Here is a 125,604-nt window from a genome sequence, read left to right as displayed (position 1 = left end):
CAAGAGTAGCGAACAAGACTAATTAAATGGATGAGAGAGAGAGAGAGACAGGGAGCAATCGAAAGAGAGCTTAGGGGGGAGGGGGTCCGTATGGATCGCCACCCAACGCCATTGAAGGAGGCAACAGGCGGCCGGAGGAGGAGTAGCAGGAAGACGCCATCGGCTTCAAGAGGGGACCGAGGTCGAGGAGGTGCAAGTGGGGGTGCATGCTTTAGCAGCGCGGGCAGGTGAAGAGTGAGCATAGGGTTCCGACGGTGTGCAAGTGGGCCAGCTTGGGCCGATCATGGCCCGTATTGGGGCCAGACAACTCCAGCTTACAGGCCGAGAGTCTGCTCAAATCATACACATGCAATGTAAACGACAAATAGTTGTGATGCTATGCTTTATGCAATGCAAAAAAAAAAAAACGAATTGTTGTGCTAATCAAATCAAATAGGCAGAATGTTTTCTACCCAAATTTTTTAGTGGACCTCATAATTTTTTTCTTTCTGAAATTGCAACTATTGCTTGGAATTTCTAAGGCCATATTTGGAACTAGGTTTTTCGCACAAATTCGTAGGAAACCGTGTAACTTCCACAGGAATCGCGTGAAATTCCCGCATTCTAAATATGGCCTAAAGCTATTCATATTGCATACACCATTCTAACTCCATCTATCTAATTCTGTCTCTCTCACACCAGCATGTTCTAGCTAGCTCGGAGCAATCACCAGCTAACTCATTTGTAGGGTTCACGCATGCTGTGGCTGCCTCACTTATTCCAAATACTTTGTTGGCCTGTGTTGGGCACATGCATGCATTTGCAAGTGAAAACAGTACATTGGCAAGTGGTCATCTACTATTCCTCTTCTTCTTCTCACAATGCTACATCACTTAATTTCTTGTAGCATGGAAGTTGCTAAGAAGGGTATCTTTGATGAACAGGCTTCCCCTTTGTTTCCTCTTATATGACACTTGTTTGTTGTGGAGTAGACAATGCTATATCTTGATTCCTCTGAATACGTGAAGGGCTTTATATATGGTTAAATTATGATTATTGGTTGAACAACAACTTTGACTTGCATCATGCATGTGTATTGTTGGTTTGCGCATTGGCCCTTAAACACAAAAATGATGTAGCATCCAGGCATCGTGAGTTGAAAACTTGAAATGTATATGAGCACCAGATATGTAACATGGATACACATGCATGTTACCCCTAGACAAACACATGCATGTCATGATAATTGTGATACCTAATTATTTGGTATCAGTACAAGTTAACAGCACTGTTAGTCTGTTAACCTCTCCCACAGACTACAGTACAGTGCAATAAATACAAAGAGAAACTTGCAATTAATAGCTGCTCAACTAAATCCTGCATCTGATTGATGACTTTGTGTTGTCCTCCTAGATGCATCAATTTTTCAAGGACAATAATTTCTATTACCAAAATTTGTGGACTTGCACACCATGTACACGTGTACATCTCACATGCATATGTATTGTACACATTCTTTCTTTTCCCAGTAATGCCACAGCTATACAACAAACAAAGGTGTCCTCATTAAATTTTGCAATATTATGTATGTGTGTATATATATATACATGTGCATCATGACAGATCACACATGTACAATGCCAGCTACCATACAGATGACAGATATCGATCCACGGGCGTGCATCTCGCTTTCTGGTTGCTTGAATTTTTTGCTTGTGACAAAGACCACCACCAACTTCGTGTCAAAAAAGAAACAGAAAAAGACCACCACATTTTCTTTGTCTTTCGTTCGAGAGTCGCGATTCAAAATATTTGTCCATCGAGTAAACAAGAGTGTAGTCATATTGCGATATTCCCTACTCCCTTCGTAATATGGGTATAGTTGAGGTCTTTTCTTGTTATGTTTCTCTTAGAATCACAGCTTCTTCCTTAGTCCGTGCGCATGGCAGCTACAAATGAATATTGCGAATTTGAAGGGAGTGCAATTTTAGTGCATTATATATGTCACCAAGACAAATATCCACAAGAGACATACACAACCGTGGCGGATCCAATTTTTTTTTAGAAGACTTTTACGGTACACCTAAATGAATGCATGCCGTCTATTTGACACGACGATCCAATTTTTTTAGATGCAAATTAAGTAAAATGCAATACAAATTGTTCAAATAAGAGTATCAGTTGGTTTTACATGAATATAAATTGCAAGTTATTAAAAAAATTACCGCTTCAATTTGACACGACGATGACTCATATTTTGAAAGCACTGGATTACATCGTCAGTACTAATCCTTAAGAACATATCTCACTTTATAAATATCACGAGACAATCATTCAATAGTTGGTCACCCATACGATTTCTCAACTTGTTCTTCACAAAAGTTATAGCAAAAAATGCTTTTTCGACACTCGTCATAGCCACCGGTAAGAGCAATATCAATTTAAGAAGCAAATATATTAAGTTGTATAGTAAATTCTTTTGTGTTTGAATAAGCTTAAAAAGAGAGCTCACTAAGAGTTTTAGATTATTGAATTTACCATCACTTCTTGCCTTTGTCCCACACGGTCTAAAAAAGCTCCCCTGCCGTACTGTGTGCGGCGGTGCAACAACAAAATTAAAACAAGACGAGTGAGACTGTGCAATCACATCATGGGGCTTTGGATCTCACCGTAAAAACAAAAAACAAATGGGCCTAAACCCTTAGCAACCAAAATAAACAAGGAATTACAATTGACAACAAGCCGACGGACGACCAACCAGGCAATCAATCGAGAGGGCAGCGGGGCTGCTGCGGTGCTGCCTGCAGCCTGCAGGGGTGCAGCCGCCCTGGCCCCTGCTCGCGGGCGTCGAGCGCGAGGGCGAGCCCGCGAGGGGCGCGGAGAAGGCATGCGACGGTGTCGGCTGTCGGGGCTCAGTGAAATCCGGAGGAGTGGAAGGTGAGCATGCGCCACACCACCACTGCGCCGTAGGGAGACTAGGGCCGTTTGGTAGAGCTCTCGAAGCTGATTCCGTTTTAGAATCGGTGGAAGTGCTATCAAACATTTTGTCGTAGAATTGATTCCACGTTAGAATCAGAGAGAATCACTCTCATGTTTTGTACTAAGAGGTGGGAGTCGAAAAATCTAGTTTTCACCGATTCCTGACTAATTCTCTTCAATTTCAACACAATATTCTCTTAAAAATCACTTCTACTACTAACATACTAAACGATTTCACAAACAGAATCACTTTTACCATAAAATCTACTTCTATCATATAATCACTTTTATCGTAGAATCAGAAGGTTAGAGAGTTGTACCAAACGGCCCTAAGAGAGGGGCAAGGGCAACCGCGAGGCGCGAGCAAGCTAGCTATTGCACAGTTAAGCCATGCACCGTCCTGAGTTTGGGCCTTGGGAGATAGACTGAACCACTTTGTACTGGGCTAGTATCCTTTGGATTCCAAAAATGTTGGGTGTGCTTAGGCCAACACGGGGACCCTATTGGTTCCAACCTACATAACAATTCACAAAATAATACAAAAGGAATGGTTTCACCAAGTATATATGATTATTAAGTAGCAGTTGGTTGGGAATTGGAACTCAAAAGGATGTCTATGAGTCAGATTATGATGTCCTATGTGCACGCTAGAATCATAGAGCTAATGCGAACACTGTTTTTTATGATTATGTGTAGATTATATATGTACAGAAAATAGCTAGATTTCAGAAAGGCTAACAGAAAGGTGGTGGTTAGGGGGTTTGACAGTGACACAATGTATATATTGCCGTTGGGACCACCACATTAGTTAGTTGTTACATCAGTCTGGCTAAAGCTAACTAAGCAATCCTTCACCAATACCAATGACTGGCCAATCACATGATTTGGAGCCGCTGCTATATTAGGCAGCCTCTCTCTCCCCAGCCTTCATCCTCCTCATACATCTCTCTCTCTCTCTCGTTGTGGTGCATTCTCTAGGAGCTGAAGCTGCCAGCATGATCTGATGAGTGGCTACGCCGTTCATGGCAGCATTAGTGTCGATCAATGCTGACTTCCAGATCATGTTGTGCAGTTTCATCTGCTCGTGGATGCGCAGCAGACACTGCGCGTCGGTGTGAGAGGGTAATTCGCAAATTTGTTGATGTTTGTCCATGAATTTCTTGGCGTTCCATGATATCGGCGGAACATCAGACGTATCACCAAACGAACAGGTCAAAAATTGAAGGTGAAAATGAACAGGCAGTAAGTATGCGTAGTTCTTTTCAATTTCTTTTTTTTTTTGGCCTTTGCTTGCATTATCAATTCATGACTCTAGCTTCCCCAGCTACTTTTCTTGCTTCTCCAATATGATTTGCAGGTTTTGTAGTGGTTTAATTGTGTTTTAAAATGTTCTGGAGGTGCTATATTAATTAGAGTGGAACCTGTTCTTGGAGTTGGAGAGGGTCGATTCTGATGCAAGGAAGGATATACTCAATTGAGAAGTGAATTGATCAATCATGAAGAAGTATTTGTTTTGAACAATTAATCATCAGGAAGAAATATGTATATACCATCTACTTTCAATCTATCTTACTCAAGATTTGCATACATGCGATTCCTGGTCAAGCAATATGTAACTTGTATATCTATAATATGTATATGTATATGTGTATATATATATGTGTATATATATATATATATGTGTGTATATATATATACATATACATATACATATATATATATATATATGTTTACTGCTGCTTCACCTCCTAGTTATGATTCAAAAAATAATATAGTTACGATCCATAAGATATATCAGTTACTACAAATATATATGGTGGTAACCAGTAACTTTCTAACTGTAATTATGTATTTTTTGTCATTATTTATAATTTGCTCACCTTGCGCACACCCCTGTTATGATCTCAAAAACAGTATAGTTGTGATTCATAAGTTAAATCAGTTACTACAAATATATATGATCGTAACTCGATATCTTCTTTGATCGTAACTCAGTATCTTCTCCGATCGTAATTATATATTTTATTATATGATCATAACTTATTCACTTATGTATATATATATGTATGTATGTATGTAGAGCAAGTCTATTATACGTCTGAATATATGTTTTTTTCATTTATTTATCAGTTGTATCACTAATTTCAGCCATTTTTTGAATTAAATAGAGGGACTGATTAAATAACAATATTGGATTGATTGATTAGTTGGTTGATTTTTGTGTACAACATATATTATATTCTCTGTCTCTTTCTACTAGAGCCGAAAGTTGGGTGTACTCTTAATATCCCATAATGCCAGTCCTACTCACTGGCATGTGAAGGAGATCCGTGAGAGATTGGTTATGTAAATAAAAATAAACAAATAAATACAGAGAAGAAAAAAATGTGGTAACGGTAGCTCACGTACGTCCTACATATGGCTACTAAGTACTTGCAATTGTTTGTCATGTCTTAATCCTCGTCCATGTAATAAAATAAATGATTGTGTACGTCAATTTATTTTAAATTGAAGTTGAAGAGAGAAATACACACTATAAAAAACTATATATATATATATATATATATATATATACCATCGCATCACTACCAATTCCTTACAAGCCGATAATAATGTAGTATCACATTACGTAAAAAATAGACAAATGAGACATAAAATTAGTGACGGGTCATCGGGATCCGTCACTAAAACCCATTAGTGATAGGTCCCACTACGACCCGTCACTAATGTATCATTTAATCGGGACCCGACATAGATCCGTCACTAATGAGTGATTATTAGTAACATAATCTGTCACCGATGATAATAGTGACGGGTCAAATTGTGATCCGTTACTAATGACCAACTCATGAGTGACGGATCGTTCTAAATCAGTCATTAGTGATAAGTCAAGTTGTGATCCATCACTAATGACATTTATTAGTAAAAGGTCATCCTAGATCAATTATTAGTGACGGGTCAAGTTATGACTCATCACTAATGACATTTATTAGTAACATGTCATCCTAAATTAGTCATTAGTGATATATCAAGTTATGACATTTATTAGAGACAGATCAAGTTGTGACCTATCACTAATGACTTTTATTAGTAATAGGTCATCCTAGGCTAGTCATCAGTGACAAGTCAAGTTGTGATCCGTCATTAAGGACAGTATTCACAAATATTTTTTATTTGATTTTTCTCTTATGTTTTCTCATCTCAGCAGCATAGAATAAGAATCATTGTACATTTCTACTCAAGTTTGTTGTAAGGGGTGGTGGCTATGGACACAAACACGCGTTCTGAAAACGGTGTAGAAACTTTATGTGCGAGAACTCAATCTTTCAGACCGAATTTGGTCTCGAAAAATTTGCCAAAGCTGACGTAGTGGGGAAAAATGGATGTAATTTTTTCTGTAGATATCCGCTGAGTAAAAAATGTCTGTAGATGTCCGCATGAGATATTTAGAAATTCATAAAATATTAATACAAATTTAACGGGTAATTCAACAAAATTTGGTAAAATCAGTCATTAGTGACGGATCACGGTTATAACGCGTCACTAATGACATTCAACAAAGAAGGTTAAAAGGACAAAATATCCTATTTTTATCATAACTACGTGATAAGTGATGTGGTAAGTGGGCTATATGCATAAGGGAGAGATCGTGGGTTCGATTTCCACAGAACACAGACTGAAAATAGTGTGAAAAATAGCGAGTCTTGTGGGGCATATGCGATAGGCCTATGTGGGGATGGTTTAGGTGAAAAAAATATTTTTTCATCTTTTTTCATGTCAAAAAATATGAAAAATATTCATCAGTTATTAGTGGCGGGTGACGGTTACGATCCGTTACTAATATTCAGTCATTAGTGATGAGTGACGGTTACAACACGACACTAATGACTAAATATTAATAATAAGTAACGATTATGACCCGTCACTAATGATCTTATTAGTGACAGATTACGCGTTCACTCGTCACTAATAAACTTTTTTCATGTAGTATCACTGTCGATTCATATCGAGGACCGACACTAAAACTCGATCCGAAAAGAACATGTATCACTACCGTCTCTAGTCTTGAACCGGTAGTAAAACTTGACTAATCAGTGCCAGACCGGTAGTAATAATGGATAATAGATTATCTTAAAAAAATTCATAATTGTTTCGTACAAAATCTGATAACAACAAATTTTATATAAAAATTATAACCCCTAATAAAATATAAAACTTTATAGGTGATCATTTTTTTATTTTAAAAGCCTATAGATGTACAAACGAGCAAGATCTTTTGGCCTTTGTGTGTATGTGCACCAAAGGAGCACGAGCACGGTTGAACGGGCACAAGCACGAACGAGCTGGTCAGTCGTGCTCGTGTTAAATGTGTTTATATTTTAAATTTCTAATTATTTTTATAAGTAAATTAGAGCTCACTTGCAATCTATATTTAATTTATTTTGATAAAAAAACATAAACCAATATTTAATTAAAAATCACAAAAAAACCTACTTTTATAATTTCTAGTATTTTCTAATGCCTCAAATAAATTTTCAAAAATCAGAAAAAATTTACTAATATTCTTCTCATGTGATATACTAATTTACTCAAGTATTAGTGGGTTTGTGAAATTTACTCACAAATTCACTAATATTTATAACGTTTTCATACAAAGTCGGATGAGGATAAACTTTGTAGTTGATTATTTTTTTATTTGAAACCATATAGATGCACAAATAAATATCTAAAGATTGTTGAAGGAAACCACACACTTACCGCAAACTAAATTGTTGTATCTTGTGTAAAACTAGTATAAATGATTGAAAAAGCCACACACAGAGTCACAAAGTTGAAAATTACAAATTTAAATATTTTTATCATTAGTTTGGTAACTCAGATTGATGAAACGTCCACGCATCACTGACTTTTAGATGTAACACTATGTCTCAAAAAAATTTAGTCAAATTAGAGAAGGTAAATTTTTGACAAAAATTTTAGAGGTCTTATCGAGGGTCTTCCGAGCCTTCTTTGGGAGTCAAGAAAGGAACATGTCTATGGACCTGTATTTTTTCGCATGCGCCTTCTCGTTAGTTTTAAAAGTAGAGATCAAATGTCAAAATCGGATTTCGTATGCAAAAATTATGGCTGTTTTATTGAACACTGCACGAATTAGACATAAATTTTTTCATAGAGAATCGGATGGAGACAAACTTTATACGAATATTGTAGAACTCGACGAGATCTATAACTTTATACTTTTCAGTTAAGGTTATTTAGATGTCCAAATAGCCGTTCAAATGTTCGATCAGAAGAGATCAAAAGGATTGATTTTGCTATTATACTCAAGAATAAATGAGATGTGAGATGGTTAGAGGGGTCACGTGTGCGGAGCTTTTAAGGTCGTGAGTTTGAGTATTGGAACCACACGCGTGTGAAAATTGCGTGACATGTGAATGGTTGGGTGTGGTCGAGCGAGCAGTGACTAATGGGGTACTTGGTCGCGAAAAAAATTGTTTTTGCTTTTTTAATCAAAAATGTTGAATTGAGAATTGACTATCACTACCGGCTCAAGGCTTCAGCTAGCAGTGATAATCTCTTTCACTGTCGGTCCCCAAGTCAACAGTGATAGTCAGGTACTATCATTGTCTGGTTTTTACTGTTAGCTTTAAAACCAACAGTAAAGGTCACTCACTACGTGAAAAACGAACAAATGAGACAAACATAAGTGATAGGTTATTACACAACCCGTCACTTATGTAGCCTCAGGTCGGGACTAGGTATTTACGCGTCACAGATAACAGATAATAGGTGACATGTCGTAATATTGCCTGTCACCTATAACATGAGTGACGGGTAATAACTAAACCAGGTTCGCGGTAAATGCTACCTAACAGAATACCAAATATTCTCTGTTGCTGTTTTTCTTATTTTTATCTAACACTAAATTTTCTTTCTAGCAGTACCACCAACAACCACCGGGCAACACTTACGGATTCTATGTTGCGTGGAACATGCTCCTCACGCTCCTCCTGAAAGATATCAAATCCCCCGATGTAAGTTTAATACGAGATTATTCGTAACTGATTTCAATAATTAGTTTAATTACATGATAACATGACATTGGTTATGCGTCAAATTATTCGGGAATTTGACGCTCTTTTTTTCAATGACGTTGCACTTCTGGTGATTCGATGACGAATCACAAAGTTCTTGGTAGCTGAAGTCATAAGCCCAAACGGCGAGTTTCACTATAGAATCCCTAGGTTATGAGGTCTTATATATGTAATATGAATTGATCAAAACTTTGTAACATATGTGATTCTGTAATGAATTGATTGGAACTTTGTAACCTTTGCGATTATGTGCGATTATGTGATGAAGCGAGTTCGTATATGCGTGTTTGTAGATATAGACGGCTGCTAAATCTTGACTAAGCTCCAGGATGCAGCATGAAAACAGGATATTTTTATAGGGTATGATACACATAAGTGACAGGTAACCTGGTTATCCGTCATTTATATTAAATATAAGTGACGGGTAACTTATTTATTCCTTCCAGCACATGGGTGACAGGTATAAGTAACAGATAACTAGTTACCCGTCACTTATGTCCGCTCAAAAGTGACAGATAGAGGTTATGATCCGGCATTGATGGTATCATTGGTGACGGGCCCTTCACCAATGACTATTCAACAGTGACACTCGAGCTCAGCCCTATATTATTCATGAATCCAGCAAGTTAAAAGACTTCGCCACCGAATCAGTCCAATAACAGCCCCTCAAGAATAGGGCGATAAAGTGAGAAAAATAAACTCAATAGGTAATTAATTTGGCGGTGAAATGACATGGAGGGGCGTTAGTGAAAAATGACTAGCTGGCTTGTGATTTTTTAGTTCAGGGGACTGCACTTCTTCCATAAATGGTGAGTTCTCAGGGTTGCACTTCTTCCCTAAATTAAGCCTTGTTTGAAACTTTTTTTAGAATTATGTGAGAATTCTATTATTCCCTATGAAATTCTTGCATTCTGAACGGGCACCCTATGTAATCTAAGAAAAGTTGCTAAGAGTCTCAGATATATGGTTAGTATCAATCATGTGTGAAGACAGTTTTAATTTGCTCGAAGCACTACCTTGATTCCACTCTTTCCAAATGGCCTTTAGCACATTTTGAGTTCTAAACATTATAGCCATTTGTATACGGTGTCCTAAAAGGATTTTGCATGGGGCCGATCACTGAAATTGATGTTGCTTTCACCATGACACAAAAATCCAGTAGCTTATAATGCGAGCATGCATCGTGCATGCTTGATATGCTTCACCTTTTGCCCTATATATATTGGAACCTAATAACCTTTTCCCCTGCGCTAGCTCCTTACTTCTGTTCCAGACATGCATTATTCCTAGGGAGCCTATGTAGCCTAGTCAAGGAAGCATGAATGTTCTAGATTCATAAATCATCTCGCTTTGCGGCAGTAAGCCTAGTCAAGGAAGCAAGAATGTTCTATTCAACCATGAATCGGCATTGATAGTGTCTATCAATGCTGGTTCTCAACTCGTCAGTGATACATCAATAGTATCGGTTACTGTTGAACTGACACTTATGGACCGGCACATATGTGATATTTTATAGTAGTGTATATATATACACTTCCGACTCGATCTATAGTAGACCCGTTATAACTAAAATATATAGTACTCTCTAATATGTATATATTATTTTTTAAGATATACTACTTTTTAAGATGCACATACTACTTTGTGAATACTACTTTGTGAACACTTATTATTAGAGGAGTATGTACAACCAGAGTAGCGAAAAGACTTTATAATTGGTTGTGTTAGCAAAGCTAGCAAAGCTGTTTGTGTTAGTTTCATGCACTGTATATGATGATGATGATGATAAATGGTTCATATCTGTTGGGTTAAAGGAGTTACTGCTAAAAGTCTTAGACCCTGCCTAACCCACTAGTGTTTGGTAGGGTGACTCGTGACACTTCCAACTAAAAGCGGCCTCAATTGATTGTGGAAAAGTGTCGCAGCCACACTTGCGGTGGTAAATTGTCCAGCACATCTTACTTAGCTAGGTAAAGTATAGTTGTTTATCACAACCAAGTGGGAGCATACTTTGTCGAGTGGGCTAACTACTCCGTCCGGTCTCAAAAGAATGTCGTCTTTACCATATACACAGGTTAAACACAGTGTAACAATCGGTGAGGTTCTAAAAGAATATAAATTAGAATATTAAAACTAATCAACTTTAAAAAATATCATAAGATAAATATATATCAATTTCTATCTAAATATGCTCTAAATTTATCTAATATGTCTACTCTACTATTAAAAAATATTTGCAACCTATAGCCATTCCCGCTAAATTAGTCTAAGAAGGTAAACATGCAAATGTAGATTACAAGTATGTAAATATGAAAATGTAAAGATGATACAGATAGTAAACTCGACACAAGAGATTTTTATCTCGCGGTATCGATGGCATAAACGACACCCCTAATCTATATTGAAGCAGCCACCTAGACTATAGCTCTCAGACGGTAATCGTTACGACCCTTGAACCACATAGACCTCAAGTAGATTGAGCTATAAAGCCACCAAGATAAGGTATCACCATAAGCCTCTCTTCCAGTTACTTGCCACCGTCTTCACTTCGGGGTTTGAGCCACCAAGACAAGTGCCTCTACGCCCCCGTACAAGGTTCTTACCGTCACTCCACACCAAGTCAGAGGGTCAACAAGCATAAACCAACAAGGCTTATAGTGTCGGCGAGTCACTAAGACTCTACGGGTACCGGTATACCACTTGGTACAATGTAGGATCACTACTGGATCCTTTCTCTAGGCAGCAACACCTAGCAACAACTCTCTCTAGACCTATTAGTACTAATCACTCTCTAATCTTATGCTTAATTATCTTGGACGATCACTTTTAGCACTTTAGTGGCTTGTATATCTTCTTAAGTGTCTGTGAGCTATCCTGGACTCCATAACACTCAAATGACTAAGTGGGGGGTATTTATAGCCTCAAACCTATAAATTAGCTGTTGCTCCAACGATTAAAAAACACTATGAACACCGGATGTTCCGGTGTTAACATCAGTACAAATACCGGACCATCTGGTATGAACAGCAAAAGAAACTAGCCATTGGAACCTCACTCAAACTCATTGTGAACACCGGATATTCTAGACTTAATTTGAACTCTATCACCAGACTGTCCGGTGTGTAGACTTGAGCCAACAGAGCTACTTCTCTCTGTTCATTTGTCTGGCGTCCATAGTCCTTTGATCACCAGACCATCCAGCATGTGCAAATCTCTCTATTGAAAATTTTCTAGAAAAAGCTCCGGCAAAGCCTCTGGTGTACACTTTTTTTAGCAACGGACCATCCGGTGAGTTCAAACCTTTCCTCTTAAGATCTTCACAAGTTCCGTAAAATGCTCCGGTGTACACATCACTCCAACACCGGACAATCTGGTGAGGCCTCCGATTTTCCCTTCTGAGTCAAAATACTCCGATCTGAATTCTTTCTGAGCACCGGACCATCCGGTGTGTTATCCTTTATGAGCATTAGACCATCTGGTGTGTTATCTTTTATGAGCATCAGACCATCCAGTATTAATAATTTTTTCTGAACTCATCCAATTCAAACTTTCTTGAGTTCTGCTTTGGTGACTTCTACATGTATTTCATCTATGAGACCTACTAAAACATATACTTGACAAACATATTAGTCCTAATGACTATGTTGTCATTAATCACCAAAATTATATACATGTTCTAAAATGATCATGTTCGCTACACATGATCATCAATATATTACTTTGATGACTAATAACTAGTATGAAATATATGCAAATATATTAAAGTTGTAATTTTTTTAAAAAAAAAATCAAGATAAATCTAGCAATCACTACTTACATAATGGCTCATAACTTCTTGTTCAAAAACTGTTTTACTACTAATTTTTGAACCAACAGTAATAATAAATATCGTCGTCTGTTCATGGGATCTATCAATGCCATGGTGACGCAACGGCCAAAGCCATGGCATGAACCACCACCAAAGCCGCGGACGTTGCCGATGACTACACATGGCAACGTCGTTGCCTAGGACCTGCGCGAGAAAGTGTCAAGGCCTCGATGCTGTGGGTGGAGCTTGTGGTTTGATTGCTAGCCTCGGTCCAGGAGGTCACCCAAGAAGGCTACCCTTGCGTCGATATTGGCACAAGAGAGCTCCCAGGATCAACAAGCTGGCGCCTCCCATTTTGAGCTATTGCCAGTCGACACACAGGAAAGTATCCACCTAGCTATCATTGTCCTTTCATGGCCTTTCGCTGGTTCATATCCGGCAAGCGTCTAGGCGATTGAGGAGAGGAATCAATTTCCAAAGATCATTCCAAATAGGATAGCACTGCAATTGGAAACCATGATCAAGTTGAAGGGGAAAGATTGGATCGACATCTGCTGGCAACTTTGGAATATCTCTCAAACCAGTCGGGTGCCACCATCGGTTTGGTAACATTCTTGCAATCCTTCAAGCCACAAAAAAATGTATGTCCAGGCTCTCATGGCTAGCCGTGTTGGTCCCAATGGCTTTGGTTCCTCGACGGGCTCTAGGGATGGATGTGGAAGCCTCTCTAGCGCTGGGACTGGCGGTCCTCTCCAAAGGTGTCATGGCGACAAAAATCAAGACATAAAAAATGTAGCTGGTAACCAGAGTTTTGGTTCAACAGGTGGTTTCAGCAAGCAAGAAAACAACAATATGGGAGAAGGATCAAGGCCACCTACTTTCACATCATTCAGTGAAGTCAGCTCCCATGGGGGCTTCGGAGGACAAGCGGGGTCAGGAGGCCTGCATGGCGGCTCATGCTCATTCTCCTTCAGTGCAATAGAAGCAAGGCAGACGCTGATGAGTGGGGGCAGACCCTCTGGCTGATCTGGTGGGCGTGGCCACACCTGCATACATGCGGCTTGGCCGCTGCCATCGCTGAACTAGGTGCCGCAACTCTCAAAGGACACCGCTGAGAACAAGGCCAGGAATTCAAACCTCCGTATTGCTTCCACTGCAAAACAAAGGGCCACACTCAAGACGAATGCAAAGAGGTGCTTTACTATGTTATACAAGAAAGATCACAAGACTACAAAATGCTCAATCCTCAAGATTCCTAAACTGAATGCATCCCTATTCGATTTTGGAGTGAGTAAATTAGGTTTCTTGCAGCTGCCAGCGGTAAGTGGCACATGCATTTCGTCTGATCCTACACCTAAGGCGTTGATAAAAATTTCGTCTCATCCGTCTCTCAGTTGAGGTTGTACATTCTGTTGAAGAGCTTCACAAGATGGAAATGGGAGGCAATCTCAAATGGGAGGCAATCTCACCTAAGGCGTTGATAAAAATTTCGTGGCCTTTTCCGTCGGGTGAAGAGCTTCACAAGATGGAAATGGGAGGCAATCTCACAGGGGGTTGAGACATTGATAAAAATTTTGTCTCCCAGCTGAGGTTGTACAGAATGAGTTATAACGTCTCATCTGTCTAGACTAGAAATGGGAGGCAATCTCACAAGGAGATGATAACTATCTTGTGGCCTTTCCGTCTGGTGAAGAGCTTCACAAGATGGTTGACATCGAGTTCTGTCCAAAAGCCCATGGAATCACCTTGGCGGTTAGTGAATGGGCACCATCAGATGACCCCAAGTCGTCCTTTCAATTGGACAAAGTGTGGGTTCATGTCACTGGGGTCCCGACTGTGCGAGCTACACAATGGTGCGGCACAATATGTGTTTCTCAGACGGGTCAGGCGGCTGCCTGTTCTGGTTTGGCTAAGTACCCCGAAAGCAGTGTGGCGAGGGGCTTGGTTGGCCAAGTCGATGATCAAGGGATGTTATTGGCTGCCTGTGAAAGTACCTGCAAGCGGGATCGCGATGTGATGATCAACACCCAAGTCAGCACCAGCAACACTTCACCGCTGCAACAACCGAATGGCCTCCCTACTGGGAGAACAATCGTTGATTGCAGCTCTGGTGGAGGTCGGAGGTTCGAGTCCAAGGGCGTTGAATCCACTCCACCGGTTGTGTCTCTGCCACATGCTCCTTCTGCGAAAAGGAGTGTTTAGGATGCTAAGTGTGGCGTGACACCAGAACCATCCTTGTTGCAACCTCCAGTGCAGAATGTACTCCCTACAGGGCACATGACAGGCGGCTCACAATCAGCAAACAGAGATAATTAGACGAGTAGTCCGGGCGGTAGCCAGGAGTCCATGAGCTAGGGCGACGATGTAGGTCACGGGATAGGTGATGTTCTATGCCCCTCAATGCCGACTGCACCTTGTTCCAAAGGCACAATAGTTGGCATTGGGGGTGGAGTGTCTGGAACGCCGCCAGTGATTCAACCCGATGGTCTAGCTCAGTCATTGAAAAACAAGTGAAGCTCAATGCCATCAGCTTCCTCTTCTCCTATGCTCCGCCGCAGTGAGCACTGCTGCTGCACCTAGCGCCAGTAGTGTGACGACTACGGATGAAGACTCTCTAACACGAGCAATGTGTTGCACGGCTACTAGGAACCTTGATGGCCTAGCTCCGGCAGAGGGAAAAATGGAGTAGGCAATGAGCAAAACTATGCCCTCGACATTGCAATATACCACAACAGCTTCCGCAATAGGTACGCCGATAATGGGTAGGAATGATATGGATATAGAGCTGTCCAAAAAGAAGCTAAAAAATGGAAAATGAAAACAAGAGAGAGGCTTCAAGAAATACGAGACATAATAAGAGTTCTACTAAAAATTTAAATGCGGATGATAGTAGTGAGGATGAGTCGGATTCAGATTTATATGATCCACTCTTATCCCACTTAATAAAAAACTTAAGGGAGGTGGATGGGGGTGAGGTTAAGCTTGGTAGCATGGTATGAGATCTTTAGGATACAATTCGAAAACTAAAACCCCGACCGCAAAGTTAAACAAACGAGAAGGTCAGAAAATCAAGAAGGTAAAGATAAATAACAAAGCCAATATTGTCAAATGAGAGGAGTATTCTGGAATAGCAAAGGTCTCTCTGATTTCACTAAACTCCGATACATAAATGACTGTGTTCATGACAATAAATTGGATTTCATTGCTCTTCTAGAGGCGGGGAATAGTGAGGCAGGTGTGGGTTTGCTCGATAGACTCTCTGGGGGTCTGGACCTAGATTGGCACTGCCTACCCCGAGGGGTAGGTCTGGTGGCATTCTAGTTAGGGTGAACTTGACCACGTATGAGATTATTCATATTTCGGATGAAGATTTCTCCGTCAAATTCCATCTCCGAAACAAAATGGACTCTTTTATGTGGACTCTCGTAGTTGTGTATGGACCAGTTCAAAATGACCTAAAACCAAAAGATCAACCTCACAAGGTCCTCATCAACAGTGCCATGCCATGCATCCTAGCCAGGTGCTTCCAATGGGCTGCGTCCATCTGGCCATGAGAAACCAAGATGTGAAAATGTAACAAAATCTTTGAGAGAGAGAGAGAGAGAGAATATACACGTGGTCTGGGTTGTTCATCCGTTTGGTATGGGCCTGTGGCTCACGAAACGGCCTGTAGGTTCAACCATTTTTATCACTGGAAATGGCTTTAGCTTATAGCTTGCAGCTGCATAAGTGTAGATACGCAATGCCTTATAGGATGCATGCAAAGGTCTTCGGTGTTGCCCTTTCGCGTCATTTCTGCTGACCCTCGTGGACAAACCACCACTAAATCCACGGTGATCTACCAAACCCAAGCGAAACCTGGTAAATAAATAAATCCCCATCTGAATTTCAGGTTCCCAAGGCACTCTACATTTGTTTTCCAGTTCGTACATGTAGCATCATCGCATCACTAAAATTCATCCAAAATTGTGTCGAGCTAGCTCTTGATTAGACTAAACTAAAAAACAAAACAAAACAAAGAAACAAGGAACAAATCCGAACAGTCCACATTTGTCCCAGGCAACAAGCCACTCACATCACAACGCCCATACTCGCAAATTATTGGTGAACAATCAAAAGGAATGTACACAAACATCCACAGCAGCCTATCAGCATCACGATGCATTAACGGCTATACCTAACGCTATGCGCCAACAGTTATGGGCGCCAACTTTCGCTTCAAAATGTGCAGAGAAATCACACTGCGAAGAAGACGAGGTATGTTTAGTGTCCCAAGCATGTCAGGTTATGTAGCAGCAATGATATGTCAATTGTTATCACGAGGAGGGCAAGCCAAGGCTCATTTGCATAGATTGGGTAAAACCATATCATGTGTTCTTGGTGGTGGTGACCCAGGACTCCTAAGCATTTGACCGACTTTAAATCTTTAATCAGGCCAGGGGGAAGAGCACCCTTTCGAATACGAAAAACATCGATGGATAAAATTTTGTGTCTCTTACAGAAATTTCCAGTTTATTACCTCTGCATCGCCCTTGTAGGTTGCACAACATGGATCTTGCTTTGTTGTCGAGTGTCAACCGGCCAGAATTGGTTTTCACATGGTCCAGGGGATGCTCAAAATCTAGAGTTTTGCGACAAGCAACCTGATATGAAGTTACAAAGGTGTGATAACCAGTGAGTAGCATGAATCGGTAGCAATACTTACAAGCACTATCAATTGATTCATTGGTACTGTATACCTTTATGTGAATATTGCAAAAAGGATTTAGTTTCCATATCCCTTCTTAACAATTTCAACCTCACCAGAAAAGACAAGACGACGCTAGCTTTGCTTCAAGAAGTTGAGAATAAGCTATAATTCACCTCTCCGTACAAGACCAGAATAGGGACAAGATCAAGGAAGTATTTTTTTATATCTATTATCTAATCTCAACTATATAAAATAGGAGTTGGTCTGTGCTTCCTCCTCAACAACCTCTTCTCCCCCTATTTAATAAGAACCGATCAGATAAAAACCTACACAAAACTAAGAATCGAGAAAACCCGGCCGACTTATCCTTTAGGGCTTGTTTGTTTAGCCTTCTGCTTTTAGAGTTTTCAAAAAAGCTGTGATTTTGGTTTATCTGAAAAGCTGCTTTTGAAAATAAGTTGTTGACTTCTACAACAAATTTTTGGCTTCTCAGCGCATAGCTTCTTAGAAAAGTATCTCTCAGCAAGCTTCTCAGCCTTAGTTTATTTTTCTGAGAAGCAAACTTCTGACTTCTCCCGAAGCCACTTCTTCAGAACCCCGTTTGTTCTAACTTTTGACTTTTGACAACAGCAGAAACAAAACCAAAAACAGAAAACAAACAAGCGTTAATCTCCTTACCCTCCCCAACCACCCAGGATGAGGGTGGCGGGGCCACCACCTGACGGAGGTGGCCCTCCTTGCGTCCGCCTCGGCGGACCTCGCAGCCATGAGCGGTGTTTGTTTCCACGGTGGCGGGGGCGACAGGGAGGTGGGTAAGAGCGGCGCTGCGGCGTTCTTTGGGGAGGACGGGGTACAGGAGGACATGGACGGGTCCCTCGAGTCCTCGACTACCTATCCCTCGAGTGCGACTCTGTTTGGGCTGCTTGGTCCGTTTCTTTGCTCCTTGTTTCACCTTGTTTCTTTCAGTTTGCGTTGAGCAATTGGGCCATTGGGGCTAAGCAAAAACTTTAGAAGCTAGAATTGGCGAGCATTATGGCGCAAACAAGTGATTTGTTTTTTTCTTCGATAAATAAAGCTTTATTAACTCTTATAGTTATAACAAGGAGATACAACCGCATAAGAGTTTGCTCCCAGTCAGATGCACACAGCCCCAATAAATAAAAAAGAACAACCAAATCTGGTACCATTATTGTTGTCAATTGTCTTTTATAAGGAGTAGTAATGTAGGATACATTAATACTGTTGTAAATGTTTGTGTTCAATGTAGAACATATTTTTAAATGGTACACTGAATTTTGTAATCGAGACTGCTCCAACCCTGACAAATTTTGATTCCGTGTTTGCTGTACACGAGTCATGAATTGGTTGGTCTGTGCCGGCTGTTCAATTTTCTTACTACTTGCTGCCTTCCTGGTACACTTACATTTTCCAACTTCAAAAAGTAAACATAATGTTATGGAGCTAGGCAAGTTGTATCAGATACAAGTTTAAAAGGGACTTATTGGGATTTGCTCAATTCTTCTCGTGTTGGTTTTTTATCTACCATTTACAGCTAACTTGAGGGACTACAGATCTATCTTCCGTATGTTTGGCTGTACTCGAGTCTGGTTGTCACAACTATATTTTGCCCTCTTCAGGTGTCGACCTTGGACAATCTTGCTTTCTGAACTGCCGCGGCTGCTTGTAGTTGGGTGGTACTCCAATCCATTGTGATTAGTGCAGGAGTTTATTTTGTAATATGTGCATGATGGTACATATTTCTCTACTCACACCCTACGGTTTGTAACAAAGGCTTCAATTTAATCAAGGAAGATGATACCTTTGCTTGATTTAATGTACCTCGTTACTTAGGCAAGTCATGTAGCTACCGCATGTTCTCTGACATAGTTTTAGTTGCAAGAAATATCATACTTAGTTTATTAAAAAGAAGGAAATATCACACTATGTATCAGCTTTAGCATGGGGTGATTTCAAACTGCCAATGCCAAATTTAAATTTCTTACCCTTATATCCTCTTCGTTTGCTAAAAAATACAACTTGTGTAGTAGCATTGTACTCAGCACAAAGGATGTTTATTGTGTCGGTCAAATTGCTTCAGGGTTCTGTAGTTTAAGACTTTTGGTCCTTACTTGGTCAAGCAAAATTCCTGTTCTCTCGAAATTAATTGAAGCAGATTTACCTCGCAACCTGTATACAAAGTAGAAACAAATACAGCTCTTGACTTTAGCTACTAACAAACTCTCAACTCACAAGCACTTGACTTTTGATTTGCCAGGCATACACCGAGATGATAACAGAGAGAAGAAGAAAGGTAGCCAGTGGCGCTGAAGATACCTATGGAATGGAGAAAATCCAGTGAGGAATTTCCAGCAGTTCTGCTATAGACCTGTCCTGTTGCTTGTATTGCTTGCTGAGAATGATAGTAAGAAAATGATTGTGCAGGCCCTAGCACATAGCACCATTGATCTGTAGATCGTATTTGCCAGAAATTGCAACATCATGGCATCATGCTGCTTTGTTTGTTCAAATCTCTACTATATAAAGATCTTGGTAATTTTGCATTTGTGTTATGTGAGTCTGTAACATAGAATGTTTTGAATAGTTGGAACTAATAGATGGTTTGTTGATTTTGCATGCCCAGAAAAATAAACAGAGTGGCTAATTGCTTCTTTCTGAAACATGTGTTGGTGATTATGTATGACAGACATCTCCTGTCACCTCAGGATTGCTGGGGTAACCGATATACCGAAATCTGAACACGTTTGTTTAGTTCGGAGTTTTGTTTCTGATAAATTTATGTAAATCATTGCAACGACGGAGCTAAGATTTGTGCTTGACCTTGAGTAAGATATTTGGAGATTCATGGTGCAGTATGCTCACTCCTGAGCCGAATACCTGCGATGTTTTGAAGCCTTCGAAAGGTGGATGGTCGCAACCTTGATCCAGACTCCAGAGTGTAAAGCTGTGACTTCGATTGATATACAGGAGTCAGGACTACGGTGCTGCGGCGGCGGCGGCAGCAAACACCGCCGCGCGCCATTTGAAGTGTACTATGGAGTGCAGATCATGCAACTACTGGTTTTTGGCTTGATGTTACTGTATCTAATGTATGCCCTATTATTGGAGTCCTGTGTCATCCTGCACTACAATTCAAGCTGAATTTTAGGTGCCAATTTTTCACTCACTGTTTATATGGTTTCCATTAGCATCATAGTTTAATCTCTTTGTGTGAAAAGTAAAACCGATATTGTGTGTCAAATTTAGAAACTATCGCAACGCACGGGCATTGTACAAGTTCAGTCAATTGAAGGTTTTGTATTATCTTTGTATCATATAACTAAACTATAAAATATTTACAAATACTTATTTTTGCTCCAATTCAGTTAAGTATATTGCGTAAGCACCATTCATTTTTATTATTATTGGTAAATAGCTTGATTGATGATAAATGTAAAGTACTTTTAAGGTAGGCCATATGTGTCATTCACTTATTTAGATATTTTGATTGGTATGAATATGCACATTGCACATGTGTGATGTTGTACACAATCCTCTACAAATTTAACAAGAATATGTGTATTGCATACTTGATTGTTGCCCCCATTGCAACGCATAGACATTCAACTAGTACAATATATGTTGTACATGCCTGAAGTTCTGAGTACAAATGCCAATGAGGGATACAAGGATAAAAAGTACACTGGGCAAAAATCAAAAAAATAGACAATATATGCTACGTATTTACCAAAATAGACAATATATCGATATATTTGCAAATCTAGCACTTATATTCGGCACCTCAAATACTGAAAAATCGATTCCAATACCTGAGGCACCAAAAACGTTGGGCTCAGCCTGTATTCAGCACCTGAGGTGCCGAATACAGTGCACAGTTCCGTATCTGACACCTCAAAGTGTCGAATATAGGTCGAGCATGGTGGTGCCGTCCCTTCACGTCATGTCGTGTTGCCGCTTTTGATGCACCTGTCACTTTCGTTTTTTATCGGTTAGTATTTTAATTCAATCCATTAAAATAGTGATGCGTACCGAATAGTTACATGGTCAGAGATGTGGTCAGGGATAGGATGTGATGAGAATGATGGATGGATAGTGGTGTAAGCATATTTAATTAATATTTTAATTCAATATTAAATATTAAATATTTTATTTGAATTCAATATTAATGATTTAATTAGCATTGTTAATTATTAAATATTTAGGTCGAACAACAGTTTCATAAAAGGGAGAGGTCATCCACTTTATCAGCAACTATACTGTAATGACAAAAAGTGATCACAAGTACGCACAATCTAACCCTACAAAGTATGAGATCAGATGTATTAAGCACCCGAATTGTCCTTACTTCTTACGGGTATATAAACTAAAATATGAGAACCATTTTATGATCAGTAGACACGCAACGAAGAGGTTATTAAGAATGTAAGCCACACCGTTGATGTGAGGTTTAACATAGTCCAACTCCTCATCACCCTTGTTGGCATAGACATTTATTTATCGCCAAAATTTATTATGGAGATGCAGACTAAGACGTGTATGCTGATCAATTACCACACTGGCGAGTGAAACAGAAGGTGTTGAAGATGCTGTTCGGAAATTTTGATGAGTCTTACAACTATGCTCCGAGGCTAATACAGAAGATTGCTATGACAAATTCAGGGACTCGGTGGGGCATGGTGGATGAGCTGATCAAACTAAAGAATATGTCATATAGCACCATTGACCGATACCTCATTAGATTATTCTGGTCTTTTGAACAATACGTTAAAGCTTTCAAATATTGCAGGTCGGTTATAAACGTGGATGCTACATTTCTGTGCGGCAAATACTATGTTGCAAAGAAACCCGTGTAGAAAGATAGTCCATATAAAGATCCAAAAACCTTCTTGTAATATTTGTAAAGAAAGTTTTATCTCTCCTCCCCACCTATATAAAGGATGAAGGGTCTAAAGGTTGACTCCTCACTGGGTTGATTCCTCCAAAAGTGAGGAAGCCTTCGTCCCCCGTGCGTGGGCCTTCCGCCAAGCAGGCTTTTGGACCACGCTTGTAGGCTCTTCGCAGGTGGACCGAGCCTTTGGATCGAACAGGCCTTCGAAACAAGTGGACTTCGCTACTGTAAGTGGGCTTTCGGATCGAACAGGCCTTTGAAACAAAGCAGGCTTCGCTACCGTGGGTGGGCCTTCGCCGGGCTTCGCCACCACGCGCGAGCCTTCAACGGGCTTCGCCCCCGGGTGTGGCATTCGGACTACGTTAGCCTTTGGCCCAGCATTTCAAATCAGACGGTCTTCGCATCGCGCACGTGTGTTCGCATGGGCCTTCTGCCTTCGGCCCCCCCACGCGCCGCGGCTCAATCGGGACTCGTAGCACGGGCATGAGCTGCGTTTAGGCCTTCGGCGATGGCGAGCTTCGCCCCCCGCACGCGTGGATCGACTGGCGAGGCCCATTCGACCTTTCGTGGGTGAGTGCCTAAACGGGCTTCGGCTGGCAAGAGGCGCGGCATGGCCCATGAGCACCTATCCCATCAGCCGGGATTCGAACCTGGTCTGTACCAGAGGACAGGGCGGGGAGGTGCTACCGCTAGAGCGCTGTTACTTTTAAGGAGCATTACTAATTTTGGAATTCATTCTTGTGAGTTGCAGTCAGCAGCGTCTACATATCAGCTTTAGCAGCTTGTAGCGGCCCAACCTTAGCATGGTACCAGTTCGACTATTCTATAGCCCGCCATGGTTGAAGTGCTAGGTTGCTCACGACATTTGCGCTGGTTCATAGAATATGGAGTCTTAGACGTGCCCGGATGCCTGCGCTGGTGACGCAGCGTCTGATCCGGTTCTAATTGATGTCTTGATTGGATCTTGCAGACGTGCATTAGAGGCCTAATACGCGTGTCACCTTTGTTTGTGCTACATATGCACGAAATTATTTATTATGTGCCGGAGCATTTAAATGCAAAAGTTTACACTTTTACGCACGTGCATCGCATTCACTCTTTGAAGCGTTTATTCTTCGCGCATGTTTATTTTTTTTTTATTTTTTTTACACGCTCACGTTACATTTGCATCAAATTATATACTCTTTTGCATAAATACCAAAGTATTCAACTTCTGTGCGTTTGCATGGCAAAAATAAGATGAAGCACTTATTTTTTACCCTTCGCGAGTATATACAGGTTTTTATGCAAGTTTTTATGTTTTGTTCGAGGGGCTATTTGTTCCTCCTGTGTAGGTATCTACCCTTCACATGATATAGCTCAATAATACATGCCAAAGTGTCTACTCTTTGCATACTCGTATTACATGTGTGCCGTGCTACGTATTCTTGTTACCAAATTAGCTCTGTCCTTCATAAATCACAAGGCTATCAATGCGAGAAGGTTTTATCCTTCACCGTAAAAACGTTGAAGTGTCTGTGCTTCGCTAATTGACAAAAGGCTTAATCTATGCGCCTATATTGTTTGAACAAATCAGAGCACTTTTTGCATTGGCAAGATTGTTATCTTTTGTTCAAGAGCATTTACAAGTTTTAACCTTTGCTCGTAAAGCATAGCATGAATCACTTGCAGGAATATATACTCGTTGCAGGATGAAGCTGACAATCATTTGCTAATAATCCTTTGCAAAAGTATTTATTACTCGTATGCATGATATCTACCCTTCACATAAATGAATGAGAGCTCCTTACTGAAATGCTTATCTCCACATGCATGCATCGCGCAATCCATTCGCTTGTGTGTCGAAGTGTTTATTTTTCGCGCGTTCACGTTACATTTGCATCGAAACATGCATTATTTGCAGGAACACCAAAGTGTTTACCTTCTGCGTGTACTTATTTTTCCCCTTCGCAAGTACTTGCAAGTTTTTATGCTCTGCTTGAGGGGCTATTTCTCCCTCCGCTCAGATTTTTACCCTTCGCATGATACAACTCACTGTTACATGCAGAAGTATTTACCCTTCACGTACCCACATTACATGTGTTTGTATTGCACGCGTGGCGAAGCACTTACTCTTCTGAAATGCATGCTAACCCTTCGCTTGAAGGACTTCATTCACAGCTTGCAGATTTCGGCCCTTCGTATAGCGTCCTCACCCTTCGCTTGACAGTTTTCATAAAGGAGTTTTCATTCTTCGTTATGCCGAAGCATCTATTCTTAACATGCATTTTATTTTTCATATGGCGAATAAGATCCATACATCGCATTTACGTGCTGAAGTGTTTATTTTTTGTCCTCGCATGCATGCATACGTTTTGCGTGTTTTGCATGGCATAAGTGCATCGAGATATTTATTCTCCATGCATGTTTACTTTTTTGAACGCTCGCATATGTATCGAAGCGTTTATCCTTCGCACGATTGCCGAAGTACTCATTTTCTTTAAGCTTGCACTACTTATTTGCATCGAAGCACATTATCTACAAGTGCATGAATCTCACCCTTCGCACGGGGGATTATCCATTTTATTCAGTATTCACCTTTCATGTGTATGTCAAAGCATTTGTTTTTCGCATATGTAGGTTCTTACCCTTCACTCGAGGGAATAATTATTCCTCATACACAGGTTTTAACCTTTGCATAAGAAAGCTCTTATTGCTCATACACATGAATTTCTAATTCATAGGACGGGGCTTATCCCTCATATACCGAAGGTTTTATCCTTCGCTGCTTCATTTATCATTAGGCCGAAGCATTTACTGTTCGATTGTACGTTTCATGCATTTATTTAACACATGCATAAAGACGGAGGCTAAGAGTGTCTACCCCCGCACCGAAGGCAAAAGAGACATTCGAGAACTAAAAGACGAAGTGCTACTTGACCTTAAGACAAAGGTACCGCACCTCTTGACTTAAAGATGAGGGCTAAGAGTGCATGCCCCCGCACCAAAGGCAAAAGAGACCTTCGGAAACTAAAAGCCGAAGTGCTTCTTGACCTTAAGACAAAGGCAGTGCACCTCTCGACTTAAAGACAGGGGCTAAGAGTGCCTGCCCTTGCACCGAACACAAACCATGTCTTAGGATTACATCAATGCATTTAAGTATTTATTCTTCATGTGCATACATCGGCTATAATGTGTTCTTTTGTCTCCAGAAAGGGATGCGAAGCACATATTGTCGTACAGGACAGGAAGTCAAAGTGCTACTGGTCCTTGGGTAAAGGCAGCACACCAATCAACTTAAAAGGCGGGCAAAGGCCCTCCAAAGAGGACCAAGCTACCACTTAGCTTCAGGTAAAACCAATGCTCCATTTGGACCTCAGACAGTAAGTCTTGAAGACACGGCCCTTTGCGCTCCTTGGAGCCAAAAGTCCCTTCGCACACAGTACATTGCCGACAATGGCAACTCCTTCGGCTACGTTGGCACCTTCGACATTGACTCAGAGGGGGTCGTCGTTGCTTTCGCCTTCGACAATCGCTCAGGCCACGACTATGGTCGCGACAACTACACCTCCGTCGACTTCGACTACGTCGACAAGGGGGGCTTCGGCCGACGACTATGGCCATGTCGACCACGCCTCTATCGACTACGACTACGTCGACAAGAGAGGCTTTGGCCGCGACTACTTCGCTTCGGCCATGACAAATTCGCCTCCGTTGACTTTGACTACATCGATTAGAGGGCCTTCGGCTACTACGACTGCGACTACGTCGACTATGACTATATCGACAAGAGGTGCTTCGACCGCGACTACTTCGCTTCGGCCACAACGACTTTGCCTCCGTCGACTCCCACCACGTCGGCAGAGGGGCTTCGGCCGCGACGACTTCGTCCCCGTCGACTCCGACGGCCTGACCTTCGTTGACCTCAACGTCGACGGAGGGGCTTCGACAAACGACCTTGCCTTCATTGGCTTGGATGTTGACCAGAGGGGCTTCAGCTATGACGACTTCGCCCACACCGACTTCGACTACGTTGACCACGTGGCATCCTTTACCACTCACAAACACCGGTCAAGAGGGGCTACGAGGGTACCCAGGTTATAATCTCGTCCTGTGTCCCAAGAGTTTAACCGGTGCACGTGAGCGTAGACGTGTGAAAATCATTGACTTCGGCAAGCCACAGCAGTAACCTTTAACCTCCGTGCCACGGGAGCAACCTTCGACCTCCGCTTTGTTAGCTATGTTGAAGCCACGCATGCCAAAGCCTCGGCAACAGCCTTCTCGAGATCTCCTTCATTGAGGTTGAGGATGTACTTTCGACTTCGCCAACGGAGGAAGAAGTACCTTCGCAATGCACCAAAGTCTTCAGTCTTCGCTGAAGACCCCTTCGCCCAGCAAGACGAAGCGTAGTTATAGGAGTATCTAGCTATAGCAATCATGTAAAGAAAGAACCTACGACATGTACACACTCTTTTCTCCATACCCTTTTTTCCCATTGGGTTTTTGGGATGGAGTTTTTAGCGAGGCGTACATGTTAGCAATAAACCTGGGCCCTTTCCTAGTTATAGCTGTTCGCTCCGCTGTCCCATCGGAACTTACAGCTGAGGGACTACTGTTGGGGGAAAGGCCCAGGCTTGCAAGGAAGTTCGTGTAGAAAGGCAGCCCATGTAAAAGCCCAAAGGCCTCCTTGTAATATTTGTACCACACCAAGGATTGAAGAGGAAGTTTCACCTCTCCTCCCCCACCTATATAAAGGACCTAAGGGGTAAGGGTAGGGGTTGATTCCTCCCAGCTCCACTCCTCTCCCTTTGCCCGGATTGAATCCATTGGTGATGTAGCTAGAAATAGTTACAACACTCACTTTGGTGAGGACACATGTCATGGTCAACATGGAATGAGTTTGCATCATCTCAGACTGCAACAAAGGCCTTCTGTATGCGTTGGACGTGTTGCATGATAGCACAAACTACTCTATTGCATGGTCTGATGTAGAGAGAAGATGATGCATGCGACACTTTGGAGCGAACCTGTACACAAGGTACCACAACATGTCTCTTGTAAAGATATTCAAAGGGCTGTGTTTGCAGAACCAACATGCGAAATTCAACGAGATATTGAGAGAGCTAAATGATACCACTCACAAAATGATGGCAGATCAACAAGCATAAGAGGGCCATCAGCGAACGCAAATGGTTAGGGAAAAAACTATCGTTAGTCATTTACGTGCTACGTTTAGCCAGTGGATAGCGGAAAAGCCGATGATGTGTTGGGCCCTAATCTATAACATTCATGGTGCCAAGTTAGCATATAGAATTTAAATTGTCGTATTGTACCCTTTCTTATGCAAATAGGCATTCTAAAAATATTGTATCCCATGTTAGGTATACCATCATGACAACGAACATAGCGGAGACGTTCAACAATGTCCTAAAGGGAGTACGGGGCCTCCCATTATGTGCCATCATTGAGCTCACATTCTATAGAACATCATACTACTTTTGAGACCGTGGTAATGCTATTTCGAATTGCAGCACGTGGTTCGCACCTAAGGTGGAGGAAATCATATCCAGAATGAGGAATAAGATACAGTTTCATCGGACGAGAATCTACGACCTAGCCAATAATGAATTCGAGGTCATGTGTCATCATAGGTATGCTTCAGGGTATAGTGCAGGAGACATCATGCATCAATATCAACTTGGGCCTCATGAGGTGAAGTGCATATGCAATAAGCCAAAACTGCACCTGTCTGAGGGTGAACTCTTCAAGCAGGGATCCGGAGGGACTCCCTTTGAGATTTGGCCGGGGGCATGATTCTGAATCTATTTTGCGGGTGAAATAAATGGGCGTAAATGCGATGCAGGTGGAATGGAAGGATTGGGTGCAGGAAGTAGTAAATGCTCAGGAGGATTTTAGACAGGTTCGGGCCGCACAGAGCGTAACACCCTACTCCTGTATGTGTGCTCTAAATGCTCTGAGAATATTTCTTTGAGTGCTTGCTGGGTTACAAGAATATTTGTCTAGTCTAGAGCTTCGGGCTCCTTGTTCTTCAGTGATATGAGCTTCTGTGCTTGTCTTTGCTGCTGTCTTCAACTTCAACTGGTCTTAACTTGTCCTCTCCGGGGAGCCCGCCCCGCCTTAAATATCCGTCGGGGCGGTAGCGTACCTAGAAAGGGAGGGCGCGAGTTCCAAGGCGCCATAAATGGAAAGCAACCATCATGGGCTGCTGCGCGAGGTGACGGGGAGAGTTGAAAACGGGCCCCGTCCGGTCTTGTTCGTCATCATGCCGTTCTTCAACGGGAGCCGCGGGGAGGGCCCACCAGACAGCCACCGAGCAGCCCGGCGTGCCCACCCGGTTAGAGCAGGCCTGACACAGCAGGGCGGCAGGCGGGGCACGTTGAGCTTCGCGATGTTATCCCAATGCGCGCCGGATGTCCCGCGATGGGACCCATGCATTAAATATCCTCACGCCTCCCTGCCAGGCCGTGGTAGGGACTGACAGAAAGCGTGGGGGGAGCAGTTGGAGGTGATAGGCCACGCGCCCTTTTAAATGCAGCATCGGGCCTCTCACCATCTGACACCTCACTGCTGGACCTCTGTGGGGGCCACCGGCGAGGACTTCTCAGGCCCTCGGGGAACCGAGTGCTCGGGGGCCACTATTCACGGCCCCGAGCACTCTCTCCCGGAACTGACTTCCCTTGGGTCCTCGGGGGACTCGGGTGCTTGGGGACCACTGTTTGTAGCCCCGAGCACCCTCTTCCCGGTACTTAGCTTTCCTCGTCGTCGGGGGACTTGAGTGCTCGGGGGCCACTGTTTGCAACCCCGAGCACTCTCTTCCCGGCACTTGGCTTTTCATGTCGTCGAGGGACTTGAGTGCTCGGGGGCCACTGTTCGCAGCCCCGAGCACTCTCTTCCCGGCACTTGGTCTTCTCGTGTCATTGGGGAACTCGGGTACCACTGTTCATGACCCCGAGCACCCTCTCCCGGGACTTAGTCTTCTCGCACCTCAGGGAGATAATCCCTGCGGGAGGGCGCCACGTGGCAACCTGCTGATCTGGCCTCAGGACTTGGGGACCCCTGGTTCCTGTGTCACCGACAATAGCCCCCGGACCCATTGGTAGGCGATGGCCTAGAGACTGCGAATGGGGCCCTTGTCTTCATCGAGGCCGATCCTAGCACCGATGCCACGTGGCTTGTTTTTAGGCGCTGGTCTCTCTAGCCCAGGCTTCTGGTACAGCCCAGTGGGGAACCGAACGGACGTGTGTCCATCCGACTCCCGAGGCGCATGATAACGAGGCGGGCGGCGTGCGTGGCAACCGCGTAGATCGAGGATAGTGCGTCTGGCAACCGCACGGATCGAGGGAGATTCGCCTGGCGCCCGCGCTAAACGAGGAAATTCGTCTCGCCGAATGCGCTGCGGCAGGCGTCGTTTGAAATCCCTAGGATATAAAAAGGAGAGGGGAGCGAACCGTTGCCCCTTTACGCCATTCTTGCGATCGATACTCTTGCCTTCTTCTTCCTTGCGCTCGAGAGCTCTCGCTCTTCCTCCGGCCCACAGCGCTCTCTTTCCCCACCATTTCCAGCACACTCCCCACCCCCGAAAAAATACCGAAGGCAGGAAGCAGCCGCCGTGACAAGGAGCCTGACAGCGTACTGCCGGAGTCAAGGATTGTCAATGAGGAGGGGGCGGAGAAGGTCCGCAAACTCATGGTGCCCAAAGGCCAGCGGGAGGCATCGGTGGTGAGGCCGACGAGCTTCCCGCCCATCACGCACCGGCCGGAGCGCATCGTCGTCTTCGTCTCCTTCGTCGCCGCTGGGCTGGTGCCCCCGTTTTCCACGTTCTTCCTCCAGATCCTGGACACGTTCGGCATCCAGTTGGTCCATCTGAGTCCGAACTCAGTGGTCATTCTGGCCATCTTCGCACACTTCTGCGAAATGTTCGTGGGAGTGCCACCGTCGGTGGCGTTGTTCCGCCACTTCTTCGTCCTGCGGCCAGCCGGGAAGAGGCGAGGATCATCCGGCGTGGACGTCGCCGGCTGCTGGAACTTCCGGCTGCGGGACGTGCTGGCAGAGCTATACATCCCGCAGATACTGTGGAGCAAGTGGGAAGACTGGCGGCGCGACTGGGTCTACGTCGACGTCAGCCCCCACGACCGCCTCACGCTGCCGGAGATGGCGGCGAAGCCCCACAGGCCGATCTGGGAAGCGGCCCTGGCGGAGGACGTGAGGATGCGGCTGGTACTGAACCACATCGACGACCTGCGCCGGGCGGGAATAACGTCGGTGATGGCGGTGGCAGATTAACTGCGCCGCCGCCTTGCGCCCCTGCGGGAACGGGCACGCCCTTGCTGGATGTACACGGGTCCCAACGACATCACCAGGACCCAGATCGGTGAGGACGGGAACCTGGACGAGGGAGCGTTGGCGGCCCTGCTGTGGGTGGTGACCGGCTTGAAGACCTCACCCGGGCGGTCCTGCCCCGGGAGCAGCTGGCACTCTGCACGGACCCGGGCCGGGTGGCGCTGCAAGCGATGCTGCCGGAGTTCGACGCCTAGGGTCTGGTCGACCGTCCGGGGCGTCGGAACCCCGGGACTATCCAGATTCCCGGGGTAGATGAGGAGACGAGCGACGCACAGAGGACCGACAGCAGGGACGCCGCGGGCGGCAGGCCGCAGGCCGGCCGTGGAGCTGCTGCAGGCAGCAGCCATCAGGCCAGCGGCAGAGGTGTCGCTGGTAGCGGAGCGGTGGCCCCGAGGGACAAGGGAAAATGCCCCCGGGCGTTCGTGCCCCAGCCGTCGTCCTCGTCATCACCATCGCCTCCACGGCAGCGGCCGGCGGCAGGCGGTGCGAAGGAGGGAGGCTGGGGCGGCCAGTCATCTGGCGCGGAGTTCGCGATGGAGGCCAGGTCCAGGGCGCGGGAGCCCGAAGACCAAGGCCAGGCCGGCGGTGCTACAGCAGACGCCCGGGCAGACCTGCCGCCAGAGGCAGGCTCCACGGTGGCCCCTCAACAGCCCGGGGGCCAGAGCCCCCCGCCGAAGAGGAGGAAAGCGGACCCCGGGCTGAAGCCGCAGGGCCCGGACTTCAAGATTCCAGAGTCCCGGTGGCAATACCGCGGACTAAAATCTACGTGAGTTCCTTTGTTTTCCCGAGCATTTTTGCCCGGATGTAAGTTAGGGTACTAACCTTTTTCTGTTTTCAGGCCGCCCAAGGACCCCGTCGGAGACCAGAGGCGACCAGAGGCGCCGAGGCCCGCTCCCGCTCCCGAGCCGAGCGCGCCCGCACCTGAGCCGAGCGTGCAGGACGAACCAGAGCCGCAGGTGCCGCCCTGCCCTGAGCCGAGGGTAGCGACCGCGCTTGAGCAGCCGGCGCCGACCGAGCCTGCCCCGAGCACGTCGAGGGCGGGGCAAGTGGCCGCGGCGAGGAGGGCGAGCTGAGGGTGGGAGACGGACTTGCCATGGGCATGCAAGAGGTCGGGGAGCTGGTCGGCGGCGGTCGGGAGGCCTGCAGCGGAGAGGAGCGAGGCGAGGGTGTGGAAGGCCAGGAAGCAGTGGCGGAAGCCCTTCTAGCGGCCAGCCCAGAGGAAGAACGGGAACGCGAGCGGCAGCGGCGACGGGGGGCGCGTGGTGAGGACCTTGGCAACAAGGGAGGGCGGCACGCGACGGAGTTTGGAGAGGTCAGCGACGACGGGCAGACCCCAGCGCTGGTGACGGCGGAGCGCGTCGAGGAGGTAGCACGCGACAGGGGAGAGGCGGCGGCCGGCGGGCGGAGGCTGAGGTGGAAGGAGACGGTGGCGAGGGAGCGGAGGAGGAGGAGGCAGAGTGTGGGTCCCAGTCAGGGATGTGGAAGGGGACGATGGTGGGGGAGGAAGGCGAGGGCTGGGGTCGAGGGGAGGTGGCGCGGAGGTCGGTGAAGAGGCTGGTGCGGACGTTGGGGTGGTGCGGAGACGCGCGACGATGGCCATGGTAGATTGTGTGCCTGTGGTGGCGGGCGGCGGAGGGCGGAGCGGGAGGGGATGGGGAGGCCACTGCGCCGGCGGGTGGAGGTTAAAAAAATCACCCTCCGAGTGAACGATTTATCTTCCTACCCAATCACACGGCGAGATGACAGCCAGCTCGGCTGCCACCAGGCCTCCAGGTGTCGGCCGCGGGCCTCACCGGCCTCCCGAACATGGCACAGTACAAGGTCGGCCGGTGGCACAGCATGGCCTCGCCGGCAGCGAACGGCGTTGCGGCTCAGCCAGCGAAGGGCAGCAGCAGCACTAGCACGCCATGGCGGTTCCGTTTGAGGCATAGCTCATCGACGGCGATGGCTTGAATAGGGCCGGCGGCGAAGAACAGTGCAGCGGCGTTTGCTTCGGCCATCGGCGCGCAGGGAGAGAAGGAGCGCGGGAGCACGGATGGCGCGGGGAAACGGCGATATCGGCCTGGGGATCGGTGTAGGACGGTTCGAGGGAGCTCCTGGGCGAGCTGGAACAACGGGGCGGCGTCGGAGCTGCTGCTGCGGCTGTGGACTTGTTCAACGAGCTTGGAGAAGCACTACGGCCGGAGCTGGAAACGTCAACTCCTGAGCTCGAGCTCAGCTGCGAGGGAGGGGAATAGGAGCGGCCTGAGGAGTTATAGAGCTCCTTGCAGTTCCAATCCTGAGGGGCGAGGAAAAAATTTATCGATGACAAAAATTTATTAGAGATTAGCGATAAATAGATTATCGGATTTATCGGAATCAGCGGTAGATAACAAATTTCGAACAAAATTTGAAAAAAGCCTCAATTTATGTAGAAAATCACGTAAATTGCATCCAAATTATTTGATATAAAAAATAACACATAAATGAATTAGGATTGAAGGAGTGGTCTGGCGGTTTGCGGCCTGCGGACTGACGATTTGTTGTTTGCGTGTTGGATCCGAGAATCAAAAGACGTCAAATTAAAAAATTATCAAAATTTTTGACCGATAAGTAAATTTACCGACCCCCACCGATAAACAGGATTATCGGGTTTATCGATTTTTTTTTCCGATAAATTTTTCACAGGGGAGGAGACGGGAGAGCAGAAGAGAGCAGCTTGTGCTGTTGTGCTCTGTACTCGAGTGAGAAAATGGAGGGAGAGCAGGCACGAGCAGGGAGAGAGGCAATGGCGGGAGGCACTTAGCTTTCTAGTGGCGGAGCTTGAACAAAATTGTAAGGGCACGAGCGTACAAATATATACTTAATTTAGTATATTTATTTGTAAGTAAGTGGTGATAATTAGTTTTTACTTAAAGAATATATAAATTTAGAGGGGCCATGGCCCCCTTTGGCCATCAAGAAGCTCCATCCCTAGCTCCTTCTATTCACGTTGGCATTCACGTCAGCCTTTAGACCGTTAAGTGGGTGATTTTTATCTCTTACCCACTGAATGAGCAGAAGAAACCTATTTTTACAAATTTACAAAATAACGACATAATTTTGTAATTTTGTAATTTTAAATTAAATATATATAAATAAATAAATTAAAAAATTCAGCGCATGCGCGCTGGTAGGATTCATAGGCTAACAGTCGGGCCGTCAGCCACCTAAGGCCCATTAGCGGATAGTTACTTCACATAGCCCATAAATAGAATGGGAGTTGCAAATATATGCCTGCAAGGCTGCATGCAATGTATTGGGTAGCTAGGATATTTTCTTCTTCTTCTTGTTTCTAGAATGGTCTTTTTTTATTTTTTCCTTATCTTCCAAAGATTATTTTCGTTGTTTTTATATTATGTCTCAAATTAGATTGGAGCCCTAACACATATCTGATCTTTCATTTTTATTATATTTATTTTTCTTGTTCTTTTATGTGTGTCCCAAGATGTTTTTTTCTCCATAAACAAATTAATTAATAATCACAAAAATTACATTTTTTTGCATTAGGTTTTCACAAACTGTTGCATTAGTTCTTTAAAATGTTGCATATGTGAATTAACTATCCGCTAAAATTGTGGTTTAAGGTGTATTACGTTTTTTGCATTAGGTTTTCACAAACTGTTGCATTAGTTCTTTAAAATGTTGCATATGTCTCGCAGTTGTTCCTAAAAATATTCAAAATTATGCATTAGATTCTTTTTAGAAATGTTGTCTTAAAAGATGTTCTTAAAGGTCTTTCAAAATGTTGAGTTAGGTTTCAAAAAATGTTGCGCTCTAAATTGTTGTGTGCATATGTGTGTCAGCGGTGACGAGTAGATGTGGTGCTAGCTGGGACAAAACTGAGATGGAAATGAGTCGGGAGGAATGTTGTCTGGTATTGATAGTTGAGGGAGGAACAATATCTATTATTGTACTTGAGGAAAAACAGAATTTCGCGATAGTTTAGGGTTGCTATGATAATTTTTTTGTTTTCTTCCAAAGACAATTTTCTTTCCTATGATATTACATTTCAAATTAGATTGGATCCTTAACATATATTATTTATTATTTTTACTATATTTATTTCTTTTTTTCTTTTATGTGTATCCCAATATGTTATGTGTTTCTCCATTAAATAATTAAATTAATAATAAAAAATGGAAAATAAAAAGGCTGCACACATCTTCGAATGTAGAAGTTGGGATATGATTTATTCTATTATCTAAGAAAAATCGAAAACAAATTGTTGCATATGTAATACAATTGTGATGTAGGTCCTTACAGTTGTGACTTAAGGTGTTTTATTTTTTTCTATAGGTTTTCACAAATTGTTTCACAAATGATTCGTAAAAGCCTTCAAGTTTGCGTAAAAAAACTTTCAAAACTACTGATTTGGTATTTTTTAAATGTTGCATAGGTTTTATAAAAAATGTTCTTTTAGTTCTTTCAAAATGTTGAGTTAGATTCAAAACATTATTGTGTTAATTCTTTATATTGTTGTGTACATACGAAATTAAAAATAGATAGAAATCTTAGATCGATGAGAAAAAGGATGGAAAGGCATAAAGACAACGAAAGTAAAAATAAAAACGAAAATCAGAGCATGCTAATGGGCCTCTCCCTGAGCTCCCTAATTTTCGTGGGCCACCCTAAGCCTTTGCGTGGTTGTGGGCGGCACTCAGAGCCCACATGCACTTACATAGTACAAGACACCACCACAGCTTTACGAAACCAAGCTTCCGGCGATTTCCGAATCACCCCTACATAGTGATGCAGTTGCACACGCTTGAGCGATTCTATTTTATCATAGCAAATCTGCAGATTGTGCAATCGAGTTCGCAGGTTGCACAATACTGGCTCGAATAAAAAAAATATTGTTCTATTTTGGTGTTTATATGTCTACAGTTTTCTCAAATTCTTCTCCAGAAATCTAGTTCTATCTCAGCGAAAATGGGTGAGAAGTACAAAAATGAGAACCTCATCATCAAGTACATGCCGTAACTGGTCGGCAGAGAACACGCGTGAGCCTGCCTAAATTCCTCAAGTGAACCCAAATCATTGACAAAGAAAATCTATAGGATCAGGTCTCACAGAATAACTCTATCTTATACATGCTATATGCCTTTTTCTTTCTCTCGATTATACGTGTCAACCGTTAAATCAGAGAATAACAATATAAATCAGAGTCTTGTAGAGATATTTCTGTGAAGCATTCTGTAAATTTCCTTCCATCATTGCCACAAATAAAATCATCTCGTGCTTCCATGTGGTCTCTAACACGTGGCTCAGGCAGACATGCACGTCGCCTTGTACACTCATACGGTCATGCGTACACCTCTCCTGTGTGTTCTGGAATCTTCCGCCACTTCGTTGGAGAAGGAGCGAGCCACCTTAGCCCCCTCCCTCTCTGCATGCATTGCCTGCACGGCGGCCTGGGCGTCCACGTCGATGGCGACGCAATCACCCAGCTCGGTACTGAGAACGCGGCGGCCTCATATCTCTACTCGGCGGCCTGGGCGTCCACGTCGACGGCGACGCAATCACCCAGCTCTCCTGCTGTCACCCCTGCAGCTCAATCTGTCCAGCCTACGGCCGTGAATCGCCCCGCCGACGTGGCCCCCTCCGCCGCCGCCACTACCAAGCTCGTCACGGGCTGGCTAGTCACCTCCCCTCCCCCTATAAAGCTGCCACCTCACTCGAAACCAACCACCACAGCACAACAGCAGCACAAGAGAAGGAAGCAACACAGCGACCCACTTCCTGCTACGACTCGACTACTCGATCTCTATCTACTTCACCCGTGCACGTAAACTCCAATGGCGACCACGGTGATGGCCCCCATGAGCTCCCCTGCCTTTGCCACCGGCGTGCGTGCCGGCCGCTTCCCCGCCCGGCTTCCGGCGGCCGGGCTCGCGCCGCGCCGTCGCGCCCTGGTCGTCAGGGCCCAGAGCGAGGTAAGAATCCACTGGTGATTTACTTATCGAGTTTGTTTACCTCTCCTTGGCCGCGGGTTGGTCCCACGGGACTAAACCCTCACCGGCATGTGCGTCATGTAGGAAATTATTCCCACTAATTATGATTAGCACTAACGATGACTTGTGCATGCGTGTCTGCAGCCGGAAAAGAATCCAACGGAGGAGAAGGCAAAGGCGAAGGCAAGCCCCGGCCTCTGGGACGCGCTGGCGTTCAGCGGCCCTGCCCCCGAGCGGATCAACGGCCGCCTCGCCATGGTCGGCTTCGTGTCCGCGCTCGCCGTCGAGGCGTCGCGCGGGGACGGTCTCCTCTCGCAGGCCGGCAGCAGCTCCGGGCTGACGTGGTTCGCGTACACGGTCGTGGCGCTGTCCGTGGCGTCGCTGGTGCCGCTGCTCCAAGGGGAGAGCGCTGAGGGCAGGAGCGGCGGCTTTATGACCGCCGACGCCGAGCTCTGGAACGGGCGCTTCGCCATGCTCGGGCTCGTCGCGCTCGCCGTCACCGAGTACCTCACCGGCGCGCCGTTCATCAACGTGTAAATATGTCGTCCATGTGTACGTGTATGTAGCTTTTGGTAGCTAGCTAGACTGTTGTAACTGTACACACAGTAGCTTCCGTACGTACATGTAGAGGAGGTAGTATACAAATTTTACTGTGTACGTGCAAAATCCGCATGCGAGATTTTTGCGTGAAACGGGCAGACATGTAAAGTTGAAATGAACTTTCCTCGTGACATGGAAGTTAATATCTGTGCTTCATATTTCGTAATTCGTATTCGACTTCATAACAATCACGTGCTTCCCATGCAAAGCTCCAACTGTTTGGTAGACCATTTTTGTGTTGGCTTTGTAGTTGGTGAGATCTACGACGAATTTCGTGTTGGGAGCACGTACCATTGCCACAGACCAATCAATATGAGAGAAGAGTAGATAAAAAGGTAAAGTAGCATTGTAAGGCTGCCAACTAATTTAGTTAAACTTCGTAAGATTTAGCCCTTGTCCAATTTTATTTATTCGAGTCTCTCAACCTTTTATCTTTGTGTAAATAAAGGCTTTTAAGTACATTTTGGACTTTTATTATTTGCATTTGTATAATCAAGCCTTTTTGTTAAATTCTTGTCAACAGCTAAAGACATAACTATAAATTGTTATTGAAATCTAGTTTTTACATATTATTTTCCTACTAAATGATTGAACAGTGGTAGCATAAACAAGTTTTTGGCAGCATTTTCCTTTCTAATATTAATAGTTCAAGTCCAGGTCCTAGATTAAGTCTCTCCACTACTACAGAAAGTGACTTCACTGTCAGCTCTAAAGTAGCATTTATTGTCGATTTTGAAACCGATAGCAGGCAACTAGTAATGATAGTGTCGACTATCAGACCGACAGTGAAGGAGTTATCACTGTTGGCTGAAACTTTCAGCCGACAGTGATAGTCGGTTATAACTGCTAGCGGAAGGCTTCAGCCGAGAGTAATAGTTGGTCCCGATTCAATACTTTTGGGATCGAAAAAGGTAAAAAAAATATTTTTTTCACAACCAACCAGTCACTGCTCGCCCGTCCTTGACCAGTCAAGGCTCACTGACTTTTTTTTTTTATCAAATGAGTTCCAGGACTCGAACTCATACCCTCACCTCAGAAGCTCCGTACACGTGACCCCTCTAACCATCTCACCTCTCATTCGTTCTCGAGTATAATAGTAAAATCAATCCTTTTGACCTCTTCTGATCAAATGTTTGAATGGCTATTTAGATATCTAAATGATCTTAAATGATGAAGTTATCAACTACAAAGTTGTAGATCTCGTCGAGTTCTACAATATTCATATAAAGTTTGTCTCTATCCTACTACGTATGAAAAAGTTATGATTTTTTTAAGATGAGCTGTCATCGACCACGACTGAAACATTGTTAAGATTATTTGGGTATTTAAATGACCTCAAATTAAAATATTTCAGCTACATAGTTGTAGATCTCGTCGAGGGCTACAATTTTCATGTAAAGTTTTTCCCCATCCGACTTTGTATGAAAATGTTATAAATTTGTTAAGATAAGCTATCATCAATTATCACTGTGACGAGCCGATATTAATACATATTATCACTGTCGGTTCATAACACGAGCCGGTAGTGATACATATTATCACTGCCAGTTCATAACACGAATCGACAAATGATACTTGATATACTATCACTGCGGGTTCGTGGCTAGAACCAACAGTGATAGTTTACATATCACTGTCGGTCGGTGCTTTCACCCGATAGTGAAGTATCACTGGTTGGCTCAAGTCTTCATCCAGTAGTGATGTCTTTTATCACTGTCAGTTCATAAAGTCATATTGGCTTATTTTTCCTGAACAGCTTTTGAATCGGCAATGATATCCTATCACTATTGGCATATTAGGTACCAATAATGATGGATCGGTATATATAGCCGGTTCTATAGTAATATTTGAGAGAACATTACTTTCATATTTCAGCAATCAATCCTAATTAAGTGGCTCAACTTAACAACCGGGTCGTAGTATATTAGTTGGCATAGATTACTTAGACTTTTTTAAGAGGTAAAATGGCTTAACTGAACGCTATGAAATAATAGTGTCAGGGACGAAGTATATTGCCAGGATCATGATCCTATGTATGACTTTACTGATCCTATATGGTTCTACTTGATCCTACGCTTAAGATCATAATTTTATAAATTAAGACCACGGACCGATCCATGTCATACCGACTTGATAGAATCATAGCACTACTTATATAACACTACATAGGTAGTGCCCCATCAATACCGGTTTAATTGTAATTGCTGCTGAAGACGTATCAGTGCCGGTTCTTAAACTCTCGCGCACGAACAACGACTGAGAAGCTAAGAACTAGCACTGATAGTGACTATCAGTATCGATTTTATATACAACCGGCACTGATAATTTAATTACCAGTGCTGGTTTTATATACAACCGACACTGATACAGATGGATCCAAAATTTATGTTGAATTGCGTTTTTCTCAACTTGTGTCCATTCGGCCCACTCCTTTTATCTCTTCATCTCCTCCCTCCCTCTCTCTCTCCACCTTATCTCTTCTTCTCTCTCCCTACCTCGCTCTTGCCTCCTCGAGAAGCCGACGAGCTCCACCTCCCTGAGAAGCCGTCCCTCAGGATTGTCGGGGAGTGGAGACTCATCCAGACGTGGATTGGTCCCTCCTTTGGCTGGTAACGAATCGCTAGCTTGCTCGGATGGATTGCTCGTTCAGTTCTACTAATTTTTTTCTTTTCCTGTGAGTCCCCCTAATGCAAATCTTTATTTCTTGGGCGGATTCCCCAATCCGTTCAGCATGCAGCAGGGTAGACCAGGTAAAGATTGTGATGGCGCACCTATCAGAAAAAGGAGTTACGGCCTGGAGGTGGAAGAAACAAGAAGATCTGTATTTGATTTGTGTTCGATTTGTTTGATCAGTGAATAGCACCGGTGTTCTTGTAGCTTGTGTTCGATTTGTTCCATCTGATATGTGAGATGAGTCGATTGTAAGGCGTGTGTACTATGGCATGTGTTCTTGTGATGAGATTTGATTGTGTTTGATTTGTTCGACTGTGAGATGAGTCGATTTGTTCTTGTGATGAGATGGTATGAGTTGATCTGTTCTTGCGACGGTCGGCGTGTGGCCACGGGCGAGCACATACGGCGATGGCGAGTGTGCGGTCGAGCGGCTGCGCGGAGCCGGCTCGTTTATTTTTTTTTCGAACCGGCAGTGATGCCTACTTTTAGTGTCCGTTTTAGACCCGACACTAATTATCTTCGACTATTAATATTATTTATGGAGTATCGGTTCTAAAATTGGTACTGATGAGATTTTAAAATCGACACTGATAAGATTCTTTGATGTAGTAAAGGATCGTGGGGTAAATCGCAATCCTAACAACCTTAATGATAACCACCGAGCGTGGGAGGATGATCGTACTAACTACTACTAGTATCATGCAAGGGCTCTCACGTAACATGCCTACTACTAATTAAACGTCTACACTAATGTGTGATAGGTCGATTGAGGAGGCAGAGACGTGTGAGAGCATGATCGATACTAGTGGAGACCGGCGCGCCCTAGTGCGCCGGCAGTAAAGAATGGTGATGGTAAAAAAAAAACAGATTGAACTTGGTATAATGGCTGTTGTTTGTTGTGGTATTATTTCTCTCTTGACTGTTGCCTATCCAGGCTGTAAATGTTGGAAAGTAGAGAAAGAGGTAGCAGGCAAGTATTGATAGGTATAAATGATGCAAGCCTTATGGTAAGATATATTAGAGGAAAGATGTTTTGTATAACCACAGATCAACCTACCTATTTACATTGAGGTGCTATTATAAAGTGGTGGACTGAGTTTGGAAAAGTAAGATGGTAACAAGGAGATTTCACATATATGTGGTAGCAATGATTAAGCGATTATTCGTTAGGTGCACTAAATGGGCAAACACCATGCTCATGTAAGGTGGTTGCTGCTTGTTGAAGGGACCTGCGAATTTCTTCCATGACTGATTCCATATGCTTGATAACAGACAGGACACCTGGTTGTGAAGTTACCTTAGAATTGCAGAATACTTCGCAAAAGAAATTAGCACTAAATAGATCACATTAGCATTAAATAGATCACAAGCTGCTGCAAATTCATTCATGGCAGTATTCCAATCTTTAGAGATAATTTTCATTGCCTTAGTCTGCTGCTCTGTCTTCTTTAACAAAGACCTATGCTCATCTAATGCATTTTCCTTATTAGCGTAGTTGAAATCTTGGAGCTGCATATGCGCTTCTGATTCCATATACCCAATTGCTTGGAGAGCAGCTGCTTCTTCAGCAGCCTGTTGTGAAGCTGGTGCGAAACCACATATCTTCTGTCGTGGCCCATCCTGGATGAATAAATTTATATTGGGATAAAATTCGATGCAGCTGGCATATTCATCCTCATATATCTCGATGTGAGTGTATGTTGGCATGGGAAGTTGAGCTGCTGTCATCATCTCAGTAAACATAAACTTTGGAGAGAGAGCGACGACGGCCATGCGATGTAGCTCTGCAGGAATAGGCAGGGTTGTATATTTAGCCATGGTGGACAACATCTAAGGTAAAAAGAAGTGAAGGCAAATGCTATAGCGAAGGGTTGTATAGCGTGCAGGTAAAACATAAGAAGAGACGAAACGGACCTGGCGTTTGCAAACCAACAGAGTTTTCGTCTGAAGATAAACATCTATAGAGATTGAAGTATTGTTGGTCAAACTGATTCACCTTCGTAAGTGAGGCGTGAGTCGAATTTTGGATAGAGCGTGTCAGCTGTTTAATATGAGAAAGTATAGTGTGAATTTCACATGAGTAAGGCCCCGTAGGGTCTGGAGAGAAATAGGATAACAATGTATCTTCAACATTGTTTGATGATGCATATAACTGGATAGTCATTTTCTCCCAAGCATTAAGCAATGTTTGAATTTCACTCGCCATGGTAAGCTGTTGAGCCAAAACTCGTCTATTGAGTTGCCTGATCTTGGTAATTAAGAGATAGTTGTAGTCACGTACTTGAAGCTTCACTGTCTGCTGCAAGAAAAGAAGAGCATGGTATGCAGCGTCTTTCTCTGCATGTAGTAGACTGTCGCTAAGGTTCCCCATTATACAATAGATGGCGGTTTGATGTTGGGTTAGTTCGGCAGGTAAAGACAGATGCTTGGTGGTGGTTATCTGCTACTACTGCATGAGCGTACATTGCCTGCGCTAAGCCTAAATGCAGCATCTCACGTAAGATGACATCCGGTGATAGCGGAGTTGTCTCCATGGCTGCAGAAGACAAAGTTGTTAGTACGAAACATGTGGATTTAGTACCAACAATAGCTATTGGTGTACCATTTTGATTAAACGAGACTCCATACTTTCTTCTTGTACTAAGGAACTAAAGATATAAACCGAGGATATGATATGGTAGGGATTTAATCTAAGAAATCAGGATGCGAGATAATTTCTCCCTGGACGATCTTAGAAACCATGTGGATAAAACGGATAAAATGAAAGGGCAATAAAAGAGGTAGATTTCACCACAGAAGAGTGTAAGCTCTGTGCCCTTGAGGCTATTCGATTGGAGGCAGGGAAGATTAAATAAATGTTAGATCGAGAAACCAGGTGGACTAATCATGGACTTCAATGTTGGAATGTCAACCAAATTCCTTTGATCGTGCCGGTTCCCAAGCAGGCCAGGGAGCAAGGAGTAGGAACAAAACAAGAGGCAGCGAGGTGGATTGGCAAGGAAAAAGTAGGTATTGGACTCTCGAAGAAGGTACGGGGTGGGTAGTTGCCGGAACTGGTTCCTCTGCAGTAACTGCAGAGGGCAGTAGGGTCACTGCCACGTGGGCCTAGACGCGGTGGGGTTCATGCATTATTGACTACTACCCTCTGTAGTTACTGCAGGTGAGTCCTGTCGGTAGTTACCGGTGAAAGGAGAAGATATTTTGTATAAACAGTAGCATATGGTCCTCTCAGTCGGAGAGGTTGTATTTTTTTTGTTTATTTCCCCTCTTTTCGTCACCGATCAGGGTGGTGATATAAATGGAACGGATCGTTAGACGTAGCGGTGAGAGAAAAAGATAATAGATGGTGATAGGTTGTACACGTTGTATTTTTCAGGGGCTTAATAAGAACGGTCAGTATATTTTAAGGATATATACAGATTCGAAAGCCAGAGGAGGAAAGTTCGGGAATATAGGTTAGGCAGGTACAAATGTAGTAGGTATTGTGCAAATAATTTTATGTTTTTTTGTTGCCTGTGGGCAACGTTGTAAAGTTGTTGGTGAATAAGGTGTAGTAGGACCTAATGTGTAAGGAGCCAAAACAATAGCAGACGGGGAATACATCGACATGTGAAACCGAATCTAGATTTAAAGGAAAATAGAAGGTAATAATGGGAATGTATTTGTTGTAAGCAGTAAAATAATGGATGGGCTCCAATTACTGTGGTGCAATGAGACTGATAAAGAATCGGATGATATAAGTAAAGCTCTGTATTTATAACGAGCCTTTGAATACTCGGCTGAAAATATAGCAGGTTGATGTTGTTAAAGTGAGGATATATTTGATTTTTATAACGAAGCGGCGGAGCAGCAAGGCGTAGGGTCGTCTATTTTTTTTTCTTCTCTTTTTTCTTTTTCTTTTTTAAGTCAGGAACGGACAGGGCAATCTTAGCTACAGACACAACGAAAAATAAGACGAAATGTGCGCTAGTGAAACCAACTTGATGAAATTAAAGACGGATCATCTCCAGTTTGGACTATGGTGTGGATTAGGGCAGTGAAGTTACATGTAGATTAGAATATCGTGTATGTAAGATTATGTGTATAAGCAGCAAAGAGCAGTAAGACGCACGGTCTAGTCTTTACTGGTAGCACAGATGGATGAATAAAACGGTAATCGCTTCACAGGTACCGGATAATAAGCAAGGTAAGTGAACTGAAAGGAATACATTAGGCGTAAGAATATTTTAAAAAACAATTAAGTAACAGAAAGAGAAAACGTCTTTTCATATGTGAAGGATAGAAACCATAATTACATCGGGTGGCAAAAGCACTGTGGGTAGCCAAAAGCCGAAAGTATATACAGAGGTGCATACATATACATATGAATGTACTTCATCGTAGCCAGCGGCTCGCCCGTCACTATCAAAATAATAATTCTCTAGCGGTTCAGAGGTTGTAAAGATAAGCAAATTTGATTATACATACGTGCTAAACACGCTCCTATTTTCTGTCTGGCATTCTCAGCTGGGAACATAATTGAGAGCGGGAAATACCTCTGTATTATCCGACGAGCTGGGAACGCCAAACACCAAACATAGATTAGCACATTCAGGGGCGCAAATATCGGAAATTTGAGCGAGCAAATCTCGGTGGAGAACACCAGCGAGGTCCACAGACGTTTGTAACGCCGAGACCTTTTCCGCTAGTAAACTCTCCCCGAAACGAATGCGGTTAAGTTCTTTCTTGCTCTTGTAGTTTGTCATCAATTATCACGAGACCGTAGTCTACTAAATATGATAAAGCAGCATCGGAAGCATTCCTCATATATCTTACACATATATGTAAGATATTTACGGTGAAGGTTCTAGATACAGGGCTAGATGTCGTAAGTTGGTCCCGTAAGAAAGGAGTGGTGTGGCAAAATGAATAAAGAGAAGTACATACCTGTAACATTGCAGTTCTATAACAAGGCTGGTTGAGCTGGCGCACGGGGCAATGGTGGAACACAGATTCGGTTTTATCATGCTGAGATGGAGGCATCGTACTGTAGGTCAGGATTAATGAATAAGCACGGATCAATAGGGTGTAGAAAAGAGGAATACAATGAAAGAAATGAATGTATAGCACGGTAACAAAAAAGTCAGAATGGCCACACTTGAAGCCAACGCGTGAGGTTGAAACGTCAGGGCAAGGTTCTACGAGCATTATAGTCGTCTCAACAGTATGGTAAACACAAGTAGGACGACAAATGTTTGTTTTTGAGGCTGTACATAACAAAATGGAAGGCATTGCAGTAATCCAAGAATGTACAACAAAATGAAAGGCATCACAGTAATCTAAGAATATACACCAAAAGGACTGATAGGAACCTGAGTAGGTATTTACAGAAATGGTTGTTCAAAAGTCAGCCCCTACACTTAGCTCGGAGCCGAACCATGCAGGTTTAGCAGAGCGCGAGGTAGAGCTACGTTACATAGGCAGGAGGTCACAGAATGGCGAGGCTAACGACTAAGGCGATTATATATACGAAGGTTCATGGCTGGTAGGGTCCAGCCAAGATCGATATCCACAACAAAATGAAAGCGCAGGCCATTAACTTCGTACCTACAACCAGAATGCAACCAGGTTAGATCTCTGGGTTGCGCACACTTGGGTTATGCATATTAATACCAAAAAATGCGGAACCAACGATTGTTAAACTGCAAATAATAATAGAGAATGAATAAGAAAGAAGAGAAGAAATTAAAAGACCTGGAAGTAACAGAAGGAGCAAACGGATGACTAATAATGGCGGTGAAGAGCTTGTAAGGAAGAGTACCTACCGCTAGCTATTTTGTTGAGGAATTCAAAGAAGGCTCACTAGGCTGCGGTATCACCACTGGGAACATCAGAAGTACCATCTCCATCAGAACCAAGTGGACACCTATGGATAAAGGAACCGTAAATCTAATGCCAAAGATGCTCAAACAACACTGGGAAACAACGCATAGTGTAAATCGTCACGAGAGGAACCTAGTAGTAGGAGCACCCAAATCGTCTCCCAGGTCATCATCAAGAGAGTCATTGTGCTTGTTTGAACCCTACATGAAAACATAGGGAAGTAGAATACATGATATTTAGGCAAAGGTACAAAGGGGATAAAGGAACTAAATAAAGTGTAATTAACTTGGGCAGTTAAATTTGCACCCATGAGTAGCTGTCTGCACACATTCCTGCCTTCTTTGGCAGCAGCTGGGTGATCAGCAGAGCTAGCAACATTGAAAGAATAAGAGGGTATTTTCCGGTTATCAACAATCATCTAAAAGGCTGAAACAGGTAGGTAGTCATTGGCAAAAACAGGACATGTGTATTACACTTACAAAGGAGGCTGTTTGTTCTTTAACGCGGTCAGGTTCGGAGAGTCCTTGGGTGGCGGGGTATCTTTCACGTTCTGTTAGATAGAGGAAGGAACAGAGCCAAGCACATGAAAGGTCACAAAACAGAAGGCAGCGACCAGGGCATTCAGAGCTAAAGAATTAGGAATGTAAGTACCTGAGGTAGAGAGGAAATTTCGACCTGGTGGACTTTGTGTGGTTCTGAAGGGTCAGATGAACAGGCAATTGACAAAACCGCCTTTCGTGTCTCATCAGGAAATGCATCGGTGGACCTTCTGATTGTTGGAACGGTAGCTTGATGACCAAGGCACAGTGGATGTGCTTCACCTCATATGAGCGCTGTGGCTTTTCAAAACACTTGCTGGTTACATAACTGTGAACTGGTATTTTTGGGAAACCAACGAGGCTATTTCGCTTGGAATAGCGTCAAAGGTGCGGGAAGAGCTCATTAACAGCTTGACATCTTTATGAACAAGCCGGCGTCCCATATCACCAAAAAGCACAAATTCTGCTTCATATGTGCTATCAGTCCCCATCAAACATATTTTATATCTGGAATCACGATATACCGCCATTCAATGTAGGAACAAAGCGTGTTACCTAATGACGGTACGAGAATTTGTAGGAGGCACACATATGTATAGCAAGAAACCATTACTTGAACTTGGAGGCTGTGCATTTGCAGTGCGGGCATTTATATCCAGCTCCATCAGGAAGCGCAGTTTTGGTGCAGCAATTGCACGATGGGAAACACCAGGATACAAGTGGATTGATTCGCGAAATAATAACGGTGCATCAGAAGCCTTCAGGCTGCAATAAGGAACACGTCAGTAGATGTTGCAGGACACACTGCATAGGGTGTCACATGAATAACTGAAATAAGAATTGGAAAGGACACTTAACTGGGAAGTCGTATGGACTAATGCGAAACATCTCTTCTAAAGTTTTGTGCTGTGGCTCAAGATTCACAGGTTGAGGAACAGGGACTTGGTCATCCGCTGGAATGCGCTGCACAGGCTCGAAACTGCCATGTAGGCTATTGGGGTGGGGGAGGAGAAAAGCCGTTAGCTAATGGCAACTCAGTAAAACCAAAGGATGACCAATAAGATATAAACTAGAAGAAACAAAAGAGGCAAGAATATGATAGGGAAAGGGTACCTGTGCAGAATATCATGGGTCTCAGGGACATCAGGGTTGTTGTACCACCGACAAGCTGTATTTGTGCTCAGCGAATGCTCACCTGAAAAGGAAATCACAGGGACGGAAGCAATTCTAAAAAAAGGGCATGCAAATAGTCTGTAGGGACCAAAGAATACCGAGCTGTCTAGGATTACACCTTTATAAGATTTCATAAGCGTTCCAACGAAGATAGCAATGACTGGGTCTTTTTCCCCGATTGCATATACCTCATCAGCATCAAATTCAGAAGCTCTCTGACCCCAAAGATAAAGTTTGATCTGATAGTTGCTAAAATGGAACCATAAAAATCAGAAGTAAGCAAATAAAGAGGAATATCAAAGGCTTTCCCAGGACGGTGGAGAAGGAAGGGTGTAACCAAGACCAGAATGGACATTATGTTGTACCTGGTGTCTCTAAGTGTAATAGTCCTTCGAGCTGTAGGCTTGCTGTGATTGCTGAGCTAGATCGGGGTTGCATCAGCCACTTCCGCGATCAGACCAATGACATCTGTAACAAAGGTGGAAGGGATCAGCAAGGTAGTAACATAATTGTATGTAATTAGCGATGGAAAAAAGGTAACCAAACAGGTTTCCATACAGGTACGCACCAACAAAATGCTTGGTTTCACCAACAAGTGCAGGTAGATTTCACCAACCTGTCATACTTTGATTGAAGAGACCAATGACTACCAACCTACCATACAGGTAAAGCGGAATGGTAGGTTGGTAGTCATTGGTCTCTTCAATCAAAGTATGACAGGTTATCTCAATCATGAACTCTGAGTTAACAGACATGTAAGAAGGCTTTGAGTTGAGGACCCTAAACCTCTTCAGCATGTACACCTTCCCTTCACTAAGCAAAGGCTTTTTACCCTTGATATTATCTAAGCTAATCTTAGCATACATAGCAGTTCCCTACAATACATGAAGGGCACATCATGAGATAGCAAAGGGATAATAACAAAAGGGAAATGGGGAATGTATCGCTGATAGGAAAACAGAGCAACTGTGTGATACCTCAGCATCCAACAGGACAAGGTCAATATGCTATACATCACCATCATCAGTCCCTCCACGGTAGTCCCACATCCTTGACACCCTCGTACAGACAACCCAGTGTCTACTCCGTGGGTGGATATCTCTCAGCATAGAGACGACTGACATCTGTTCTTGCAGGGACAACGGTACAACTAAATAGGCAGGACAGGATGACCAGCACCATGCACTGCCATAAGCAAATCAAGGCAACCAAGAGCGCACAAGGACACAAGGAAAACGATAAGCATGGACTTATAAAAAAACGAAGTGGACATGGTACACAGGACAACGTATGGAGACAATATTGGCAATTGAAGAACAACTACAGATTCGGTACTGGAGAAGGCGAATAGGTATCATGGATATGGTAAAACCACATATACTATATAAATGAGGGGAAGAAACTATTGTAAAGAAGAGAAAACTTCAGCATTTGCAGTGCGGGCATTTTTAGTCTTAGATCCACAAGAACCATCTTCGTTTTGAATCAGAATCACAAGACCCTTCTTTGATGTCACTCGAGACACAGCTACATATAGCTGACCATGTGCGAAAACAGGGCTCTTTAAGTAAACACCAACATTATCTAGCGATTGACCTTGGCTTTTATTTATAGTCATAGCATAGCACACTTTAACAGGGAACTGACGACGCTGTAAAGTGAATGACATCCTGTTCATCTGTGATGATAGCACTATTCTAGGGATATCAATAGGGTGCCCCACATTTTTCCCTGTCATGATAACCGCTTCAATCACCAGATCAGCAAGATTAGTAACGATAAGATGCGTTCCATTGCACAAGCCTTCCGTCTGGCTCAAGTTATGCAACAGCATAATGGGTACTCCCTTTATTAGAACAAGGCGGTGTTGTGGGAAATTATTTAGATTAATTGAGTTAAGGAATTCAATGGGATATAGCAAATCTGCATCCCCAATTGTGTCTGTTGACTTACAAATAGTATCACAGCTTAGATATTCTTTCTCATCATCTGGCACAAGCGATAGGACATATGAATTAATTTCATCCACAATTTCATTCATTGGGGCCAATATAGCATGCCTACATAAATAAGACACATCGATAAATTTGGATTTGAAATCTGGATAAAGCGCAGAAACAATGCAAACAAGTTTGTCACCATCAGTATGAATTAACAAATCAAAAGGTATATCTATCCATACTGGTTCGGTATCAGCACCGTGTTTTTCAGCAGGAAGGGTTCCCTCACCAAGGTCAAGCACCCATTTGCTAAACTCAGCGATCTCAGATTGCACTTCACGGCTAAGGTCAGGAGACACCAACCTCATATTAGTCTTCAGTGTTATGATTCTAACATAACGCCACAACGGGGAATTAGTAATCGAAGCATTCACTATCTCCGACCTAGTGCCACCCTCTATAACAGGAAGGATCTGTCTTAAATCGCTGCCAACCACGACAACTTTACCACCGAACACAAGGTTCTTTGCATCAGTGCTCTCAACAACCATGATGTCACGGAAAGTCCTATCCAATGCCTCAAAGCATTTCCTATGAGTCATAAGAGCCTCATCCTAGATCACTAATGATGTCTTAATAATCAGTTCAGCAAGCATGGTGCCTCTCTTGACATCGCAGACAGTAGTAGAGTCAATGTTAAGGGGTATTTTAAAACGGGAATGAGCAGTTCTACCACCTGGCAGAAGGAGAGCAGCGACACCAGAAGATGCAACAGTGAGGACTATTTTTTACTGTGCTCTCAAAGAAGACACAATCACATTCCATAGAAAAGTTTTCCCAGTGCCACCAAAACCAGAAACAAAGAAAAACCCAGCTTTGGTATCAGAGACACAAGAAACAATCTGTGTAAAAGCTGCTAGCTGCTCAGAATTTAAACGGCTACGCAACGACGCAGCTTCGAATTCTAACTCAACCAAAGTGTACGACATTTCATCATCCACTAATCTATTTGTATAAAATATTGAACCTCTATCACTCTTAGCGGGAAGGTTGTAATCTTTTATATTCAAACTGTGCTTGCTAAGTAATAGAGAAATCTCATCAAGCACCATATCTTTTAATTCATTTAAAGGAAGAACAAAACTCTGACTACAGGCTGCTTCTTTCATACGGCGTTGAATGTCATCTCCCAAGTAGAACCAGATCTGCTTAAAAAAAGAGAATTCATCTCTAACATCGCAAAATAGAAGCATAGTGACAAAAAGTTGTCTAAGCTGACTTGAGGAACCCCATGCAGCAGCCTCTATAAAAGCAGCGAGCCATTCATTGTCATCACCTAGAAGACCACGCGCTGCACATGCTTCCTTGAACGTCCTATAAACTATCCCTCTATAAGTCTTAACATCTTCGTAGCTCTTTGCGCCTTTCACAATCATCAGCAACATCCTTAAGAAATAACGGTCACCAGCACTCGAATGGACAAAATACAGGTGGCCTATCTTAAAACCATGGGCTCTCTCATTCCATATTCTAGCTGTGGCATCCCATGTAAATTTAGTGGGGAACTCACAGTAAGTCAGGATATTTCCCTGTGGGTACCTCTAATTAGCAAAGAACCACTGAGTCAGCATACTTTGCTTAAAGCGTTCGTTCGCAACTATGGTAGCCAAGTTGTCTGTTTCTCTATAAGTGACATAATTTTCATTAGGCAAATGAACAGGCAGCCTCTCAATAGGTGGAACATGCGCATGTATGTCGTAAGCAAGAACCCGCCAACAGGCATCTTGCTCACAAATATAGCGACAATCTAAATACTCTTTGACCTCATTGATGGTCTTTGTTGTGGCGTCCAACGGTGTGTCCTCACCTTTTCTTATTCATTCGAGATAAACCTTCGCACAATCAGGGCCTTTCGTGACATACTTGAACAAATATTTTAAAACATGCGATTTGTTACAAAATTCAATATTTATATGAGCCTGGAATTTTTTTTAGTAGAGCCATATTATAAGGGACTATCCATCGGTTATCTAAATCAACTTTTGATTTTTTAACATATCTTCCATTCTGAGGACGTCTATACAAAGTGAATCCTTGATCGTTGATTCTTGTTTCATTAGCAAATGATTTTGGATAGCCCTTAGAGCACACACCATTTTTCATGCAAGGGAAATTTGGGTTATTTGCCCCACAAGGGCCATGCAGCATGTGCTCTGCAACAAGAGCATAACCAAGAGGATCAACCTCTGGGTCCGGAATCTCAGCACTAATAAATGAATCCATGAGCTCCAGTGTAGGCACTGTTGTGTCGAGGCGAAGCCATATGAGGACATGCACATGTGGCCAGCCATGCTTTTGGAATTCAACAACGTGCAGCACTAGCAAAACAGGAGAAAGGAAATCATACATAAGGCAACGAAACAAGGGAGAAGCCTTGGAACAGGAACCTAACAAAGGTGGACAAAGAGGCAGGGGGAAAATAAAATAGAAAACGGGAGGTAACACACCTACGTTAATAGGTCCAAAGGCCGTGCTATCTTTGGTGTCTCCTAAAAGGTCCTGTAATTTCATATGGTAGACCCTAACAACAAGATCAGGCCGATCTGTATACGTTTGGCCACATTCAAGTCTAAGGGCCTCAGTAATTTCAGGCCACTTTGGATTAGACGTGAAAGTCAAGAAAATGTCTGTAGGGCCGTAGACTCTAGCTATCACAACTGCATCATGGAAATTCTGTAGCATGTACCGTCTACCGCCAGTGTGGCTGGCAGGAAGATATGTACGCTTACCAACAGCATCACCATCTATACACCCATCCGCTACAGCGTCCACTATCCCTTGGAAATGCTCTACTATAAGTTTGGGCTGATTATCAATGATCCATTGTAACCTACTTTCATCAATACAAGCTCGAGCATCGACTTTGGCCTGTGAAGAGAGCCTACCGTAGCATAGGTACGGATTTGGTTGGTGTCTTCTATAGTGGAACCAATATCGGTAGTAATCCTGCATGGTCATTTTATTTCGAGCATTCGGTTTTGTTAGAGGAGTACCAACATAGGGAATACCAACTTGGAAACCACACTCACCATAAGGAAACAGGAGTGGGTACTAGAGAGCCATAAGTGCAGGATGCAGCGTGGATATCTACTGGAGCTTATCATCAAAACAATGGACAACGATATCACGCTTGTAGGTTTCGAGAGAGAAATCACCAACAACCAACAAAGCTAGTTTGTCACACGCCGGCAAATTATACTGAACAGGATCGCCCTCACAAGCACCAATAATTCTAATACCCACATTTTCCCCATCACATTCTTTCAATCAGTCCATTGCCATTCTAAACGTCTTAACCAAAGGATTATGAGCATCCAACATCTACAACAGCCCCTCAATTATATCTCTATCTAAGTCAACTTCCAACCTGTATGATATATCTAACGCATGAATCATATTAGGTACTTCATTATCAGTATCATAAATATACAGCTCAACGAACTGTGGAGGATCACCTGCTAGTGGCAGCAAAGATCCAATACGATGATGGACCTGACCATTGATACGAAACACATATGGACCTCCACTTCTATTTATACCATGATCTATCCTAGCACCCATTGAAGTAAAGGCAAACAAACAGTTGTACTGGTGGATATCTCCGAGGAATTTTTTACATCGAGTATTGCCATTGAATTTTATAAGTTCTTGAAGGAACGAGGGTGGTTCTTTAAACGGGGGTATCCGGACCTTCCCACCTCTGCAGCACAAATTATACGCTGGCGCTGCGGCTCTAGGAGAGGTGGATCCTCGCACTCTCTCCGGGTACCAAAACAATGCATGGCATTGCTCACACTTAAAATCAGGTGAACCATAGTATGACCTTCCCCGATAAGACTCTGACAAGGGACAAAACAGAGAGGGCAACAGAATCAAGGAGAAGCATACGACAGTAACCACAGAGAGGAACATGTAGGTAGAAGTATTCATATACCTCTAAGGTAATCAACGTACTGCTGCGTGAAACTCGCATACACATTAGTAACAACACAGCCTTCACTTGGACCTACGACATAGCAACAAAAACCAAAAGCATCAAGTACCATCCACCTAAGAAACTAAGAAGCATAGACCACCAATTAAAATGAGTGAACATACTTGATCTCTTACAAGAACCTCGAGGCATTACATCCGCCGATATTCTCTGGAGATTATAAGCAAATACACAAGGAAGAAAATGCTAGGGAACTGTACCATGATGAAGGAACAAGGTAGCAGGAACAGAGGTAAATCAACAAGGTCAAAAGGTCGCACCAAGGCAGGAGGCACTATTTATCAGTTTGATCATTAAACAAATAATAAGTATTACACAGGGAAGGAGACTACGAAACAAGGAGGGGGAAAACATCGCACCTCAGTAAAGGCACAACAGGACAAAAGAACAGTCACCAAAGGAAACCTGTAAAAATTCATTTACGTCGGCAGGAGGCACGGGCTGCGCACAAATGAACGAGCCAACTGCATGCACCCAACGAATCGCATTAGCGGCTATCTCAACAGCTGATTGTGCAACTCTCCTATAATACAAAAGGCTCTGGTAACTATAATTGATCACAAGGAACCCATATAACATTTGTAGGAAGCTCACAGCCTGGAATGCTGCCTGTTCATAAGGGGCCATGCAAGTGATATGAGGACAGCTCCAAAAGAACACATGGCGAGGAGCAGCCTCTGCATTCAAGGGAGGCAACTCTACCTCAATGCCAGCTAGTACAGCTCCATCATCAGCGACCTCACATAAGTAAGCAACAGACACCGAGTCGCACTGGCTAACTACAGCTTGTAACAAAAAAACATATGACAAACCCACGACAAACATCCCAGACAAAAAACTAAATCGGTAGGCAGATCGCGGGAAAAAAGTGCATGCAAAAAACAACAATGGTCCCCCAAAAAAACACGAAGCAGGAAAAAAAACAGAAATGGAAAAACAAAGACGTCAGTTAGCCGCACAACAACCAGCAGGAATAACAAACAAGAAAAAATCACTAAGCAGGCAACAAGTGAACAAATGCATATGGAACCTCACCTTGACCACAACAGCTTCAACAGTAGCCAAAATCCCAGAAGCCAATCAGGAAAACAGACCTTCCAGAAAGCACCAAGTAGAAGAACCCCACACAACAGGCACACCTGCACAGTTCTAGATCCCAATTCTGAAAAAGATGGAACAACAAGAGTCAATGATCATATACAAACCCAAGGCACAAACACGGGTTCAATGATATACACAGATAACGTCAATGCGCATACAAGAACCTAGGAAAAACCAACAGGGAACCTCCCCTGGCTTAGAAACCTCCGCGAAGGCAGTATGAAATGGCATTCTCTAATCTGAATAACAATCTAAATAGGTCACGAATTGGTAGGCACCAAAAAGAAGACAGGAACAAGATGGCAAGAGTGCCATAATTTGGCAACTGAAGAATAATGTACGCATAATCCGATAACCAAAGACCACAGACTCCACCAAACCTCCAGCCCACCGAACATGCACAATAACAAAACCCCGCCTACGTACTTAAGCAATATAATCTCCAATCTAAACTCGCAGAGTAGCCTACCCGGCTCACACAACGAAGCATGAAAACAGAGAGGCAACCATGAGAGGGTACCCATACAAACACACAGTCCTACCAACACTGAATCGCTAACCAGATGAGGAACAATGAAGGCATAACCTATCAAACGGAGGCGTAGCGATAGAAGAAAGGAAAGTGTGTACCTTGTTAATGGGCCAGGGGCCCTGATGCAACCAAACGGCTAGACGTAGTACAGGCGCCCACCCTAACAGGAGAACAGAACCATGGTGCGCTGTCAGGCAACGAAACAAAGAAGATAACGAAAACAAGAACAAGTGCAAAGAACACCAATCCTGTGCAACGCCTCCCATACTTACCGACAGTGGAAAAGGCCAGGAACAACCACGAAGACCACACCGCCAGGAACAAACAGAGGAACAAGATGGCAAGCACCAATCTCCAGAGCTGAGGCGAACCAAAAAAAATAACCGATGGAACAAACCAAAAAGAACAACGCACAAAGCGAGGCCACAAAAACAGCCCAAAAGAAACCAAAAAAACAAATGGAACAATTAGCCCCAGGATCAACCAGAGGGCAAAAACAAAAAAAGAGGGGAAAACCGAGACCAACGCCACAACCAACAGGCAACAAGGAAGGAATAACTACAGATGAAACCAAATCCACAAAACACAACAGGCGGCAACAAGAGCGGGAGAACCGGAAGAGCCGACAGCATAGGCGCACACACGCCGGGAAAAACAAGAGAACCACATGCTCAGGCCTCCGATCAGATTGTAACCTAGCAACTGAATTCAACCGGCCCAACAAATAGGCAAGAACCATAGGAAAGCACATAGATGGAAGCAAAGGGCAGGACAGGCAGCGCAAGAGGCCACCCGACCGACCGAAGCAGGGCAAAAAAAACAGTAACACCTAGGAAAGCACAGAGACGGCAGCAAAGTGCAGGACGGGCAGCGCAAGAAGCCACCCGACTGACTGAAGCAGGGCTGAGAAAACAGGAACACCCACGAAATCCACACCCAAAACAATGAGAAGCTGAAGCAAACCCATCAAAAAAACAGAGGAACACAGAACAACGTATCCAGCATAGAACCAAGCATAGCGTAAAAACTAAATCCAATAGACGAAAGAAACAAAGAAGCCCCATAAACCAGAGGAAGAAAGCATTAGATCTGGAAGACCAAATAAACAACGAACGTTCACAAACCAGACACAGGAAGCACCAGATGCACAACGTAGAATACTCATATGGCAAAACAACGAACGTTCACAATCCAGACACAGGACACAGGAAGCACCAGATGTACAACGCAGAATCCCCATCTGGCAATGACCCCAACCCAGAAAATAAATCCAACTAACCCAACAAACACACAAGATCCATAGCAAAGGACGAAGGCGGAAGCAAAGGGTAGGACGGGCAGCGCAAGAGGTCACCCACGGACACCACGAACGGAGAAAACAAAGCCACTGGCCGGATCCATAAGCCAGGGACAAAATAAATCCAACCGACCCAACATGCACGCAAGATCCATAGAAAAGTACGAAGGCGGAAGCAAAACCTAGGACGGCTAGTGCAAGAGGTAACCTAGGAACACCACGAATGGAAGAAACGAAGCCGGTGGCCAGATTCATAAACCAGAGACAAGAAACATTAATCGAATCGACCCAACAACCAGGCAACATCCATAGGAACACAGGAAGACGAAAGCAAAGGCTAGGATGACTAGCGCAAGAACTCACCCAGATAAACCACGGACAAGGAAAACAAAGGCGATGACCAGACACCCCAATGCGCCCTTACCTTTTACACAATAGAGAGGCGAGAGCGATGGACCACAGAAAGGGAAGCAGATTTTTTCCTCCCTAACAAACCGCAACACGGCAGGTGTCCCACTAGGGCCCCTCACAAACGGGAAGCCAACGCTGGCCCACTCGCGGTAGGAAAACCAGCGCAGCGCTAGCCAGAGCGCGCACACGCCCGCGATCCGGGATCTGACGGCAAAAAGGCGCGGGGCGACGTGGCCTACGGGTACGCGCTGGGCGGGAGCCGCGAATAATGGTATAGATGATCCTCATTTGGTTCAATGCAGCAAGAATCAGAAGTAATTTTCTCCTCTGGTCGGTGTGGTCAAAAACTTAAAAAATATATAACATGAGCTCGGCTCGAAAGGCTTGGGGTCATTGCTCGATGACACTCCACGTCTCTATATATACCACCTATATATTCTTTGGCCATCCACGCAGTGTGGACACATGCTTGTTTTAGGTGTTTTTAGCAAGATGAACAAGTTTGGACTCATTTTTCCTTCTCTGTGTGGAATCCCATACATACACGGCTCCCGGGCTACGACGGTCGAGATCGATGGCGGCGGTGAAAGAGCTATTCTTGGTGACTTGTGGTTCTAGGCCGATGGATTGCTTTGGGAAGCTCTAGGGGAGGGGTCAAGGGCTCCTTATATACCTAGGAGAGATTGAGTTTGTGGGCGTCTCGGCTTCGATTTGAACGATGGTGGCAAACACTCGAAATTTGACTTGAACTCCAATCCGCGTGGAGATAAGGCGTACTCGACCGGGATTCTTGCTTATACGCAGGCTAGAGAGCTTCTAGATGGTATTCTCCATCGTATGCATGTCGGGCTTCATCAATGGCTTGTGGCCTGCTCAGTTTCTTCAGCGGCATGAGCGAAGTGGGCAAGGCTGGCTGGATCGGGCCGAAACTGAGAGAAAAGAGAAAAGGGGAGTTGGGCTTTGGCCTTTAACACTAGAGGCTTTTCTTTTTTTTTTTTTCTATCTTCTCTCATGTATATACACATGTATATTTATAAATACAACATATATACCACTTATATACTTATATTAGCTTACATAAACAAGTAATCAAGCAAGCAATAAAATATATACACATACGAATTATTTAGTTGAGCAAATTCTTTTATTCTCTTGAAAAAGTTTTATATTTTTCTTAGTTTTATGAACTTGGGTTGTTACAAATACCGATCCTGGGAATAACTCAACAGGTAGCACACTAGAGAAAAAAATCACCAGGTGTATCTCGGTGCACAGAACAGAGCCAAAACACACTAAACCATTCCCATGTGCTAACAGTTGCAATCACAAAACTAGAGAATTCACAGGTCTATACTAGATTACTCAGAGAATATACCCAGTTTAAGTAATCCTAATCATCATCGAGCAAATACCATACAAGACTTGCATTGTCCAGAATTTAGGAAGACTGGAAATGAAATACTCATAAAGATATTTTATCAAAAGCAAAAACAGTAGAGGCAAGACATGATAATGAAGCTAGATTATTGCATTTTTATGTTATTCAAAGCATCATCTAGCCTAATCAAGCATCACAGAGCATAATCATGCAAATCACGGACAAGAGAGGACCACAGCTCAGCCGGAGCACTAGCTATGATAGCTTGGCCAGGAGCGGATGGCTACTTACCACGGTGGGCGGCATCGGAGCGATGGTGGATGGCAGCGGGATTCGCGGTCGGGGCGACAGTGGATGACATCAAGGCTGCCGGGGATGGAGGAGCCACTGTGGATGGAGGAGTTGCTAGGGAGGGAGGAGCCACCGAGGATAGAGGAGCCGCCATGGATGGAGGAGCTATCAGGGAGGGAGGTCGCCGGGAGGGGGCCACCGGGGAGGGAGGAGGGCCATCGGGTAGGAGGCCCGACCGCGGAGGAGTTCTCGGGGAGGAGCACGGTAGCCAAGGAGGAGCATGGTCATCAAGGAGGAGCACGAGGCGACTTGGGTTCTAAGGAAAGAACTTGGTTCGGCGAAGACTAGACGAAATGGTATTTATAGCCGCATTAGTACATATAGGTCATTAGTACATATTATTTGTACAGACGGCTTTTTAGAAAAAAAAAACCGTCTATATAAATAGTACAGACGAGTTATAACTTCGAGTCGTCTGTACTAATATCATTATTATAAATAGTTTTTTTAGTAAAATCCATTTGTATAAATATTACAGACGACTTTTAAGTATAGAACCGTTCGTACTATTGATGTTCCAAACAAATCATTAAAATTGCAAAATTTATAAATAATCCATACAAACTCCAAATGAGAAGAAATTTGGATATAAATTTCTGATTAAATCTGTACTATCACATGGTGTAGGTATCATTCATGTTACTATAACAAAAAAAATTAACTTGAACATTAAGCCTAAATATTAAATTCATAACTAATTAATTTTTACATATTACATTGCAATATATAGGTACATAACAATAAAGTAACATCATACAGCTTTAACAATCAGCCCTTCTTGATGATCGACGCACAAATATCAAGCGGCTCTGGTCGGAAGTTGTTCTTCATTAAGGGAGATGTCATCTCCAAGAGGGTACTCATCAAATTGATTATACTATTCTTCGTCCATGACATTCTCCACTCCGACAATAATTCTTTTTCTCTAAAGGACTACGTGAAGCTTTTGATTTGGCAGATCTTGCACATAAAAGATCTGGACAACTTGCTTAGTGAGTACAAATAGTTCGTCTTTGTATGCGGCACGTTCGAGGTTGATAGTGGTCATTTCGTACTTGTCTACCTTAATACTTGAGTGTGTGACCCAACGGCATCGAAAGAGAAGGATCTTGAAACTTACATAGTCGAATTCCTAAATCTCCTCTATGTACCATAGTATGCAGAGACCCCACGTTTGTTCTAGAAGGCATCTATGCGCACATTGCTATTTTGTACCGTGCTCTTACTATCCCGTTCTCTGGTATAAAAGGTGTACCTATTTATACTGTATACTTTAAATATCATGACTGTGTGACTTGGACATCTTACCAACTAGCCAATATTATCCTCTGTTGAACTATTATTACTGAATCATGCTGCGGTTGTGCTGTTTTGTGATCCAAGCCTCTGTTCGCCCTAGATTCCCTCTGCGTAGCACATCCTTATGCATGTTGATATGCGTGGATACTTCAATCATGTGTTGCAAGATCGTGAAATGGGCTTTAGGTAATGTGGCAAAGTCAGCAATGATTGATTTCCTACATTTGGTCCCCTTCCCATCTAGTCTCCCCTCACGACGAGACATGAGCACACCAATTGGTTTGAGCTGCTCCATGTAATCGATGCAGAACTCGACTACCTCTTCGGTTGTGTAACCTTGGATGATGCTGCCCTCCGGGTGAGATTGATTTCATACATATTTCTTGAGAATTCCCATGTACCTCCCTAATGGGTACATCTGACGTAAGAATACTGGGCTGCATATATTTATCTCTCTCACGAGATGAACGATAACATGTATCATGATATCAAAAAACGCCGGAGGAAAGTACATCTCAAGATGACACAGTGTCTTCACCACATCGGCCTGTAAAACATCAAGTACTTCGGGATCGATGACCTTCTGAGAAATTGTGTTGGAGAAGTAACACGGCTTGGTGATTATGTCTCGGAGATAGGTTGGCTGGATATTTCAGATTGCAACAGGAATCATCTGTGTCATCAACACGTGGCAATCATGGGACTTCATGCCAACTAATTTCAAATCTTGCATCGAAACAAGTTTGGAGATGTTAGTAAAGTAATCAAATGGAACTTTCACACCATGCAAGCACCAGCACAGTTCAGTTCTCTTGGCCTTTTTTAGATTATAGCAGGCTGGAGGAAGCCTCGTTCTACCTTTTTCGTAGGGCTCAGGTGCCAACTCGGGCCTGATCTTCAAATCAACCAAGTCAAGCCTTGCATTGAAGCCGTCCTTCGTCTTGCCTGGAATATTAAGTAAAAGACCAACCAAGGTTTCACACACATTCTTTTCTCTTCTTATGTCGACTATGGGTTCTTCGACGATACCAACATCTTCATATAACACATTCAACTCTTCATCATGTTTGGTCCAACACGTGTAGTTCGGTTTGAAGCCCCTAATAATTAAGTGCATTTGATTTGTAGGACTACGTTTTGTCTAAGAAAGGATCTTTCGTTTATACAATCACAACAAGGACAATGTATAAATTCAACATCCTTCTCCAAACGATCCTCCTCAGCCACTGCCAGGAAAGCCACCACACCATCAAGGTACCCTTGGTTCGTACGAGAACCGTACGTCCAACCACGATCTATCTACAATGTATGAAGTTAATTAATGTCAAATCAACCTAATAAAAAGAGCAACCAAGCTTTTCGTCGAAAAAATGGAGATATCATGCATGCATACATTCATGAATGAACCATACAAATGATAATTAATCCAAAAAATTAACGATTACTATTATATTGTATACATGAATACCTAAAAATAAGAGAAAACATTAATTCAAAACTTATAATTAAATACTATATAGTTAAATTCTAAACTTATTGATAATTTTATGTTTGTATACCAAAAATCCAAAATTTATCTAAAAAATAACACATAATTAAACCAAGATCTATACTTTGAGTTTCATATATACCTATAACAACTAATATCTTCTAGATCATCTTGAAAAAAAAAATCTAAATCTAGATGTAGATATAGTTGATCTCTCAAGACTAAATTAGAATACAAATCTACATCATCTATATCATCTAATGAATAGAACAAAACTATATCATCATGTAAAAAATCTAAATCTAGATCTAGCTAGCTCTCCAAACTAAATCTAGATCATCTGAACCAAAATAAAACATAATGTTTACCTTAGAGTAACAAATGCCAATAAATCTTCAAGTTTTCATCAAAATCTAACAATTTTTTTTTTGTCAAAATCACCCTCTCCATCCAAAAGCTGCGCACTGTTCTTCACTGTTCGGCTTAGATCTGGAGATAGGGGATGATGTATTGTTCTAATATTACATACGGCTTCATATTTGGAGCTGTCTAAACTAAATTGTCCCACTACCCCTAGTTATTTTCTCACACGGTCCGTATTTAGAGCCGTCTGTATTAATTGTATGGACGGTTCATGTTTGGAACCATCTGTATTAATATTACAAACAGTTCTAAATAGAAACTGTATGTACTAAAAACGTCTCACCACTTCTGAACATGTCTCGTCATTATCACATACAATTCTTGTTTAGAGCTCTGTATGATAATCTTTACATATACAACTCTACAGTACCTATCTATACTGGGACATCCTATTAATTTATTTCTATAGTAATAAAAAATTCAAAAATAATAAATATTTATGACGGAAATGAGTAAGTCTCCTGCAGCTTGCATGTCGTCACTGACACGCACCCCTGCGTGCTTCTGGAATCTTCTGCCACTTTTCCGGCGACGGACCTAGCCAGCCGATCGAGCTCGTTCGTCCGCGCCTCTCTACGCGGCGGCCTGGGCGTCCACGTCGACGGCGACGCAGTCTCCCAGCTCTCCTGCTCAATCAGTTCAGTCTACGGCCGTGAATGGCCCCGCCGACGTGGCCCCCTCCGCCGCCACCACTACCAATCTCGTCACGGGCTGGATAGCCACCTCCCCTCATCCTGTATATAAAGCCGCCACCCCATTCGCAAGTCGCAACCAACCACCACAGCACAACAGCAGCACAAGAGAAGCCAGCAACACAGCGACCCACTTCCTGCTACGACTCGACTACTCGATCTCTATCTACTTCACCCGTGCACGTAAACTCCAATGGCGACCACGGTGATGGCCTCCATGAGCTCCCCTGCCTTTGCCACTGGCGTGCGTGCCGGCCGCTTCCCCGCCCGGCTTCCGGCGGCCGGGCTCGCGCCGCGCCGTCGCGCCCTGGTCGTCAGGGCCCAGAGCGAGGTGAGAATCCACTGATGATTTGCGTATCGAGTTTGTTTTGGTCCCACGGGACTAAACCCTCACTGGCATGTGCACCATGTAGGAAATTATTCCCACTAATTATGATTAGCGCTAACGATGCCTTGTGCATGCGTATCTGCAGCCGGAAAAGAATCCAACGGAGGAGAAGGCAAAGGCGAAGGCAAGCCCCGGCCTCTGGGACGCGCTGGCGTTCAGCGGCCCTGCCCCCGAGCGGATCAACGGTCGCCTCGCCATGGTCGGCTTCGTGTCCGCGCTCGCCGTCGAGGCGTCGCGCGGGGACGGCCTCCTCTCGCAGGCCGGCAGCAGCTCCGGGCTGACGTGGTTCGCGTACACGGTCGTGGCGCTGTCCGTGGCGTCGCTGGTGCCGCTGCTCCAAGGGGAGAGCGCTGAGGGCAGGAGCGGCGGCTTCATGACCGCCGACGCCGAGCTCTGGAACGGGCGCTTCGCCATGCTCGGGCTCGTCGCGCTCGCCGTCACCGAGTACCTCACCGGCGCGCCGTTCATCAACGTGTAAATATGTCGTACATGTGTACGTGTATATAACTTTTGGTAGCTAGACTGTTGTAACTGAACACACAGTAGCTTCTGTACGTACATGTAGAGGAGGTAGTACACAAATTTTACTGTGTCCGTGCAAAAGCCGCATGCGAGATTTTTTGCGTGAAACGGGCAGACATGTAAAGTTGAAATGAACTTTCCTCGTGACATGGAAGTTAATATCCGTGCTTCATATTTCGTAATTCGTATTCGACTTCACAACAATTACGTGCTTCCCATGCAAAGCTCCAACTGTTTGGTAGACCATTTTTGTGTTGGCTTTGTAGTTGGTGAGATCTACGACGAATTTCGTGTTGGGAGCACGTACCATTGCCACAGACCAATCAATACGAGAGAAGAGTAGATAAAAAGGCTAAGTGCACTGTAAGGCTACAAACTAATTTAGTTAAATTTGGTAAGATTAAGCCCTTGTCCAATTTTATTTATTCGAGTCTCTCAACCTTTTATCTTTGTGTAAATAAAGGCTTTTAAGTACATTTTGGACTTTTATTATTTGAATTTGTATAATCAAGCCTTTCTAAAGACATAACTATAAATTGTTATTGAAATCTAGTTTTTAGATATTATTTTCCTACTAAATGATTGAACAGTGGTAGAATAAACAATTTTTGGCAGCATTTTTTTTCTAACATTAATAGTTCAAGTCTAGGTCCTAGATTAAGTCTCTCCACTACTACAGAAAGTGGATTCACTGTCAACTCTAAAGTGGTATTCATTGTCGGTTTTGAAGCCGATAGTGGGCAACAGATAGTGATAGTCTCGACTATCAGACTGACAGTGAAGGAGTTATCACTACCGACTGAAAGCTTCAACCAGCAGTGATAGTCGGCCCCGATTCAATATTTTTGGATAAAAAAAGCAAAAAAATATTTTTTTACGATCGACCAGTCACTGCTCACTCGCCCTTGACCAGTCAAGGCTCACTGACTTTTTTATCTCGTGAGTTCTAGGACTCGAACTCACGCCCTCACCTCAGAAGCTCCGCATGCGTGACCCCTCTAACCATCTCACCTCTTATTCGATCTTGAGTACACGAGCCGACAGTGATACGTATTATCATTGCCGGTTCATAACACGAATTGATAGTGATACTTGACGAACTATCACTGCCGGTTCGTGGTTACAACCGGCAGTGATAGTTCACGTATCACTGCCGGTGAGTGCCTTCACCTGATAGTGAAGCATCATTGTCAACTCAAGCCTTCAGCCCGGCAATGATGCCCTTTATCACTACCGGTTCATAAAATCATATTGACTTATTCTTCCCTCACAGCTTTTGAACCGGTAGTGATGTCCTATCACTACTGATCCATTAGGTACCGATAGTGATAGATCGGTATATATAGTCGATTATGTAGTAGTGCTCGAGAGAATATTACTTTCATATTTCAGCAACCAATCCTAGTTAAGTGGCTCAACTTAAGAACCGGGTCGTAGCATATTAGTTGGCATAGCTTACTGACTTTTTTAAGAGGTAAAATGGCTTAATTGAACGCTATGAAATAATAGTGTCGGGGACGAGCGGCTTGACTGCACAACAGTACTGAATCATATGGTTTAGGGTCTCATGATTTTAACAATTCTATTTTACTGATGACTTGTTTACACAATCTAAAATAGTTTAGAGGGTACGGCTCAAGAGGAGCACTAGATTTGACGGGACAAAGTCATAACTAGCTTGTTAGGATTGGGATTTCTTTTTTTTTTTTTTGGCAGGATCGTTGACAGGATGAGATATTAGAATCGGATCGTTGAATCATGATGCTTTTAGATATAAAAATATACGTAAATTTTATATAAGAATTATAATATGTTCTTAAAAATGGAAGCTAGCCTATGATGCTTATTTTGATATATTTATTTATGTAAATTTTGTAAATTTGAGTGCAAGTACTTATTCACATCAAGTTCAATTAAACTCAACTTGAAACATTATTTAATAATAATTCAATCATTATAAGGCCACATATCATTATAAGGCCTATGGATTGCTCTGGGATGCTTAGGGGAGGTTCTAGGGTTCCTTATATACTCAGGAGAGATTGAGTTCGTGGGCGCCTTGGCTTCGATTTGAATGGCGGTGGCAAACACTTGGACTCTGACTTGAACTCCAATCAGCGTGGAGATAAGGTGTACTCGATCGGGATTCTTGCTTATACGCAGGTTAGCGAGCTTCTAGATGGTATTCTCCATCGTATGCGCATCGGGCTTCATCCATGACTGGTGGCCCGCTCAATTTCTTCAGCGGCGCAGCTCAGCGGTGTGAGTGAAGTGAGCTAGGCTGGCTGGATTGGGCCGAAACAGAGAGAAAAGAGAAGAGGGGAGTTGGGCTTCGGCCTTTAACACTTGAGGCTTTTCTTTTTCTTTTCTTTTCTGTCTTCTCTAATGTATATACATATGTATATTTATAAATACAGCGTATATACCATCTATATACTTATATTAGCTTACATAAACAAGCAATCGAGCAAGCAATAAATATATACCATATATACACTTAAGAATTATTTAGATTAACAAATTCTTTTATTCTCTTGAAAATGTTTTATAGTTTTCTTAGTTTTATGAACTTGGGTTGTTACAATACCGATCCTGGGAATAACTCAACAGGTAGCACACTAGAGAAACAAATCACCAGGTGTATCTCAATGCATAGAACAGAGCCAAAACACACTAAACCATTCCCAAGTGCTAACAGTTGCAATCAAACAACTAGAGAATTCACAGGTCTATACTAGATTACTCAGAGAACATGCCCAATTTTAGTAATCCTAATCATCATCGAGCAAATACCATACAAGACTTGCACTGTCCAGGATTTAGGAAGAGTGGAAATGAAATACTCACAAAGAGATTTGCTCAAAAGCAAAAATAATAGAGGCAAGGCATGACAATGAAGCTAGATTATTGCATTTTTATGTTATTCAAAGCATCATCTAGACTAATCAAGCATCATAGAGCATAATCATGCAAATCACAGGGAAGAGAGGACCACGGCTCAGCCGGAGCACCGGCTATGACAGCTCGGCCAGGAGGGGATGGCTACTCACCACGGTGGACAACATCAGGGCGATGGTGGATGGCAGTGGGGCGACGGGATCCGTGGTCAGGGAGACGATGGATGGCATCGGGGCTGCCGAGGATGGAGGAGCCGTTGTGGATGGAGGAGCCGCTGGGGAGGGAGGAGCCGTCGAGGATGGAGGAGCTATCAGGGAGGGAGGAGCCACCGTGGAGGGAGGTTGCCGAGAGGGGGGCCACCAGGGAGGAAGGAGGGCCATCGGGGAGGAGGGCCGACCGCGGAGGAGTCTTCGGGGAGGAGCTTGGTAGCCGAGGAGGAGAATGATCGTCAGGGAGGAGCACGAGGTAGCTAGGGTTCTAAGGGAAGAATTTGGTACAGCGCAGGCTGGACAAAACAGTATTTATATCCGTATTAGTATAGATGGGTCATAACTCCTAGCGGTTTGTACTAATATTATTAGTACAGACGACTTTTTAGGAAAAACCATCTGTATAAATAGTACAGATGAGTTATAACTCTGAGCCATCTATACTAATATCATTATTACAGACAGATTTTTTAGTAAAAGCCATCTGTATAAATATTACATATGACTTTTAAGTATCGAACCATCTGCACTATTGGTTTTCGAAACAAATCATTAAAACTTGCAAAATTCATAAATAATCCATACAAACTCCAAATGAGAAGAAATTTGTATGTAAATTTATGATTAAATCTGTACTATCACATGATGTAGGTATCATTCATGTTAGTATGACAAAAAATTTAACTTGAACATTAAACCTAAATATTAAATTCATAACTAATTTAATTTTACATATTACATTGCAATATATAGGTACATAACAATCAAGTAACATCATATAGCTTTAACAATCAGCCCTTCTTGATGATAAATGCACAAATAGCAAGCGGTCCTGGTCGGAAGTTGTTCTTCGTTAAGGGCGATGTCATCTCCAAGAGGGTACTCATCAAATTAATTGTACTATTCTTCGTCCACGACATTCTCAACTTCGACAATCCTTCTTTTTCCCTGAAGGACTATGTGAAGCTTTAGATTTACCAGGTCTTGCACATAAAAGAGCTGGATAACTTGCTTAGTGAGTACAAATGGTTTATCTTTGTATGCGGCACGTTCGAGGTCGACAATAGTCATTCAATACTTGTCTACCTTAATACTTGAGAGTGTGACCCAACGACACCGAAAGAGGGAGATGTTGAAACTTACATAGTCAAGTTCCCAAATCTTCTCTATATACCGATAGTATGTACGTACCCAACGTTTGTTCTAGAAGGCATCTATATGCACACTGCTATTCTATATCGTGCTCTTACTATCCTATGCTCTGGTATAAAAAGTGTACCCATTGATATCATATACTTCAAATGTCACGACTGTGTGACTTGTCCATCTTGCAAACCAGCCAATATTATCCTCTGTTGAACTATTATTACTGAATCACGTTGCGGTTGTACTATTTTGCGATCCAAGCCTCCGTACACCCTAAATTCTCTCTGCGTAGTACGTCCTTATGCATATTGATATGCGGGGATACTTCAGTCATGTGTTGCAAGACCGTGAAATAGGCTTTAGGTAACATGGCAAAGTCAGCAATGATTGATTTCCTACCTTTGGTCCCTTTCCCATCCAGTCTCCCCTCATGGCGAGACATGGGCAGACCAATTGGTTTGAGCTACTCCATGTAATCGATGCAGAACTTGGCTACCTCTTCAATTGTGTAACCTTGGATGATGCTGCCCTCCAGGTGAGATCGATTCCGTACATATTTCTTGAGAATTCACATGTACCTCTCAAACGGGTACATTTGACGTAGAAATACTGGGCTACATATCTTTATCTCTCTCACGAGGTGAATGATAACATGTACCATGATATCAAAAAATGCCGGAGGAAAGTACATCTCAAGATGACATAGTGTCTTCACCACATCGACCTATAAAACCTCAAGTACTTCAGGATCGATGACCTTCTGAAAAATTATGTTGAAGAAGTAACATAGCTTGGTGATTATGTCTTAGAGATAGGTTGCCTGGATATTTCGGATTACAACAGGAAGCATCTGTGTTATCAACACGTGGCAATCATGGGACCTCATGCCAACTAGTTTCAAATCTTGCATTGAAATAAGTTTGGAGATGTTAGTGGAGTAACCTGACAGAACTTTCACACCATGCAAGCACTAGCACAGCTCGGTTCTCTCGGCCTTTTTCAGATTATAGCAGGCTGGAGGAAGCCTCATTCTACCTTTTTCAAAGGGCCCAGATGCCAACTCGGGCCTGATCTTCAAATCAACCAAGTCAAGCCTTGCATTGAGGCCGTCCTTCGTCTTGCCTGGAATATTAAATAAAAGACCAACCAAGCTTTCGCACATATTCTTCTCTACATGCATGACATTGATGCAATGGCGAACTTTAAGGTGCTTCCAATACGATAGCTCCCACAATATCGATCTCTTCTTACACATGCCACCCGTATCCTTAGACTTTTACTCCCGTTTTCAAACACAACATCGATCGAGATCTTTAACCATATTGTGCACCTCTTGACCACTACAGTGCCTTGGACATAAATCTCTCTCCCTCGTTCTATCAAATTGTTCCTTCATGTTGTGGTATAGGTGATACCTGTTAAGAAACCTACGGTGACGCATGAACAACGTTTTACGCGAGTGGGGCAGCCACATACTCGTGGTACCATCTAAGCAATGAGGGCATGTCGTGTTTACTCATTTACTCTCGCTCAAAAGGTTACGTAGTGCAGGCAAATCATTGATCATGCAGAACAACAGAGCGTGTAACGTGAAATTCTCTCTTTTGTACACATCCCGTACTTGCACCCCTTTGTTCCACAATGTTTTTAGATCTTCCACCAGTGGTCTCAGGTATATATCAATATTGTTCTTAGGTTGCTTCGGGCCTTGAATATGCAGTGACATCATCAAGTACTTCTGCTTCATACACAACCAAGGAGGTAGGTTGTAAGTACTGAGAATAACTAGCCAAGTAATGTGCCTACTGCGCTCATGTTCCCAAAAGGATTCATCCTATCCGTGCTCAAAGCAAACCTTATATTCCTCAATTCTGCACCAAAGTCATCGAAGATCGTGTCGATGTTTCTCCACTAGGGAGAATCGGCAGGGTGCCTTAGCTTTCCATCTTGCTTGCGGCCTTCCGAGTGCTAGTACAATAATTTGGCCTCTTTTTGATTCGCAAACAAACGCTTAAGGTGCGGAATTCTAGGCAGATACCACACCACCTTAGTAGGAATTCCTTTCTTCACCTCGCCATCGTCTGATTGGCTCTTACGCTTGTATCAAGATGCATTGTACACTGGACATGAATGCAAGTCTGATAGATCTTTACGGTAAAGGATACAGTCGTTCGAACAAGCATGTATCCTTTCTACATCCATCCCTATTGGATAAAGAACCTGATTTTCTTCGTATGTGCTTTTGGGCAGCTCATTTCTATCTGGAAGCATGTCCGATAAGAGTTCTAATAGCGTTGTGAAACTCTTGTCTAACCAGTCATCGCTTTCAATTTAAGCAGTTCAAGTATGGATGACAACTTTGTGTATTCTGGTTTGCATCTAGGGAACAACGGCTTCTCTGAGTCCTCAATCAAGCACATGAATTTGCTAAAGTCTCTCTAAGTACTCAGGTTCACATCTGCATCACACAGCATCTGATACAACCTATCATCTTCGCCTACAACATCACATTCATCATCATCTGCAATAAATTCCTTGTCATCTTCTCTTCTTATGTCAACTATGGGTTCGACGATACCAACATCTTCATGTAACACATTCAACTCTTCATCATGTTTGGTCCAACACGTGTAGTTCGGTTTGAAGCCCCTAATAATTAAGTGCATTTGATTTGTAGTGCTACGTTTTGTCTAAGAAAGGATCTTTCATTTATACAATCACAACAAGAATAATATATAAATTCAACATCCTTCTCCAAAAGATCATCCTCAACCGTTGCCAGAAAAGCCGCCACACCATCAAGGTACCCTTGGTTCGTACGAAAACCGTACATCCAACCACGATCTATCTATAATATATGAAGTTAATTAATGTCAAATCAACCAAATAAAAATGAGCAACCAAGCTTTTTGTCGAAAAAATGGAGATATCATGCATGCATGCACGCATGAATGAGCCATACAAATGATAACTAATCCAAAAAATTAATGATTACTATCATATTATATACATGAATACCTAAAAATAAGAGAAAATATTAATTAAAAACTTATAATTAAATACTATATAGTTAAATTCAAAACTTATTGATAATTTTATGTTTGTATACCAAAAATCCAAAATTTATCTAAAAAATAACACATAATTAAACCTTGATCTATACTTTGAGCTCCATATATACCTAGAACAACTAATATATTCTAGATCATCTTGAAAAAAAATCTAAGATATAGTTGACCTCTCAAGACTAAATTAGAATACAAGTCTACATCATCTATATCATCTAATGAATAGAACAAAATTATGTCATCATGTAAAAAATCTAAATCTAGATCTAGCTAGCTCTCCAAACTAAATCTAGACCATCTAAACCAAAATAAAACATAATGTTTACCTTAGAGTAACAAATACCAATAAATCTTGAAGTTTTCATCAAAATCTAACAATTTTTTTGGTCAAAATCACCCTCTCCATCCAAAAGCTACGCACTGTTATTCACTATTCAGCCGGCTCTGTTCTACTTAGATCTGGAGGTAGGAGGATGATGTATTGTTCTAATATTATACACGGCTTCATATTTGGAGCTGTCTGAACTAAATTGTCCCGCTACCCCCCAGATATTTTCTCACACGGCTCGTATTTGGAGCTGTCTGTATTAATTGTATGAGTGGTTCATGTTTAGAGCCATCTGTATTAATATTATAGGCAATTCTAAATAGAAACTGTACGTACTAAAAACGTCTCACCACTTCTGAACACGTCTTGTCATTATCACAGACGGTTCTTGTTTAGAGTTATGTATGATAATCTTTACATAGATGACTCTTCAATAATGTATTGGGACATCATATTAATTTATTTCTATAGTAATAAAAAATTTAAAAATGATAAGTATTTATGATAGGAGGGAGTAAGTCTCCTGCAGCTTGCATGTCGTCACTCACACGCACCCCTGCGTGGTTCTGGAATCTTCTGCCACTTTTCTGGCGACGGACCTAGCCAGCCGATCGAGCTCGTTCGTCCGCGCCTCTCTACGCGGCGGCCTGGGCGTCCACGTCGATGGCGACGCAGTCTCTCAGCTCGCTGTGGACGCGCCTCCCTCCACGTAACGCACATGTCCCGCTGTCGCCTGCAGCTTAATCAGTCCAGCCTACAGCCGTGAATCGCCCCGCCGACGCCACCACTACCAAGCTCGTCACGGGCTGGCTAGCAATCTCCCCTCCCCCTGTATATAAAGCCGCCACCCCATTCGCAAGTCGCAACCAACCACCACAGCACAACAGCAGCACAACAGCAGCCAGCAACACAGCGACCCACTTCCTGCTACGACTCGACTACTCGATCTCTATCTACTTCACCCGTGCACGTAAACTCCAATGGCGACCACGGTGATGGCCCCCATGAGCTCCCCTGCCTTTGCCACCGGCGTGCGTGCCGGCCGCTTCCCCGCCCGGCTTCCGGCGGCCGGGCTCGCGCCGGGCCGTCGCGCCCTGGTCGTCAGGGCCCAGAGCGAGGTGAGAATCCACTGATGATTCACGTACGTATCGAGATTGTTAATTAACAATCCCTTATGGGCCATGCAGTAAAATTATTCGCATTAACTATGATTAGCACTAACAATACCTTGTGCATGCGTATCTGCAGCCGGAAATGAATTCAACGGAGGAGATGAGCGCCAAGCCGAAGGCGAGCCCCGGCCTCTGGGACGCGCTGGCGTTCAGCGGCCCCGCCCCCGAGCGGATCAACGGTCGCCTCGCCATGGTCGGCTTCGTGTCCGCGCTCGCCGTAGAGGCGTCGCGCGGGGACGGCCTCCTCTCGCAGGCCGGCAGCAGCTCCGGGCTGACGTGGTTCGCGTACACGGTCGTGGCGCTGTCCGTGGCGTCGCTGGTGCCGCTGCTCCAAGGGGAGAGCGCTGAGGGCAGGAGCGGCGGCTTTATGACCGCCGACGCCGAGCTCTGGAACGGGCGCTTCGCCATGCTCGGGCTCGTCGCGCTCGCCGTCACCGAGTACCTCACCGGCGCGCCGTTCATCAACGCGTAGATATGTCGTACACGTGTACGTGTACGTAGCTTTTGGTAGGTTGTTGCAACTAACTGTATACAGTAGCTTCCGTACGTACATGTAGAGGAGGTAGTATACAGATTTTACTGTGTCCGTGCAAAATCGGCATGCGAATTTTTTTGACTGAAATTTACAGGTTAAAGTTTAAATGAACTTTCCTCGTGACATGGAAGCTGGCTTAGTGCTTCGTATTTCGTATTGGACTTCACTACAATTATTTTTCGAAACGAAGACTTCACAACAATTACGTACGTACTTCCCATGCAAAGCTCCGACTGCTTGGTAGACCATTTTTGTGTTGGCTCTGCAGTTGGTGAGATCTACGAATTTCGTGTTGGGGGCATGCCACAGACCAATCAATATGAGAGAACAGTAGATAAAAATTAAGGAAAAGTACCATATTGTAAGCAATACAAACTAATGTAGTTTAATTTTACGAGATTTAGCCCCTGTCCACCTTTATTTATTCAAGTCTCTCAACCTTTAATCATTACTACAGAAATATGTTTATACGCTGGTCTATCACTACCGGTTTCTTACGAGCCGGTAATAATAGAATATCACAGTCCATTCGTATTAAGGACTAGTACTAAAAAACCATTCGAATAGAACCAACTGTGAAACATGATAATTACTACTGGCTCTAGCCACGAACCGGCAGTGAAACCTTGACTGTCACTATCGGTTGATAGAGCCAGCAGTGATAGTAGATGACAGTTTATTTTAAAAAAATTATAACTTTTTAATGTGATGTCGGATGAGGATAAACTTTATATCAAAACTATAGTTCTTGACGAGATCTACAACTTTGTAGTTAAAAACTTTTTCATTCGATATCATTTAGATATCTAAATAATCATTTAAAGTTTCAGACAGAAGATATTAGAATGATTGCATATGCTAATAGTATCACTAGTACTTTTGTGGTGAGATGTTAAATATATATCGCACGAGCTGAGAGGTTTCAGGTTCGAGTGTCATAAACCGCACGCGTGCGTATTTTACGCGAAAAATCGCATGACTTGTGACTTACGATAGCGCGGACGTGGGGTTCCTCGGGTGCATTTTTTTCAATTTTTTCGACCCCAAAAACATTGATTCGGCGCCCGACTATCACTACCGACTAAAGTCTTTAGCCGGCAGTGATAACCTCTTCACTTCCATTTCCCGAGCCGGCAGTGATAGTCGGGGACTGTCACTGCCCATTGCCCACTTCCGCCTCCAAAACCGGCAATGAAACTCCTTTATAGATTGGCAGTGAAGGAGTTTTTTTAAGTAGTGAATCTTCGTGTAAATAAAGTATTGAGGAATTTTGTGTTTTGTTGATTCCTACATTAACTTAATTGTGACCAACTTATCTTTCCTCACTATGTTATAGTTTATTAGTGACAAAAAAACTATTTCGCATTTATAGTGACGAATTATCGCGTTGTCATTGCATTTGTAATCAATGGAAAAATATAATGTGGTCACATGTAGTATTATTAGTAACCACACTTCTGTGACAAATTTTGGTGTCATCACTACTACATTTTTAAGTAGTAGCAAAATATTATGTTGTCTCATGGCAACCTAGTATTGACATTTTTTAGTGGCAGGTTATATTGATGTCACTATCTTATTCATAAATAATATCAAAATATTGTACCCTCACCATATATATTATCTATCCACCAGATTTAACCCTCTTATTCGGAGAAGGTAAAATATGTTGCAATTTACACATTAATCTGAGAAAAAAACATCTAACTATGAATGATGGTTGAACTGTTAATTTAATGGCGTATATCACTTACAGGCCCCACGTAGATTCTACAATTCTAGCAAATCCTGCAAAAAGACTCAATGTCAAATATATTACAACTCTTAATTAACTCATATATGAATAATTGTTTGTATTTAACTTTTTATCTTAAAAATCATAAAAGCAGGATTTGCTAGTAATAATTGTTATATATATATATATATATATATATATATATATATATATATATATATATATATCACTATTAGTTATGACTGAATTGGCAACGAAAAATGGGCAAGAGTGATCTTTTCTGTAGTAGTGGGACTAGCTCTTACGTTAAGCATATCCCAAAGACACGGTACTCTCTCTTTCAGTGGGTCCAAAACAAACTAGCCGACGTACTCTTGCTGTTGGATAACATAATATTTTTAGGATTAATTAATTCATAGATAAATCATGATCACAAACTCATAAATAAACAATTATATAGTATGAATATATCCTAGATATATATGTAACATGATCACACTTATCTCTCTAATATGCTCGATGACAAACAACGAATACTAAGCATGATAAACATGAGAAAATAAAAGATCTGATCACAATGAATGTATCGATCAATAGTGGGAGATGTAAATGCCCTCATGATGATGAAAATGACGTAGAGAAATAGATCATTAGAAGTTGCGTTGGGCGCTTTCAAAAACCTAATGCATCCTTCCCGGTGTAGAAAACCACGTGGTTGAGACGTGTCACAATCAAACTCTAATCAGCGTGATCCTCATATCTCAAAAGAAGGTCATGCCTGCGTAAGCTATTAGATCCGATTTCAGTAGACCATTCACATAGGTGACCTATGCCTTTGCCATGGCAACGGCTCGGCTAGGCAAGCAAGCGTGCTTCTATGTTCTTCTTATCCTCCCATCCAGGGCCAACATTGATCTTTCTTTTATACCTCCACTACTGATGTGGGACTTAAATAACTACATCCACCTTTCATATGGTGGACCTTTGAATAACCTTTTCAACACACACATATATATACATACACATACATATATAAATATACACACACAGACACACATATAGACATATATAATTGCTATTTAACTTCTAGCGTGTTAAATAAGTATTCAACATGCCACCCACCCTTGCAATCGGAAAAGCACTCCCGCAACCAGAGAAAGCACTCCCTCAACCGGAAAAAGCATTAGACTCCAATTCAACTAACCTTTTAAATAGCGGTTGCTTCATTCTCTCCCTTCTAAATCCCCATAAACCATTGCATATCTTCAAATCTAGTTTTGTAGCCAGTACCCGTGGGGGCGATTTGAGAAGGTCATGAATCTCACCGTCTCGCTGCGCTCACTCCCTGATGTTCACCAACAAGTCGAGATGTCGTCTATCTGTGCAAGTGCGGTTGCACATGCAAAATCTCCATCGACACCTCCGTTCATTGCTCACACATCTCCAGTCTCCATCGGTTCATTGCTCACACATATGTGATCTTTCATTTATATTATATTTATTTTATTGTTCTTTTATGTGTGTCCCAGATATGTTTTTTTTCTCCATAAACAAGTTAAATTAATAATCATAAAAATCCAAAAAAAAACTGTTCCATATGTTTAAAGTTTTGATATAGATCTCTACAATTGTGGTTTATGAGATGTTTCTAGAAGTTAGTAGATCATTTCCTATGGCTATGTTCGATTTGTAGGAATAAAATATGGATTAGGCTGTGGAGAGATGGCTGAGTGGTTTTTTTTGCATTAGGTTTTCACAAATTGTTGCATATGTGTGGCAGATGTTCCTAAAAAGATTCAAAATCATGCATTAGTTTCCTTTCAGAAATGTTACATTGAGAGATGTTCTTAAAGGTCTTTCAAAATGTTGAGTTAGGTTTTAAAAGATGTCGCGCTGATTAAGTCATTAAATAAAATCGTCTCCTGTTTCCATGTCGTCTCTGAGGCCAACTCCAAGAGAGTCGGCATCTGACTCCGGATCGGCATCCACGTCGGATGCCGGTCGCTGCACCCAACAAAACAACTCCAACAGAATCCGTATCAACCTCTACAGTGAAGTGGAGTCCCGCAAAAATTTTCTAGGCGACAGCAAATTTGGAGACGGATGGAGTCGGGCGCAACACTGATCGCCTTCCTCTTCCCCACCGCCCCGCCTTTCCCGCGAAAGGGTGGAGCTCGGGGAGGCTCAACCTCGACGAGGCACTCGCGCTGCACTACGCCGTGGGGAACTGCAGCCGGGAGGTCGTCAAGGCTCTGCTGGAGCTTGGCGCTGGTGACATCAACCACTCGGCGGGGCCCGCCGGGAAGACGCCACTTCACGTCGCGGCAGAGATGGTGTGCCCAGACATGGTCGCAGTGCTGCTCGACCACCACGCCGACCCCAACGTACGCACCGTCGACGGCGCGGATGCCATGAGACCCAGATCCAAAAGCTCCCATCAGCGTGGAGCCGCTGCTCGGGGGTCATCGCGGCGGAGGCCGCGGCGCACACGTCATCGCCCTCATCGTCGCCATGGAGCAGCTCATCCTCCTGCGACGAGGCCGGCTGTCGGAGGGTGAACTCCTCAAGCAGGGATCTGGAGGGACCCCCTTTGAGATTCGGCCGGGGGGTGATTCTGAATATGTTTTGCGGGTGAAATAAATGGGTGTAAATACGATGCAGGTGGAATGGAATGATCATATGCAGAAAGGAGTAAATGCTCAGGAGGTTTTTAGACAAGTTCGGGCCGCACTGAGCGTAACACACTACTCCTGTGTGTATGCTATAAATACTCTGAGAATGTCTCTCAGAGGTTCTGCTGGGTTACAAGAATATTTGTCTAGTCTAGAGCTTCGGGCTCCTTGTTCTTCGGTGCTCGTCCGGCTTGTCGTGGGCTCGAGCTGATCTGAAGTCCTAGCTATTGTCCTCTAACTTCACCTGTCTTCTTCGGGGAGCCCGCCCCGCCTTAAGTACCCGCCGGGGCGGTAGCGTGCCTAGAAAGGGAGGGCGCGAGTTCCGAGGTGCCATAAATGGAAAGCAACCATCATGGGCTGCTGCGCGAAGTGACAGGGAGGGTTAAAAACACGCCCCCATCCGGTCTTGTTCGTCATCATGCCGTTCTTCAATGGGTACCGTGGGGAGGGCCCACCGAGCAGCCACTGAGCAGCCCGGCGTGCCCGCTCGGTCAGAGCGAGTCTGACACAGCAGGGCGGCAGGCGGGGCGCCTTGGGCTTCGCGATGTTATCACGAGGCGCGCCGGATGTCCCGCGATGGGACCCGTGCATTAAATGTTTTCACGCCTCCCTGCCAGGCCGTGGCAGGGACTGACAGCACGAGTGGGGGAACAGTTGGAGGTGACAAGCCACGCGCCCTCTTAAATGCAGCATCGGGCCTTTCACCGATTGACACCTCACCGCTGAACCTCTGTGGGGGCCACCGGCAAAGGACTTCTTAAGCCCTCGGGGAACCGAGTGCTCGGGGGCCACTATTCACAACCCCGAGCGCTCTCTCCCGGATATGCCCTTTCTTGATCCTCAGGGAACCGAGTGCTCGGGAGCCACTATTCATGGCCCCGAGCACTCTCTCCCGAAACTAACTTCCCTTGGGTCCTCAGGGGATTCGGGTGCTCGGGGGCCACTGTTCGCAATTTCGAGTACCCTCTTCCCGGTACTTGGCTTTTCCGGTCGTCGGGGGACTTGAGTGCTCGGGGGCTACTGTTCGCAGCCCCGAGCACCATCTTCCCGGTACTTAGCTTTTCTGGTCGTCGGGGGACTTGAGTGCTCAAAGGCCACTGTTCGCAGTCCCAAGCACTCTCTTCCCGGCACTTGGTCTTCTTGGGTCATCGGGGAACTCGAGTACTCGGGGACCACTGTTCATGGCTCCGAGCACCCTCTCCCGGGACTTAGCCTTCTCGCACCTCGGGGAGATAATCCTCGCGAGAGGGCGCCACGTGGTAAACTGCTGATCTGGGCTCGGGACTCGGGGACCCCTGGTTTCCGTGTCACTGACACCGGCCATGGAGCAGCTCGCCATGGATCGACGGTGGAGCTGCACAAGTGCGCGGTCATCGAGCTCGAGCCACCGCGTCCCGTGTACGCCATGGAGGTCGCCATGGGGAGGCTGCTGCTCGGCGAGGCTGGCGGCGTGCGCGTGTGCCTGCTGCGGAGTTTGATGAAGGGTGGGAAGGAGAGGGAGGGGAGGAAGGAAGGTGCTGGCGGTGGAGTGAACGAAGATGGGGAGGGAGGGGGCGGCGGAGTGAACGAAGATGGGAAGGGAGGGGATCGGAAAGAGATAGTTCGCGGTGGAGAGTGAATGGAGCGGTTAAAGGAAAATAATTTAATATAGGAGAGATAAAATAGAGTTGATTTATAAGTATCTGTTGGAGATGATTGAAAAAGATAGTGCTGTAATAGTGATAGTAAATACTATAATAATACTATAGAGTATGAAATTTTGTGGCAACTAATGGCCCGACACCGCTTCCCGCACATCTACCGTGTGGTTGTGGAATCTTCCGCCAGTCTTTTGGAGATGGACCGAGCCCTCTCTGCATGCTTTGCCTGCACGGCGGCCTGGGCGTCCACGTCGATGGCGACGCAATCACCCAGCTCGGTACTGAGAACGCGGCGGCCTCATATCTCTACTCGGCGGCCTGGGCGTCCACGTCGACGGCGACGCAATCAATCACCCAGCTCTCCTGCTGTCACCCCTGCAGCTCAATCAGTCCAGCCTACGGCCGTGAATCGCCCCGCCGACGTGGCCCCCTCCGCCGCCGCCACTACCAAGCTCGTCACGGGCTGGCTAGCCACCTCCCCTCCCCCTATAAAGCTGCCACCTCACTCGAAACCAACCACCACGGCACAAGAGAAGCAAGCAACACAGCGACCCACTTCCTGCTACGACTCGACTACTCGATCTCTATCTACTTCACCCGTGCACGTAAACTCCAATGGCGACCACGGTGATGGCCTCCATGAGCTCCCCTGCCTTTGCCACCGGCGTGAGTGCCGGCCGCTTCCCCGCCCAGCTTCCGGCTGCCGGGCTCGCGCCGCGCCGTCGCGCCCTGGTCGTCAGGGCCCAGAGCAAGGTGAGAATCCACTGATCATTCACGTACGTATCGAGATTGTTAATTAACAATCCCTTATGGGCCATGCAGTAAAATTATTCGCATTAACTATGATTAGCACTAACAATACCTTGTGCATGCGTATCTGCAGCCGGAAATGAATTCAACGGAGGAGATGAGCGCCAAGCCGAAGGCGAGCCCCGGCCTCTGGGACGCGCTGGCGTTCAGCGGCCCCGCCCCCGAGCGGATCAACGGTCGCCTCGCCATGGTCGGCTTCGTGTCCGCGCTCGCCGTCGAGGCGTCGCGCGGGGACGGCCTCCTCTCGCAGGCCGGCAGCAGCTCCGGGCTGACGTGGTTCGCGTACACGGTCGTGGCGCTGTCCGTGGCGTCGCTGGTGCCGCTGCTCCAAGGGGAGAGCGCTGAGGGCAGGAGCGGCGGCTTTATGACAGCTGACGCCGAGCTCTGGAACGGGCGCTTCGCCATGCTCGGGCTCGTCGCGCTCGCCGTCACCGAGTACCTCACCGGCGCGCCGTTCATCAACGCGTAGATATGTCGTACACGTGTACGTGTACGTAGCTTTTGGTAGGCTGTTGTAACTAACTGTATACAGTAGCTTCCGTACGTACATGTAGAGGAGGTAGTATACAAATTTTACCGTACGTGTCCGTGCAAAATCGGCATGCGAATTTTTTGCGTGAAATTTACGGGTTAAAGTTGAAATGAACTTTCCTCGTGACATGGAAGCTGGCTTTGTGCTTCGTATTTCGTATTGGACTTCACAACAATTACTTTTTCGAAACGAAGACTTCACAACAATTAATTACGTACGTACTTCCCATGGAAAGCTCCAACTGCTTGGTAGACCATTTTTGTGTTGGCTCTGCAGTTGGTGAGATCTACGAATTTCGTGTCGGGGGCATGCCACAGACCAATCAATATGAGAGAACAGTAGAGAAAAATTAAGGCAAAGTAGTATATTGTAAGGCTACAAACTAATGTAGTTGAATTTTGCGAGATTTAGCCCTTGTCCACCTTTATTTATTCAAGTCTCTCAACCTTTAATCACTGCTATAGAAATATATTTATACGTCAGTCCATCACTACCGATTTCTTACGAGCTGACAACGATAGAATATCACGATCCATTCGTATCAAGGACTAACACTAAAAAGCCATTCGAATAGAAGCGACCGTGAAACTTGATAATCATTGCTGGTTAGTGGCTAAAGTCGATAGTGATAGATAGTTGATGATAGTTTATTTTAAAAAAATCATAAGTTTTTCATACGACATCGGATGGGGACAAACTTTATATCAAAACTATAGTTCTCGACGAGATCTACAACTTTGTAGTTAAAAACTTTTTCATTTGATGTCATTTAGATATCGCAAGAATCATTTGAAGTTTCAGACAAAAGATATTAAAACGATTGCATATGCTAATAGTATCACTAGTAATTCTGTGGTGAGATGTTAAAAGACGTATCGCACGAGCTGAGAGGTTCCAGGTTCGAGTGGCATGAACCGCATGCGTGCGTATTTTGCGCGAAAAATCGCGTGACTTGTGACTTGCGATAGCGCGGGCGTGGGGTTCCTCAGGTGCATTTTTTTCAATTCTTTCTACTCCAAAAACATCGATTCCGCGCCCGACTATCATTGCCGGCTAAAACCTTTAGCTGACAGTGATAACCCCTTCACTTCCGATCCCCGAGACGGCAGTGATAGTCGGGGACTATCACTGCCCGTTGCCTACTACCGTCTCCAAAACCGGCAGTAAAACTCCTTTATAGGCCAGTAGTGAAGGAGTTTTTTTAAGGAGTGAATCTTTGTGTAAATAAAGTATTGAGGAATTTTGTGTTTCGTTGATTCCTACGTTAACTTAATTGTGACCAACTAATCTTTCCTCACTATGTTATAGTTTATTCGTGACAAAAATCTATTTCGCATTTATAGTGACGAATTATCGCGTTGAAATTGCATTTGTAATCAATGAAAAAATATAATGTGGTCACATGTAGTATTATTAGTAACCACACTTCTGTGACAAATTTTGGTGTCATCACTACTACATTTTTAATTAGTAGCAAAATATTATGTTGTCTCATGGCAACCTAGTATTGACATTTTTTAGTGGCAGGTTATATTGATGTCACTATCTTATTCATAAATAATATCAAAATATTGTACCCTCAGAATATATATTATCCATCCACCAGATTTAACCCTCTTATTCGGAGAAGGTAAAATATGTTGCAATTTACACATTAATCTGAGAAAAAAACATCTAACTATGAATGATGGTTGAACTGTTAATTTAATGGCGTATATCACTTACAGGCCCCACGTAGATTCTACAATTCTAGCAAATCCTGCAAAAAGACTCAATGTCAAATATATTACAACTCTTAATTAACTCATATATGAATAATTGTTTGTATTTAACTTTTTATCTTAAAAATCATAAAAGCAGGATTTGCTAGTAATAATTGTTTATATATATATATATATATATATATATATATATATCACTATTAGTTATGACTGAATTGGCAACGAAAAATGGGCAAGAGTGATCTTTTCTGTAGTAGTGGGACTAGCTCTTACGTTAAGCATATCCCAAAGACACGGTACTCTCTCTTTCAGTGGGTCCAAAACAAACTAGCCGACGTACTCTTGCTGTTGAATAACTTAGTATTTTAGGATTAATTAATTCATAGATAAATCATGATCACAAACTCATAAATAGAACAATTATATAGTATGAATATATCCTAGATAAATATGTAACATGATCACACATATCTCTCAATATGCTCGATGACAAAGAACGAATACTAAGTATGACAAATATGAGGAAATAAAAGACCTGATCACAATGAACATATCGATCAATAGTGGGAGATGTAAAGGCCCTCATAATGGTGAAGATGACGTAGAGAAATAGATCATTAGAAGTCGCCTTGAGCGCTTTCAAAAACCTAATGCATCCTTCCCGGTGTAGAAAACCACGTGGTTGAGACGTGCCACAATCAATCTCTAATTGGCATGATCCCCATATCTCAAAAGAAGGTCGTGCCTGCGCAAGCTATTGGATCCGATTTTAGCAGACCATTTTATAGCATCTAGGCCCCTAGGTAAGTGGTAAAAGTTTCGGTGATTAATGACAACCGTATCATTGTGACTAACATATGTGTTTTGAACGGTATCAAAGAAAAAGAAAAACTTAGTTCACAATGATGCTTTGATACTCTTGTCCTTTAAGCGCTTATATGGACGATCAAAGGACATGTGCATGAAGATTAAGGATCTTCTAGTTCTAAGTGTCACAAGGAGATGAAGGACACTTAGAGTAGTATAGGTTCTATTTCTTAACCGTACTATAAAGGGGGGGTTAAGAGTTGTAGCTTGACCTAGGTGAGTCTAGACATAGTTGATGCACACTTGTGACGTTCTAGAGCTAGGTAGCTCATACAAGCTTTTGGTTGAGTGTCCAAGATGTTAGAACTCAAGATTGTTTGAATTGGATGAATTCAGCGAAAATTCAACACACCGGATGATCCTCTGTATGAAGAGTGTACTCAACAGAGTTTATTTTGGTCGAGGACAGCAAAGTTCTTTAGCTTGGTCAGGTTGGTCCGACGCCAAAATTGTTGTCAGCACCGGAGCAATTTTCTAAGAGTTCTGAGTTGAAAAATTATTGAAGTCCACGCCGGATGGTCCGGCGTTCGAGTGGTGAGATCGCTGGAGCAATCTTTGCAGTGCAGTCTCGGCGTGATTCTATACACCGGATGGTCCGGCGTACTGAAGAGTATTCGTCGGAGTTTCTTTTACACAGAGAGAGTCGGCGTATATGCACCGGATGGTCCGGCGTATGGTCGGATAAACGCCGGATTATTTTATACAAAAAGGTTGCAAACGATCATCTGGCCGATTTTAATACACCGGATGATCCGGCGTTAGTCCGGATGAAACGCCGGAGCTTTAACGGCTAATGGAATAGTTAACGGCTATTCTGTCAGGGGTATTAGCACCGGATATTTCGGTATGGAGAGAGTTATTCGCACCGGACCTTCCGGCGTTAAGAAAAATTCTAGGTTGTTAGGCAACGGCTAATTTTTGATCCTTAGCCTATAATACCTACTCATTTGGTCTCATATAGGGCTCTTGCGACCCTGTAGCAGCTTATACACTTGGTGTGTCATTTAGAAGCAAGAGAGAGCACTTGTGTTAATTCCAAGTTCTTAGTTGAAGATTAAGGACATTTTTAGTGTTTGGAGAGTAACAAGTGTGCATCTAGCTATTGTCTAGGCTTGGTCTTTGTCAAGTGAAGCTTGAAGCTTGTTACTCTTGGTGGTTGGCAACACCTAGACGGTCTTGGTGATTGGAGGTGTTCTCGGTGAGCTCTTGGAAGACTTGTGGGAGCCCCGGGAAGAGATGATGTACTTGGTTTGATGCCCGCCAATCCGGAGATGGATAAGGGGCAATCAAGAAGGAGCACTTGAGTCTTGGTGACTCAAGGGGGAGCTACATCCTTGGTGTATGCTCCAACGAGGACTAGGGGGAAGTGCTACCTTCTCGAAACCTCGGGAAAAAATTGATGTTCTCTTCTCCAACTATTTACATTTCAACAATTTACTTTGAGTATCTTTGTTCTTGCAAGTCTTTCTTTACCGTTCTCTCTCTTAGTTATCTTGCTTGTTTAGTTGCCTTGTCCTAGTTTAAATCACGTAGTTGCATTTCCTTTTATATAGGCTAAGGTTGTTATTTGTTTTAGAAAGCGGTAGAAGTTTTAATTAGCGCCCAATTCACCCCCTCTCTTGGGCCATTCGATCCTTTCAATTGGTATCAGAGCCTCGTGCTCTTGATAGGCTTAAAATCCTAGAGAAATAGCCCCGGGGAGTGGAAGTAGCGTGCCAAGGTTCGAGGGAAAGAACTTTGCCTATTGGAAAGTTCGCATGGCGAGCTATCTTGAGGCTATTTCCCCCGAGTGTTGGCAAGCCACCTCTATTGGGTTTGGTCAATCTTTTACCGAACAAGAAGTTAGGTGGAATGCTAAGGCAAATAATGCTATATTTGAGGGAATTAGTGAAGAAGTTTTCTCTAGAGTTAGAAGCAAAGAATTCGCTCATGACATTTGGACCGCTCTTTGTGAAATTCATGAGGGTTCTAGGAGAATTCGTGAGGAAAGATATCATGTGCTTATGAATGCTCTTAATCAATTCAAGATGTTTCCAAATGAATTATGCAATGACATGTATTATCGTATGAACATGCTTGTGGAAGAAATCAATTCCCTTGAACTCACCCAATTATCCGATGGAGACATTATTCGTAGGATCTTGATAGTGCTTCTCAAGCCGCAATACAACATTGTCATCTCTCTTCTTCATGAAAGAGACATGAATGATATGACCATCACCGATGCCGTGGGAAAGATATGTATTCATGAGATATTCTTGTTTGGAGATCATGAGTTTTCATCCAAGAAAAACCTTGCTCTCAAAGCAAAGATGGTTGACAACAACAAGAAAAAGATGAAGCTTCCATCATCAAGTGAAAGCGATGAAGATGATGATAATGATGAAGATGATGATGATGACTCTGACACCGAGCTTGCTCTTCTCATGAGAAGAACCACAAGGATGATCTCTAAGTTTCAAAAGAAGGGCTACAACTATGATCCCTAGAAGAACAAATTTTGCTCAAAGAAATTTGACAAGTTCGGTGATGGAGACAAGAAGAAGTGCTACAATTGTGGTAACCTTGGCCACATATCATATGATTGCCGTCATCCCGACAAGAGAAACAAGAACAAGTCCAAGAAGTTTGATGCAATTGAGGATGAGGACAAGCACAAGAAGAAGGATCAAGACAAGAGGAAGAAGAAACTCTTCAACAAAAAGGGTGGAGGGCGCAAGGCCTACATTGTTGGTGAATGGGTCTCCGGTGAAAGCTCAAGTGATGATTCAAGTTATGATGAAGACAACAACTTCACAGGCCTCGCCATCGTCAATGATGATCCACCTCTACCTCCACCATCTATGTGCCTCATGGCAAAAGATAACAATAAGGTGAGTAGTGAGGAAGATGATAGTAGTGATGATGATGGTCTTTCTCCTAATGATCTATCTAAGCTAATGAATGACTATGCTACTATTATCAAAAGGCAAAAGGCTAAAATCAAGTCTCTTGAAAATGCTAATTCTATGCTTAGTTCTAGTCATGATGAGTTGCTTGCTAAATACAATAATGTGCTTAAGAAACATGATGAAGTAGTTGCATCTAGCAAGTCTCTTGAGGCTAGTAACTACGGGGCATTTCAGGATTTGCCACTTTTAACACCGAGTGGCAGGCAATTTGCCACCCGGGCCCAGTTTCATAGACTCAGGATGGCCCGCATGTCAATCTCAGCGGAAAATTTGCACCTGTTAAGGGTGGCAAATCCAGAAATTACCCAGTAACTACAAGCTAAAACTTGAGCATAATGGCTTGATATACAAACACCAAGAACTTGAGTATGCTTATGATGCCATTGATCGTAGCTTGAATGAATTGGTTGATATTGATGTTGTTAAGGTCAATGCATCTACCTCTTGTGATGACCTTCTTGATATACCATGCTCCTGTTCATGTGATGTTACATCATCCTCTAAGACTAACCATGTAAAGGAACAAGAGCTTGAGAGTGAGGTTGCAAGTCATATGTGGCCCGGTTGACTAAGGGGGAGTACAAGCACAAGAAAATTCTCATGAAGAATGCTTTATACTACAACAAGAGAGGACTTGGATGCTTCCCTAACCCGGTAAAAAGGGTCATTAAGACACCAGAGATCAAAAATTGTTTCATCAAGGAAGTTGGTTCATATTGCCAACATTGTCAAGTCACCAGACACCACACGAGGGAGTGTCCAATTCCTACTAAACCCCTTCCTATTTTGCCTTCTAAATACAAGTCCACGTTTAATGATCATCATTTTCTATTGCATAAGCTTAAAAATTGTAAAATCATGGTAAAATTCATTGGAACTCAAGCTAAGGGCAAGCTTCCTAGGCAACTTTGGGTGCCTAAATCTCTTGTGTCTCACATGAAAGGTACCAAACTTGGTTGGGTACCTAAACAAAAAGCTTGATCCCATGTGTGTAGGTGAACTACAAAGCAGGTGGAAAATATTGGGTGCTTGATAGCGGATGTACACAATATATGACCGGCAATGTAACGATGTTCACCTCTCTAGAAGATGAAGTGGGTGATCATGATAAAGTCACATTTGGTGATAACTCTAAGGCAAATGTGGTAGGTTTGGGTAAGATGGCTATCTCAAATGATCTCTCTATTTCTAATGTTCTTTTAGTAGAGTCGCTTAGCTTCAATTTGCTTTCTATAGCTCAACTATGTGATCTAGGCTTCACATGCTTATTTAGTGATGTTGATGTTGTCATAACTAGCAAGAAGCATAATGATCTAATCTTTAAAGGTTTTAGACATGGACATATCTATCTTGTGGATTTTTCCTAGCTTGACTACGTGCCTCTTCACCAAGACATCTATGGGTTGGCTTTGGCATCGTCGACTTCCACACATTGGGATGAGCCAACTCAAGAAGGTATTCAAGAATGGAATGGTGGTTGGTTTGAACGACGTGGTTTTTGAGAAGGACAAGTTGTGTAGTGCTTGCCAAGCGGGAAAACAAGTTACAAGTTCTCATCCATACAAGTCCATGATGTCTACATCAAGACCCTTAGAGCTTCTACATATGGACCTCTTCGGACCAACTACCTACAAAAGTCTTGGTGGTAATCTCTATTGTCTTGTCATTGTTGATGATTATACAAGATACACTTGGACTTTCTTTCTAGATGACAAGGGTAAGACCGTTGGGATCTTCAAGAAGTTCGCAAAGAGGGCTCAAAATGAGTTTGAGTCTACACTTGTGAAGATCCGGAGTGACAATAGCACGGAGTTTAAGAACACTCAAATTGAAGATTTTTGCGATAATAGTGGCATCAAGCATGAGTTTTCATCCACCTACACTCCTCAACAAAATAGCGTGGTGGAGAGGAAGAACAAGACCTTGATCACGCTTGCAAGAGCAATGTTGGATGAGTATGGTACGCCAGAGAAGTTTTAGGCGGAAGCAATCAACATGACGTGTCATGCATCTAATCGAGTGTACCTCCACCAACTATTGAAGAAGACGCCATACGAGCTTCTCATTGGGAGAAAACCCAATGTCTCCTACTTCCGGGTGTAAGTGCTTCATCTACAAGAAAAAGGAATGCCTAGGCAAGTTTGAAAAACGTTGTGATGTTGGTTTTCTTGTTGGCTATGCATCGAACTCCAAAACATATCGAGTATTCAACAATGCCACCGGTTTTGTTGAAGAAACTTGTGATGTGGAGTTTGATGAATCTAATGGCTCCCAAGGAGAAAGTATTTCTTGTGATGATATAGGTGATGAACCCTTGAGAGATACAATGAAGAATATGGCAATTGGGGATATCAAGCCTAAGGAGGAGGATGAAGATGTACCCTCTACTTCAATTCCGCACACCTCCATGGCACCCCAAGTTGATGAAAATGAGGACAAGGATGATCAACCACTTCCTTCACATGACGTCTATATCTCTCAAGAGGAAGCTCAAGCTCAAGCTCAAGATGTTGGACCACCACAAGATACACCTCAACAACCACAAGTGAAGCATACACAAATTTCCAAGGATCACCCGATTGACTTGATCATTGAGAGTCCATCTAGGGGAGTACAAACTCGCTCTTGTCAGTGTGCTTCATTTTGTGAACATTACTCATTTGTCTCTTGTTCGGAACCCACACATGTAGACGAGGCTCTCAAGGATCCGGATTGGGTGTTGGCAATGCAAGAAGAACTTAACAACTTCACCCGCAATGAGGTATGGATACTTGAAGAGAGGCCTCAAGAAAAGAATGTGATTGGAACCAAGTGGGTCTTCTGCAACAAGCAAGATGAACATGGTGTGGTGGTACGCAACAAGGCAAGACTTGTCGCACAAGGTTTTGCACAAGTTGAAGGTTTGAATTTTAGCGAAATATTCGCTCCCGTGGTAAGGCTTGAAGCCATCCGTATCCTTCTTGCATTTGCTTCACATCAGAACATTAAGCTTTATCAAATGGATGTGAAGATTGCATTCTTAAATAGCTTTATTAATGAACTCGTTTATGTTGATCAACCCCCCGGTTTCGAAGATCCTAGATATCCTAATCATGTTTATAGGTTGGTAAAGGCACTTTATGGACTCAAGCAAGCCCCACGAGCTTGGTATGAACGTCTACATGACTTCCTCATCAACCAAGGATTCAAGATCGGGAGAGTGGACACCACATTGTTCACAAAAATCATCGACAATGATCTTTTCTTGTGTCAAATTTATGTTGATGATATAATATTTGGTTCAACTAACAAAGAGTTTTGCAAGGAATTTGGTGACATGATGTCTAGGGAGTTCGAGATGTCGATGATTGACGAGCTAAACTACTTCTTTGGATTTCAAATCAAGCAATTGAAGGAAGGGACATTCATCCATCAAGAGAAGTACACGAGGGACATCCTCAAGGAGTTTAAGATGAATGATTGCAAGCCAATCAAGACCCCCATGCCTACAAATGGACATCTCGACTTGGATGAAATGGGTAAATCGATTGACCAAAAACTTTATCGTTCTATGATTGGGTCACTCCTTTACCTTACCGCATCTAGGCCCGATATTATGTTTAGTGTATGCATGTGCGCTCGCTTTCAAGCTAATCCTAAGGAATCACATCTTAGCGCGGTAAAAATAATCCTTAGATACCTAAAGCATACACCTAGCATAGGCTTGTGGTACCCGAAAGACGCTAGTTTCCTACTCCTGGGATACTCAGATTCGGACTTTGCCGGATGCCGTGTGGATCGCAAGAGTACTTCGGGTGGGTGCCACTTGCTAGGGCGATCCCTAGTCTCTTGGAGTTCTAAGAAGCAAAACTCGGTAGCCTTGTCCACAGCGGAAGCGGAATACATTGCCGCCGGAGCATGTTGTGCTCAAACCATCTATATGAAGCAAACCTTGTTAGACTTCGGTGTTCGTCTAGAGAAGGTTCCACTCCTTTGTGATAATGAAAGTGCCATAAAAATTGCTAACAATCCCGTTCAATATTCTCGCACAAAGCACATTGATATCCGTCATCACTTCCTAAGAGACCATGTGGCTAATAATGATATCTCTCTTAGTAGTGTTCGATCGGAAGATCAATTGGCGGATATCTTCACTAAACCTCTAGATGAAGCCACTTTTAGTAGATTGCGAAATGAACTAAATGTGATCGATGCTTCTAATGTCATGTGATGCCTTGTCATGTAGATGAAATTCATGATAGGAGCTTGTCTGACCTTCTCAAGATAGTGGTGAACGCGGGTTTTGCTTGAGATGGTGGTTCTCTAGTTTTTCTCAAGGCATGTTGTAGGGTTCACCATGAAGAAGCTTGAGAAGGGAAGTAATATGACAAGATAGATTAATTGTATGCCTCGCATTCACATGTCATATAATATGCACTCATGCTTACTTTCATGCATATGTCTTGCATTGCATAAGCATTGGCGGTAGAGAGATCACAAAGGAGAATATCACTCTTTGAGTTTGTTGTTCGTTCTTGATGTGAACATACAACTCTATAAGTGTGCTTAAATTGATATAAGTACTTAATGCCTATTGAGTCATGACCTAACAAATTTAAAGCCTTAATCTTTAAGTTCATAGGTAATGTGACTCAAACATTTCCTTTGGAATTTTCTCCCTCTTTCTTTGGTCCTTAGTTGCCTATTTTGAAAAATTATATATGGTAAAGCCTTTTGGCATATATTTGCAAATGAGTGTTTGAGAGGGTAAAGATTTCACTCAAACTGGTCCAAATATGTGTTTTTGTTGAGTGGTTATTTGAAATTTGGACGCAGTGAGAGATTTTAGTTCAGCTCAGTTTTTTTCTTTTCACCGAATGATCTGGCGTCTGCTCGAAGTCATCACCAGACCTTCCGGCCAGTTTAATGAAAATGAGCCCAAAAGGTCTGGCGTTCAATACATGCCTCAGAGGAACTTCCGGCGTGCAGAAGGTGTTTTTGGGCAGTATGGAGTGCTCTCTGGAAAGTTTGTTCCGGCGTTTATCCGGTGTTCAGTGCCCTCGTCACCGGACTATCCGGCGTTCACGACCTGGGTTGGATGCTCTCGGGAATTTTCGATCCGGTGTCTTTCCGGCGTTCAGTTCCTAAATCAGCGGACCTTCCGGCATTCACAAATTTGAGTGGGCCCTGCCTGTCATATGAGCGTTCGATTGGCCGGCTCTCCTCTGTTTTCTCCCTCGCCGCCGCTCGTACTCGCCGTCGAGCTGAGCTCCCACGCCGCCCTGAGCACCACCACCACCTCTCGTCGCCGATCACCACCTCCAGCACGTCGCCGCACCGCCCCCTCTCTCCACCGCAGCCCGTCGCCCTAGCGTTGTCACCGCCTTCCTCTTCCCGCCGCCGTGCTCCAGCGCCGCCGGCCATCGTCTCCGACGAGCTTCTCCCTCACCGCCGGCTTCTACATCTATTAATCAGTGGTGAGCACAAATTTCAATTGAAATTTCAAAAATGTGCAAAACCCTAGATCAATTCAATGCAAATTTGTCTAAATTTGTTCAAATTTCTTTCAAATCTTGATCAATCTAAGGCAAACTTTGTATCATTGGCTTCTATTCCCACTTATTGTCATGAATTGAGTACATGTTCATCGATTTGTGCTAAATTTGGTCAAATTCATGCAAATCCAAGCAAATTCATGCAAATCTCATCCATATTCATGCAAATCTGAGTCAAATTCTTGCAATTTGTGACAATTGACTTTCAATTATCATAAATTGAGGACATGTTCATAATTGTTGAGCTTCAATTGCTAAATTCGTCAAGTTCATCCAATATTGCCTTAAATTCATGCCTTTTTGATCAATTTGCTCAAATTCGGCTCAAATACTCTGCAAATTGATCAATTCCCTTGTGTCGTAATCCTTATCCTAGCATGTTTGTTGATTTTCACATATTTTACATGCTTAGGGTAAGTTTGGGTTTCTTTTCTTGAAAATTTCATAAACCCAATGCGTTTGCTCATCTCGTCATTATCTTTCATCTATTCAGATGGGTCGTAAGCGCACTGACAAGGGCAAGGGTAAGGTTGTTGAGAAGGCTAAGAGGACTCCGACTGAGAAGGAGTGGGAGAGAGCAAATGCAGCAGTGGATGCCTACAATAGGCAGCAGCAGGGGCAGGGGTTTGAGATCAGAGACACCGCTACTCCTGTGCGTCGATCCACCCGCTCCCATTCCGCTAGAGGGGTGAGCTCGACGCCTTCCGGCCAGTCAGGCAGCCAGAAGAGGGCTCATCAGGAGCCGAAGCCTGAGGAGGAGGAGGAGCAGCAGCAACAGTCAGGGGAGCCTCAGCCACGGGCAGAGAGACGTTTGCATGACTTGACCTCCTACAAGTCACCAAAGGTCAAGAAGCTGCAGTTTGTACCTATTGACGAGTGGTTTCCTGAGGAGAGAGAAGAGGGAGCAGACCCGAGGTTCCATACCCTTCTGCAGGAGAGCTTCTTTGTTTCGTTTCAGAAGCTGAAGGTCAGCTTGAGCGTTCACAAGACGCTCAACTGGAGGTATATGGGAGTAGCCGCAGGGGGAGCAGATGTGAGGTGCCACTTTGACTCGATTCCAGGCCTTACAGATTTGCTGACAGATGTAGACCACTATGTTGAGGATTGGGTGAGAGTCTTCTATGCTACAGCTTGGATCGCAGAGGACAGATCCTTTGTGCAGTTCATGTTCCAGGGTGAGTTTCAGAGGCTGTACAGGAGCGACTTTCTAGAGGCTTTGAGGCTGCAGTAATCTGATAGGAGTTTGCACGAGATTGTCTATCCAGGCGCCAGCGCCCCTCGCCGTGGTCTGACTGGAGGGATCTTCCCGACGGATGACCTGATCCGACCTCTGTTCAGGCCGCCGTTCCCTCCCGGTTCTCGGAGACTGCCAGATATGCTGATACCAGAGGTGCAAGTCATTCACAATGCTATGAGGCATAGCTTGCTACCGAGGATCGGGAATGCAGAGTCGATCACCGGTCTTCAGCAGTGGCTGATCCTATCCATCTTCACTCACCAGCCGTTTGATATTGTGGACTTTATTCTGTGTGAGATCGAGGATGTGATCGCCGATGTGATGACGATGGTCAGACAGCAGCCATATGCTCATATCATATCTTTCTTGCTTGCTCAAACCACCAGACCCCCAGAGTTCTTTGAGGCTTACGAGTCTTCTCGGTCCTTCAAGGTGTATGCTCCAGCTCCTCCTACTGACAGGCGTTGTGGACAGCAAGCGATGGCTCACGCTCAGGAGCAGATCCCACCTGAGGAGAGAGAGAGAGTGAGTGGCTGCTGAGGATGAGGCCCTTGCAGAGACCGAGGCTGAGTTACCACAGGCGTTTTTCGACATAGTCTCTGACAGTGACTCAGACTTCGAGGACCAGGAGTTCTTGTCGCCTCTCCCACATCGTCACGACCGCGAGGCAGGTGGGTCTACTCAGGGTGCACAACCTTCAGTGTCTCTTCCTTTAGCACCTGAGACGACCCCCCCAGTGCCACCACCTGCTACACAGTCTTCAGAGTTTTCTCAGTTTTTGCAGCAGATGCAGCAGCAACAGCAGATGATGCAGTAGCAGCAGCAGCAGATGTTGGTGCAGCAGCAGCAGATGATCATACAGCAGCAGGCAGCTCAGGAGGAGAGGCAGTTGAAGTATCAGGCTGATTCCGTTCGCCAGCAGGAGCAGCAGACACTGATTATCCAGTCTCTCCAGCAGCAGCAGCAGCAGCAGCAGCAGCAGGCTCTGTTGGCCGACAGGGAGAACAACACTCGGCTATTCTCATTCTTGCTCCAGCAGCCAGGGCAGCAGTTGCCAGCACCAGCTCCAGCACTAGCTCCAGCCCCCAGTCCCCTCCCTGGCAGCAGCACTAGTCTGCTCAGTACTCCGGAGTCCAGCTTTCCACTCTTAGCTCTTTTGGCCACCGGAGTTCTCTCAGAGCCTGTCGGGACATCTCAGAGGACAGTGTTACCGTCATTGACTTCACCTCTGCCCACTGGTCCTCTGCGCTTCGAGGATACTCCACAGCCGACAGTTACCGAGCAGCAGTAGCCAGTCGTGCCTCCTCCAGTCGCTGAGCCTGCACTTGATGAGCCAGATGCTACTCTTCAGTCAGTGCAGCATCACATTGACGAGGTGACAGCAGCTGCGGGTCACAGTCCATCCAGCTCAGACTCCGAGGTCGACAGTTCTCAGTTCGTCGTGGCACCTTCTTCGGCAGCGTTGGGTCCTCAGTCTCCTCTAGCTCCGGATGCTTAGTCGTGTCCTAGTTTTCTCTTGTTGGTGCTTCGATGCCAAAGGGGGAGAGTCTAGTGATAGGGGGAGTTGGTAGAGAGAGAGTAGCTGGAGAGTCTAGTGAGTTTTTGATTCAGGGGGAGCTTAGGTTTTTGGGTAGTTAGGTTCGGATTGTTGGATCTTATGGTTTTTGATGTAATGACAGGCTATTTGGTTCTGTATATGGATGTGTTTCGCTTGTCATTACATTGTGTTTATTTTCATGCGCGCATAATTCTTATTTATACTAGCATGACAGGTCGTTGTAGTGCTACACTTTCTCTTGCTCAATTGACATATGCCGATAATTGCATAGTATGGTAGGGTGCTCTTCAATTTCATATCTCTACTTCTCGCATGTGTTGTCATCAATCACCAAAAAGGGGGAGATTATAGCATCTAGGCCTCTAGGCTACTGGAACAGTTAACGGCTATTCTGTCAGGGGTATTAGCACCGGATATTCCGGTATGGAGAGAGTTATTCACACCGGACCTTCCGGCGTTAAGAAAAATTCTAGGTTGTTAGGCAACGACTAATTCTTGATCCTTAGCCTATAAATACCTACTCATTTGGTCTCATATAGGGCTCTTGCGACCCTGTAGCAGCTTATACACTTGGTGTGTCATTTAGAAGCAAGAGACAGCACTTGTGTTAATTCCAAGTTCTTAGTTGAAGATTAAGGACATCTTTAGTGCTTGGAGAGTAACAAGTGTGCATCTAGCTGTTGTCTAGGCTTGGTCTTTGTCAAGTGAAGCTTGAAGCTTGTTACTCTTGGTGGTTGGTAACACCTAGATGGTCTTGGTGATCGGAGGTGTTCTCGGTGAGCTCTTGGAGGACTTGTGGGAGCCCTGGGAAGAGATGATGTACTTGGTTTGATGCCCGCCAATCCGGAGATGGAGAAGGGGCAATCAAGAGGGAGCACTTGAGTCTTGGTGACTCAAGGGGGAGCTACATCCTTGGTGGATACTCCAACGAGGACTAGTGGGAAGTGCCAACTTCTCGAAACCTCGGGAAAAACTTGATATTCTCTTCTCCAACTATTTACATTCCCACAATTTACTTTGAGTATCTTTGTTCTTGCAAGTCTTTCTTTACCGCTCTCTCTCTTAGTTATCTTTCTTGTTTAGTTGCCTTGTCCTAGTTTAAATCATGTAGTTGCATTTCTTTTTATATAGGCTAAGGTTGTTATTTGTTTTAGAAAGTGGTAGAAGTTTTAATTAGCGCCCAATTTACTCCCCTCTTAGGCCATTCGATCCTTTCACATTCACGTAGGTGACCTACGCCTTTGCCATGGCAACGGCTCGGTGAGGCAAGCAAGCGCGCTTCTATGTTCTTCTTATCCTCCCATCCAAGGCCAACATTGATCTTTTTTTATACCTCCACTACTGATGTGGGACTAAATAACTACATCCACCTTTCATATGGTGGACCTTTGAATAACCTTTTCAACACACACATATATACATACTTCATATATAAATATACACACACAGACATACATATAGATATATATAACTGCTATTTAACTTCTAGTGTGTTAAATAAGTATTCAACATGTCACCCACCCCTGCAATCGGAAAAAGCACTCCCGCAACCAGAAAAAGCACTCCCTCAACCGGAAAAAGCATTAGACTCCAATTCAACTAACCTTTTAAATAGCGGTTGCTTCATTGTCTCCCTTCTAAATCCTCATAAACCATTGCAGATCTCCAAATCTAGATTTGTAGCCAGTACCGGGGGGGGGTGATTTGAGAAGGTCATGAATCTCACCGTCTCACTGCGCTCACTCCCTGATGTTCACCAACAAGTCGAGATGTCGTCTATCGGTGCAAGTGCGGTTATACATGCAAAATCTCCATCGGCACCTCCGTTCATTGCTCACACATCTCCAGTCTCCATCGGTTCATTGCTCACACATATTTGATCTTTCATTTATATTATATTTATTTTCTTGTTCTTTTATGTGTCCCAGATATGTTTTTTTTTGTTTCTCCATAAACAAGTTAAATTAATAATCATAAAATCCAAAAAAACTCTTCCATATGTTTAAAGTTGTGATATAGGTCTCTACAATTGTGGTTTAAGGTGTATTACATTTTTTGCATTAGGTTTTCACAAATTGTTGAGTTAGGTTTCAAAAGATGTCGCGCTAATTAAGTCATTAAATAAAATCGTCTCCCGTTTCCATGTCGTCTCTGACACCGCTTCCCGCGCCTCTCCTGTGTGGTTGTGGAATCTTCCACCAGTCTTTTGGAGATGGACCTAGCCCTCTCTGCATGCAATGCCTGCACGGCAGCCTGGGCGTCCACGTCGATGGCGACGCAGTCACCCAGCTCGGTGCTGAGAACGCGGCGGCCTCATATCTCTACTCGGCGGCCTGGACGTCACCAGCTCGCTGTGGACGCGCCTCCCTCCACGTACCGCGCATGTCCTGCTGTCACCTGCCGCTCAATCAGTCCAGTCTACGGCCGTGAAGCGCCGGCCGACGTGTCCCCCACAGCCGCCCCGTGATCACGGGTCGCTCCTCGGCCTCGCTACCTAGCTAGCTCGCCCTATAAAGCGGACACCCCGCTCGCCCTAGAACACAACAGCAGTCAGCACAGCGAAGCCACCTCCTGTTCTTTCTACGACTCGATCTCTACTTCACCTGTGCACGTAAACTCCAATGGCAACCACGATGATAGCCTCCATGAGCTCCCTCGTCGTCGCCGCCGCTGGCGTGCGTTCCGGCCGCTTCCCCGCCCGGCTTCCGGCGGCCGGGCTCGCGCCTCGCCGTCGCGCCCTGGTCGTCAGGGCCCAGAGCAAGGTGAGAATCCACTGATCATTCACGTACGTATCGAGATTGTTAATTAACAATCCCTTATGGGCCATGCAGTAAAATTATTCGCATTAACTATGATTAGCACTAACAATACCTTGTGCATGCGTATCTGCAGCCGGAAATGAATTCAACGGAGGAGATGAGCGCCAAGCCGAAGGCGAGCCCCGGCCTCTGGGACGCGCTGGCGTTCAGCGGCCCCGCCCCCGAGCGGATCAACGGTCGCCTCGCCATGGTCGGCTTCGTGTCCGCGCTCGCCGTAGAGGCGTCGCGCGGGGACGGCCTCCTCTCGCAGGCCGGCAGCAGCTCCGGGCTGACGTGGTTCGCGTACACGGTCGTGGCGCTGTCCGTGGCGTCGCTGGTGCCGCTGCTCCAAGGGGAGAGCGCTGAGGGCAGGAGCGGCGGCTTTATGACCGCCGACGCCGAGCTCTGGAACGGGCGCTTCGCCATGCTCGGGCTCGTCGCGCTCGCCGTCACCGAGTACCTCACCGGCGCGCCGTTCATCAACGCGTAGATATGTCGTACACGTGTACGTGTACGTAGCTTTTGGTAGGTTGTTGCAACTAACTGTATACAGTAGCTTCCGTACGTACATGTAGAGGAGGTAGTATACAGATTTTACTGTGTCCGTGCAAAATCGGCATGCGAATTTTTTTGACTGAAATTTACAGGTTAAAGTTTAAATGAACTTTCCTCGTGACATGGAAGCTGGCTTAGTGCTTCGTATTTCGTATTGGACTTCACTACAATTATTTTTCGAAACGAAGACTTCACAACAATTACGTACGTACTTCCCATGCAAAGCTCCGACTGCTTGGTAGACCATTTTTGTGTTGGCTCTGCAGTTGGTGAGATCTACGAATTTCGTGTTGGGGGCATGCCACAGACCAATCAATATGAGAGAACAGTAGATAAAAATTAAGGAAAAGTAGCATATTGTAAGCAATACAAACTAATGTAGTTTAATTTTACGAGATTTAGCCCCTGTCCACCTTTATTTATTCAAGTCTCTCAACCTTTAATCATTACTACAGAAATATGTTTATATGCCGGTCTATCACTACCAGTTTCTTACGAGCCGATAATGATAGAATATCATAGTCCATTCGTATTAAGGACTAGCACTAAAAAACCATTCGAATAGAACCAACTGTGAAACATGATAATCACTACTGGCTCTAGCCACGAACCGGCAGTGAAACCTTGACTATCACTGTCGGTTGATGGCTAGAGCCAGCAGTGATAGTGGATGACAGTTTATTTTAAAAAAATCATAACATTTTAATGCGATGTCGGATGAGGATAAACTTTATATCAAAACTATAGTTCTCGACGAGATCTACAACTTTATAGTTAAAAACTTTTTCATTCGATATCATTTAGATATCTAAATAATCATTTAAAGTTTCAGACAGAAGATATTAGAATGATTGCATATGCTAATAGTATCACTAGTACTTTTATGGTGAGATGTTAAACATATATCGCACGAGCTGAGAGGTTTTAGGATCGAGTGTCATGAACCGCACGCGTGCGTATTTTACGCGAAAAATCGCGTGACTTGTGACTTACGATAGCGCGGACGTGGGGTTCCTCGGGTGCATTTTTTTCAATTTTTTCGACCCCAAAAACATTGATTCGGCGCCTGACTATCACTACCGACTAAAGTCTTTAGCCGGCAGTGATAACCTCTTCACTTCCATTTCCCGAGCCGGCAGTGATAGTCGGGGACTGTCACTGCCCATTGCCCACTTCCGCCTCCAAAACCGGCAATGAAACTCCTTTATAGATTGGCAGTGAAGGAGTTTTTTTAAGTAGTGAATCTTCGTGTAAATAAAGTATTGAGGAATTTTGTGTTTTGTTGATTCCTACATTAACTTAATTGTGACCAACTTATCTTTCCTCACTATGTTATAGTTTATTAGTGACAAAAAAACTATTTCGCATTTATAGTGACGAATTATCGCGTTGTCATTGCATTTGTAATCAATGGAAAAATATAATGTGGTCACATGTAGTATTATTAGTAACCACACTTCTGTGACAAATTTTGGTGTCATCACTACTACATTTTTAAGTAGTAGCAAAATATTATGTTGTCTCATGGCAACCTAGTATTGACATTTTTTAGTGGCAGGTTATATTGATGTCACTATCTTATTCATAAATAATATCAAAATATTGTACCCTCACCATGTATATTATCTATCTACCAGATTTAACCCTCTTATTCGGAGAAGGTAAAATATGTTGCAATTTACACATTAATCTGAGAAAAAAAAATCTAACTATGAATGACGGTTGAACTGTTAATTTAATGGCGTATATCACTTACAGGCACCACGTAGATTCTACAATTCTAGCAAATCCTGCAAAAAGACTCAATGTCAAATATATTACAACTCTTAATTAACTCATATATGAATAATTGTTTGTATTTAACTTTTTATCTTAAAAATCATAAAAGCAGGATTTGCTAGTAATAATTGTTTTATATATATATATATATATATATCACTATTAGTTATGACTGAATTGGCAACGAAAAATGGGCAAGAGTGACCTTTTCTGTAGTAGTGGGACTAGCTCTTACGTTAAGCATATCCCAAAGACACGGTACTCTCTCTTTCAGTGGGTCCAAAACAAACTAGCCGACGTACTCTTGCTGTTGGATAACATAATATTTTTAGGATTAATTAATTCATAGATAAATCATGATCACAATAAATAAACAATTATATAGTATGAATATATCCTAGATATATATGTAACATGATCACACTTATCTCTCTAATATGCTCGATGACAAACAACGAATACTAAGGATGATAAACATGAGAAAATAAAAGACCTGATCACAATGAATGTATCGATCAATAGTGGGAGATGTAAATGCCCTCATGATGATGAAGATGACATAGAGAAATAGATCTTTAGAAGTTGCGTTGGGCGCTTTCAAAAACCTAATGCATCCTTCCCGGTGTAGAAAACCACGTGGTTGAGACGTGCCACAATCAAACTCTAATCGGTGTGATCCTCATATCTCAAAAGAAGGTCATGCCTGCGCAAGCTATTGGATCTGATTTCAGTAGACCATTCACGTAGGTGACCTATGCCTTTGCCATGGCAACGGCTCGGCGAGGCAAGAAAGCGTGCTTCTATGTTCTTCTTATCCTCCCATCCAGGGCCAACATTGATCTTTCTTTTATACCTCCACTACTGATGTGGGACTTAAATAACTACATCCACCTTTCCTATGGTGGACCTTTGAATAACCTTTTCAACACACATATATATACATACACATACATATATAAATATACACACACAGACACACATATAGACATATATAATTGCTATTTAACTTCTAGCGTGTTAAATAAGTATTCAACATGCCACCCACCCTTGCAATCGGAAAAGCACTCCCGCAACCAGAGAAAGCACTCCCTCAACCCGAAAAAGCATTAGACTCCAATTCAACTAACCTTTTAAATAGCGGTTGCTTCATTCTCTCCCTTCTAAATCCCCATAAACCATTGCATATTTTCAAATCTAGTTTTGTAGCCAGTACCCGTGGGGGCGATTTGAGAAGGTCATGAATCTCACCATCTCGCTGCGCTCACTCCCTGATGTTCACCAACAAGTCGAGATGTCGTCTATCGGTGCAAGTGCGGTTGCACATGCAAAATCTCCATCGACACCTCCGTTCATTGCTCACACATGTCCAGTCTCCATCGGTTCATTGCTCACACATATGTGATCTTTCATTTATATTATATTTATTTTATTGTTCTTTTATGTGTGTCCCAGATTTTTTTTTCTCCATAAACAAGTTAAATTAATAATCATAAAAATCCAAAAAAAACTGTTCCATATGTTTAAAGTTTTGATATAGATCTCTACAATTGGGGTTTATGAGATGTTTCTAGAAGTTAGTAGATCATTTCCTATGGCTATGTTCGATTTGTAGGAACAAAATATGGATTAGGCTGTGGAGAGATGGCTGAGTGGTTTTTTTTGCATTAGGTTTTCACAAATTGTTGCATATGTGTGGCAGATGTTCCTAAAAAGATTCAAAATCATGCATTAGTTTCCTTTCAGAAATGTTACATTGAGAGATGTTCTTAAAGGTCTTTCAAAATGTTGAGTTAGGTTTTAAAAGATGTCGCGCTGATTAAGTCATTAAATAAAATCGTCTCCTGTTTCCATGTCGTCTCTGAGGCCAACTCCAAGAGAGTCGGCATCTGACTCCGGATCGGCATCCACGTCGGATGCCGGTCGCTGCACCCAGCAAAACAACTCCAACAGAATCCGTATCAACCTCTACAGTGAAGTGGAGTCCCGCAAAAATTTTCCAGGCGACGGCAAATTTGGAGGCGGATGGAGTCGGGCGCAACACTGATCGCCTTCCTCTTCCCCAACCACCCCGCCTTTCCCGCGAAAGGGTGGAGCTCGGGGAGGCTCAACCTCGACGAGGCACTCGCGCTGCACTACGCCGTGGGGAACTGCAGCCGGGAGGTCGTCAAGGCTCTGCTGGAGCTTGGCGCTGGTGACATCAACCACTCGGCGGGGCCCACCGGGAAGACGCCACTTCACGTCGCGGCGGAGATGGTGTGCCCAGACATGGTCGCAGTGCTGCTCGACCACCACGCCGACCCCAACGTACGCACCGTCGATGGCGCGGATGCCATGAGACCCAGATCCAAAAGCTCCCAGCGGCGTGGAGCCGCTGCTCGGGGGTCATCGTGGCGGAGGCCGCGGCGCACACGTCATCGCCCTCGTCGTCGCCACGGAGCAGCTCATCCTCCTGCGACGAGGCCGGCTGTCGGAGGGTGAACTCCTCAAGCAGGGATCTGGAGGGACCCCCTTTGAGATTCGGCCAGGGGGTGATTCTAAATCTGTTTTGCTGGTGAAATAAATGGGTGTAAATGCGATGCAGGTGGAATGGAATGATCAGATGCAGAAAGGAGTAAATGCTCAGGAGATTTTTAGACAAGTTCGGGCCGCACTGAGCGTAACACCCTACTCCTGTGTGTATGCTATAAATGCTCTGAAAATGTCTCTCAGAGGTTCTACTGGGTTACAAGAATATTTGTCTAGTCTAGAGCTTTGGGCTCCTTGTTCTTTGGTGCTCATCCGGCTTGTCGTGGGCTCGAGCTGATCTGAAGTCCTAGCTATTGTCCTCTAACTTCACCTGTCTTCTTCGGGGAGCCCGCCCCGCCTTAAGTACCCGCCGGGGCGGTAGCGTGCCTAGAAAGGGAGGGCGTGAGTTCCGAGGCGTCATAAATGGAAAACAACCATCATGGGTTGCTGTGCGAAGTGACGGGGAGGGTTGAACACACCCCCGTCCGGTCTTGTTCGTCATCATGCTGTTCTTCAACAGGTACCGCGGGGAGGGCCCACCGAGCAGCCATTGAGCAGCCCGGCGTGCCCACTCGGTCAGAGCGAGTCTGACACAGCAGGGCGGCAGGCGGGGCGCCTTGGGCTTCGCGATGTTATCACGAGGGGCGCCGGATGTCCCGCGATGAGACCCGTGCATTAAATGTTTTCACGCCTCCCTGCCAGGCCGTGGCAGGGACTGACAGCACGAGTGGGGGAGCAGTTGGAGGTGACAAGCCACGCGCCCTCTTAAATGCAGCATCGAGCCTTTCACCGATTGACACCTCACCGCTGAACCTCTGTGGGGGCCACCGGCGAAGGACTTCTTAAGCCCTCGGGGAACCGAGTGCTCGGGGGCTACTATTCACAGCCCCGTGCGCTCTCTCCCGGATATGCCCTTTCTTGGTCCTCGGGGAACCGAGTGTTCGGGAGCCACTATTCATGGCCCCGAGCACTCTCTCCCGGAACTAACTTCCTTTAGGTCCTCAGGGGATTCGGGTGCTCGGGGGTCACTGTTCGCAGTTTCGAGCACCCTCTTCCCGGTACTTAGTTTTTCTTGTCGTCGGGGGACTTAAGTGCTCAGAGGCCACTGTTCACAGCCCTAAGCACTCTCTTCCCGGCACTTGGTCTTCTCGAGTCATCGGGGAACTCGAGTACTCGGGGACCACTGTTCATGGCTCCGAGCACCCTCTCCCGGGACTTAGCCTTCTCGCACCTCGGGGAGATAATCCTCGCGAGAGGGCGCCACGTGGCAAACTGCTGATCTGGCCTCGGGACTCGGGAACCCCTGGTTTCCGTGTCACCGACACCGGCCATGGAGCAGCTCGCCATGGATCGACGGTGGAGCTGCACAAGTGCGCGGTCATCGAGCTCGAGCCACCGCGTCCCGTGTACGCCATGGAGGTTGCCATGGGGAGGCTGCTGCTCGGCAAGGCTAGCGGCGTGCGCGTGTGCCTGCTGCGGAGTTTGATGAAGGGTAGGAAGGAGAGGGAGGGGAAGAAGGAAGGTGCTGGCGGTGAAGTGAACGAAGATGGGGAGGGAGGGGGCGGCGGAGTGAACGAAGATGCGAAGGGAGGGGATCGGAAAGAGATAGTTCACGGTGGAGAGTGAATGGAGCGGTTAAAGGAAAATAATTTAATATAGGAGAGATAAAATAGAGTTGATTTATAAGTATCTGTTGGAGATGATCGGAAAAGGTAGTGCTGTAATAGTGATAATAAATACTGTAATAATACTATAGAGTATGAAATTTTGAGGTAACTGATGGCCCGACACCGCTTCCCGCACCTCTACCGTGTGGTTGTGGAATCTTCCGCCAGTCTTTTGCAGATGGACCGAGCCCTCTCTGCATGCAATGCCTGCACGTACGGCGGCCTGGGCGTCCACGTCGATGCCGACGCAATCACCCAGCTCGGTACTGAGAACGCGGCGGCCTCATATCTCTACTCGGCGGCCTGGGCGTCACCCAGCTCGCTGTGGACGCGCCTCCCTCCACGTACCGCGCATGTCCTGCTGTCACCTGCCGCTCAACCAGTCCAGTCTACGGCCGTGAATCGCCGGTCGACGTGTCCCCCACCGCCGCCCCGTCATCACGGGTCGCTCCTCGGCCTCGCTACCTAGCTAGCTCGCCCTATAAAGCGGACACCCCACTCGCCCTAGAACACAACAGCAGTCAGCACAGCGAAGCCACCTCCTGTTCTTTCTACGACTCGATCTCTACTTCACCTGTGCACGTAAACTCCAATGGCAACCACGATGATAGCCTCCATGAGCTCCCTCGTCGTCGCCGCCGCTGGCGTGCGTGCCGGCCGCTTCCCCGCCCGGCTTCCGGCGGCCGGGCTCGCGCCGCGCCGTCGCGCCCTGGTCGTCAGGGCCCAGAGCAAGGTGAGAATCCACTGATCATTCACGTACGTATCGAGATTGTTAATTAACAATCCCTTATGGGCCATGCAGTAAAATTATTCGCATTAACTATGATTAGCACTAACAATACCTTGTGCATGCGTATCTGCAGCCGGAAATGAATTCAACGGAGGAGATGAGCGCCAAGCCGAAGGCGAGCCCCGGCCTCTGGGACGCGCTGGCGTTCAGCGGCCCCGCCCCCGAGCGGATCAACGGTCGCCTCGCCATGGTCGGCTTCGTGTCCGCGCTCGCCGTCGAGGCGTCGCGCGGGGACGGCCTCCTCTCGCAGGCCGGCAGCAACTCCGGGCTGACGTGGTTCGCGTACACGGTCGTGGCGCTGTCCGTGGCGTCGCTGGTGCCGCTGCTCCAAGGGGAGAGCGCTGAGGGCAGGAGCGGCGGCTTTATGACCGCCGACGCCGAGCTCTGGAACGGGCGCTTCGCCATGCTCGGGCTCGTCGCGCTCGCCGTCACCGAGTACCTCACCGGCGCGCCGTTCATCAACGCGTAGATATGCCGTTCATGTGTACGTGTACGTAGCTTTTGGTAGGCTGTTGTAACTAACTGTACACAGTAGCTTCCGTACGTACATGTAGAGGAGGTAGTATACAGATTTTACTGTGTCCGTGCAAAATCGGCAATCGGCATGCGAATTTTTTGCGTGAAATTTACAGGTTAATGTTGAAATGAACTTTCCTCGTGACTTGGAAGCTGGCTTAGTGCTTCGTATTTCGTATTGGACTTCACAACAATTACTTTTTCAAAACGAAGACTTCACAACAATTACGTACGTACTTCCCATGCAAAGTTCCAACTCTTAGGTTAAGCACATCCCAAAGACACGGTACTCTCTCTTTCAGTGGGTCCAAAACAAACTAGCCGACGTACTCTTGCTGTTGGATAACATAGTATTATTAGGATTAATTAATTCATAGATAAATCATGATTACAAACTCATAAACAGAACAATTATATAGTATGAATATATCCTTAGATATATATATAACATGACCACACATATATCTCTAATATGCTCAATGACAAACAACGGCGTAACAAATATGAGGAAATAAAAGACCTGATCACAATGAATGTATTGATCAATAGTGGGAGATGTAAAGGTCCTTGTCGTGAATCAGGAACCAGAGGTCCCCGAATTCCGAGGCTAGGCCAGCAATCCGTCATGTGACACCTTCTTGTGGGGTTCATCTCCGCGAGGTACGAAAAGACTAAGTCCCGAGATATGGCACTCGGGGCCATGAACAGTGGTCCCCGAGTACCCGGGTTCCCCGATGATTTGCGAAGACCAAGTGACCGAGAAGAGAGTATTCGGAGAGGTGAACAGTGACCCCCGAGCACCCAAGTCCCCCAACGACCAGAGAAGCTGAGTACCGAGAAGGGTGTGCTCGGGGCTGCAAACAGTGGCCCCCGAGCACCCGAGTACCTCGAGAACCCAAGGAAGGCAGTTCCGGGAGAGAGTGCTCGGGGCTGCGAACAGCGGCCCCCGAGCACTCGGTTCCCTGAGAATCCGAACAGTCAACTCCGGGAGAGAGTGTTCGAGGCTGCGAACAGCGGCCCCCGAGCACTCGGTTCCCCGAGGATCCGAACAGTCAATTCCGGGAGAGAGTGCGCGGGGCCGTGAACAGTGGCTCCCGAGCACTCGGTTCCCCGGGGACCAAGAGAGGGTGTTTCCGGGAGAGAGTGCTCGGGGAGGTGAACAGTGACCCCCGAGCACTCGGTTCCTCGACGGCCCAAGGAGTCCTTCGTTGGTGGCCCCCACAGGGGTCCAGCGGTAAGATGTCAGCCTGTGAAAGGTTCGATGCCGCATTTAAGAGCGTGCGTGGCCTGTCACCTCCAACTGCTCCCGCCACGCTCGGTGTCAGTCCCTGCCATATCCTGGCAGAAGGGCGTGGGGACATTTAATGCACGGGTCCCATCCAGCATCATCCGGCGCGCCTCGAGATAGCATCGCGAGGCCCGAGATGCCCCGCCTACCGCCCTGCTGTGGCAGGCGTACAAGACCGAACGGGCACGCCGGGCCGCTCTGCTACCCGGTGGGCCCTCTCCACAGTGCCTGTTGCCAGTGCCATTATGACGACAGAAGACCGGGCGGGGGTGCGTTTTCAACCCCTCGTCATTTCGCGCAGAGGCCATGATGACTATCTTTCCATTTATGGCGCCTTGGAACTCGTGCCCTCCCTTTCGGGGCACGCTACCGCCGGTGAATATTTAAGGGAGATGGCGGGCACGGACAAAGACAGAAAAACCCGAGTTGAACCGAGTTGATTCAGAGGAACGCTCGAACTCTCAGACACTTGCTCAGAGATCGAAGAACATCTTCGTACAAGCATAGAAGCCAAGAACAAAGAGCCCGAAGCTCTAGGATAGACAAACATTCTTGTAACCAGCAACATTTCAGAGAGACATTCTCAGGGCATTTATAGCATCCACACAGGAATAGGGTATTACGCTCAGTGCGGCCCGAACCTGTCTAAAAATCCCTCCAGTGCATTTCCTGCATCCCGCATTAGATCATTCCTCCCGCCATCGCATTTACATCCATTTATTTCTCCCGCGAACATATTCAGAATCATCCCCCCGGCCGAATCTCAAAAAAGGGTCCCTCAGGATCCCTGCGACAGGAGTTGACCCTCCGACAGCCCTCATGATGATGAAAATGACGAAGAGAAATAGATCATTAGAAGTTGGGTTGAGCGCTTTCAAAAACCTAATGCATCCTTCCCGGTGTAGAAAACCACGTGGTTGAGACGTGCTACGATCAAACTCTAATCGGCGTGATCCCCATATCTCAAAAGAAGGTCCTGCCTGCGCAAGCTATTGGATCCGATTTTAGCAGACCATTCACGCAGGTGACCTACGCCTTTGCCATAGCAACGGCTCTGCGAGGAAAGCAAGGGAGCTTCTATGTTCTTCTTATCCTCCCATCCAGGGCCAACATTGATCTTTTTTATACCTCCACTACTGATGTGGGACACCTTTCATATGGTGGATCTTTGAATAACCTTTTCAACACACACATATATATACATACATATACATATATATACACACACAGACACACATATAGACATATATAATTGTTATTTAACTTCTAGCGTGTTAAATAAGTATTCAACATGCCACCCACCCCTGCAATTGGAAAAAGCACTCCCGCAACTAGAAAAAGCACTCCCTCAACTGGAAAAAGTATTAGACTCCAATTCAACTAACCTTTTAAATAGCGGTTGCTTCATTCTCTCCCTTCTAAATCCCCATAAACCATTGTAGATCTCCAAATCTAGAGTTTTAGCCAGTACCGGTGGGGGCGATTTGAGAAGGCCGTGAATCTCACCGTCGATGTTCACCGATGAGTCGAGATGTCATCTATCGGTGCAAGTGCGGCTGCACATGCAAAATCTCCATCGCACCTCCGTTCATTGTTCACACATCTCTAGTCTCCATCGGTTCATTGCTCACACATATTTGATCTTTCATTTATATTATATTTATTTTCTTGTTCTTTTATGTGTGTCCCAGATATGTTTTTTTTCCTCCATAAACAAGTTAAATTAATAATCATAAAAATCCAAAAAAACTGTTCCATATGTTTAAAGTTGTGATATAGATCTCTAGAATTGTGGTTTAAGGTGTATTACATTTTTTGCAATCGGTTTTCACAAATTGTTGCATTAGTTCTTGAAAATGTTGCATATGTGTGGCAGTTGTTCCTAAAAAGATTCAAAATCATGCATTAGTTTCCTTTTAGAAATGTTACAATGAGAGATGTTCTTAATGGTCTTTCAAAATGTTGAGTTAGGTTTCAAAAGATGTCGCGTTAATTAAGTCATTAAATAAAATCGTCTTCTGTTTCCATGCCTCTCCTGTGTGGTTGTGGAATCTTCCGCCAGTCTTTTGGAGAAGGAGCGAGCCCTCTTTGCATGCAATGCCTGCACGGCGGCCTGGGCGCCCACGTCGATGGCGACGCAATCACCCAGCTCGCTGTGGACGCGCCTCCCTCCACGTACCGCGCATGTCCTGCTGTCACCTGCCGCTCAATCAGTCCAGTCTACGGCCGTGAATCGCCGGCCGACGTGTCCCCCACCGTCGCCCCGTGATCACGGGTCGCTCCTCGGCCTCGCTACCTAGCTAGCTCGCCCTATAAAGCGGACACCCCACTCGGCCTAGAACACAACAGCAGTCAGCACAGCGAAGCAACCTCCTGTTCTTTCTACGACTCGATCTCTACTTCACCTGTGCACGTAAACTCCAATGGCAACCACGATGACAGCCTCCATGAGCTCCCTCGTCGTCGCCGCCGCTGGCGTGCGTGCCGGCCGCTTCCCCGCCCGGCTTCCGGCGGCCGGGCTCGCGCCTCGCCGTTGCGCCCTGGTCGTCAGGGCCCAGAGAAAGGTGAGAATCCACTGATCATTCACGTACGTATCGAGATTGTTAATTAACAATTGCTTATGGGCCATGCAGTAAATTATTCGCATTAACTATGATTAGCACTAATAATACCTTGTGCATGCGTATCTGCAGCCGGAAATGAATCCAACGGAGGAGATGAGCGCCAAGCCGAAGGCGAGCCCCGGCCTCTGGGACGCGCTGGCGTTCAGCGGCCCCGCCCCCGAGCGGATCAACGGTCGCCTCGCCATGGTCGGCTTCGTGTCCGCGCTCGCCGTAGAGGCGTCGCGCGGGGACGGCCTCCTCTCGCAGGCCGGCAGCAGCTCCGGGCTGACGTGGTTCGCGTACACGGTTGTGGCGCTGTCCGTGGCGTCGCTGGTGCCGCTGCTCCAAGGGGAGAGCGCTGAGGGCAGGAGCGGCGGCTTTATGACGGCCGACGCCGAGCTCTGGAACGGGCGCTTCGCCATGCTCGGGCTCGTCGCGCTCGCCGTCACCGAGTACCTCACCGGCGCGCCGTTCATCAACGCGTAGATATGTCGTACACGTGTACGTGTACGTAGCTTTTGGTAGGCTGCTGTAACTAACTGTATACAGTAGCTTCCGTACGTACATGTAGAGGAGGTAGTATACAGATTTTACTGTGTCCGTGCAAAATCGGCATGCGAATTTTTTGATTGAAATTTACAGGTTAAAGTTTAAATGAACTTCCCTCGTGACATGGAAGCTAGCACTACTTACACAAAATGTCATCACAGACGGGTGATAACATATTTTTACAGACGTTTAACGTATCCAACTGGGACCGAAGATCTGTAAAAATAAACGAGATTTTCACAGGTGCAAAATAGACCGCATATGGAAATGCTAGGGCTTGTCGCGCTCGCCGTCACCGAGTACCTCACAGGCGCGCCGCTAATCAACACGTAGATATGTCATCATACATGTATACGTGTACGTAGCTTTTGGTAGGCTGTTGTAACCGTACACAGTAGCTCCCGTACGCACCTGTAACCGTACACAGTAGAGATGTAGGTTTAATGGGAAAGGGATATGATCACGTGGGTTTTGGTTTGGGAAGTAAAAATATTTTTCCATTCCCATGTTTGGCTAGGTCTGGGAAATAAGTGCAAAAATAACTGAAGTACCCTTTCTAATGATCTAGTGTTCATTTTGTATAAGGACAGTTTCGTAATTTATAAGTCATAACCCAAACCCTCCACCATAACCCACCTCCTTAGTTGAGATATGAATGGTGTAACATAAGTCTATGATATTCCTATCCTGGACCCTACTCTTTTTTTCTAAACCCTGATTCAAACATTGGAAAAACTTATCCCAACAACTATTTCTCATTCCCACATGTTGAAGATTAGTTCATAATAATATGTCCATAATTAACTATGGTATCTTCGAGATCAGGAATTGAACACGAAGTGAGACACGATATAGATAGGTTCGGGCCCCCCGGTCGGAGTAATACCCTACGCCCTGTATGGATGATGATGTATATGTATTCTCTCAAGTACAAGCAATGTGGATAGACCTATTATAAGGAGCATATCAGATCTAAGCTAATCTAGAGCTGAAGTTGCTGAGTATTTCCTATGATCTTGGCGCTTGCATCGAGTTGCAAATGCGGGAGTTTTCTCTTCCTTCTTTCCTTCGCTTTCTCTTTGGGGGTTCAGGTCCTTGCTTTATATAGGGTTGATATGCCGCCTCCTATCCAGTCATAGTTGATAGAGTGTCCTTCACCAAGACAAAACAGATGAATCTAACTTGGATACTATTCATTCTCGAGTTGGTCAACCAATCGAGATATTTCTAGTATACGTCTTCTAGATTTCTGAGTGTACCAGGTACCGCATATTCGGTTCTATAGTATCCAGAGTTGTTATACATGTGCATGATATACTTTGTCCATTATAATGTACTTCTTATGCGTATATACCCTATATTTAGATATTCGACAGTAGCCCCCTAACTCTTCTCAATAGGGAGGATTTCCGCAAGTGTCTACTCGAGTACCGCCAAACCTGAGCTTAGTCGAGTAAGGTAGATCAAACTCACAGTCGAAAAAATCGAGTAAGAATATGCTCTATCCCGAGTGTCGAGTGGAAACACTTTTGGGTCCAGCGCCCTGCTATTATCCACACTCGAGACTCAAGAAAGGCTTGGGCAATTTGACTTCTTAACATCCGTTTCTGAGTAGAGTTTAAAAGATTTTCAAATTTTAAAATGTTGGGTATAGGAGCATTTAATGCGCAATGATAGGTGTGCAGAGATACGCACGATGCCATCATCCTGCCTTTCATGCTAATCGAGAAGCCATAGAGATGAGGTGGTTACCAAAAAATATAATAATTTTTTGGCTATTTATCTGTTCGAACCTGGATTGTAGCAATTCTTCCTTACTCCTACCCTCGACCTTCTCACACAAGCTTCTATCTTTCTCAGCCCAAACACGCGCAGCCAACGGAAGACTTGAACTCATGGATTCTAGCTCCCTTGCGAAGACCTTTGCTCCTTCCTTGCCAGAGAACCAGTCCGATGCGAGGACCATCGTGCCTCCCCCGAGCAGATAGACGAGATGAAGCACCTGACTGAAGTTTGGACGATTTCGTTGATGCAAGAATCAAGGCTAAAGGAGCTCGATGTTGAAGGGATAGTGCCTCGTTATGATCTAGTTGACTGGAGACCTACATTTGGTGAGAAATTCCCATCTTACCGATTCGACTACAAGATCGTGGTTTTTGAATTCTTCTTCCGATGCGGATTCAATGTTCCCTTTATAAGTTTCTTCTCAATGTACTTTACTGGTACCAAATCGAGTTCTACCACTTAAATCCAAACTCCATCACTATGCTTAGTGTCTTTGTTTATCTTTGCGAAGCCTTCCTTGTTATCGAGCCAAGTTTGAATCTGTTCTAGTATTTTTATCATCTACAGAGGAACAAGGAGAACAAGTTTGTTGGAGGTTGTGGTTTCCAGTCTGCGATGTGGAATGAAAAACTCCTATATCCGAGTTGATTTAATCTCCTCTTGGCAAAATGATTGGAAAAAACACTGGTTTTATATCTCCAACTCTGACCCAGTCCACTTACCTTTAATCTATAGAGGTCTCTTTCCCCTACATAATACATCCTGGATGAAGAAGCACCGTGAATCCAACCACACTGTCTACTACGTCACGATGATTGGTGAACTCAGGCAAAGTGGCTTAACCGGGTGGCACGTAGCCAAAGACTTCATTAGTCGAAGGCTAAGCCCCTTGAAAATATGGGATCACTTCGCTTGGGAATATGCTGGAGACAGCAATAGCTCCAAGGACGTGGTCAGAGGTAAGATTTATATAGAAATTTGTTGCTTCTATTATCGCGAACAAGCTCTTTCGAGTGACTTTGCCTTTTTATAGCTCTGTCTCCTCCAGATATTGCTGCATGATTGAGCAAACTCTTCTCTGAAGAAGCACAAGAATGCTTTGTGCAACCTTACTCCCTCGTGAATCCTTGACCAAAGGTGGGGATTTCTCAAGTAAGAGAGCAGTGCTGATTACTAATTATTCAACCTGATTCGACTTTCTGATTCGAGGCCCTAATCTTTCATCAAGAGCACATCCTCACGACTGAGGTCCTTGACTTTGATGATAGTTCCTCTTCTAGAACTGGTGACAAGGGGAACACCAGTGGATCGAGGGGCAGAAGGATCTCTTCGACCCAAGAGATTGTCTCTGCTATATGATCCGGTGCCCCTCAAGCACTTACAGAAAAGGAAACAACTGGTACTAACATTGAGTTATCAAGTGATTATTTAGACACTACTCTAGTTATCGAGCACTTGCATACTAACGTTTGGTCTGTATGGATGGCCTTTATACAGGAGATAGCTGAAGCCACTCCTCGATCGCCTCCTCGAGTGGCCGACACGTTTGTTGACTCGGTAATAAAGGTAACCTTTATCGAGTTTCCCCCCTCACATTGGTCATTCTTCTAAGCATTGGTTCAGTGATCCAGAATGATGATGAATCATTGTGGGCTGGTTTCTTGCAGGCAATGATAGCTTTGGCTTCATCTATCCCCTAGATGGCCGCTCCAATACAACCGATACCAGCTATCGATATGATGAAGAAGAAAATTATCATCAAAAGGCAGAAGAAGAGTGTTTTTTTCCTGCATCCCAATCGCCATGTTAGATCTGATTATTTATCTTGGTTTACGGTCTTCCTTCCTATTTCTTAGCCAATCGATGGTAGGTTGCTAGGCCCAGATAAATCGAAGGAGAAGGAAATAAGCGATCCAGCTAGCCCACCAGTTTCGGCTCCTTCTGACGTGCCACTTCCGCCTCCTCGAGTAGAGAAAGCTTCTACAGCTGCACTTGAGGGAAGCTTAGAGCCTACTGCAACCACAACCCTTGGACCAACCATTGATCCCTGGGTAGTGATAGAGGCTCACATAGCAACTTCCAAGGCTCAATATACAACGATCGACTATGATGTTCACCAAAGAGCTCTCGAGGAGAAGGATAAGGAGCTAGTTGCTCAACAAAAGAAGATTGAAGGTCAATTTTACCCGCAATCACTAGTATGTGATTCGAACAATGAGAAACTAATGACAATTGTTGTTGCTTTTTCTCATAACTCGAAGCTAACCTTAAGATCCAACCCTAAGCTGTTGCTGACTCAATAAAGGTCCACATGAAGGATGCTGATCGGCGAGAAGAACTCAGAGGTGTCTTGAAGGAAGAAAAATTTGAATGGGATGCAAAGGACGATGCTTTGAAGAAAGCAGAAAGTGATCAGGACATCATGCTGCTGAGCGGGACACTACAGTTTCAGCACTTCAAGAGCAGAGGGAACATACCCTCAACTGCATGAATCAGTCAGCCTCCATCAGCGCCAAGACAATGCTTGGCCTCCTCAAGAGCTACAATCCCGACCTTGACACATAAGTAGTGACAGGGGGTTTAGGTGTTTAGCAGAGAAAGCAACATACATTATTTGGAGTATCGAGTCTCAAATCCTTGCCTTCGTCCAGTTTTTAGCACTTAGCCCGCCTGACAACAAGAGCGAGGGTATACCTTCTAACTGACTTGACTCGAAACATTTGAAACTTATTCAGTGACTTGGGGATGTTTGTAAACATTAATGATATTTTGCATGTCTATTATGCTACCGCTTGTTATTTCCTTATCGATGAAAAAGGGTTAGCACAAGTAGATGCAAATACTGATTAGTAAATGTTGTAACCATCCTCTCATTTAGTTGATCGAATATCCGTTAACATCTAAAAACTCAACTAGATAGATGATTAGATGCGTTGGGCTTCAAATAACCACTCAAAGCAACCATAATAACGAGAAAAAGACTAGTTATAAAACTAGAAATAGGAATAACATGATAATGTTTTGCAAATTTTTATCGTCTTGCGCTTTGACCAGCACGCGAACATGAACTCGACAGAGACACATAGAATCGACTAGAACTTCAGAACCTTGTTAGCTGTTAGGCGCGAGATGTCTAACAATCTCTTGTGCCGTTATGCCTTATTAAGTCTAGTTGTTCATCATCAACCCAACATATGCCTCTGCTGGTTTTATCCAACGCAATCAACGCAAAACTAGATAAACTTTTACAAAAAGTACATCCTTACTGAATAAATATAGTATTACTATGTAGCCCCCGACTCTCTGGTCGAGGAGGAAAAAATACTCGATCGGAGAGTAAGAAAAAAAATACTTGTACCATCAAAATTATGCAATATAGTCCTCGACTCTCTACTCGATGATTGGATTGAGTGGGGAGTAAAACCGTAGCATCAAAAGTATGTGATGTAGCCCCTGATTCTTTATTTGATGTGATAACCAAAACAGAGAGTAGAGTTGTAGCATCATAAGATACCCGATGTGGCTCCTGACTCTTCACTCAATAACTAAGTTCGAGTAGAAAATGGAGCATAAGCACTGTCATCAAACAATGTAACTCTCAGCTCTCTGGTTAACGCGATAGTTAAATAGAGAGTGAAGTATAAGGACCAAAAATACGCGATGTAGCCCATAACTCTCTACTCGATGACTGGATCGACTAGAGAGTAAGCATAAGCATCGACTCATTCCTATCGACCACATGCTCGAGGGTATAAGCCTTTAGGCGTATGGCATCAATTATGTTATGGCACCAATGAGCTTCACAACCATTCTTGCTTTGTATTACGTATACTTCATTATTCCCTCTTTCTTTTGCTGCCACCACTCCTTTGTTATGCTTCTTGTCTTCTTCTCCTTCTTCAGGCTTTTTAGCACCCTCCTCTTGATCAGAATTAGCAGTTTAGATATAGCAAGATGTAGCAAATTTATATTCAGATTTGCAGTTTATCAATACTATAGGCTCTTTTTTCTAGGAAAAAGAGCAGATCAGATGGGCAAAAAGGGTTGAATGGAGGTTCTGAATGCATACATGTTTTATTTTTTCTAGTGAAGAATTTTTGCTTCTTTGTGGTGTGCAGCAATGGCAATCTCAAAACCAGAGTCACCTCCGCGTATTGCTCCAGGAGGTGGCGTGCGGGGTTGGGAGACGTGTGGTGTTGGGAGTTGTGGTGGGCCCAAGACCTATGGCGATTGGCTAGCTTCGCGCGCGGGTTGCTAATCTGGGTAGGTGGCTGATTAGGAATGCTTCTAATCAGGTTTTGTTTCCTAGTGAGGGGTGTGCGGGCAGACATACATTTGGATGCACGTGCTGACGATAGCCGCTCCCAAAATGCAATCTAGCTGACTAGTGGAACAGGCATAGTAGTAAAATTCTTAACGGTGCACACACTCGACATATTGAACTAAATCTTTAGTTGGTAAAAGGCTAAAGCTAGCGTGAGTCTTTCTGTGGTATAGACCAAAAGAAAAGATGATGGTGATTAACATCAACAAAATTCAATTGTTAAAGAAAACATAAAAAATTTAGCTGTAGGAATTCGTGAAGCTGAAGCTATTGATACACTGATTATATTTGAATGAGTCATCTTATTTCTATTTTAAACTAAAAATAATAACTTAAACTACTTTATTATAGTCTACAACATCAAAATCTAATGTTGAACTAAAAGTCAAAATTCTACTAAACCGGTCACATCAAAAATCTAATGTTGAGCTGAAAGTTAAAGTTCTACTAAACGGGTCTACATGAGCTCCAAGAGGCTCCCAGTGTATAATCCAACAATACTACAATACTTCCCCAACTTGGCAACCTCCTTGCACACGCCCGTGCTCGGATCATGCACCCGCACAACCCTGTTCGGTTCTCCCACCCAGAGCGCGATCCTCCCGTCGTCCAAAACCATCAATGGCTGCGCAACGCGTTCTTGGTCGCGTGAAACTGGAACCGGTTGGCCCTTCCTGAGCTCATGCTTCTCTTCCCAGCCACGAAGAATCGATTCAAAATGCAGAGAGTTCGTTCTTGACCACGTACACTTCTCCAGGTCCGACAACAAGTACAGGTCCATGGACTTGCCCCGGTAGTTTTGGTGCACTATGGACAGGCAGCCGTTCAACTCGGCCAAGCTCAGGTGCGAGCGGAAGCAATGGCGGCCGTCAGAGGAGAGCGGGCCTCGGATGAGGGCCGGTCTCCACTCTTCCTTGTCGAGGTCGAAGGACGCGATGCTGTCGCGCTCGATCGTATGAGCGGACAGGAAGTGAGCGACCCCTTGGGTGACCACCCTGTGCCGGGAGATGCTTGTTTCGACGCGCATCGGAGGGCTCTGCGCCGGCCTCCAGCGCTGCTCGCGGCCGCCGAGGGTGAGGATGTCGCACGACTGGTTGGGCTTGCCGGGGACGGTGTAGATGTGGAGCACCTTGTAGTCTCCCGTCGCAGGCACCTGCCCAAGGACGTACCCCGACATGGCACGGGGACCGTGTGCTGCCGTGTCCCCCGGGAGTTCGGTTACGGCGCCGGTGGCCGGGTTGAGAACGCGGATTGCTCTGTCTTGAACGCCGACGAGGCAGAGAAGGCCGCCGCTTGCGCTCAAGTGGCCGTTGCTGAGCCCGTTCAGTCGCGTGACGACGGCGCCGGAGGCGATGTCCACGAGTTTAACGTTGACCCGCGAGATGTCAGCAGCGTCGTACACGGCGGCGACGAGGACGGTGTCCGCCCGGAAGTGGCGACGACGAGATGTCAGCAGCTCGTCCGTGGTGTGGATGCCATCGCTGGCGGGATCTAGCCTGGCTCGCTTGCTCGGCGGGGACTCGGGTGACGCCATTGGTTGCCGGACGGGTCAAGACATGAGAACCACAAGAACCTGCGTATTGCAAAGCTTCCGAGAACTCGAGCACTGGATTGCAACGTTAGGATGTGCTGTGATTGTGTGTGCTTATAAAGACGGGATGGCTAGCCCATGACCCTGGATCGAATCGGACAAGTTTTTGCCTCCAACTCGATTTTGACTACGCAATCATATATCCAGCTACTTAAATGGACTAAATGGACCGATTTTGATTATCAGCAATGGACCAGGGGCAGACCCAGGAGAGGCGCAGCGAGGGCACAGGCCTATGCTCAAATTCTTGTTGTTTATGAACTTTAGTAGATTTTTTCCTGAAGCTTAATTACTGTTATGCCCATGCACAGGCCAATGCTAAAAAGACTCAATTACTGTTATGCCACCACTCAATTACTGGCAATGGCATCAGAGCTACTTAAATGGACCAACACGTGCTTGTTCTCTGTACTTGACATGTTGCTCGACCTCCACTCTTGTTTGTTGAATAGAAGTGGATTATGCTGAGGTATTGATGATTTAATTTGGTTGTAGACATTTTCGTTTTCCCGGTGTAATTCGCAATGCATGGTGTCCTGTAATGCGAAGGTAGGCGATGACTTGGTATAATTGGAAGAGGCATGTCAATCAAGTATTTTGATTTAGATCTAATGGTCACAAAAAACGAACGATTTTTAGGTAATTAGGACTCATGTGAATGATAAGTAGAAAGGCACTACTTTATATAAGATTTTGGGGGTGATCCTCGAACCTAGCTATTTTACCTGACAAAGGTTTTGCCTATATTGTAATTATGAATAGCTACTGTAATCACGGGTGTCTGCATTATATTCTTTTCATGAAATATTACCATTCGGTTTCACCTACATCCATTGCATAACTTAGTTGTTGGCAAGTTTTATAGATAACCGGATAAAACAACATCCACTGAAAGTTATTAAACATGCTCAACAAACAAGTGCAAAGAAGTACGAGCAGTGGTTCCCAGCCTAAAGTTATTCAGTTAATTCAACAGGCAGTAGCCTATGGCATGGTAATATTCCAATGCCAAAATTATGAGGCAAATGTAGCCACTGAGAACACTAGTCTCCAGCCACTGTGCAGCACAGAGAAGTTCCTCGTCAGCCACCAGTTGCTGCTAAGGTACAGCGGATGTTAAAATGTATATCTGATTCAGGCTGAGAAATCGTCCTGCTTCAAATGGACATTCACCGGTTGAATAACGGCCAGGACAAGAAATACTAACTATGTATAGTTATTATGGCGTCGTCAAATCGTCGCCATAGCAACGATATATCGGTGTGGCGGTGAATCACGGTTCGCCCTGGCCGGTGACTTGATTAGGTTGCCCACTGCTGAGCCATTGCCTACGCCACCTGCCCTCTCTATGTCGTCTGCCGCTAAGCCGCTGTCTGCGCCACCTGCCCTCCTTGTGTCGTCTACTGTTGAGCCATTGCTTGCCCTCCCTATATATTCGGTGGCTGAGAGCGGTAGATCCAGTGGGTGCAGGAAAGGTGGCAGGTGTCATGCACCGGAGAGGGATGAGCCGCGATGGTGGTGAGCATCGTTCATCAAAGAGGAGGGCGCACAATAGAGTCAGTGGTGTTGGGGGTGGATGCGAAGGGAGCAGGCGGCGTGGGGAGGCAGAGCGGCGGGTGGCTTTTCGTTTTTTTTTGGGGGGGGGGGGGGAGGGGTAGGGGTAGAGCGACGTTAAGGAACGAGGCAGAGGAAGGATCCAGAGAGCCCGACGTCAACGTGGCTTTTGCTAATCTATATGCAACGCTCTAAATTTATTCCTACTTCGATTTGATGGCTCATACACTAATTGATGGCATGGAGTGACGTCCGCTGGAGATCCAAAGGTAAAAAAGGATATGTGCAAGGTGCCGTCACGCGGTACGTCATATGTGATATAAAGGTGTGAAGGTTATGAGTCGTCTCACCGTACTGCCGTAATAACTATGAAGCTCGCTGCTCTAGTCCGGTCAGGATTTGTACGGACTATGATTCATCCTTGAGTGCTACACCCCGATTTTTGTGCTCCTTTTTGAACTGTGGGCCCCTTCTTTTGGCTTTTTCTCTTGTCCTTGTCCCAACAATTAAGTGAGATAAATTTAGAGATGGGTGAAGTAGGTGAGAGTCCTCGCCGTCTAGGTAGGAATGGCAATGGATCGGGTTGGAACCAGGTTGAGCAAAACCATACCTAACCCGAAACCCTCCAATCTCAACTCCTGAGCACTAAATGACAAATAGACAAAAATGGCACCGAACCAGCACCCGTCAGATGCCCATCGGGTTTAGGAGCCTCGCTAACAAACGAGGATGGGAGACGGGGAGACCAAGCGGGGTGGAGGCGGGGAGTTCAAGCAGGGCGGTGAGGAGGTGACGTGTGGCGATCGAGGGGGCACTGCAGCGTGGGTGGTGTGGTGAAGCTGGGCTATCGGCTGCATCGAGTCGGTCCACACAGATGGGGAGGAAGAAGAGCGAGTTGGGCTGGGCTGGGCTAAGAGTGAGCAAGTTTTCGGGTGCCCACAAGTCACCTACGGGGAAAATCAGAACCCGCACCAGTTACAGATCAGGTACCCAACCCACTAGATCCGTGAGTGGGATTTATAATTCGAACCCATACCCGTTAGATGCAGAACACATGGGACCCAAACTCACATGTCTGGCTGCCATCCCTACATCCAGGAGGGCCTCGCTGTTTGCTTCGTGGTCAGCGGCGAGCTCCCATGTCACTGGTGGCCGTCGTCCTCTTGGTCGTTTGAGGTTTGTTTTTAGCAACCCATTGACAATTTGGTGTGGCAATTGCCCTTAAATGATCTCGAATTTCACTAAGACTCGAGGCCTATTTCAATTGATGTAGTTTGACCACTGATGCAACAGAGTAGTTGTTTCTGATTCTTCTCCGTCAAGCACTAAAGTTTTTTGTTGCCTCAAACAGAAAACGCAACCACTTTCAGATCTCGCAAACATAAAATGTCTTATTTTTCTGTTTTCCTTCTCTCATTCGCGAAGCAAAGAAAGCAGGCTTTGCCCAAGCTACCACTATCAGGGATTAAAATTTCACCCAAATTTCGGTGAAATTTTGTGAATTTCGGAGGAAAATGAAATATCTACGAAAAATGACCGAAATTTTGGCGAAATTTCGCAATTTTGGTCTTTTCGCTGGTGGAAAAAAAATGAAAATGAAATCCTTAACCGCTATTTTCGAAACCTAAAGAGCTTCCGAAGGAAAGGATGGCAACTTCGATTTTTTCCTATGTGCGATGCATGATTTCCATACAATGCAAGCCCTTGCGTTTGTTTTGTGACTTTTTTGCTATGATTGTTTAGGCCCCCGGCTGCTGTGTAATTTTGTCTCACCTCATGAATCTGCTCACGTAGCTGCTGCATGAAAATGTAGAGACATCTGTTTTTTATCTGCTAGTGTAGTCATGGTCATGTAGATGCATGCTATTATGTATCATAATAATTTAGAGAACCTGCTTAGTTATTAGTTCAAAATGTTAGTGTAACATCGTCTCTTCTATATTTTGCTGCAAATTTTGTGTCTAGAATTGGTTCTTTTTTTGCACGCACTCTTGTACATTCCTCCTTCAGACAAGATTGCCCATATCACAGAATGATGCACACAGTTTTTGTAAGTAACATCCACATGTCCATCTTTCCTTGCCGCACACTGACTCGGTTATGCCACATTCCTAGCTTATTCACTCTGGATAAATTTGGCTTTTCTTCTTCAAATTTTGTGTCCAAAGAAATCCTGGACGTCATCATCAAACCGATGGACACGGCATACTGCACCTGACGTTGATCGCCCGCCTCTTCCTCGACAACAGTATGTAGCACGTGGTCTATGCCCAACAAGAATTTCATGGCCTCCACCAGGATGATCTCTCCATCACGGAGTACTGCAGCCGCCTCAAGCGTCTGGCTGACACACTGCGTGACGTTGGGTCACTCATCACGGATCAGACCCTTGTAGTCAATACACTGTGTAGCCAGAAACTCCAAATTCAGTCATGCCATCTCCACCATCACCGCGCAAGTTCCTCCGACGACATTTCTCTACGCAAGGTCCTATCTCCTCCGGGAAGAAAGCCGCCTAGCTCACAGCGAGAAAATTGCAGCCGCATCGGCTCTCCTCGCCGTTGGATCTTCTTTCGGCTCTGTTGCACAAGCGCACTCGAGCACCTCCTCTACTGCCCCCGACCGCGCCAAGAAGAAGAAAAAGCCTCGTGATGGACGCAACCACCCCTCCTCCGACAATGGTGGTACTCCTTGTCAGCAGTCTACGCCGCCACCTTGGCCGGTGCTCTGGGTCCCAGGGTTCAACCTTTGTACCGATGTCGTGCAAGCCTGGCCACTGCCTCAGCTGCATCTACCGAGCGTTGGTGTCCTTGGTCCATGGTCTAGTGTTCCTCATCCGTCACATGATCTGATTGCCGGACATGTGCTGGACCATCACCTCTCACACTAGTTTCAACAATCCTATGACCCGACGCTCCTCTCGGCTCTCAATGCCTCGCACGGTAGCTCCTCTTATGCTAGCTGGAGGGACTGGTTCCTTGATATGGGCACCACATCGCACATGGCTTCAAACGCCGGTATCACCTCTTCTTACTCTCCTTGTTCTTCAGCCTCATGCATTATTTTCGACAACAGTGCTTCTTTTCCTGTTGCTTACACTGGCCACTCCATTATTCCCACACCTGCATCTTCTTTACATCTGTAGAACATCGTCATCTCTGTGTCATTGATTAAGAATTTAATTTATGTTCGTTCTCTCACCAAGGATAATTCTATCACTGTGGAGTTTGACCTGTTTGGTTTTTCAATCAAGGAGCTTCATAGTCAGAAAGAAATCCTCCACGGTAACAACTCGGGTGATCTTTACCCTCTGTGCTCCTCCACTTACACCAACAATGTTCTGACCTTGTATGCTTCAGCGTCAGCAGACATCTGGCATGCTCGTCTGGGCCTGGTCATTCCAATGTGTCTCGCATTTTACATTCTTTTGATTTCACTTGTACTCCATCCAATAATTAGACTTGCCAAACTTGTCGTTTAGGAAAACATGTAAGATTACCTTTTCATTCTGCAGACAATGTCTCTACTTTTCCCTTTGAACTTTTTCATTGTGATGTCTGGACTAGACCAGTTCTCAGCTCCACTGGGCTTCAATAGTACTTAGTTATACTAGATGACTATTCTCATTTTGTTTGGTCTTTTCCCCTCAAACACGAATCAGATGTATTCCCCACGCTCATCTCTTTTCACCGGTTTGTTCAGACACAATTTCAATGCTCTATTCGCTGTTTTTAGTTCGACAACAGCAAGGAGTTTGACAATAATGCATTTCGCACATTCCTTTCTACTCATGGCATTGTGCATCGCCTCACCTGCCCCTACACCTTGTTATTCAGTTGTGATATCAACCAACAGATAGGACCGAGTCCTAAGGGAAATAGGAAACCCCACTTGCGCCCTGATCAGTGGCCCCAAACCTAAAATTGATTTGTGATCCTGGTCACCTAGCGTCACAATAAACGGGGAGGCCGGTGGTCCATCTTCGATTAATAGCGATTAGACTCATGACCTCCCTAGCAAGTCCGATCTAAACTGGGTGCTCGGATGATCAAAGGTCACTAACCATCGCAGGTGACATCGTCGATGATTCCTCTATGTCAGCATTGGCGCTTCACCGACCTACATCGACCTCGGCTATACATCGGCAATGACACCACCACACTTGCATCAAGCAGGCACGGGTCATCGCTTAAGCATCTAATGGCTTCACCAAATCATGGTCAATTAAACGTTTCCACTGGCTAATGATGTGCTCAGTGTTTAGGTTAAGCAAATTGATCTTAACATTTGTCACTAGAGCCATCTTAACCTAACCTAAGCTATAATCAAGTTTATAAGCAATTAAGATGTTTTTGCTTCCGTTTAATGTTGATCATGTCCGAATTGTGAGCAAGTTGTTGTCAATTGAGTCGATTAAGCCCTAAATTAATGTCTATTAAGCATGTTCAAACCCTAATGTATCTCGGATTAGGATTTTTTATTGTTTATGTTCTGTTGATGTTAATTACATTGTTCTAGTCCTTGTTTATGGTTTTTCATGTTCTATGAGAAATTAGGCTTAGGATTAGCATTAAGAAGAAGGGGGTCATTCGGATATAGAACCCTAGCACAAATCCCCAAATCTGAATCTCAAAAATCCCAAAATCCCCATCTCTAAAACCCTAAATGTCTCAATTGGATGTATAAGCAGTTAGAAGGAGAGCAAATTGGGCAAATCTGAGAGTTTTGGATCCCTTTCCCATGTTTTTCCCATTCGCCCGAAACCCTAGATTAGATTCACCACCAAAAATGTCAAATTCCAAACTCTAGGTTTGGGGATTTGGTACTTATCTTTGGTTGTCGTCGCCATTGGCCATCTTGGGCGGTGGTCATCACCGGCTACCTTGCCACTGCATGCCGTCGCTGCTTCTTCCCCGCGCATCCGTCCACTCACGCCTCTGCGCCACGCATTAGTTCAACGTGTTGCACTGCAACCATGCGCACTCTGCGACACCACCAGGCTCATGCCTGAGCCCCGACACCACCACCATGCACTTGCCCGAGCGTCGCCGCTGTCGCATCGTGCGGCCACTAAGGATGCCACCTGATTTAGGAATGGATAAGGATCATGATTTTTTTACGCAATAGGGGCAGCATAGCAGATCATGTATTTTACGGTTGAGCGATGGATGCCTTAGTAGACGAATCTCGGGAACACACAGAGGGGTTTCCATACAGGTTAGGGTCTCTCTGAGGATAATAACCCTACGTCCTGTTTGTCTTGTATTGAGTAGAGCATGTTATAAGGGGATGTGTGGCTAGCCTAGATATATCTAAACCCAATTAGCAACTTGTTTGCTTGGCTTTCTCTGCTTGCAACAGCTTGTGCAACTTCTTATGGCCTGTGTCTCTCAATCGCTTGTCTTCCCCAGGGGCCCCATTCTCTGTATATATATATGGTGATGGCGTACATCCTCTGGAGTCTTTCTTTTCGTTCTTGGAGATAAACTTCTCTATTTACAGGATCCCCTAGGTACCTACGGGTAGTTTCCTTTCATCCAGGGATCCCTTCCCGGAGATAAAGTTTTGTCTCAAGAATTACAAAAAATCCTAGGGTGCCAGATAGTTATCCAATAGTCATCATTAAGTAGGAACCTTATTTTTGTTTCTCTTTGGATGATCATGAGTTTAAATGTATTTCTGGGAACATCAGTGTGTAATAAAGCTTGGCAATGACAACATTGGTTATGGTTTTCGCCAAGATAAGCTTTATGTATTTGCATCACTTAATGCCTCTGAATCACTGAATGTATAAAGTATGACTGGTGAATATAATGAGATCTCGTCAAAATTGTGGCATTGTCGCTTAGGTCATATTTCGAATGGGGGAATGGAACATCTCATTAATCAAGAGATACTCCACCCCTCTTGATTTCTCTTATTCAGGCCCCTGTATAGATTGTATTAAGGGGAAATATGTTAAATAGATTAAGAAGGGAGCCACCCGGAGCACGGGATTATTAGAATTAATCCACACTGACATATGTGGGTCATTTCCTATTCCGAGTGTGGATGGATATGACTCATTAATTACGTTCACTGATTATTACCCCTGTTACGGAATATCTTTCCTATTCATGAATGATCTGAATCAGTTGATAAGTTTAAAATATTTAAAGCTAAAGTAGATAATCGGCTTAATTTAAAAATTACGGTAGTGAGGTCAAACCGAGGAGGAGAGTACTACGGTAGACACGCTCCCTATGGGCAAATTCTTAGTCCTTTTACAATGTACCTTCAGGAAAATGGCATAGTTGTGCAGTACTCAGTGCCAGATGAACCTTAGCAAAATGTAGTGGCTGAAAGGAGAAACTATAATCTTATGGATACGGTACGAAATATGATTAATAACTCTAATTTTCTAGATAATTTGTGGATGGTGGCATTAAAGATAACCGCTTGTAAACAAAATCGGGTCCCTAGTAAATCAGTGTCTAAGAAACCTTATGAATTACTAAGCTTAAGATATTTATGAGTGTGGGGTTGTCCAGTTGAAGCCAAAGTCTTTAACCCGTGCATTGGGAAATTGGACCCTAAGACAGTTAGTTGCCATTTTATTGGGTTCCCAGAATTATCAAAGGGGTATCACTTCTATTGTCCAGATCGTACCACCAACTTTGTAGAAATGAGACATACTAAATTCTTAGAAAATGCTGAAATCAGTGGGAGCTCTGAGGGAAGAAAGATATCACTCGAGGAGAACCGAGTTTATGTCCATATCCCCAATTATCCAAGAGGCTAATATCTCTGCACCTCCTATTGTTGCTGCACCTCTAGATGTTTAGCCTCAAGAAGAAGATTCTGGAATTAGTAGCGCATCACCTAACGATGAGCATCATATAGATTAGACTCATGTGGTCCCTAATGAACCCTTAAGAAGTTCACAACGAGAAAGAAGATCTACTCTTTTGGATGACTATGTCATCTACATGAATGAAGATGTGAATGACATAGGGAAGGTGGATGACCCTACCTCATTTAAGGAGGCCATAACCAAGTGGCATGAGGCCATGGAGGATGAGATGGAGTCAACGAATTTCAGTAAGGTATGGAGCCTAGTAGAAATTCCTGACAGAATCAAATCAGTGGGTTGTATACAAAACTAAACATGACTCTAAGGGATATGTCGAAAGGATCAATGCAAAACTCGTCGCT

General features: G+C 44.5%; 8 protein-coding genes and 1 long non-coding RNA gene across 12 annotated transcripts; 6 read left to right on the top strand and 3 right to left on the bottom strand.

The window, feature by feature from the left end:
- Positions 1–36,485: 36,485 nt before the first annotated feature.
- Positions 36,486–37,535, top strand: LOC133890525 (low molecular mass early light-inducible protein HV60, chloroplastic-like). Its single transcript, XM_062330923.1, has 2 exons — positions 36,486–36,751; positions 36,914–37,535. Exons 1-2 carry the CDS (start codon positions 36,614–36,616, stop codon positions 37,304–37,306), a joined length of 531 nt encoding a protein of 176 aa, XP_062186907.1. The 5' UTR covers positions 36,486–36,613; the 3' UTR covers positions 37,307–37,535.
- A 3,800-nt stretch (positions 37,536–41,335) lies between these two features.
- LOC133890184 (uncharacterized) lies at positions 41,336–42,481 on the bottom strand. Its single transcript, XM_062330647.1, has 2 exons — positions 41,957–42,481; positions 41,336–41,826 (listed from the first exon to the last, which is right to left on the bottom strand). Exons 1-2 carry the CDS (start codon positions 42,411–42,413, stop codon positions 41,336–41,338), a joined length of 948 nt encoding a protein of 315 aa, XP_062186631.1. The 5' UTR covers positions 42,414–42,481.
- A 2,888-nt stretch (positions 42,482–45,369) lies between these two features.
- LOC133890759 (uncharacterized) lies at positions 45,370–48,225 on the bottom strand. 2 transcript variants are annotated; one of them, XR_009904100.1, is made up of 12 exons: positions 48,185–48,225; positions 47,982–48,084; positions 47,735–47,855; positions 47,557–47,638; positions 47,302–47,434; positions 46,999–47,208; positions 46,556–46,906; positions 46,384–46,454; positions 46,211–46,272; positions 46,037–46,104; positions 45,776–45,947; positions 45,370–45,628 (listed from the first exon to the last, which is right to left on the bottom strand). It is a non-coding gene; the product is annotated as an uncharacterized LOC133890759 (long non-coding RNA). The 2 variants fall into 2 exon arrangements; XR_009904099.1 differs by having other exon boundaries at positions 47,557–47,865.
- Positions 48,226–53,970: 5,745 nt separating this feature from the next.
- On the bottom strand, positions 53,971–58,635 carry LOC133890183 (uncharacterized). Its single transcript, XM_062330646.1, has 6 exons — positions 58,621–58,635; positions 56,085–56,195; positions 55,516–55,801; positions 55,342–55,403; positions 54,646–54,749; positions 53,971–54,448 (listed from the first exon to the last, which is right to left on the bottom strand). Exons 1-6 carry the CDS (start codon positions 58,633–58,635, stop codon positions 53,971–53,973), a joined length of 1,056 nt encoding a protein of 351 aa, XP_062186630.1.
- A 4,008-nt stretch (positions 58,636–62,643) lies between these two features.
- On the top strand, positions 62,644–72,960 carry LOC133890524 (low molecular mass early light-inducible protein HV90, chloroplastic-like). 3 transcript variants are annotated; one of them, XM_062330921.1, is made up of 2 exons: positions 62,644–62,914; positions 72,391–72,960. In XM_062330921.1, exons 1-2 carry the CDS (start codon positions 62,777–62,779, stop codon positions 72,784–72,786), a joined length of 534 nt encoding a protein of 177 aa, XP_062186905.1. In that variant the 5' UTR covers positions 62,644–62,776; the 3' UTR covers positions 72,787–72,960. The 3 variants fall into 3 exon arrangements, with proteins under 3 accessions (XP_062186905.1, XP_062186906.1, XP_062186904.1); XM_062330922.1 differs by lacking the exon at positions 72,391–72,960 and adding an exon at positions 63,057–63,675 and having other exon boundaries at positions 62,645–62,914; XM_062330920.1 differs by lacking the exon at positions 62,644–62,914 and adding an exon at positions 71,994–72,260.
- Positions 72,961–79,397: 6,437 nt separating this feature from the next.
- LOC133891726 (low molecular mass early light-inducible protein HV90, chloroplastic-like) lies at positions 79,398–80,390 on the top strand. The gene is made up of 2 exons (XM_062332464.1): positions 79,398–79,649; positions 79,780–80,390. Exons 1-2 carry the CDS (start codon positions 79,512–79,514, stop codon positions 80,173–80,175), a joined length of 534 nt encoding a protein of 177 aa, XP_062188448.1. The 5' UTR covers positions 79,398–79,511; the 3' UTR covers positions 80,176–80,390.
- Positions 80,391–96,637: 16,247 nt separating this feature from the next.
- Positions 96,638–97,568, top strand: LOC133891716 (low molecular mass early light-inducible protein HV90, chloroplastic-like). Its single transcript, XM_062332453.1, has 2 exons — positions 96,638–96,868; positions 96,999–97,568. The coding sequence occupies exons 1-2, from the start codon at positions 96,728–96,730 to the stop codon at positions 97,392–97,394; spliced, it is 537 nt and encodes a 178-aa protein (XP_062188437.1). The 5' UTR covers positions 96,638–96,727; the 3' UTR covers positions 97,395–97,568.
- A 6,340-nt stretch (positions 97,569–103,908) lies between these two features.
- On the top strand, positions 103,909–104,849 carry LOC133891766 (low molecular mass early light-inducible protein HV90, chloroplastic-like). Its single transcript, XM_062332512.1, has 2 exons — positions 103,909–104,143; positions 104,274–104,849. Exons 1-2 carry the CDS (start codon positions 104,003–104,005, stop codon positions 104,667–104,669), a joined length of 537 nt encoding a protein of 178 aa, XP_062188496.1. The 5' UTR covers positions 103,909–104,002; the 3' UTR covers positions 104,670–104,849.
- Positions 104,850–108,351: 3,502 nt separating this feature from the next.
- Positions 108,352–109,266, top strand: LOC133889951 (low molecular mass early light-inducible protein HV90, chloroplastic-like). The gene is made up of 2 exons (XM_062330377.1): positions 108,352–108,568; positions 108,698–109,266. Exons 1-2 carry the CDS (start codon positions 108,428–108,430, stop codon positions 109,091–109,093), a joined length of 537 nt encoding a protein of 178 aa, XP_062186361.1. The 5' UTR covers positions 108,352–108,427; the 3' UTR covers positions 109,094–109,266.
- Positions 109,267–125,604: the final 16,338 nt, after the last annotated feature.

This window comes from Phragmites australis, chromosome 14, assembly GCF_958298935.1.
Source record: "Phragmites australis chromosome 14, lpPhrAust1.1, whole genome shotgun sequence".
Lineage (NCBI taxonomy): Eukaryota > Viridiplantae > Streptophyta > Magnoliopsida > Poales > Poaceae > Phragmites > Phragmites australis.
This window is presented reverse-complemented; position numbering and strand designations above follow the sequence as displayed.

Bases quoted from the DNA above. Each gene is read 5' to 3' on its own strand.
- LOC133890525 (XM_062330923.1), top strand. From the start codon at position 36,614: ATGGCGACCACGGTGATGGCCCCCATGAGCTCCCCTGCCTTTGCCACC. The intron at 36,752-36,913 runs GTAAGAATCCAC...GCGTGTCTGCAG, and splicing joins TCGTCAGGGCCCAGAGCGAG to CCGGAAAAGAATCCAACGGA.
- LOC133890184 (XM_062330647.1), bottom strand. From the start codon at position 42,413: ATGGGGAACCTTAGCGACAGTCTACTACATGCAGAGAAAGACGCTGCA. The intron at 41,827-41,956 runs GTCCGTTTCGTC...CTATTCCTGCAG, and splicing joins TGTTGGTTTGCAAACGCCAG to AGCTACATCGCATGGCCGTC.
- LOC133890183 (XM_062330646.1), bottom strand. The intron at 55,802-56,084 runs GTGCTTTCCTAG...TTTCATCTGTAG, and splicing joins TGCACTTTGCTGCCGTCTCT to TTATTCCTTCCTTGTTGCCT. The intron at 54,449-54,645 runs GTGAGGTTCCAT...CTACCGATTTAG, and splicing joins TTGAAGCTGTTGTGGTCAAG to TTTTTTGTCTGGGATGTTTG.
- LOC133890524 (XM_062330921.1), top strand. From the start codon at position 62,777: ATGGCGACCACGGTGATGGCCTCCATGAGCTCCCCTGCCTTTGCCACT. The intron at 62,915-72,390 runs GTGAGAATCCAC...GCGTATCTGCAG, and splicing joins TCGTCAGGGCCCAGAGCGAG to CCGGAAATGAATTCAACGGA.
- LOC133891726 (XM_062332464.1), top strand. From the start codon at position 79,512: ATGGCGACCACGGTGATGGCCTCCATGAGCTCCCCTGCCTTTGCCACC. The intron at 79,650-79,779 runs GTGAGAATCCAC...GCGTATCTGCAG, and splicing joins TCGTCAGGGCCCAGAGCAAG to CCGGAAATGAATTCAACGGA.
- LOC133891716 (XM_062332453.1), top strand. From the start codon at position 96,728: ATGGCAACCACGATGATAGCCTCCATGAGCTCCCTCGTCGTCGCCGCC. The intron at 96,869-96,998 runs GTGAGAATCCAC...GCGTATCTGCAG, and splicing joins TCGTCAGGGCCCAGAGCAAG to CCGGAAATGAATTCAACGGA.
- LOC133891766 (XM_062332512.1), top strand. From the start codon at position 104,003: ATGGCAACCACGATGATAGCCTCCATGAGCTCCCTCGTCGTCGCCGCC. The intron at 104,144-104,273 runs GTGAGAATCCAC...GCGTATCTGCAG, and splicing joins TCGTCAGGGCCCAGAGCAAG to CCGGAAATGAATTCAACGGA.
- LOC133889951 (XM_062330377.1), top strand. From the start codon at position 108,428: ATGGCAACCACGATGACAGCCTCCATGAGCTCCCTCGTCGTCGCCGCC. The intron at 108,569-108,697 runs GTGAGAATCCAC...GCGTATCTGCAG, and splicing joins TCGTCAGGGCCCAGAGAAAG to CCGGAAATGAATCCAACGGA.